This window comes from Cryptomeria japonica, chromosome 7 (genome assembly GCF_030272615.1).
Source record: "Cryptomeria japonica chromosome 7, Sugi_1.0, whole genome shotgun sequence".
Lineage (NCBI taxonomy): Eukaryota > Viridiplantae > Streptophyta > Pinopsida > Cupressales > Cupressaceae > Cryptomeria > Cryptomeria japonica.
The window spans coordinates 666917518-667061696 of NC_081411.1; the positions used below are offsets into that span (position 1 = coordinate 666917518).

General features: G+C 37.5%; 1 protein-coding gene across 3 annotated transcripts; it reads right to left on the reverse strand.

Annotated features, from left to right (window-relative positions):
* Window positions 1-22295: 22295 nt before the first annotated feature.
* Window positions 22296-98000, reverse strand: LOC131045471 (peptidyl-tRNA hydrolase, mitochondrial). Of its 3 annotated transcripts, XM_057979056.2 has the most exons (9): window positions 97920-98000; window positions 97588-97811; window positions 93704-93788; window positions 35927-35994; window positions 24307-24357; window positions 24032-24105; window positions 23261-23322; window positions 23093-23169; window positions 22296-22730 (listed from the first exon to the last, which is right to left on the reverse strand). In XM_057979056.2, exons 2-9 carry the CDS (start codon window positions 97795-97797, stop codon window positions 22614-22616), a joined length of 744 nt encoding a protein of 247 aa, XP_057835039.2. In that variant the 5' UTR covers window positions 97798-97811; window positions 97920-98000; the 3' UTR covers window positions 22296-22613. The 3 variants fall into 3 exon arrangements, with proteins under 3 accessions (XP_057835039.2, XP_057835040.2, XP_057835038.2); XM_057979057.2 differs by having other exon boundaries at window positions 23261-23319; window positions 97588-97965; XM_057979055.2 differs by having other exon boundaries at window positions 97588-97965.
* Window positions 98001-144179: the final 46179 nt, after the last annotated feature.

Genomic DNA, 144179 nt, shown 5'->3' on the forward strand with positions numbered 1-144179 from the left:
GGCATATTAGAGTCAAAAGGATATTTTTATAATTTTGATTTTTGCACTTCAAAATTTGAAGCTTTTTGAAGGTCCTTTCACGATGGAAAGTCATGGACCTGATTATTGGGCAATTTTGTGAATTGAACCAAATGAGGAATTTGATCAATTTGAGATGATTTTATAATGTGGAAAAATGGATGTTATGTATGAAATTTTATCTGAGGATTGAACAGGATCTATTCTCAGGTAGAAATGGTCAATTCAACAATATGTGAAAATATCAATAGTGATGATACATTGGGCAAATGTGCCTTAGATTTGGAATTGATGTATCATAGTTTTAATTTTCTTTTTTTCTTCATTCGTGTTGTATGGGATGAGCCTTAGGATAAGGTGCTAGAAAGGGTCATGGGGGTGGCTCTCAATGGGGGTTGGGACCCAAAGTGATTGTCAAGGTAACTCATTGGAGAGAAAGAGTAAGACAATTGAGAATTAATTAAAACTTGGGTGGGATAATACATTAATAAGATAATTGATGCCCCAAGCACGCCTTGAGTTCTAGTATGAGGCCAAGGATGTCTTGGGAAGGCATACGTGCACATGGGGTGCTAGATCTTACTCAGAGTGGTATGTTTGCACATGTAGTGTTGGGACTTGCATAACCATCATTACCTTCAGTATGAGAGGATGCTCAATTTTGTGTTGTGCCATCCCTTCAAGTGTAAATGATGAAAATACCTACATCAGCACTCTAGTATCTAAGTCCTTGTAGTTGAGTAGCACTTGAGGGATTTATTGTTACTTTCTCATTTTCGTTATTGTGCCTTATGGCAATTTTGGTGTCATTCCTTGATGGCTCCTCCTTTTCTTTTAGTGTTGCTAATTGATGATGCTTCCTCTTCTAATTGACGATCGCTTATTGTTGATTTGGTCCCTTTTATTTGATATTTCTCTGTGATCATGTATGACATGTTTTGATTCATGTATGAAAATCATGTATTGAGTGTATGCTTCGTGTTGTCATTCATCTAAGTTGTATTCCCATGTCATTTCATTGTTCGAGTGCTTGGGCCATGTGACTATCTCCACAAGCACGATGAGGTAGACCTAAGGGTTCCACATGGTCAGGTGGCTTTGCAAACTACCATTAGGGACTGGTGAACTTGGCTTCAAGGATTGGCTTCAAGAGATTCTCCTTCTTTCTCTTCATTTCTTGCAATTGTAAACCATGTATATTGATTCAAGCATTGTAATTATTGATGTAATTTTATAATTAAACACTCTTTATAGATTTGGATGTAATCTACTGATAATGGAAATGTAGTGAATAGTTTATGTGTGTCGATGTTGGTATCAGGCACAAGCGGATATGTTATCTTCTTCTTTCTCAAGTGTGGTAATCTTGGTTAAGTGCTTAAGATCACTTCATTTGGTGCTTAAAATGAACATAAATGTGTAATGTGGTGTTCTAGTCTCTTCTCATTGTTTTCTTGAGAATTCAATTGTCTGAAAAGCCTTGCAAAGTAACCCCCTATGATATAAAGGTAATTGGTACTATTTTTAGAGTTTTTGAAGTGAATTAGGGAAGTTTGGGGTGGATTGGATACATTTAGGGTCCACCCGATTTTGCCTATGATTGTAGGTGTCACCTAGTGATTGGAGGTGTAGTTTGGTACTCATCCCCCCACCTTTTTATCTTTTTATTGGTCCTCAGGTGTCGTCTATGTATTTGGACTTCACCAATTCATTTGTGGTGTCCAGGAGTCCAACTTCTCCAACCAAGAAGCTCTTTGCCCTATAGATTTGTACGAATAGAGGATGATAGCATGGATTTACCAATCCCAAAAGACAACAACGCAAATGTAGGACACTAGTGTAGAATGAGGACACTTGTGTGAGTTAGAGACACTAGTGTGTCATGCATTAGTCCTTCTAGTGTGCATTATTCTTTCCTGGGTGCCATAGTCCAATGGGACAATCTTACAAGGTTTCTAGGGGTCTGAAAGGTCGGTTTAACCTTGTCAAAGGTATTGTTCATATCTTGTAGTTTTGAGGAAACCTCTAAGGTATCTCTAAGGTGTTTAGAGTGATTTCAAGTGGTGTTGATTGTACTAGGGTGCAAGTCAATGGTTGTCGGATCCCATCAATGACATTTAAGATCTAGCAGAAGGTCGTGTTTTATCAAACCGAGTCTTGTAACTTTAAGGAGGGTATAGTATGTGTCCAAACACCTAGTTAACCTTACCTTTGGTGTTTGGAGGCCTTTGTATATGTTCAATTGATTTTTCATGTTTTAAGTCTCTCGCTTGTGCAGTGTCGTTTATCAACTAGTTGTTGTATCCTTGAGGTTTGAGCTTTGGAACTTGGTTGTGATGCATGTATTATATGTTTAAAAAACAATCCATGTATTCTTATGTGTATTTAGCTTATATCCTTGGGAGTTCCTTGGCAGAGCATTACATCAAACCTAATTTTAGTAAAAAAATTATTTTATTATTTTTATTTTAGTGAACTTGAAATTCCTACATGACCTAGGGTTTTTGACTTAGGGTTTACCTTTCTAAATTAGTATTTTTAGATATATTTTTCTCATTGCATAATTGTATTTTTATATCTTATTATGGTTTGATCCATTTTTATTTGTACATTGTAGCTAACTGTAAGTTTTAATGATTCATCGTGTGCTCTTATTTTCACCTATCCTACCTTCCTCTCTTTTTTATTTTTGGGGTTTGACATCTAATTTTTATTTTATTTTTAATATTTAATTTTAAAATGTGCATAATTTTACATCATATTTAACTAGGGTTTGGATCCATCCTTATTGCGTTTTATTATTGTGCATTCATAAGGTTATGAATTTTCAACATGCCAAATTAATTTGATTGATCCACTCACACTTGGATTTTATGTCCCTACTATATCATTCATCTCTTTTATGGAATTCCTGCATTCATCCTACATAACCCCACACCTTTTTATTCTAGAAAAATGTATGTATGTATGTATGCATAAGAATTTGTCAAATATAGCCAAGATCTAGAGCACAATGAATAGCATAAGAGATAGATAATAGATTTGATGAGAATAAACTGTATTCTAATAAAGATGCAAAATGAAATCAAGTGAATCATTACATACAATGAAAGATGAGACTTCTTATAAAGGCAAGGCCATATGGATATGTGTGCACACAATCATGACATGTGGCTCAATGAGAAACAAGGGTAGGTAGGAGAAATAATAAAATATTCCACAAGAGGTGGATCACCCACCGAAGGTGGAATATAACAACAAGATAAGACCACAAAAGGTGGAATTTCTCCTACATACATCATCTCTATGTGCACACTTCTCTAAGTGTGTCATATCCAAACTACTATGAAATGCAATACCCTAAGTCAACTTAAGTAAAGAGTAATTATGAGACATAATTTACACCAACACCCTCCTTTAAGTGCAACTTAGGGGAATGTAGACTCAAGCCAACAATGCAAGATGGGTCTCAGCTACTAGGCCATGTTAGGTACCCATGTGCAAATGCACAAAAACCAATGCAATCTCTCACAAACGAAGAAAGAGAGAAAATCTCAATGGGAAAAAACTCCCCCCCCCCCGAAAAGAGAGATGAAGACTATACAAAAGAACTCTCAAATAAGTATGAGAGGGACAAAACCTCATGTGGAAAAAGTCCCCACATAAGAGAGAAGAAGAGAGACTAAGTATCCCCCCCTCAATGTAGAATCTGCACCAATGGTAGAAGCTCGAAAATTGAATGAATAAATTTCTCCACAACCGTCTAACAACTTTCCTCCCCTTAGGAAGAAACAAAACCAAAGATGTATCCATGAAGTCTCCCCAATAATGAAGGGAAGATGTAGGAAAAAAACACATGATGTATGGACTCTCTGAAAACTGCTCAAGTGTCCCCATGTCGGTGTTGAAAATTGCCCCCTTCAAATCAAATGTATTCGTCTACATTGTTGAAAAAGGAACTCCAAGATCTAGTGGAGATGAATGAAGAACACGATCCAAAGACTCATTTGTCTCCTCTAAGGATAAACATACCTCCTCCAAGTGTTGTACATAAGAATCCACAATCATGTCAACCTCGAAAGATGATCATGTAGAGAATGAACAAGAGGGTCAAAGTGCTCCCTCACAACAATTGAAGAAGGATCATCTTCATCAAAGAGAAGGTGAATATCATCAATGATGTCTCCTAAATTTGCAATGTAGGACTCCACAAACAAACTTGCAATGTCTATCAAGTAGTCACCCCAAGGAACTGAAGCTGGAAGACAAGAAATATCTTGTTGCACTCAATCACAAGAAGGCAAAACTGTTACAATATATATGCATCATCAAGTGCAATAGGTGATGTGATATCAATAGGAGGAGATGAAATGCAAGGCTCAAGAACGGGGTCACATGTGAGAATCCCCAAGTTCAAGTACCCAAACTTTTCAATATCTGAATCAACACAAGATGTGTGATCATCATATTAAGAATCATCGTCATCAATAGGAACAAAATCTATAAAGGAATACAATTGATATGCATGATCCACTACCCCTCTAGCAATAATAGCTCTAGTCTTCAAGTCTCAAATGATAACTAAATCAAGTGTCCAAAGTTTTCCTTGTTGCCCCATGAGTGATTTGATAGATGGAAAGAAGATTGTTTGTCAAATGAGGTACACACAACACATCATTGAAGGAGTTACCCCCAATGGCAATAGATCCTTTCCCAATCACATTCATATATATAAGATTGCCCATGAAAATTGGTGGCATGCTACAAGGCTCAAATGAAGAGAACATAGACTATGAAGATGTCGTATGATGAGAAGCAGATGAATCTAGAAGCCATCTCCCTGAATCATGACTTGTAGTAGCACAAAGAGTTTGTCCCTTTCTTTTTACTGCGAGGAAGGGGAAGGAGATGAATCCTTCTTATAAGTGGATCTTGAGGATGTTGGCCAACTCATCAATCTGCTTAGTATGGCAACATTGCTCATCATGACCACTTTTCTTGCAATATGAACAAGAAAGATTGTCCTTATATGGTTTCCTCGTAGGTGAGGATGTAGAATCATTTTGTTGTGGAGAGGAAGATCGTTCTCTATCTTGTTGTGTCTTTGGATTGAACTGCTTTTGCTTCTTGTTGGAATCCTTTCCTTGATTCTCTTGATTAGCCACCAAAGCCTTGGACTTTCAAGACTTGAGAATCCCTACGCTCATCAACTTGGATTGCTCTCAAATCAACATTTATGTGAATGCATTAAATGTGGGCATAGTGAATGAACTACCCACCGTCAAGTGATGGGTTTGGAAGCTAGAAACAAATGCTACATATTCTGATGGAAGTTTTCCCAGTAGGTTGTAGACCAACTGTGCATCCTTCTTATCAATGCCACAACTCTTCAACTATGCTCTTAGCTCATTTGCCTTGGTAACATAATCTTGGATTATATCAAATTTCTTGGGATCCAACATAGTGATATCATTATCAAGTTGATAGCCTCTAATCTAATCAATTTGACCGTATAATTTTCCCAAGACATCCCATGCATCCTCAACTATTTTACACTTGTCAATGTGAAAGATGGTATCCTTTGATATATACTTCCTCAATGCCCCAATAGCCATAATATTTTTAGTGAGCCATTTAGGATTAGCTGGTGCAGTTATAGTTCCATGAATATAGTGAGTTAATCCATTTTCCATTAGCTTACTTCATACATCAATTTTCCATGGAGCATAGTTATTTGGAGTTAAAATTGAAAATTTAGGAGAACCCATAGCAACAAAATGAAAGAGCACTAAGGAAAGAGAGGCACAAGACACCCCCTCAAATTCACTCAATCAAGAACACCTCACCCCCCAAAATGATGATTGGCACTTTATACTTAGTGTGTGTACAATGGACCACTTGCAAAAAATGGCAAAGTGGAATTTTGATTTCAACTTTACAACTACCTCAAATAGGCTAAAAGAGACTCCAAAAAATACTTCAAGGGATCTAAGCTGAGATCCATGAAAAATACAAGTACCAAATAAGCTAAAAATGACCAAATATTGAAAGTATAATTTCTACTCAAAATGGTGAAAATTTGATAGCACCACATGAAAGTAGACAAAAAAATATGCACTTTAAAAAAAAAACACTTGAAAAGGAGTTCGTATGAGCCTGAACGAAGCCTCTAAAGTTGCAAAATTGAGGATTGGAGAGGTACAGTTGCGAAAAATTGAAAATTGTGAAAAATGTGTCCACCAAAATTAGAAAAATACACCACCACTGTGAAGAGAACGAAAAATTAGCCCTAATCAAAAAAAAATTGCACCAAAAAATGAGCTAAAATGAGCAAATTATGGGCCTCCAAAGTTGGCTTGCAAAACCATAAAACTCATTGCAGAGGGGGTCCAAAAATTTCAAAAATATGATGACGTCAGCATTTGATGAGCTTCAATTTGATGCTCATCAACCCGTCAAATGAACTTCGCCTCTATGCATGTGTGGAATGTTTGTATTGTACGAACGATAACGTGGTTAAATAGGGTAAAGACACATGGCATATAGAATCTAACGTTGTTGGTCTGCGTGGCACCGTGCAAAAATGACGTGGTCAAATAGGATGCAAACATGTGGCATATGGTTTGTTGATTGGGATCGATGACGTGGATGTACGAACGAGCTATGTGTACTGCTGAATGTGCAATTTGTACAATGAATGGACGTATGAAGTGTTGATTGTACCTTCTTGTGTGGCGCTGACTGCGCATAATACATGTTAGTACAATTCCATGACATGGATGATACATGGCATCGACTAAGCGGATAAGTCAGCAGTACGGACCAATGAAGAAGTTGATGCACAATGTTGGGATGGCAGGTATAGACCCTTGATAACGTGCCACGTGGTGCAAACTGCACGGTGGAGCGATCACAAAGATTGTCGGAGCTGTCTAGCGAGGAGGCCGAACGGTGAAAGAGGTTGACGGTGAATAGCAGTCAGCGAGGGTTGGTGGTGCAAACTGCATGGGGGAGCGATTGTAGAGATTGTTGAAGTTGTCCAGCGGGGAGGTCGAACGATGAAGGAGGTCGATGGTGAATAGCAGTCAGCGAGGGTTGGTGGTGGTTGTTGGGGAGGTCATGTCAATGACAGAGGAGAAAATGACGGTCAAGAACTGGTGGATGGTGGTCGGAGCAGGAGATACAACTGCCAGAAAAGAGAGGTAGTCGCTAAAAACAGATATGGGCATCACTTACTACAAATGTACGATCCTGCAAAAATTTGCAGGGTACGCTAGATACGATGGGCGGGGTTAAAAAACTCCCTACCAAAAAGCAAATATATTTTTTGATTGATTTTGTTTTGACGATAAAAAAACTTTTTACAAATAATATTAAAAACTGCGAAAAATTAAAAAATGAAAAATTAAAGTATTTTTCACAAAAAAAATACTTAATCAATCCATAACACAAGAGAGAGACAATAGATTTGATAAGAATAAATAATTATTATTATTATTTTTGCAAAATCGTACCATACTTACTTATTATTTTGCATACATATCTAGAGCACAATGAATAACACAAGAGAGAGACAATAGATTTGATAAAAATAAATTGTATTCTAATCAAAATTCAAAATGAGATCAACTAGATCATTACATACAACGAAAGATGAACCTGCTTATAAAGGCAAGGCCATATGGATATGTATGCACACAATCATGACATATGGCTCAATGAGAAACAAAGTTAGGTAGGGTAGATAAGATAAATAATAAAATATTCCACAAGAGGTGGATCACCCACTGAAGGTGGAATGTAACAACAAGATAAGACCACAAAAGGTGGAATTTCTCTTACATACATCATCCCTATGTGCACACTTCCCTAAGTGACATATCCAAACTACTATGAAATGCATTACCCTAAATCAATTTAAGTGTAATTATGAGACATAATTTAAACCAACAGTATGTATGTATGTATACATACATACAACTATGTGTGTGTGTATTGGTTGTGATACATATGTTATATGTTTCAAAAAAAAAATCTATCTATTCTTATGTGTATTTAGTTCATATCCTTGGGAGTTCCTTGGCAAGGCATTACATTAAACTTAATTTTAGTAAAAAAATTATTCATTTTATTACTCTATATCTTAGTGAACTTGATATTCCTACATGACCTAGGGTTTTTGACTTAGGGTTTGCCTTTCTATATTAGTATTTTTAGATATATTTTTCTCATTACATAATTGTATTTTTATCTCATTATGGTTTGATCCATTTTTATTTGTAGACCATAGCTATACTTGTAAGGTTTCATGATTCATCACATGCTTTTATTTTCACGTATCTTATCTTCCTCTCTTTTTTACTTTTGGGGTTTGACATTTAATTTATTTATTTTTTAATATTTTATATTAAACCTTCCGGACTTCTACATCATATTTAAATAGGGTTTGAATCTATCCTTATCGTGTTTTACTATTATACATGCATTACATTATGGATTTTCAATATGCCAAATTAATTTGAATGATCCACCCACGCTTGGATTTTATGTTCCTACTATATCATTCCTCGCTTTTGTGGCATTCCTTCATTCATCCTACATAACTCATCAATACATTTGTATACATATACATATACATATACTTCATGATTATATAAATATGTGATTATCATAGATATATGCTCCAACTTATACATCCATGAGATCTAATATGGATATCAAATATATTCATATACATATATGAATATAACATATACATATACATGATATAGCCATTTATAGATATTTGATTATATCAAGATTATCAAATATGCATATACATATACATATTTGATTATCACATATCTATATAATGGAATGTGGATAATCATGATTATATTAATTGACTACATGTGATAACTATAGTGTTACAAGGTGTGTGTGTGTGTGTGTGTGTGTGTGTGTGTGTGTGTGTGTGTGTGTGTGTGTGTGTGCATATTCCACACATACATGATGTATATGTATATGTATATGTATATGTATGTGTACTTTAAGTATACATAGCATCAACCCAAAAATACATCATCTGAAAGATAAAAAGAATGTGACGGTTCACACCAAGTTGGCACACTTTCCAATCAACATTAAAAACCTTTACGCACAACCGCTTGGACCAATATGCACAAACTGATACAAATCATGATCTGCTAGAATCATACGGTCTTATCCCATAACTAAAAACAAATAAAGTGGTTCACCCCAAAAGAACAACATCATCTTAGAAATTGATTTGCAACATGGTCACAACGAGAATAGCAAAGAAATCCTCCACATACTTCTAAGAGCAACATCAGAATAACAACTTCATCTACAAACAACTATCTAGGGAAACTAGAAATTTGAAGACAAACCACCAGAATAGTTCTACAATAGTCAACATGGTCATCTGAGACATATCTGATACAAATACTCATTCCAGACCACAATAAGTTTCACCAGAGAAAACACCAAAGGTAACATAACCACTTCCAAACCAGGTAAGGAACACCGGACTTCGAGAAACAAATTAAATCATCACCTCATATCATCTAATTAGCACAACGTGAATCTGCAATCAATTTTGTATCATAGAAACAGACATCATCTGGACCATCAATCAAATACACCATACATCAACTAAACATATACATATCCGGATCACCAACAACAATCAGGTCATATAGGATGACAACAAAGACATCCATATGTGCAACATAGTGTAGGCTAGGAGGAAAATAATGTAGGTAGGAGTAATAGCTTTATATCCTCCACAATAGAATAGTAGGGGCCCACCAATATTAAGTTGTATTATAATTAATTCCCCCCCACAACTACCCTTAGAATAGTAGCCCCCCAACTTAATTATGAAGTAGGTTGCCTTACTATTCAACTACCATAGAATTAGCTAGCAAAAGGAGTTAAAACATGGAGTCTCCCCTACTTTCTTGAGCAAAAATATAAGTAGCTAGAGTACAGCTTGTTTATGATATGCAAAAGCAATTGATAATGACAATTATTCAACTCAGCCTTGAAGAATCATATTCGATTGATCCATATCCAATAGCAGAGCTATCAGTAGACCAATAATATTGCTTGAGCAAAAGTATTGATTTGACTGTCTGCCTAGTGTCCTTATTAGTTTGAGATATATGGCTCATCCATTTCTAATATGGGGGGTGAGGGGGTTAAGGTAGCAATTTGAACAATACCAGAGAAGCACCTATTCATCATGTGGCCTAGTTTGGAAGCATCATAAGTTTTCCTTTTGGAAATTAAGAATATCATTGAAAGGGCAGGAACATAGTAATTGGATTCTGCTATTATATTGTGAAATTCCCCAAGTATTACATATTAAAGCTCACATTTATCACCCTACAAAACAATGGCAACACAAGCTCTCACTAATTATGGGGCACTTTCTCATTATAACACAAGTTTCTCAATCAGAGATCCATGGATCAAAGGCGATCATTTCATCGTGCCTATATGAACGACCACAAAAGCCCTATTGGGGCCAATCAAGTTTTAAGTTGCCTATCTCGCTAGCAAATAAAATGTTGACAGTATAATCCACAACAATGAGAAGAAATGACTAGAGTAGAAAGATTCAATTGTCAACATGACCTTCAATACATTGTCCAAAAGTTGTCTGCTCAAATTCGTTGTAACAACTAATCTACTTTACCTACCTTTGTGAATAGTAGGGTTAATTAATCAACCTACTAGAATAAGGTGGGATTAATCTAACAGGTTGATTAACTAAGCAAGAGGGCCCCTAAAATTCTATAGTAGGTAGTAGATTAGTTGTTTCACCAACCACATATTAATCATATTAATTGTAAGGGTTGGAAAGTCACGAGGGCCTTGGGGGGTGGGAGAAGACAACAAGGAAGTTGCTACTAGCCAAATTGTAGGGAAAGGTGGGAGACAATAGTAAAGTTTTGAGAGGGCCCCTACTATTTTAAGGGACGAGGATAGATAGCTATCTGGCCATCAATGCCTCTATGAAAGACCCCACCAATTAACCAACGTGATCTCAATGTTTTGCGTTTTATCCATCATTTATCAGGCAGGAGAAGGGCTCAAATGAGGTAGAGAAGAAGGGTGTTTTTGGTGAATGAGTTGCCCCTAAAGATAGTAGGGCTTATGGTTGATCCCAAACCAAGTGATTTGCAAGACTCCCTATCCGAGTCATTGATTCTTTATTCAACTAACATAGCATGGGTGACTCATTTGATTGAGTGTCCTATAAGTGCTTGTAGTAGAAAAAGCTCCCTTATAGGTAGTAGTTGGAACATGCTACCTTGCTTGTATGGGGTTTCATATCCATCTATCTATCAATGGATTGAGTGCATGAATGATCTCGATAACCTGTTGTGCTCCTCAAGCTCAATTTATGAAAAGATTGAGGGCCTGAAGGAGATGGTGGGTCCAACTATATGGAGAAAGAGGGGGCGGGGGAGGGGGGGGCAACTAGGCTCTTGAGCCCCTACCATGCCCTCCTTCCTATACTATCTCCTCCCTAGGGTTTGGCGCCATAACTCTTCCTTCTAAGCTCAAGCTAGGCCAATCCATAAGATGCATAAGCATAAGCATAGATAAGGTCCATACACAAGCATAGATTAATCTAGATTAAATAATGACAACTAGGAACTAATAGTGTGATAATTTGCAACAAAAATGTGGGAATGTAAATCAAGAAGTACTTGTATAACCAAAAAAGAATGATCCACATAAATGCTCTAAGATTTGTATTGCTTTGGTCTCTTGAATATTACTCAACTTAGAATCAAACTTTTCAATTGAATCTATCTTTCAAGTCTAGCAAGTAAAGTTTAATACTAGCCTAAAAATCAAAAAATTATGTTAGCCTGTATGCAAGAATGAATCCGAGGATCAAGAACCAGTTACTATCATGGATTTGTCTTGCACATGCAGATTTGAACTTTAAAATATATACCATATGTTCTTCTCTAATTTAAATCACCCAACTTCTTCCATTTTGAATATCTAATGGTTGGCAACATTTAAGAATACCTTAGCTACGCTACTAATATATCAAGAAAGGGGCAAATTCTTCTAGGTCAACTTAAAAAAATATGTACAAGATAAAAAAATGTGCATTTCAAATATGTATATTATCCTAAGAATGTTTATGCAGATCTAGATTCTTTTTAACACTTCAATTCAAGTGTATAATACACAGATGACATGTTTTACAATGCTTAGTGATCATCAATGTTCCTTGACGTAAAGTAAGAATATTTAAAATACAAGGACATAGCAACACACCATGCAAATTATCTTACTCAATTTTATGCAAGAAGGATATAGGGAAAGAGTTGGCCAAATTTAAAATTAAGAAAGATGAGCCTGCAAAAGTATCCTTGTAACTACAAACTTGCACTAGAACATGAAGGGGCCATGTTTATAGAATTATGTAAAAGTGATAAATAGATTGATAATGTTCGTGTATGGTATGTGTACCAGATGGATGAGGTAAGTGTTAAGATTTTTGAAATATGTCTAATATAGAGGTATGTTGCATAGGACAAGGCACTCAAGTTTGCACAATTCACATCAACAACCAATATATCAAAACACTTTCCTCCAAATAGGAACAAATTTAAATGAAAAATGGCATGGGTATACAAATTTCACCATTACACAATCCAATGCAGAACACGAGCTAGAGCCTTAGTTGCGTAGACCAATTTATCTTCTACTTTCCTCAAACGATTGCCATTTCTTGTATTTTTATTTTTAACATATGTTTTTGTAGCCTAATAAATATGGCAAAGTGAGGATTGCCATGGTTCATAACTCTGGTTGGCTACTGTGTCTTCACTTTTATATGTTCTTAACATATTTTATGCAGCCTAAAATTGCAAAATTGTGAGAGTCGTGATGATTTATGGCTCTAACCTTTGATATGATTCATTGTCGCATATATTTTGCACAATCGTCAATATGCTTCGTCTATCACACATACAAATAGCATTTTTAGGGGTAACCTCCATTGGTGGATGGTTCATTTGTCACATATAGGAATAACATTTTGAGGGGTAACATCCATTGGTGTTTCTTTTGCACCGTTTCCTTAAACTAACACTCAAAAGACACATTGGCTATGTACATATTTTGTGATGTGATATAAAATTTAAATCTTCCCATCAATCAAAAGCTTAATTTGAATGACTTCAAAACAGCTTGAAATTTGACAGCATATTTATTCCTCAGCACCATCATCAAATTAAAATCTGTCAAATAGATTCTAATATGTTTAGAGTTTTTTTTTTGGTCGATAAAGGTAGAGCCAAAATATTAAGTATTAAAGAGAAAATTTCAAAGTACAAAAAATATTAGCGTGAGTTGATCCTTCCAATACTTCCTTGTGACTGAAATTCAAGCACAGGACTAAATCTTGATGGGAAATATTTATCATCCCTCTAAATTTCAATATAGTTCATCTTAAACATAACAGAACTAAAGTATCTACTACCATCCTCTTATATTTTTGCAAATTTCATGAAAACTATACAGAAGTTCGAATCAAAAAATGACCAAAAGACACATATCTTTCTTTATCCACACATGGGATCAATCCCTTGAACCACGTCCCTGTCCTCTACGTCAACCATGGCTGCCAACTCAACCCCTACCTCGACCACACTCACGCTCGCGACCACCCTCATTGCTATTATGCGAGCCTATTGGTTCTTCTTCGCTTGAGTGGGGAGAATCATTCTCTTCCATGGCAGTAAGAAAGTCGTTCAGGATGTCAAAGTCTCTTAACACAATCTCCTTATCTAGGTCCTAAGCTCTATATGTTAATGCTCTCCATTTTAAATAATCAACCCCCACAGTGACAATTTGCATGTGCCTCATCAGGGCTAGCCCCCTAAGGTCGAGTAGAAAAGGATAGTAAGTAATGGCGTCGCCAGGTTTGTTAAGCACATCAAGATCCCCAAGCCTCGAAATTCCAAAGCCATGCAGGGCATATTTCATGACCCTACCTAATCCCCCTAGCAATTTGGGCTCAAATAATTCAGACACAAGCGCTCTAGTCTTGGCTTTGGAAACACCATCATCAAGAAGGGAGGCCACAAATCTTGAGGAAATTTGCGTATTGTCCCTGTAATACTCCCTTTTATCCAAATGACCATGTCCAAGAATCAATTTTGCAACCACTATGATTAGAGGGTTTACGGTGCAAAGGATACGTTTTAATCTCAAGTCCATGATTTCTTTGAAGTTGCACTAGTGGTTGGGGCTTGTCAAGGATATCGAAGTGTCCACTCCAAAACATGCAACCAGGTCTGGAAATTCTCTAATCATGTACCTTGAGGAACCTACCATGGCCAAATCTGATGTGAAGACTTCTTCTGGTCGAGAGAGAAGACCAAAAACTAGAATTGTAGAGAAACAACTGAGGGAGAAAAGTGAAGAAGAAATAAAGATGGCGAACTTAATGAAATGCAATACTATGTGAGTTGCCTTCATTAATGAAGGGTGTCTGTCACCCTCAACTTGAACTTGCCATTTTAATAAAAAAACATTCTCTTGATTGTGATCTTACCATCAGAAGCGAGGAAGGCATTAACTCACACTCCCACTTTAATCGCCTTCCAAGACAAGTGGGTCATGAAATTGCCCCGAGCTTAGGAGTCGTTAGTGTGTTCGGATTCCAAAAAACATTTGCCTAGATCTCCTGAGATCTTAATATCGGATTTTCAGCCATGCAAATAAATGCACTCTGACTGTTTTCATTACAACAAGTAAGCTGAACAACCTGTCAAATTTAGAAATTTCCCCCACCTTGTTTAGAAAATGATTTAGCTTCATTTGTTCAATTTTGTCTAAGCAATTTTAGAGATGAGAGGGCCCCGCCAGTTGCGCTGGGAAGAAGAAATAATAGTCCTTGGGATTCGATGTAACTTTCTAGCAAAATGTACCTCCCTGAATGTTGCTCAAACAATTTGGAAAACAATTAGGGTGACCTTAGCATCCAAGTCATCATATGAAAGCCCTTGTTAGGAAGAAACGGACCTGATAAGATCAATTAATGCATCTTAACATTGGGAGCTACTCAACGGGTCTGTAGTTTGACTCAAATCAAATTTGAGACAAATTTCTGCATATATTTAACCGAAATCCAACAGTGTCTGTTGAAAATTTAAATTTTGCAAAGATAAAATGGCGGGAAGCTATTGTTTAGCATCATATTTTACTTTTGAATAAAACTTGATTTTTAAACCTCCATCTTTAAGGTTGTTGGCCCAAATAGAAAGGTCTAACAATTCAACATAAAGAATCATTGTTGATTCCTTGTTACTTTGAGGTCATCCACCCACCATAACAATGTGTGCCCTTTTATAGCTCATTTTGATAAAAGAACTGCTTCTGAATTGGCTTCCCTGTAGATACATTTGCATGAGAAGTTATCTAGCTTTCCCAGAATTAATAATTTTTTCTCCAATAAGGCTTGCAATCTCCAGTTACGGGTCCTAGCCGTTCTTATAGCATTTATGACAATAGCAGAATCCCTTCAATTTCAAGATGCTTGATTCCTCTCTTTAATCATTCAAAGAGGCCAAGCAGGAGAGCATTAAATTCAATTATATTGTTAATATCAAGAGAGATGGAGAGATAGTTTACCTTTAATGATTCCTTCATGGTCCCTAACAATACATCCCACACCGGACGGACCTGGGTTACCTATGAATGCACCATCAAATTTTAACTTTAGCCAACCTCTCTTAGGGGGGGGGTCCAAACCGCTTGGTTTCTTTTCTGATCCTTGCTCCCTATATAGGGGGAAACTTTAAAACCATTCCATCTGAGCCGAATCTTCGCATCCCAATCTATAAAGTATTTTTTGGGGATAGAATTCAATGCTAGCTTGCAATTGATGTTTTCCACAATTGAATTATCAATGGAGATGAGGATTGATTCTAACCTTCTTGCTTTATTGTCAAAAATTCTTCTATTACGTTCCATCCATATTTCCCAAATGAGACTAGAAGGGCTGACTTCCCAAAGAGCGTTGAGGAGGCCATCTTTTGGTCTTATTGGCCATCCTTGAAAGAGTGACAATGTCATTGGGGAGGACCGAGATCCACCCTAATTTGGCGCATAACCATCTCCAACATTTGGCTGAAAAATGACAATTAAGAAGTAGATGATCTATGGTTTCTTCATGTACCTTACATAGAACACACCTTGAGGGACCCTCATAGCCCATCTTCTTAAATCTTTCTGTTAGAATTTTCTTTTTGACTGCTAGCCAAGCAAAAACCCCCACTTTTCGAATTACTTTGTCGCCTCAAAAGAGCTTTTGAGGGATTCCTATACTGTTATTTTCAACTTGATTGGCTAAAAGATAATAACCATCTTTGGCATTATATTGGCCTGTTTCAGAGGGAGTCCAAATGAAGGAGTCTTGTCTATTTCTGAAAAACAATTCTCGATCATTTAATGTCTCTTGCAACTGGTGTATTTCATTAAAGAGGAAAGGCAAGCCTTCAAAGCTCTTCCAGTTCCAGCCCAAAGAAGAATTGTCCTTTGAGAACACTACATAATCTCTGATGTGGATGCCCCAATTTTGTCTGAGCCAAGATCTTGTGTTTTGAATTGAAATCATGTTGTCTAAACTTGAGTAACCACCCCAAGAGTCTTCCCAAAATAGGCATGTAGAGCCATCATGGACATTCCAAGAGATAAAATATGCAACTAGAAATCTATTCTTAATTATGAAATTCCAAATCCTAGATCCCTTCGGCGGGTTGCCAACTTTCATAAAGTATTTTGGCTCTTCATCCGCTATATACTTAGCTTGCATTAGTCTAACCCATCTTGTTGTTGGATCCTTAAATCATTTTCCAAACGAGTTTCGCTCCTGAAGCCTGGTTTTGGAGTTGTTGATTGTGGATACCCAAACCACCTGATGTCTTTGGTTTGTAGATTTTATCCCAGGCAATAAGGCTATTATGTGCTTCTCTTTTGTGTTTTGCCAGAATAAATTTCTAATTTTCTTGATGATAAAAGCATTCATCCTTGTTGTTAATGCCAAATATGACAATAGGTAGATGGGAAGAGTTGAGATGACTGCATGTTGCATAACCAATCGACCTGCCCAAGAGAGCCATTTACCTTTCTAAGAGTTGGTGCTTAGCTCCAATTTTGATTTCAGTGGATCCCATAATTTCGAGTTCCTTAGACCTCTATCTATTGGAATTCCCAAGTAGATGAACGGAAGATTACCCTTCTTACAGCTAAGAATTTTCAAGATTCTTCTTTGTATTGGTTGTGGGTTTGAGAAGAAGTAGATTTTTTATTTCTCCTTATTGACAATCTGGCCCAAGGCTTTACCATATGAGGTTAGAAGATTTAGAAAATGCATTGATTCTTTAACTTTAGCCGCTCCTAAGAGAAGTATCATCGGCAAACTGTTGATGAGTAACAATAAAATTCCTTATAATCTTTAGTCCTTCTATCAACCTGCTATTTTGCAAATCCTTAATAGCTCTACCAAATGCTTACGCTATAATAATGAAGAGAAAGGGAGACATTGGACCTCCTTCTCTAACAATAGCCTTCAGGTTTTCCATTTATTAGGATGGAGAACTTAGGGGTTCATATGCATTCAAAAACTCAATTTATCCATTCATTATTGAAACCAAAGGCTTGCATTACCTAGCATACAAAACACCAATCTACATTGTCATATGCCTTTGAAATATCCAACTTAATGATCATCCCTATTTTATTTGTATTTTGGAGAGTATGGATAGCCTCTTGAGCTACAATCACCCCATCTAAAATTGATCTCCCTAGGACAAACCCAATTTGTTCTTCCGATATGATATTGTCCATGATTGGCTTTAATCTATTAGTCATTACTTTTGAAAGAATTTTATAAATGGTATTGCAAAGGGAGATAGATTTGAAGTCCCCCAATCTCGTTGCTTTCTCTTTCTTTGGGATGAGGGCTATAAAGTTGTTGATTTCCTTTAAGAGAATTCCAAATTTTCTAAAGGACTCTAAAGCTTCCCTCAAGTTTGGCCCTAAGATGTGCCAGCATTTTTTAAAATACCCGATGGGGAAAGCATCTGAGCCAAGGGCTTTGTCTGAGGGAAGTTGATTGAGAACCGTAGAAACTTCCTCCATAGATATGCTCTCAATTAGCCTTTTTTTTTGCTCATTAGTAATAACTTTAGGAATGACAACAAGAAACTTATTTTGCTCCCTTTGATCCAAACCAATCTCATTATTTAGTAAATTATTGAAGAAACAGATAGTGTCATTCTTGATGGCTTGAGGGTCTTCAATGAATTGATGCCCTTGAACCTCCAATTTGGAAATTTTGTTTATGCTTCTTCTTTGCTTGGTGACATTATGGAAGAATTTAGTGTTTCTAGACTTTTGTTTCCAAAATATTTCTTCATTCGTAAGGATGTCTTCATATTTTGCTAGTAATTTCCTTTCCTTGGTGTATTCTACTTGGTACATTCCATCTTTAATTACTTTTTCATTTAGCTCCTCTAGCCAGGATTCTAAAATTATTTTGGACTCAAAAATGTTCTTTAAGTGTGAAGCATTCCATTCAAGTAACTTTCTCTTGATATATTTCAATTTTGAGACAAAACAATACAATTTTGAGCCTTCAAAGCGACCTTCTTTCCACCACTGTTCTATAAGAGGGAGAAAATTTGGATTTTTCATCCACATTCTCATTTTTGAAAGGAGGCTTTGACATGTTGGAATCACCCTAGAAATTTAGAATAAGTGGATAATTATCTAATCCCAAGCATGGTAAAACTTTGCACTCCAAAGAGAAAGGGAAATAGAAGAAATCCCCCATCCAAAAGAACTTGTCTATTTTTTTTGCAATTATTGAATCCTAGTCTCCTATTGTTCTAGGTATAAGTATTGTTCCCAGATTCCACCTCGAGGAGACCATTCCTTTCGACACAATCATTGAAATCATGTTGAGATTTGCTAAGCCTTGTCAAGCCACCTCTTTTGTCTTTCAAACTTCTAATAGCATTAAAGTCTCCTCCAATGAAAACATTATCATTTTGATGTTGTGATAATACTCCATCCAAGTCTGACCAAAAAATACTCTTCAAGGTTGGAGACCAAGTCCATAGACATTAATCAATAGAAGGAGAAATTTTATGAGAGAAACTTGACTGCCACCATCGGCAAATTGTTATCGGAGGCCACCCTTTCAATATGCACCATAGAGGGTTTCCATCAAATGAGTAGACCCCCAAAAGCATCATTTGCTTGGACTGCTTCATATTTGCAGCCATAGTATTGGTTCCAGAGTCCTCCAAACGATTCTGCTTGTTGTAAGATGAACTTAGTTTCTTGGAGCATAATTATCTTTGTGTTGATCAAAAGGATTCTTCTCTTGATCAAGCATCTTTTGTTAGGGGCATTGAGGCCCCTAACATTCCAAGTTAAGATTTTCATTTATGTTCAGGAAGGGATGGACCCTTCCTTACTTTCAATAAATCTGTTATCTTAATTTGACCACCTTCTTCTCCCTCTAATGATCTATACTCACAGAAGGATTTTCTTCCTCTCTTGGGAGAGAATGCCAAAATCAGGCTTGGACTTGCATTCAAACAGTTGCTTAATACCCAGCTTTCTCTTCTCTTTTACTTGCGAGTAGAGGGCAGCAAGAGGGGTCTCCATTACATTTTCATATTCCTCATCCTCCTCCATACACACTTTCAAAAGCCTTGAGTATTGGAATCCAAACCCATGTTTGGAGAGAGAAACATATAGTGCGGGGAGTCCTCCAAAGGATTTGGATTTTCCGAAGAGGTTAATTTTACTTGACTTCAAAATACCATTACTGGGAGAGGGTGAAACAGGTAATGACGGGTTCAAACAGGGGGATTCGCCAAAATTTTCTGCCTCCGCCAATCTAGATCGAAGGAGAGAAGGCTTCAATGACTTATGAATACTTAGCTCCTAATTTAAGGCTTGTTGATTGTCTTTGTGTGGAATCTCCATATTCAATGGAGAAGCTCCAATTCTAGTGGAAGCATTCAATTATTGAATTATGTCCTCTTTCAGGCTCTCCATCTCAAAGAGGAGTTCCGAAAGAACCTATTCCTTGGGTTTTGAAAGATCTTTTAGAATAATGTTAGTGCCACTCTTAACATTTCTGGGTCGCTTCCTTTTCTTTGAGGCTCTCTTAGTTTTAGATGGGAAAGCTTCGCATGTTCCCCTAATAGGAATGGACTTCTTGATGGGTTTTTTTCTTTTTCGTTTGCAACCAGATGAACCGATGCTTAAAAGGCTTCCCTGAGTAGTCACGGGAGGATTTGCCAAGACCTCATTGTGATTAGGATGGCAAGAATCCCTTTGTGGGGGGGGGGGGATTATCTTCTCCCAATTGAGACAATACCACATTATTATTTGTCTTGTTAAGAGGGTCTTCTACTGGCATTTGTAATCAGATCTCCTTAGATTGGAAAAGTGGACCAACTTGGCCTTTTAGAGAACAACCAGAGATGATTTAATCTCAAAGAAGGCATTTTCTAGGGTACCTATCAGTTAGCCTCTTAACTCTTTGTTTCCATTTGCCAACTTCAAAGACAATTTCAAATTCTCCATAAAAATCAAAGTCTAAATCTATTTCCACATGAAAATTAGCCACATCCCCTTGCTTCTTGTTGAATAAGTCCTCTTCTATTCCCAACAAAGTGCCTAGGGCACCCCAATCTTCAAAATAGCCTCAGCACACCAAAATTCCAAAGGAAGACCAACTAAGCTAAGCCACATCGGGGATTTCTTGAGTCTATAGGTATGGGGGTCAAAACCAAGCTTCCAATCCAAAAAATGGAAGGACGAACCTTGGTAAAAAATTGGGTTACCATAAAGAATGTAGTGCTTCAAGGTAGAATCAATGCATTGTATGAAGAAAAAGGCGTTCTACAAGATGCAAATAGAGACCATACCTGGGAAGGATTGAAGCCACCACTCTAAGATCCCTTGATTATTATCTCCCACGTTGCACCATTTAGCAAACAGAGCTTTATCTTTAAGATGACCAATGGTTGGATTGATGGTGTCTGAAGGCAGAACAAAGCATTTGCTTCCTAGCCCCTTCTTTTTTCAAAAATTCATTGCTGATTCAATTCTAACTCCCTCCAAGAAGGTGGAAGGTTCTTCCTTTCTGAAACCCTGAATATGTTTAGAAGCATTCCTCCGCAAGAATGTGCCTTTTTTCTTATTCATATTGTGAGATAGAACCCCAGATTTGGTACCAACTGCGAGCATATGACCTTGTGAACCCTGTTGTGGGTTAACCTCCTCCCACCGCAAACCACCTTCGGGCTTTCTGAATCCTTCTGTGTCATTTGTATGAATTCTTCCCATGAGTGAAGGGTCTTTTTTCTTTTTGAGAGCCCATGAGAGTCCTCGCCTTACCCAAAGGAATACTATTTGAGCCTGTGGCTACCATATTGGGCCAAGCTTTAGAATTTGAGAGAGGACCCAGATGCCCTGCATCCTTGATCCATTAAAACCTATTGTTAAAATGGGAATTTTTCAACCATCGCCCACTAATACTCCTGCAAAGCGAGAACCTAGAATTTCTATCATGTCCATTTCCTGTCCGTGGGCAAAAATCCTCAAAGGAACGGTAGTTATTTAGAAATTTTGAGCCAATAATCCACCTCTTACCTCCCTGACGGACTTGCCCCAAGGAATTATCAAAACGAGAAGGGGGATCTAAGGAGGAGTCTGAGTTAAATCTGCAAGGTTGATTAACATTAGGAAGCTTAGGATCGTAAGGATGTTGGAAATACAGAGAGCCTGTTTGCATAGACCTATTTCAATCAGCCAAGCTAGTCCGCAGAGAGCTATTCCATCCGGCCAAGCTTGTCCACAAAGAGCCATTTTGAGCAGCCAAGCTTGTTCACAAAGAACCATTCCGACCAGCCAAATTTGTTCGCAAAGAGCCATTCCGACCAGCCATCGCCACAATCATCTGTAATTTATTCCGTCATCTAATATGTTTAGAGTTTTCAATAGATGGTTTTCATAAAATAAATCTTATTCCTCGCCTATCTTGAAAATGTGTAGCAATTTACAAACCAACTCAAATTAATTATTGATTACAACTTGGAAAATATCGGGCTACTAATTATTTTATGCTTGTTTTTCCTTTAGTACATACTTAAGTCATTTAACACTTGCAAGAAAAAGTACAACCATCCTCATGGTAGAAACCAATATTCTCCTGAACAGCTAGAACTGCTCTTAAAAACATTCATTGTGGCTAGATTATACAAATATTTACTACCCCAAGATATGGATATTCTGGTTTACTGCATCACCATATTGGGTGCAAAATTATTTAAGTAGATGACTCTGCATCGATGAAAGTAATCAATCTTATAAATAAGGAATCATAAAACAATACCTAAAAGTAAATGAATAGAAAAAAGAATAAGAATTCAAACAGGATGCACAACTGTTAAATAAAATCAGAACAAAAAAATCAATATCATGTACATATATGAAATCAATCCTGGTTGCTAAATCTCTAATAATCAGCTACTTTGAATCCTAGCTTTCTGTGCACTGTTAACCTTAGTAGCACTCTTGTTCACACCTTCAGTCACCAAAATCCTGATAGCCTCTAATCCCTCTTGCAAAGTAAAGTCCATCTGCATCAATGCACAAAATGAAAGAATATTGAAACTCTCATTTAGAGTTTTATTTGTTTCAGCTCAAACAGACGGTTAAGATTTTAAGCATTGAAGCAAGGTTCTTACAAAATTATTTGAGCAGATTATCTGAAAATATTCTCCATTCAGCATGTTAATTACCAATCACTATTAATCTTTTCAACTTTCCCTTAATAGGTTCCCTTAAGTCAAGTTTTCCTATGATAAATCAAACATATGATTTATCTTTCTCTCAATTATGGAATAGATATGGTGTGGATCTTGATATTTTTTATATGAACGCAACTAAAAGTTTCTTCTAGTTGTGTCATCCACTGCCCAATAGAGACCGAAATGCATACCTCTTCACGTTCTTGTTTAGTGAATGGTCGGAGCACATAGTGTGCAGGATCCATCTTCCCAGGTGGCCTCCCTATGCCTGTATATGAGGGGAAAAATATTTGAAACTTCACAAGGGATAAAATTGAGGAGTACTTCCAGCAAAGAGATTTAAGGACTGCAGTGCTAACCAATTCTTAATCGAGGGAATTCACGGTTTCCTTTGAAATGATCAATTACACTCTTCATCCTGCTTTAACAATACAGCTAGCAGAAATTAAAAAATGCCATATTCTCAATAATGATGACTAGAAACTCGTTTGCTTTAAAAAATAAAATCCATACGCATCAAATTATAACATTGATCCACCATAAATTTTTAACCTTTATCTTGTTAGCATTCATTTGTCCCATACATCAAATAATTTTGCATATGCTTGCAATAATTTGTATAAAATTTGCATGAGACTGTTCCAGGATTTCTAGAAGTGCTTGGAGATTTTAACATCATGAAACAAAACAATTCTTTCTATTGAAACCTAATATAACCACCCAGCAATAATTGCAGTGAGTGTCAACAAGATGGAGGACAGGAAAATGATCCCAACTAACAAATTCAGGAGTATGTACAAAGTGAAACACAAAGGCACTGGCATAACATTTTTTTAAAAATACAATGACTCTGGTTAACACCAATACCTACTTTTCATAAAGGAAATAGAAACGTGAATATTTGCAAAATCAAATTCAGTAAATTTTTAAGAGTGATTGAGAATTCATGAAAATGGCAGAAATCAGGACAAATAATTAGCCAAATAAATTACAAAATTGGAAAGGACAAAAATACAAAATAATTTCCACCATAAGCAAATGTCACTTCTAGCAAAGGGAAACACAATTTTTAAATAACAGAGATATGCTGCAGTAGCATGAAATGTGTGTTAAATTTATCTGACAGTTACCCATTGTGGCCTCCATGTCCACCCTTTGGCAAAAGTCGCAGTTTGGCGAATGGCAAATCCATGCAATCAAATATCTGGTCAAAAACCAGTCAGCAACGTTATTAGTACTTAGAGAACAATCACAGAAAATTTTAGGCATGGATATTTAGGAATTTGCAATTTATGCTATTACAAATAAGTAGCCTACTTTTGGTAAGGTGTTCCATAAAAGATCTAGAGAAGACAGCAAAAACTAAATCAGTAAATTGCATTGCTTTGGAATAAAAAGGCATTACCAAGAGTACTTGATTGATAGGAATCTTATAGTATCCAGCAAGTTGTCCAACCTTGAATCGTAAAACAAATGACAACAAATCTTAGCATAATATCATGAAAGATGAGAGTATTCATCCTGCACGTATGTGGATTCATTATTTTGTTTTGCATGCACAAAAAGGCATTGAATCTAGCAATCTTTTGAGAGTAATAGAAATCTTAACTAGTTAAAAAGTAGATGAACTATACCAATAAAAGAATGATTGCCAACCAAACATCTTACAGTAATCGACCTCATAAGTGAGGAAAGGATTTCTCTGATGAGTGGATGCAAGCATTGATTCTAATTTTCGGTATGCCCACATCTCAGTTTGTTCAACTTTTGAATAAGTGATGGGGAGTTACGAGCCCTGCGATTCAATAGCAAAGGAGATAATCTATTTGGAAAGCTCAGGATTACTTCAAGCATAAAAGTTTGGAGTAGTTAATGTTTCATCAAGGTTTGGCAGTTAAGACCAGACTTCAGAAAGATTATTTATGCAGATTGTAGTAGATATGTCATATGACACTCTTGATCATGGTTTGCAGCAATGTCCTCCCTAAACCTTTTGGGCTTGATTTAAAGCTAATTATTATTAACAAGGTTGAAAAACTCTGCGCTTTTTTCATTGACTGACAAGTACCCACGCGTCTTTCTGCACCGTGAGTCACTTGCCCAATAACTCGCGGTGATTTTTGTGTTTTAAAATTTAAATCACCAAAACTCACAGGAAATTGGCATAAAAATTGTCAGTGAATAACAAAAATAATAAACCATGAGAAAACCTAATTTTTGAACCCACTTTTTAAGCCGCAATGGAGACATTTTTGGGTGTTTCAAGCCGCGACAGAGACGGAAACAAGAGTGCGACAGGCAGGAAAAAAAGAAGCAAAATAGAACTTGCTTGGGCTGCTCGTGAGGGTTTTTCTGAACCTCATCACCAAATTCTTAGCATTTCTAGGTAAGTTTAGACTCTCCCAAAATTGAAACGCAAGTCGTGGTTAATTAATTTATCAGACTGTCTGACAGTATTATTTATATGTTAACAGTTATATAATTTTGTAAAAAAATTGTATTATTGTCTAGACTCTAGACTCTACACAGCTATTTCTCTGCCAAATCGACAGTCATTTTTTATAATTAAAGTTTTAAACAAAATACAACTTCATTTTTTATAATTTCAAAAGTTTTAAACAAAATAAAAAATGCTGGGCTTTCAAATTCAAAGTAAGTCCTTACATTACGGGTGTGGATAGCAGTCTGGGCACATTAACAATCAGAAATGAATCATGGAATGAATTTGGAAACATAAGACAAAGCCATCCATCTACATAGACACAGGAATTAGAATTAATATGCACAGCCAATTATCTGCCTAATCGACAGTCATTTTTTATTAATTGAAGTATTAAACAAAATATGTCATTTTTAAATTTTTACGCATAATCCAGTCATTTCTATATATAATTTTGTATGTTACACCTCTTTGAAAGTGTGAATGCTACTCTAAAATTATTACCGAGTCACTGACTGTTTGTGAGCAGTATTATAGCTGCGAGAGAGTTCATTTTGCAAATAATTTAAAGAACTATATTGCCTTCATGCCAATCTACCTGATCTGAGATCATACAATGCAGGAACTTTGAAGCTCGAACTAATCAAAACTTTAAATAGAAGTTGTGAACAAAACACCCTAAGAGCTTTAGCCTTTAGGCAGATCCAAATCACTCATATTCAATCTTTTATTGGTTTGTTAATCCTTCAACTTTCCTTCAACAAGTGACCTTTTTGCTCTAGCCTCTAATAATGTTTTCATTATTTTTTAGGCTCTCTAATTTTTTATGTTGGCTCTCTGTTTTGCTAGGTTCCCTTCCTACTTTGCTAAAAGAAAATGGCTTCTACAGGTAGAGGTGGTAGCAGAAAGAGAGATCCTTGTTGGAAACATGCAACACCAGGGCCAATACAAGGAGATGTCATTTGTATCCATTGCACTAAGTATGATAGGTGGCATTAATCATCTCAAATATCACCTTGCAAAGATCAAATGCTGAGATATCAGACCATGTACTAAATTTCTTGAAGACGCTACGAGAGATGCAATAGCAACGTTTGAAGCATATGATCAAAAGAAGGCAAAAAGAGAGAACAGAGGCAATGGCAGCCCCAAGTGCAGATTTGAGTTCTATAGAGTCGCATACAAATGTGGGGTCATCTAGTTCTTCCCTTGGGCCACGGATATGAGGATCAGGAAGTGTGGGCAGCCATATGGAAAACTATTTTGTTCCACGTAACACCCCTAGTGCACAACCTGGATTGCAAGGCACTGCATGGAATAAAGAGGCTCACCATTAGGCAAAGGTGGCGTTTGCTAGATTTTGGATCTACAACAATATTCCATTCAATGTTGTTTCTAGTCCATATTGGGAGCAATAGATCACTGCATTGACTGTGGTAGGTAAGGGGTTCAAGTCCCCAAGTCGTTATGAGATGAGAGTCGTTATTGCAAGATGAGGTCCAAAACACTCACCAATTAGTGGAAGAGAAAAGGAGAATTTGGGAAAAGAATGGCTGCACCATTCTATCTATTGGGTGTACAGATGGTAGGAATAGGGCACTCATCAACTTTCTAGCTACTTTAGGGGACAGTTAGTATTTTTAAAATCAATTGATGCCTCCAATGAAGTGAAGACTGCAAAGACCTTGTGCAACATGTTGGACGAGGTGGTGATGGAAGTAGGAGTGCAAAATGTCATCCAGGTTGTGACTGATAATGTAGCTACATATGTGGCAGTCAGCAAACTTCTAATGGCTAGGCATCCGACATTATTTTGGAGCCTTTGTGCTGCCCATTGTCTTGAATTGCTCCTTCAGGGCATAGGGAAACTAAGCTGGGTGAAGAAAGTGGTTGAAGATGGAAGGAATATCACAAAATACATCTACAATCACACATGGGTCCTGAATCTTATGAGAGAGCATACTGATGGTAAGGTGTTAATTTTAGCTATCAGATTAATCAATAAATAGCAAAAACCAGAATGCAATGAAGAACAAACACATAACACACAAATACCCTGGGAAAACCTCCCTCTTGGAGGAAAAACCCAGCATCAAAAAGTCTCAGATCTGTTTGTATTAGGGCAGAAATAAACAATTACAAAGTTTGCCCAGCTAGGGCACAATAGGAGCGAACTTATCTGAATCTTAGTTCTGATCTAAACTTAATTAGTTCTTGGAATGATGATGTGCAGACCCTAGAACCAGATCTCTGATTGTTGGAGCAGATATCTTCAGTCTAACTGAGTTCGCCCAGCAATAGAAGTAATTCGCATAACATAGCAGAGCTTCACTTGGCTACAACCCTTGTAAATTGCATGAAATCAGATTCGCCATATATAAGACTGAGTTAGCTGGGCTAGATAGTGAATTCACTGTCTTCTAGACCAAGTTCGCTGACTTTGTGTGTTGCAGATCTGAATTTGCATAAGGCAAAAGATGATCGCTTGACTTGATTGTGTGTTTGTGACCTCAAGTCACTCTTCTTATATATGCTCTTAACACTTAATTTCTAGGTCGGCCTTGGCACCAAAATACAAACTTGAATTATAAGTTACATATTAAATAGGTCCTTGCCTTAGGTTGGCCCCATTTACAAGTTACATTATATTTGGGCCCAGCCCAATTACATAAGTGATCGCACAAGTTATCACAATTAATTTAAATTTTAATTGCCAAAGGCAACATTAAAATTTAACCAAGTAGAATCCGATTCTAGCTACATAATTTCAACATAAGGATCTTGTGCGATCGAGGATCACACGTTTTGCTACACATTCCTCACCTTGCAAAGCATACTAGCTACATTTCCCAACCTGAAGCGAATGTTTGTGAGTGAAAGAAGGTTGGAGAGTCTTTATGCTAGAAGGCCTGAAGTAGATAAGGTTGTGATTGCCATTTTTTATTCTAGTTTTACCAAGATGGTGGAGATCATCAATCTAAGTTTTGAAACTTTAACTGATGATTTATTATTTAATTTTGTAATATTACAGCCTGCTGATTTTGTTAAATTTTGTATATCTAGGTGTCGGAACCGTTGGTGAGGGTGCTACGAACGGTGGATGGGGAACATAACCCCATGCGGTATCTATATGAAGCCATGGATAAGGCCAAAGAGGCGATTCAACACTTGTATGGGTCAAACAAGACCAAATATGAACCCATATGGCACATAATTGATCGAAGGTGGAACCATCAACTCCACCAACATATTCATGTTGTTGCCTACTCTACTTGAATCCCAAGTTTTTCTACTCCCTGACTTTCAAAGCAGATGCAGAGGTTAAAGTTGGCCTCAACACATGCATTTGGAGTTTAGTTGATGTGAGCACCTTCGAGACCTGATACTTGATGGGTAGCAGAGCTACAAGAAGGCCACAAGGCCATTGTTTTCTTCACCTAATTGCAAATGTAGGAGAGACACCCTACAACCAGGTAAAAAAAAACATATGTTTAATTTTATTTTACCATTTATTTCACTATTTAAGATAATTAAATCTTTACAAGTTATAAATGACATTTTTTATCCTTACAGATTTGTGGTGGGAAGATTATAGTGCCATAGTGCCTACTCTTCAAAAGTTTGCCATCCGCATATTATCGCAGCCTTGTAGTGCTTCTAGTTGTGAGCGCAACTGGAGTGTTTTCGAGGCCATTCACACAAAAAAGCACAATAGATTGACTCAACAATGCTTGAATGATCTTGTCTATGTGCAAAACAACCTTTGATTGCATGAAAAGAAGGTGCAAGGGCAAGATTCACATGAAGCACTTGACTTGGATGACATTGATCCATATTCAGTAGATTGGTTTGTTGCTCCTAATGATGTTGATGATGATGTAAATCCATTACTTGCTGATGATCAGCTAAGCGAGTTGGAGAGAGTAGGAGAGGAATGGGATGCGGAAGTGGCAGCATGTGAGGAGGAGGAACACAAGGTTGGTCATGCAACAAAGGCACCTATCACTGTGGTTGAGGCACCTATCGAGGATGTTGCAACTACTTCAGCACCACCCACCCAGCAGCAACAATCTGTTTTGAGCTTTAGTCGTAGACGCAATTTATGATTTTTCATTTTCATTGATAGCAAAACTTGAATTTGATATGTATTCAGAATTTCAAAGGTTGTAGTTGTTTTGTGGTCTATGTCACTATGATATATTGATATGTATTGAACTCAATTTTATTCACACGTTGCACTTGTTTTTAGGTCTATGCTATGTATTTAATTCAAACTTTGATTTATATATCATAGAAATCAGTATATGTTCTACAAATTCGATGTAAATGTGTGTTTTTGAAGAATATTCTTTAAAAAATGTTTTTTCAAATGTTTGATAAAGTTGCCGAGTTATTACCGGGTTTTTCCCTGAGTTTTTTTTTTAAAAATGGGCTTGTCAAGTCATAGCCGAGTCTGAGTTTTTCAACTATGATTATTATATTTCAGTGTTCCCAGTCAGAAGCCTATTTTTGGCCAAAAGTTTTATTATTCGGTTTCTGAATGCATTTCAGCTCAACTTGAATTGGATTGAGGAACAAGTCTTCCCAGATCCCATGTGAAAAGTTGAAGCAGGTGAGTTCTATCCATTTAGCTTCAATAAATCTGTATGGCTTAACCTCGATTCCTCTCTCTCCTCTGTACTCCACCTCAAAAGACCTCATCTATCATAATAAGCTCACAGAAAGCCTTCATATTTTCTGTTTTTCTGTTAAAAAGGTGCAGGCATGGAGGAGTGCCCTAGCACCCCCAATATGCCAGAGCATTCCCATTTTTAGGACAGAAATAAAGGGAGGTTGAAATTTTGTTGGAAAAAAGGGCAAACAGGGAGAACATCCAGTCCCCATTGCTAGAATGTCCCAGACACCTAACCACTGTTCAGGCCTTAGGAACACATCCCTGGGGAACACTATTGCTCTTCAGGTTAACCCGATTAGGTAAAAGCACAGATTTATTTTGTTTTACCCTATACATTTGCTTTTGTGACTGGAATTTTTCATGTGTTATGTATATAGTTGAGATCAAATAACAAGTCATTTTTTCTCCTCTCCTATTATAATTTTTACAAATGCTACATTTTTCAATTTTTCCCATTTTAAGCTCAAGTAGTCAAATTCAATTCTCTTTTGCCACACATGTTAATGCTGCATATATAATGTGCTATCATACCATGATCCCGATTGACCTCTTAAAAAATTGCAAATATATCATCTTTGACCACATTTGGAGCTTTGTGCACCCATAAGTTGGAATCTTGGGGATTTTCGTATTGACTAAACTTTTGCTCTATAAAAATACAAGCTCTATAAAAAATAAAACCATTTTTCAATCAAAGGTTTGCTAATTATGATGCTTCTTGTATTGGAGCATTTGCCAAAAAATTATATTGTTATAGCTTTTTTGCTCATTCTGTTACATTTTGAAGTATAGTGTTAGTATCAGACTCACCTTGCTTTTTACTTAATTTGGCCCAATTCACCCATATTCTACATATAACTTTGAGAATATGGCAATTAGTTAGCAAACATGGATATGACAATTTGTGAGATATTCTCAATGATGTTCACAAACGCTGCCTCAATATCTTTTAAGCATTAGGCAGGCTATGGAAAGGAAGAGACGAGGCAAACTCGGTGCAGATGAGTTCGTCAACCCACAATAGTGGGTTAAGGCATTTTAGGCGGTGTTGGATTTCAACAAACAGCCAGCTACTGGCTCCAGTGGTAGTGTCTTTGACAGCGAGATGCACGTGGAAGTGAAGCCATGAAACAGGCCTCTATTTAGGGATAGATTAAAGAGAAACACCTTGGACACATTCAACTTCTTTATCGAAAACCATGAATAACTCTTGTCTCCATCACAGTTTGAAAGGTTATCTAAAATGGCTTCAGGTCTTACGTTCTTAAAAATTTTACAGACCTGCAAAAGCCAATGTTCCTGGAATGTAACACCCAATCACCTCTTTTGAGACTATGTATTTGGTTTCTTTTATTTGAATATAATGTGTGCTGCCCAGGTGTTAGGTTCTTAATGTTCTACAGACCTGTGAAAGCCAATGTTCCTGGAATATAACACACAATCACCTCTTTTGAGGCTGTGCATTTGGTTTCCTTTTATAAATTTTTTAAAATATAATGGTAGCTGCCCCTATGGCAGCAACTTGCATCAAAAAAATTGAGAATTTTTGCTAGATTAGCTAATTTTAGGTGCAACTAAACATATACAAACATAAAAATTATCATCTCACCGAATTGAATAATTCTCATACTTAAAATATTTTTTGTTTAATTGTTATTGTATTCCATGATGTTCAGTTTAACAATTGCCAATGATTCTATGCATGTCAACTAGAACTTTTCCAGAACTTTATGAAAATAAACAAATATCTTCTCATAGTTCCATTGCTCCACATGTCTGAACTCTGAAACCATACCATTTGAGGCATTTGTCTCCAATGACATCATTCATAGAATCATAAATCATCTTGATATTCTTGTTGAAGTACCAGAAAAACTGCAAACTGTTACAATCATATTTCATATGCTCTTCAACAAGAAAGCACATTCCTTTACAGGACTAAGAACAAACATTAATCCTAAGATCCAATAGTATTTAACATACAAAGAAATATAACATACAGAGATATTGCACACAAAGGAGCTCAATTAAAATGACTATTCATTAACTTCTTCAATTAATGATTAACTGACATTATCTTGTCATACATAACTTTCTATTCTATGAATAAGAACAATTATGAAAGAAGCAAGAGTTTTGTGGCGACACCAAAATAAATTGTGTGAAGGAAAAGACCAGCTTACAGATTGCAATGGTCAAATATCTAAAATTATTAACCTGCTGTGTGAAAGAAAAACAGAAACAGAACACCTTCAAACAAATATATAATAAATGGAAGGCGAGAGGATATTAAGCAGAGAAACTGTCAGGGTAGAACAATTCACACAGAAAACTCAGGAACTGCTTCTACTCCTCTTCAAACACATCATGACTGGGATGCAAAGATGTTTTCACTTTGAAAGACCTACATGTTGATTCCACATTTATGGACAATGCTACAGTGCAACTGCTTTTCTGCCCTCGAAAAAGCTCCCAAGGGTGCTTTTAACATTGCCACTTCTTCACACTGCTAAAGGGATTAACAGTAGGAAACGAGATTGAAAACATGCAAAATGGAAAACTTGCCAATAGTCAGTTGATCTCCAAAGAAAACCCAGGGTAAGCCTAGGCAGAAGGTCTTTCTAGAGCGCAGGAATTTTCTTGGAACTTTCTCAATAGAATTTTTCCTGGCTCCAATAATGTGTTAGAAGCAATCATAAGCTTGAAGGTCTTACATGTGCATCTACGATTCGACCCTACAAGGTAAGAACTTAATTGTCAAAGGAAATTCAAAAATTCTTAAATCATGAGCAGGGTACTGAAGAGGAGTCATACACCTGATTGGAGATTGGAGAGTATTCCAAGGGAAATGAAATATTACCAAAATAGGGATAATTAAAAAAAAAAAAAATCTCCTCACAAAGTTCCTTCAAATTTCACACTAAACGACATTCAATTCTGATTACACTTAGATTTCATATCACTGCTTTGCATATAAAGATAAACAGAGATATTATGTACTGGAAATTAACTGTTTCAGGAACAATACGAAACTGCCCTCTTATTTCAGCAACGGCTAACGGAAATATACTTGCAGCAACTAAACTATAATAATGTTCATAAAACAAAAATCTTACTTCCTCAACTCAGACTCAAATATTAGAATACCGCCAAATATCTTTATTTATCAAACAAGCCCTTACAAATTTGTCTCCAAAGGAGACTTTACAAATTTGCACAAATGTGAACTCTGTCGCGAATTCACTCTCTGGAAGAGCTAGGTTTTCGTACAACCCTTCAACTAAACTTCTGAAGGTTTTCATCTCCAGAAAGCACAAAACGTTTATCCAATTCCAAGCATATTCTATTTCACTAGGCCAGCTTCCTTATAAAGATCTCCAAGAAACATCTAGAAGAATAGGAACTGTCATCACAAAAGCTTGCACCCTTGCTGAGCTATCAACTCAGCAACCTCGTGAAACATGGAAACAACCCCGAAGTGTGGGACCTTGCGCAAGGGGGTTGAATCTCCAGAGAAGGTCGGCTTCCTCCTCAATCCAAATGCAGGTGTTGAACCAGCTCAACACTTCAAATCTTACTTCTAAGCCTATTCTAATAGCTTGCAGAAGGAAAGGGAAGAGAGAAATGCTTAAAATGAAAGGAGCTGATGCACCAAGATAAGAGATGTTTCTCTCCCCACCTGAAATGGCACAAAGAATCAACTGAAATACCCAAGAGATGCACAAACTTCAGTTGCATGAATGACCTCAACGCACGTATGGAGGTTAGAACTTGTTGAATGTCAAGAGGGGAAAAGGTTTCCCACAAGTCACACTCAGAAATAGGTTAACACAGCATATATGTGAAAGAAAGCCACAAACATACACCCATGATGAAGGTAAGGAAACATACACAAGATGCATAAGTTCAAGGCAAGAATGATAATTTCAACTCATTCAAAGGCCAAAGGCCAAACTTATAGTTGCAGAAATGCAAAATATACAAGTCTTTAAGAGAAGTGAAAGAGCATAGAATAGCTCAAGCCAGCGGGGAGAGAACCCTTTACAATGAGGCCTAACAGCCTTATATAGAAAACTGGTTGCAAGAGTTGTTGGGGCATTAAAAACCTTGAGTGTTGATCACACCATCTAGAAGTGTTGCAAGCTGGAAGGAAGTTGGGAAGACTTTGGAAGCACAGGTTGTCGGAGTTGGGGAAACTAAGGAAGGAACTTCGAAACCTCGGGGTTCCGGAGTTCCAAGGAAAAGAGAAAAGGAAGCAAAGGAAAGGAACTTCGGAACCTCGGGGTTCCGGGGAACTAGAGAAAGGGCTAAGGAAGGAACTTCGGAACCTCAGAGTTTCGGAGTTCTGGGAAACTAAAAAGAGAGACTTAGCAACTAGGGAACTTCGGGGGTTCAGAGTTCCGGGGTTGAGGACTAAGCAACTTCCTCCAGACAAGACAACACTTCACACTTCACACTTCATGAATCCACTGCTTTCTCTTTGATCAACTGAGGCAGCGTTGGTCCATAGAACATATCTCTGGTCAGTTCTCACTGGTGGACCATGGGTGTCATAAAATGACAACAGGAACCATTCCATTTTTTGTTGCATTCCATATTTTTGTCACAGTTAGATAAATTTAAATACTTTCCATTGTCATAGCTCGAGAAGTTTAGATACTTTCCATTTTGTCACAGCTGAAGAAATTTAGTTACTTTCCATATTTGTCGCAGCTGGAGAAACTCAAATACTTTCCCTTTCGTTGCACCTGGAGAAATACAAATACTTTCCATTTTGTCGCAAGTGGAGAAATTCGAATACTTTCTATTTTGTTGCAGCTGGAAAAATAAAGTGACTTATTTTATTATTTTCAATTAATGAATAAGCCATCCTTATGTAATATTAATTTTTTGGATAACTTATTAATTTAATTAATTTTTTGGATAACTTAATTAATTTAATTAAATTACTTAATCAAAATTTGGGAACATTACAGGAGGTCCATTCTTTATTTTCTCTCTTTGAGAGCATCCTATTCAGTTCTTATAGAGAGGCAAACATGCAAGTGGACCACCTTTTGCAAATGAAGGCATTGAATGGAATGCCCAATGACCTGTCTTTCAAAAATCTTTGGAAATGTGGGATAATTTGAATATGCTAGTGACTAGCAAAAGGGATCATCCAAGGGATCTCCCCTCTAAACCCTTTAGAGTGAGGATCTTGTAACCATATGATAGATTCAAGTCTTATCCCCACTATGAGTACTTAAGAAGTTAAAGTCCTAAGGCTCTGCATTTTATAAATAGTCAAATGATGAAGAAATCTTTTCATGCATTTCTGTGTACGTTTTCTCTGGTTGGCTTACGAATTATAGGTTTTCATGGTGCATATTTGCATTCAAATCTTCAAATCTCTTTCTGGGTTAAAATATTTTTTAAGTATTGTCAACATAATCTGTGCCTTCCTAAAGTCCTTTTACCTTGGCTAACTTGAACTATGATAAAGTTGGGCTCTTACCAGATACTCACGAGACCTCTCAATATTGAATTCTTTCTGAAAAGTATGACTTCTCACTAGATAAACATAAGTATGGCCTTCTAACTGTTAAAATCGAGTCCTACAAAAACATCACTTTTGTTGGGCAATATAAAAGTTAACAATAGATCCTATTAGCACTCCTGAAATCTTTTGAAGACTAAAATTGATTATTTGGGCCATTTTTATTGATTGCATTTTAAAGTGATCAATATTCAAACTTCAACACCTATGTTTATCTGAGAAAATATAAATGCCTCTATCCATGTAAGAGAGCAAGAATTCACAACTCTAAATCACCACTCTTATTGCCTATCAAAATAAATTATAACAAAAAAGCTAAGGCATGCAGTAAGGAAATGTTGCAAGGTTGAAGGTTGAGTGGCAATACTTACTGATTCTCCACTTGCATTCATGAAAGTCTGTGGTTTAGCTAACATTACAGGTACGTTATCAATATGCCCTGCAATCACAAACTTACAAAGAGAGGCAAAACAAGAAACTATTACATCAGGAACAAATTCCAAACTCGGAAAGATGCACGGACTCATTCCTAAAGAAAGCAAGTAGGCCAGTAATGAACAATATAAAGACATGTTGAGCCTTGGAGATCAATAATATTAGAGGAAATGACACGAAAGATTGAAGATCAGTTAAGTCTGAAGCATAAACCATGCAAATTGATAATTGCATAAATTCATCATGGATTGCAATGCAGATGTTGAATCAACCAAAATTTTGTTCAAAAGATACATTTCCAGCTATCAAAAATTCATGCATTGATAAATCAAACACCAGCACAAGGTTTCGAGACAAACAAAACATCAGGTACAGTACTTAAATACTTGTATGCACAGTTATCGTGCACACATACTTTTTGCTTAGCAGTATCATTATGTATTTCTGTATGGCACCAGTTGCCAATAATAAATGACAAGCAATGCCAAAGATGAAATTTATTTTCTGGTTCTAAATGACAAGCAATGCCAAAGATGAAATTTCTTTTTCTGGTTCCCAATGCACTTGAGTAAACTAAGTTACTGCATATATGTTGATTATTTTCCCACAGCTCCATATCAAGCCACATAAGATGATATGGCACCTACTTACTCAATCTCTTAATTCAACTTGTTAGATTCCACACAATAAGATTTTGTAATTTATTTTCCACCGGACCACTAGTTATCTTATATTGCACCCAAGGTCGCCCATTTTTACAAGTGCACTGCACCTATTTCTGTCATTTTTCTTAGAGTGCTCTTGCAAATTAGTTTCTCTAGGCAATGCCCAAATTTGTTTGGCACAAACCACTACCAAATCCGCACACCAGCACTTATTTGTATGTGCCTATCGTTTTATTCACCAGATTATTCTGTTAGATATTATGATCCAAAAGTAAGATTATTAATATTAGTAATGTGTTGAATAGTTAATAATTAGGTTCTTAGCAAAAAAGTAGTTGTTGAAGTTAAAGGGTGAAGACCTTTATAAAGGTCAGTGAATAATATAATCAATTGAATTCCCAAATGATATATGTTCTGTGTTCCTTTATATTATTTGGAGATGAAAATTTTTGATGTTATTTTTGTGTATTTGATCCTGGATACAACAGTGGTATCAAAGCAGGTGTTTATATAATAAGGGACATCACTTTAAGTCCTAATGTGCTGATAGTTTGATTGCTAATTAAAAAGAGGTGGTCTATTTTTCTGTTTTAAGACAGAATTGTTACTTAGACCATCGAGTGGATGAATGTGTATTAACAGCAGAGAAACGAAAATCGCCATGAATCGCCTAAACTCGGCAAGTCCGAGTCCGAGTCATGCTCGTCGAGTCTCTGGGACTCGGACTCGGACTCGGACTCGTCCGAGTCTGGCAAGCAAAATCGCCAGACTTGCCGAGTTGGTGAGTTTGGCTCAAACTCGCCAAACTCGGCGAGTCCTAGGCCCCAAACTCGGCTACTGGCTGGGTTAGTAAAATGACAAAAAAAAACATTTTAAAAAGTTATTTTAAAATGAATGGTATCGTCTTTGTTCACTACAACCTCCGCCTGAGAATGAGAAAAAATAGAGTTACAACATGCCAGCCAATAGAAAAATAACACCCGATTGGCTTTATTAAATAATAAGTTTTTTTGGCCTCGCGGGGCGCTGCCCCTTGATCCTGCAAGGGGAGATGCCCCTTGACCCCACCTTGGGAGTGCTGCCCCCAAACCCCCATCGAAAAATATGGGGGGAAGCTGCGTCGATAGAAGTAGGGAAAATTTAACCTCTGAGTCTGACACTGATTGGATCGACCAGGTAGATATAGAGGCTGAGACTTTAGCCATGGCAGAGGAGGAGCGGAGAGCACGAGCACAGACAGGAGATTCAGAGGTAGATAGTGACACGGATGTTCCTGATGTTGGTGAGCATGGCATGGTGTCACGGGGAGCGGCTATGGCTGTCGAATCATCCAAGACCTACCTTAGATGCCTTCGCAGGGGGCTGGGGCCGGAGGGTGCAGGCTCCTCTGGGCCATAAGCTTGTAGTTGTATTTACCTTTGGTATTTGTATGAAACATTTGATGATCATCATATGATGACATGGATTTTTTATTCCATGAGTTTTGTAATATTGTATACATTTGACAATATTTATAATATATATATCTATGTTTGTTATTTCCTTCAGCTACAATTTGTGTTTATGCTTATGTGATTGATGTATACTTGTGTATGTAATCAAATGAGCCGAGTTTGATGATGTTATTGTGTCTTTAAGGTGTATTCAATAAAGGGTGCCTGAAACAAGTTCTAAATCTTTAAAAATCTCTAAATTTCTTGAGTTTTTCACTTTCCCGAGTCCAGCTGAGTCTGGTGCCAAGTCCCAAGTCCGAGTCCGAGTCCCAAGTCCCGAGTCCGAGTCCGAGTCCGAGTCCCGTTTCTTTGATTAACAGTGGTTCTTATTCGTTCTTATAGGCTGTAATGTTGATCTTTTTAGAAATTAGGTATTCTTTCAAGAGCTGCAGTTCACATTCATTCATGCACATCTTTTAATTCATTGAACCAAGAGTTGACTCTTGGAATAGCATTTAATATATTTAATATTTATTAGGTATCCAAGAGTTGACTCTTGGAATAGCATTTAATATATTTAATATTTATTAGGTATGATATAAATTTTTGGCTGAGTGTGACAGAATAGAGCTATGTAATAATGTATAATGTTGGAGGGGATCGAAACAGAAATTTGAATTGTAAATTTTTAATGCTTGTTGATTTCCACAAAGGGCATGGTTGCACAATTTTTTAATAAGGTGCTGGACATAAAAACACCCACTCCTTACTGACATTGGCATTTGGATGAACGGATGTTTTGTTTTGTTCACTGGGGCTGCACATCAATAAAAAGTTGTGCTCCCCCAAGTTTCCAGAATGGGCATGGTAGGGGACAGCCGGACGTGTTTCCAATACGGGTACTTTTTGGCCATTTTTTAGGGAATGACAAGGGATGACTATTAAAAAATATGATAATTTATATTTCAAAAATTCATATGATAACATCGATAAAGCATTCATCACAGATATATTAAACCTTTATAAGCATGGGTTATTTATGATGTAATTTACATAAACATATGAGCATGAGTTAATAAAGACATGCCTCACTTATGTGTATATTCAAGTGAAGGATTTATCGTTAAGGTTTTAGCATGCCTTCAAGACTGCATTTTTTGTTGTCAAAGTCCTTAAAAAAAGGAACGGGTAAGTAAAATGATAACTAGTTACATTCCAGCTTGACCTTAGATGTGATTTTTCTTTCAGCTGTCTGTGCAAATATATTTTTGCATTATGAAAATTGCATTTCCTACCAACCATGATTTAACTCATATTCAACAGTATAATAACTATAGCATGCCAACTTTGTCTACAGCAGTCCTTGTATGCTAATCAAGTTGTCCAATGTAAGAACAAGATAATACTTGATTGTGGGTTTGATTGTGAAGATGTAGAAATTTGCAACAAGGGATATGTATTTTGTACATTTTGTGATCATGATTAATCAATGATCTATTACTTGGTTAGAGTTATAAATTGGTGGGGTTTTTGAAAGGAAGTTGAGTGCGGAATAACATTTTGAATGCTAACCAAAAAGGAGAGTGAATGCAAAGAAAAAAACTTACAAACCCTTAAACAATTACAGATTAGATGCACATATAAAATTCAGATTTAAACAAGAAAAACCATAACACTAGATTTACGTGGGAAAACCCTTTTGAGAAAAAACCCACACTCCAAAACACAGAGTTCAATTGTATCACAATAACAAAGAGTTACAATACAAAGTACAGAGCCAATGCTCTTCGCGAGTAGATACAACAATAGAGAATTCTGGAGCCATTCCAGCAACATAACATCATCTCAAAAAATAATCAACCTGTCTCATAATATCAACTAAAGGCACCAAAATATTTTTAGAGCTCAACATGAAGAGGTAGGCACCCATGGTTTCCAAAACCATCTTCCACGCCTAAGAGGTAAGTGATGACAAAAACAACTTGCCATTCTGTTGATGTGTTTTTATGCACATGAATAAAATACCTAAAGGTACCTTATCCTCTCTTGAATAAAGTTCCCGACTGCTGAAGATCTCGCTGAAGGATCAGTCGGAGTAACTCCAAGGTTCTGTATGTAGGATCTCTACGTGTGGATAAGCTCTCTGTGGTATGATGTGATTTTGCTGAATCACAAGGGGACTTACACTTGTCGACCTAAACGTCTGATTTGCTTTGAATATTGCTGGAACACAAGATTTTACTAGCTTAGATTTGAAAAAAGGGAAAAAAGACGAGGGTGAGGAAATGATCTAATCCTAACACTAAGAATGTAGGAGCAATGAATGATCTTTGATGAAATTCTAACTAAGTCTTGTTTTGACATCCCAGGACCATCTCCACAAGGTTAGTGCGATCTTTGAAGGAAAGCTTTATGATGTTCAAATCATCACTACAAGCATAGACACCATCACGCTGATGCATATCAATGAAGAAGCGACAATTGAAGTTAAGCTTAAGCTGAATGATTCCAGTTGAATACACAAGGCAAGTCTGCAATCAACAAACTGCTAGTAGTATGGATATACGAATTTCACCATCAATCAAACACATTTCTTCCACTCATCTAATAACATGAAATCAAATATGAGAAGTATAGAGACCATGCAAATTGTTGAATCCACCCATAAATTTCACCATTTCTTCAATGAAGTTTTACAAGTCTTTGACAACAACATCTTGGCAACAATCTTTGCCTTCTCTCTCTACTCTACTCTAATTGCTATACTATTAACTGACTATCCATTATTAGCTAACTATTCACCTTCTAACTACTCTCTATTTTCTATTCTCTATATTAGCCTTTACAAAATGAAGAGTCGGGGCTTATATAGTGCCCTTAATACAATTCAATGGCTAAGATCAATTTGAGATCAATGGCCAAGATTCTACAATGAAAACCCTAATTAGGGTTTGTTACAACAAACTCAATTCTGACCAATGAAATAATTGTATTAATTGGACACATGTCTTCTCTGGAAAATTCGACCAATGGATAGCTGGGGTAGGTACATAGAAGTTTGTGCCACCTCCCATGAGTTAGGTACATTGAATCTAGACACGTTGAGGTGAACCAATCTGACTGGAAGAGTGATGACTGGGATGCCACCTCATCTGACACTTGTACTTGGTAGATATTCAACTTGATGTTGCTGAGAAGCTAGCTTTAATTAACTCTTCTGAAACTATCTGCTTCTTCAACGAACCCTTGCTCTGACTTTTTTTGTCTTTGATGTGCAGGATGATGATGTACCTCGCCTTGGAATGCTGGATTGGAAGAGGTCGCCCTTATCCTTGCTCGATCTTCTTGGAGGAGACCGTCCTTGATCTGGCTTGATTTCCTTTGATGAGAGTCTGCCAAGTAATAGATCTTCCAACTCCGGGCCGCCATTTGATGCCTACACAAAAATTCCAAAATTAGTCTTTAAGCATTATATCTTAAAATGTAGAAATTAAGACTCTCCAAAGGGAAAATTCAAGATATTGATTAGGAAATTTCATGATAAATCTAGAATTCTTCATTTCCTAATTAATTAATCAACAAAATCAAACTCTCAAGTCTTAGACTTCTTTTCAAAATTGCTATGAAATTAAAACAAGCCTTGATGAAGAATATCAAAATGATTTCCATACCTTCTCTTGAGTACTTAACTCTAAGACCTTCGAAAATGATGAAAGAAGACTGGATTTTGCTAGACAAGGTTTAGATTATAGTCTTCCCTTGGATGAATTACGCCTCCATTAGTCTTCAAAAGAGCTCCACCTTCCACTAGCTTCTTCAAAATCAGGAAATTCACCTTCAGATACCTTCCAAAATCTGGAAATTATCCTTCAATCTAGCAAGAAATTCGTCTCTCCAATTTGCTCCTCAATTTCGCACTTAGAAGGATGAATGAATGATTTGAAACTTAAAGCAATACTCCCCCATTATATAGAGCGCTCACCCTAATCAACCATGAGGCCGACCTAGCAAATAAGCCTTAAAATAAAATAAAAACCACTAAGAAGAAGGCCGACTTGACAAATAAAGGCAAATAACAAATATTGAGCGCCCAACTTAATTTTTTCATTTTCAAAATTAATTTCAATGCCTCCAAGGGGAATTTTTTATTTATTTCAAGGCCTAAAAATTAATTCATTAAATTGCCAATGCCTTAATAAATGTGAATTTGATTTAATCTTTCCAAATGCTTCGAAGTTAGCAATTTTGGGGGATTTGAGAAATATCAATGTTTGATTAAGGCCACAATGAAGATTGACAATAATTTCGCCCTGGACCCTCAACAAGGGTCAGGAGCGATTTTCCAAATTAGACCTTGAATATCCAATTTTTGCAAATCCAAAATATCACCAAGGCACTCCAAATGGCATCTTTTACTGGAGTTTGGGCTTGATTTCACTTGAATTTTGGAAGAAAAGTGTATTTAGGATTTTTTCGCCCTGGACCCTCAGCAAGGGTCAAGAGCGATTTTTCAAATTTGTGCTTACTCCTTCATCAACTTTTCTTGAATCCACCCTTTAAGGCTAGGCAAAGGTCTTCTTCTTCCACTCCATCCAAGCTTGGTTCGTTCCTACAAGGCAAAATAGGGGATTTTCAAATTTTCGCCCTGGACCCTCAGCAAGGGTCAAGAGCGATTTTTTTTCCCTGGCTTAGAATCATCAAGTTTTGGAAGCAAATCTTTATTCATCATGTTTTTGAAGGCCATTTTTACCCTAGCGCATCCTTGCCTTGGCCAAAACTCAAAGGAAATAGGTTGATTTTGCAATTTTCGCCTTGGGCCCTCAGCAAGGGTCAAGAGCGATTTTTGCAATTTTGACTAAAAATCTTCATTTTTCAAACTTGAAACTCCTTCACTACGCAAGACCATGTTCATTTTTCTTTTCAATATGCCTTTGATACTTCATTTCAATCAAACCAAGCCAGAAAAGCCTCCTTCCAAGTTTTTCGCCCTGGACCCGAAGCAAGGGTTAGGAGCGAATTTTGCAATCTAGACTCAAAATGTCTCATTTTTCACCTTGAAACCTCTTTGAAATTCCAAAACTAAGCAAAAACATTCCCCATAAAATTTTCGCCTTGGACCCTCAGCAAGGGTCAGGAGTGAATTTTAAGTTTTCAACAAAATCCTTCATGTTTTCAAGTTGACACTTTCTTAGGGGGGTAAAGGGAGATGTCCTTGTTTCATCTATGTCCAAAACTTGATCTTTTTCACTACAAAATAAGGGAAATTCAAAATTTCGCCCTGGGCCTTCAACAAGGGTTAGGAGCGAATTTGCTTTTATTGCCCAAAATTCATCAATTTGCACGCTTTCAAACCTTCAAATGCATCAAGTGACGTCCAATCTTCCTTCCGGGAGACCCTGCACAAAACAAGTTAGCCAAAATTAGTGCCAAATAAGCTTAAACAACATTTTCGCCCTGGACCCTCAGCAAGGGTCAGGTGCGAAATCCTCATTTTAGGCTAAATTGCTCTATTTTTAAGTTTGAAATCATTTCACAGGGCAAGGTAAGATCGTTTCCAAGGCCAGGAACAAGGTTTCAAGCTCAAACAAGGTGGCAAGTGAAGTTTATAATGAATTTCACTCTGGACCCTCAACAAGGGTCAGGAGCGAAATTCCTAATCTTGGCCAAAATCCATCATTTTTTCAAGGTTTTCAAACATTTCCAACTTTCCCTTCAAAATGCCTTGCAAGTCAAAATTTGGTCAAATAAGGCAAAAAATGAGTCCTAGATTGATTTTCGTCCTGGACCCTCTGGAAGGGTCAGGGTCGAGATTCGCTTTGGACCTCCTGAGAGGGTCAGGAGCGAAATTCGCTTTGGACCCTCAGGAAGGGTCAGGAGCGAAATTTGACTTTTTGAACTCTCTGTCAGGATAATTTTATGGAATATAACATTTAAGTATAAGAAAGAAGAAAGATGTTTCTTATACTTTAAGTTATATTCCATATATACTTTCAGGATGTTTGAGAGTGGTTTCAAACCTCCAAGAGCTATATTGCAAAATCTAGTTTTTGGAGGATTTTCAGTTTCCAGACTTAGTCAAATTTCAGGATCAGGACATTCCAGACTTAGCCAAATTTCAGGATCAGGACATTCCAGACTTAGCCAAATTTCAGGAACAGGACATCACTCAAGCAAGACCTGCTATCCAGGTGACCCCCTTGGCGACACTCGAAAGCTAAAGGCTAACAGACAAAACCCTAAAAGACCTAGAAAGCAAAAAGTAGGGGTCCCCATTTGCAATGGGGCGATGTGTGAAATGGTCACAACACATTCCCATGACATGTTGCACATAGCAACTTCCAAAGCACTAACTCCTATCTCATCCAAAACAGCCATCTTGCCTAATGCAAAGCATGTTCAACATAGAAACTAGTAAACTACCATAACCAAGAATAGGTACCTTCCTTACCTCACACCACTTGTCAAAAGTGAACTCCACCATAAAATGTCAACTGCTAAATATTAACTCCTCATTACTCTTCCACCAAACTAGTAACTGTCAAAGTCATAATGAAAACTTGTCATCGTCTCAACTTAGCAACTTATGACACTAGTCCCCTAAAATTTAGGACTTCTAAAGTGGACCCAACTTCCTAAAAAACAAGAATCCATGCCATAGTATGACCTTCCATGAAAGATGCCACCTCACCAAGAGGTCCCACAAAGATGACATGACATTAGGAAATTAGAAACATAGGATATAACAATATATGCCACAATTAATTAAATATTCAACATGTTAGGACTCTAAAGTTAAGACAACTTAATCCCAACATTCTCCCACTTGTCGAAGACCTATCAAGAGTCAATCTCCATCATCTATTAGAGCCCCAAAGCCCATAGAACTTGCATACCATCTAAAGTTCTCTATGCCCACTGGCTTTATCGATGTATCTACAACATTCATATAAGTATCAACCTTTACCATCTTCACCTTTCCATTTTCAACCATATCACAAACAAAATGAAATTGAACATCAATATGGTCTATTCTAGCAAGGAAGGTTGGGTCATTTGCTAAACAGATGGCACACTAGCTGTCACAACAAATAATGATCTGTCCTACATCAAAACCAATGTCTAAACACAGTCATTTAAGCCAAATGGATTCCTTACGAGCATGTGTAGCTGCCATGTGCTTTGCTTCTATAGGGGACAAAGCGACTATAGCTTGCCACTTACTCATCCAACTGATTGCACCACCAAACAACATGAAAACATATCCATTGGTGGATCTCTTGCTGTCTATGTCACTTGCCCAATCTGAATCCACATATCCACGAATGCAAACTGAATGCCAAGGTCCAATAGGATAACCATGAAAACACAATGAATACTCAAATGCACCCCATAAATACCTGAACACTCTCTTAATCGCATCCAAGTGCACCTGTCCAGAATTAGCCATAAACCAATTAAGGACTCCCGCTGCTTGGGCAATGCTTGGCCTCATACAGACCATAGCATACATTAAACTGCCTACAACACTCACATAAGGAACTATGGTCATGTCCTCCATCTCAATAGGATATTTTGGAAAATCCTCTACAAAAATTTTGACCCCTATAACATTGGAACAACTAACTATCTGCAAACTGTCATGTTGAATCTCTCAACACAAAGTTCACATACTTACTCTAGCTCAGCCAAAGCTGCCTGCTAGCTCTATCGTTGATGATCTCAATCTCAAGAGTATACCTTGCTACACTCATATCCTTCATCTCAAACTGCGCTGCTTACTTAGACTTCAAATCTGAAATCATACTTTTACCATTCCCAATAAACAACATATCATCCACATAAAAGACTATGATGAGAATGTGACCATTATCAAATTTGTAATGAGCACAATGGTCAAATTTAGATCTCTGAAACCCCAAACTCAACAAATAGGTATCAAAATTTTGGTATCACATTCTAGGACACTGTTTCAGACCATACAGAGATTTCTTCAATTTACAAACCAAATTCTCTTTAACCTTTTCAAAGAAATGCTCTAGCTATGACACGCAAATTTCTTCCTCCAAATTGCCATGAAGAAATGTGTCTTTACATACATTTGCTCAATCTCCAATAAGTTGTTATAGCTGATAATAGGAAGCAAATGGATGTCAGCTTAGTTACAAAGAGAGAATATTTCACCATAATCAATTCCCTTCACCTGAAAATAGCCTTTCACGACCAATCATGCTTTATGCATCTTAACACTGCCATCTGGATCACATTTCTTCTTGAACACCCATTTGCATCCAACAAGTTTCTACCCTTCAGGGAAAGGTACCAAATCCCATGTGTTATTTTCCTTTAATGCAACCATCTCTTATATCATGGCTTCCATCCAGGACTCTGCATCATCTCTAATAATCCTAGGCTCATCAATATTAGCAATCAAAGCAAAAACATAACTAGAATACAACAATGAATATCCAAACCTTTCCAGTTGTCGCCTAATATGCGTAGACCTCCTCAATTGCTGAGGCTAAGGTTCATTCTCTTCTTCAGAACTTTCAAAGTTGCTTGAGCTCTCATCATCGGGTCCAACAAGAGTGCATAGTTCATCTTTCATCAAAGTGGGTGGAACCTAAATTACCTACTTTTATGTTTCTCTTCTTTCTCTAGTTGCAAATCAATAGTGGAAGGTTTCATCTCTCTAAAAATCACACTTCTACAGAGAACCTTCTCTGCAACTAGATCCCAAAGATTGTAACCCTTCACATTGACACCATAGCCTAGTAAAGATGCAGTTAACCACCCTGTTCTCCAATTTGGGTCTTTCTTCACTCGACACATGTGCAAATGCCTCACAACCAAATACTCTAAGATGTCACATCGAGGGATTTTTACTAGACCACACCTCCATGGGTGTCTTTTCAACAAGTGCTGAAGTGAGATCTATTAATCCGATAACATGCAATGGCTACAGCTTCAGCCCATAACTTTTGTTCAAGGCCAACACCACTTAACATTCTCCTAGCCCTCTCCATTAGAGTCCTATGTTGGTCCTTACCGGTGATTGAGAGGGGTGGGTGAATCAGTCACCTACCGATTTTACAAAATTAAAACCCTTTTACTCAAGTCTGCACTAACTTAATATTCATCAATGTTAGAGTATTCGGGTATTTACTTGATTAATTAAACATTCTTTGTTTAATTATTTAAGTTCCCTTTATCTCTATTACACTTAAGCTAACTTTAGGTGCATATAATTAATTGTTTTAATTAATTATTATGTGCAAACCTAGGTTTTCCCTTTTTAGGGTTTCTTGACCTATTAAAGGTTGAGTTCTTTCTTTTCATTGTAAGAATCACATTACATATTTTTGTGAATATTGAGCTCTCTCTTTTTGAGCATATTCTCTGTGTTTTGTATGTTCTTCAGATTTTGCTTCATTGCTTCTCCTTGTAACAGGTTATTCAGCTTGCAGAAGATCTTCAGGCTCCTGTGGTGTTGTATTTTCTCAACTCCTACATGGTATCAGAGCTCCAGACCTGCTGCTTCCTGTTCGTCTTCTGAAGAATTTGGAGCTACGAGGATTAGATCTGACTTTCAGGTTTTGGTTGCATCAGATCTGTGTTTGTCTTCTATTTTTTATTTTGGAATAGGGGGTATTTTTTTTCGGTGCACTTTGAGCCCAAACGGACCTCACCGTTGAGCTTGTAGCGCCCAAAAACCCCTATTTCCATATAAAATTCGTCCGATTTGGACACAGTTGCTCCAGAAGGCAAAAAATTTTATGCCCCAAGGCCGTACGGCCCCAGGGCACGACAACCGAGGCGAAATTTTCAAAAAAAATAACAAAAAAACCCCACGGTTTTTTAAAACCGGGCGCAGCGCTTTTTTAAGGCCAGCACCACCGGTGCATAGCCCGGCGGCCACCGTCGCCGGTGGTAACCACCGGCCGCGGCCCGGTCCCCACTGCCGCGCCACCGGCGAAAACCGCCGCCACCCGCGCCGCCTGCACCCCGCCGGATCCAGCTGCGCCGCCCCTGCGCCGCCTCCGCGACGCCAGCCCCCCCTGCGCCAGCTCCTGGTCACCCAAAGGACCAGGGGCCTATTTTTTTTAGCCCTTGAGGGCTATAAGAGCTTATTTGGGCCCTTTTGGAGCAGTTTTACTAAATCGGGTATAACTCGGGCATTTTAGCTCGGATTTTCGAATGAAAATAGGCGTTGGAAAGCTGGTTCCGAGCCCGATCTAAAAGATGGAGATCTTTTTTTCTGATTTTTCCGTTTTGTAGTGTTTTTTGCCAGTCGAAGTCAGAACAAGTTTTTTGCACTCCAGGAGCCATATCTTTTGCATACGGACTCCGTTTTTCGAAAGCGAATAGGCGTCGGAAAGGTGGTTCTGTGCTCTTTCCAGATCTATCATGTATTTTTCCAGAATCTGCACCAGGTACATTTTATTCAGTACTTTGTGTTTTAACACATCTGTCACTTACTTGGACGTTTCAGACTTGGAAATAATTTGTTTGCATGGGATGGCTTCATTTGATCTGCTTTATCAGTATTAAAGTCATTTAGTCTCAGATTTGTTAATTTGAAGAGTTATCATGGGTTTTTCTACTCACCCTTCAGTTGTATTTCTGCAGCTGCCTGTTCTTGTTTTGAGATTTTTGGCTTTGGAAGTAGATCTGGGGTTTCAGGAATTTTTTTGTGTACCTAGGGTTTGAGTTTTTTTTCTGAGCACTTTGGACCTAAACGAACCTCACCATCGTGCTCAGAAGGCCCGAAAACCCCTATGGTCATATAAAATTTGACCTATTTTGGTTCCTGAGCCTCTGGGAGCAATTTTTTCTCAGATCTAGGCCGTACGGCCCTGGCACGCAGATCGAGAAAAAAAAATTTTAAAATTAAAATTTGCCTTTTTACGGCATGCAGGCCGAAATTTTCTTTTGAAAAAAAAAAAGGTGAAAAAAAAAAAAGGGGAGATTTGTTTCTTTTTAAGAAAAAAAAATTTTTGGGAAAGTTTTTTTTGGGGTTTGTGGGTACCGCAGGGTACCGGACTAACAGGCTTGTCAGACCTGTCAGTCCGGCCCCTGCGGCCCCCACCGGCAACCCCTCCGTCCTTTTCCGGACGCTGCCGCTGTTCCTCCGGCTCCCGCCGCCCACGATCTTCCTCCGCCGGCGAGTCTCCCGCCGCCAGCGAACTGCCCCCGCCGGCCACCACATATCGCCGCTCCGGCTCCCCGCCAGCCAGGTCCGCCGTCTCCGCCTCCCTGCGCTGCCGCCGCCGGCCAGTCACAACCCGGGCGCCGCTCACCTTCCGGCCGCCGCCTACCAGCACTGCCGGCAGCCCGGCTCCGCCCGCTTCCCGGCCGCAGTTTTTTTCTGGCCGCCACCGGTGCGCCACCGGATCTCTGCTCCCTGGCCACCGGACCACCAACAGGTCACCAGACCCCTTTTTTGGGCCTTTTAAGGGGGTGTTTGGTTTTTTGGCCCTATCTTGGGCATACGGAGTCGAATTTTGGTGAACGAATAGGCATCGGAAAGATGGTTCCGAAGCCGACCTCATGGTGTTGGTAATTTCTTCCAATTTTACTGTTTGACTGTGTTTTTTTTACAATCAAATTGAGGTCTCTTTTTTGCACTCCGGGAGACGTAGAATGAGCATCCGACCTCCGTTTTTCGAAAACTTTATATTTTCGGAAAGCGTGTTCTGTGTACTTTCCAGAAATATGAGGTTTTTTTCCAGATTTTGCTCCATGCATATTTTATTCAGTTTTTTGTTTTTTAGCACTCTGGTGGATATCGTGGTTGTTTCAGGTCCTGGGATCTCTTTTCTGAGTAGGGTGTCTCTGTTTTGATTCTCGTTTCTATTTCTAGTCTTCTTATCATTGTAGCTTGTAATTATGCAAATGCACTGAGATAAAGTGCCATCATGCATTGTTTACTTGGAATTTTGCATATCTTGTGTCTTGTTGTACACGCACTGTTGATCAAGTGCCATGAGGGGGTTGATGTTTGCCTTTGTTTGCCATCTTCCTTTGTCAAGTGAGTGTTCCTTCCACGACATTCGCCTCATGATGATGTGTCTCAGCACCTTTGATGTTCTTGGTTCTTCGTCATGCAGTTGTTTTTGGCTGTCTTTTTCAGTGTTCCTGTCCCTCTCCCACTTCCGCATTATGGGGAGGTTTATCCTGTTGGTTCTAATGCTTCCGTGGTTCGATTGATCAGCTCTTCAGGCTTTGGTTTCTCATGCCATCTGTATCTTCGATTTCAGTTGTTTTGCCTTGTTTGCCTCCTGATTCGAGTAGTGTCATTTGAGGGCACTCATACAGATTACAGTCTTCTCTACCTGGTCATGTTCTAGTTCAGTGGATGTTCTTCAGATCAGCAGTTATTCTTCGACAGAGTTTGCAGGGTCTTCATGCTTCAGTGATATTTTTTCCATCTCTTTTTGGAGTAGAGTTTTGTTCCCACGTGGTTTTCTCTATTTCTCCAGTTCATAGAGATTTCATTGTATTTGGGTACCTGATCAGGCCTTGTTGCCGGGACCCATCTTTCATGCTTTCAGTAGTTGTTCTAGGTTTTAGCTTCTCCCTAAGTCTAGCTTAAGGGGGGGTGTTAGAGTATTCGGGTATTTACTTGATTAATTAAACATTCTTTGTTTAATTATTTAAGTTCCCTTTATCTCTATTACACTTAAGCTAACTTTAGGTGCATATAATTAATTGTTTTAATTAATTATTATGTGCAAACCTAGGTTTTCCCTTTTTAGGGTTTCTTGACCTATTAAAGGTTGAGTTCTTTCTTTTCATTGTAAGAATCACATTACATATTTTTGTGAATATTGAGCTCTCTCTTTTTGAGCATATTCTCTGTGTTTTGTATGTTCTTCAGATTTTGCTTCATTGCTTCTCCTTGTAACAGGTTATTCAGCTTGCAGAAGATCTTCAGGCTCCTGTGGTGTTGTATTTTCTCAACTCCTATAATCAATACCAACAGTTATTGCAGGAGAACATGCATGCATGAAAAGATACACAATAACACCAAGAATTATCTCGTGGAAACCCCAATGGGAGAAAACCACGATGTGAGTTGATGCTCACAAAATTTGTACTCTTCTTGAGCACACCCTGTAAGGAGCCATCCCTATTAGGAGATTTATAGAGACACTATTAAGTGCCACCCGATTAAGGGATTTGAATTTAGGCCTTTTAAAGCCTTTACCCTATTATAGGTAGCCTAATTAAAGGACTTAAATCATCAATCAAGATGACACCCAATTAAGGGATATAATGAATTTGTCCTTTGCCCAAACACTTATGATTGGGTTGCCATGACTCTCTACATGTGAAGCATAGCTTTTTCCTTCGTAACTCATTTTTAGACATCTCCACTTGATTGGGTTTAGGTGGTGGCGTGCTCTTCTAAAAAGATTTCTTTGATAACATAGGAGACGCTTGCTTGGAGCTCCATTTGTCTTAAGTCGCTAAAACTTCAAAACTCAAAGCCTTATTGATAGCTTCTTGTAATGTGCTTGGATTAAATACCCTTACTAACCCCTTGAGAGGTTCAGCTAAGCCTTCTATAAAGAAGACTATAAGCCTTGTATTTGACACATTAGAAATCATTACCACTAGCCTCTAAATTTTGTTGCGTAGCCATCCACCTTTCCCTCTTGCTTTACTTGTGCTAACTCTCTAAAATGAGTTTTTGGATCCTTCCTATCAAACCCCTCAATTGGTCTTTGGCTGAAGTCTTCCAAGGTGGTGATAGAATCATGCCCTTGGGTTACCATATCATGGTACCACCATTCGTGAGCCACTCCTTCCAAATGCAAGGTACCAAATTTGCGAAACTCTTCTTCAAGCATTGGAATCAATGAGAAATATGTATCTAATTTTTGCAACTGAGCCCTTGCTGATGAGCTTCAAGCTCCATGGAAGATTGGGATGATGATCTAAAGAAAACACACACACTTGTACTAAGAGGGGCGGTGAATCAATATAAGAACAATCTTTTCACTTTAAAGCTTTAGCAATTATAAGCAATAATCAAAACTTCCACACAAGCAAGATTTAGCAAATTTGAACACAAGATGCACACATGATTTTACGTGGAAACCCTTGGGGGAGAAAACCATGGTTTCTTTTATAAAGAACTTCTTACAACTTTGTAGGCACCAACCCACAGGAGACACAAATCCCCTCCACTAAGCACCAACTCAGCAAGAGATTCCGATCTCTTTGAATAGGAGGCTCCAACCTCCTGATCTCACCAAGTAGAAGGCACCGACCTTTGAGAAACACAGATGATCATAAAGTTGTTGGATCTGCCCTAGATCCCTTCAAAATCTTCAACAAGAACTGCCCACAAATCTGTCTTGGCCTTCTGCTCTTGACCCTCTACTTAAATCTGCAATATGGTTTTCAAAAATTGCTTTAAAATATGAACTATATCCTCACAAAAGTCTGCACTAAGTCTGCTTCTATCTTCACAACATACACTCACATAACTTGCATGAATTTACCCTCAATTTGCCTCAAACTGCTACTCCACTCAGATCTGAAATGTCATCTTCCAAATGAACTCACTAATTTGCATAAGTCTGATCCAATTTTCCTCTTACTGCTGCTCTTAAAAATATCTGATATTCTGCCCTTATTTTCTTCTCTTAATTGGAAAGATGTTCAATGAATGGATGATAAGAATGATCCTCAAAAATTCTTATTTGTACCCAACCAAGCAACCCTTCACCCAACGGTTGCAATCCTTCAATCAAGTCGGCCAAGAAGAATAAAAGATTTTTTATTTATTTATTTCCCTCCATAGGGTTGGCTCAAGAATGAATTTTTGTAAGCCCTTAGGGGGTCGTCCCATTATGGGGAGGCTCAAAAAAAATGATGTAAAAATATTTTATATCCCTTAAAATGGTGGCTCCAAAGAGGGGGTCAGCCCGATTAGCATAGAAATAATTTATTGCATTTAAAAATCCTAAAGAAGGTCAGCCATAGATGTCTCTATAAGGTTGCATAGATTTATTTATATATATATATATATATGCTCCTCATTTGCCTTTGACATCAATGCCAATATTCCAACATGATCTTCCCCGATCGGTATTGAATGTCCTTCCTTTCTTTATACCCTTTCCTCTCATGCCCTGTGGCTTTCTTCATTTCATAATAGTCCCTAAAAGTCAGATCTATGCCCGTATGACAAGGCTTAAGGCATAGCATGCATCATGAAATCTTGTCATGACTTCCTCCAAATCTGATTGTTCTTCCCCAATACCTATAGTTGCTTCTTTGTCAAGAAATTTAGCCCTAAAGGTCATTGTATTAATTGAAGTCCTTCCACATTAGATGAAGCTTTTCTTGCACCAGAACTGCTACCTTCAGCATCATTCTAAACGGGCCTATCAGACTTAGTTGCTGGCTCGTTCCTCTTAAAAGTTGAACCATCTCCCTCATACTATCCTTTACACTGGTATGGATTTCTCTTTTTACCCTAATGAATTCTTGGGGGTTTGTCTCATCCTTGTCACCCATTGCCTTCTTTTCTCTTTGCTTATACCTCTGATCCCTATCACTCATCAATCTACAAGCTGGCAAAATGCCAAGCTCTAATGCCACTAAAATATACCAGCTTATCAGACAAGAGTTTTGAAAAAATATTCTCCAAGTTGAAGATAAAATATATATGCAACTCTAAACATAATCAACTCAGGAACAAAATTAGATTCTAAAATCTCATCTCAGAATGTATACCATCTATCAGTTCAAAGACTATATAATAATCAAGTAGATGACCTAGCCGACCTAGGTCTAGCTAGGGTCAATACATCCTTAAAAAATTGTCGATTTGTACCGAAAAAAACTCACCACCGTTGTTAGTCCTCAAACACTTAATTTTTCTACCAAACTAGTTTCAACCAAGGATTTGAATTCTTTAAACCGATTAAAAACTTCGGATTTACTCAGGAAATACACAAATGTCCTACTATAATCATCTATGGATGAGAGAAAATACACAGATCTAGATAACGAAGGAACATTTAAACGACCAAACATATCTACATGAATATAATCCAAAACCCTAGAAGGCTTATGAGAAGAATAAAAAGAAACATGGTGTTGTTTTCTATATACACAATGTTCGCAAAAATCAAACTTGAGATTATTATCATTGAGGCCTTCCACAAGGCTCTTATTTTTCAGGTCTCTAAGACCCTTCTCACCAATATGGTTGAGTCTCTGGTGCCATAAAATTGTTTTCTTTGCTAGGAGCTTCATCTCCAAAGCATTGGCAACCTTAGGTACCCAAAAAGCACCACCACAAGAAACAACAATTTTCTTCTCTGCTTGATCTGGTGATGAGGATGAAGAATCCAAAGGTCTCTTATTTGATACATCAGAAGAACTACTAAACTAAATAACGCATGCATCCAACTTGTACAAAGTGTTGATCAAAACACCCTTAGCCAACACCATAGCCCCTCTTGTCATCTTGCATCCTCCACTCAAGAAAACAACCTACACACCCGCATCATTCAACTTGTTTACTAAAAGAAGGTTTCATACCAAACCAAGGATATGCAATACACCATCAATCCCCTTTACTCTAACATCAAGGAATCTAATTTTAACTCTTCTAAGGCCAAGAGTCCTTAGATGAGAATCATCACCCAGATACACCTTCCAACCATCATACTCTTCATACTTTGAGAACGAACCTCTGTGAGAAATCATGTGAAAAGAGGTACCAAGTCTATTAACCACACATCTTCCAATGCACGTGTTGCCAAGGGTGAGACAAAAGCATTTGCATCATCTTGAGAGGATTTTTCAAAGATTGAATCAAAGAAATCCTTTTTACCTTTATTTTTCTTCTCCTCCTTGCACTCTTTTCAGAAATGACCAGATTTGTCTCAATTCCAACATTTTGCCTTAAACTTGCTTCTAGGAGACTTAGATCTCCCCAGAGACTTAGACTTCTTTTCCTTCTTCCCTTTCTACAATGTTCGACCACAAGCAACTAGGGCCTCCTTAGCCATCTCAGAGGATTTCCTTCGTATTTCTTCAAACAATAATAAAGCAACCACATCCTTCATCTTAAAAGTGGTTGTAGTACTTCTAATGGCCATAACAAGGTGATCACATGAGTTCAACAAAGAACATAACAAATGCATACACTTGTCTTTTTCATCAATCTTCACACAGACAGAACCCCATTTGGCAACAATCATGTTGAACACATTCAAGTGATCTACAGCAGATCCTCCTTCATCTTCAGAGAATACAACTTTTTAAAGAACGACTAATTTACCAAGGATTTCCCCTAATAAATATCTCCAAGCTTCTTCCAAAGTTCAACTAAAGTCTTCTCTTCATGAACATTCAGGAGCATTGAATCAACCAAATAGAAACTTATCAAACCCTTAGTTTTCTGATCCATTGTATCCCAATCAGGTTGCATTGTAGCTTGAGGTTTTGTTGAAGAAACCGCAGCCCATAGATCTCTATCCACGAGCATATCCTCCATTTTGAGTTTCCACAACTCAAAATTGTCATCATTAAATTTCTCCATCTCAATCCTACTAGAAGTGCTTGCCATCTCACACTGCAACAAGGTTACAAAATCTTTCTCTACAAAACTCCCATTGAAACAAGATCAACACAAAAAACCCTTCTACAGGCTAAAGATAACAAAGTTAGCCAAGCTCTGATACCAACTGAAAGGAAGTTAAGTGCAGAATAACACTTCCAAACACTAACCAAACAGGAGAGTGAATGCAAAAGAAAAAATTCTTACAAACCCTTATACAATTACAGATTAGATGCACATATTGAATTCAAATTTAAAAAAGAAAAAACATAACATTGGATTTATGTGGGAAAAGCCTTTTGGGAAAAAATCCACACTCCAAAACCCAGAGCTCAATTGTATTACAGCAACAAAGAGCTACAATAAAAAGTACAAAGTCAATGCTCTTCAGGAGTAGATGCAACAACAGAGAATTTTGAAGCAATCCCGGCAGCATAACGATGTCTAAGAAAATAATCAACCTATCTCATAAAATCATCTAGGCACCAACATATTTATAGAGCTCAACATGAAGAGGTAAGTGTCCATGGTTTCTATAACCATCTTCCATGTCTAAGAGGACAAAAATAATAACTTGACATTCCCATGACACGTTGCACATAGCAACTTCCAAAGCACTAACACCTATCTCATCCAAAACGGTAATCTTGCCTAATGCAATGCATGTTCAACATAGAAACTACCATAACCAAGAATAGGCGTCTTCCTTATCTCACACCACTTGTCAAAAGTGAACTCCACCATAAATGCCAGCTACTCTCTTCATGACTCTTCCACCGAACTAGTAACCATCATAGTCATAATGGAAGCTTATCATAGTCCCAACTTAGCATCTTATGACACTAGTCCCCTAAAATTTAGGACCTCTAAAGTGGACGCCAACTTCTTAGAAAATAGGAGTCCATGTCATAGTCTCAACTTCCATGTAGGATGCCACCTCACCAAGAGGTCCTACAAAGATGACATGACACTAGGAAGTTAGAAACATAGGATGCTTCTAGTGCTGCCTCGATATAGGCTGCTAGATCAACACCAAGATTAGAATCAACTACAGAAGCAACTGAGATTGGACAATAATTAAAATAATTCAACATGTTAGGGCTGAAGGTTGAGACACCTTAATCCAAACAATTTTGGAGGCAATACCCCCTAGCTAGGTTCACGGACAGCGTCCCTATCAAGGTTTGGGGTCCGGGGTCAAGGGGTAGAGCCTCTGCCACAAAGCCCACATTAACACCTTCAAAACCACACGGACCTTCATGGCGAACACCCTTTTCATATTTTTTTATAAATCCTAGTGGGCATGTCATAAACCAATAAGCATTGAAAGGTTGTAAGTTGTTTTTGAAGTAGCTAGAATTGTCCCTGGATATGCTAGACAATGGCTAGCCATTGTCAGGACAAATGGGGGATGTTTGGACATCTCCCACAAAAATTTTGATGAGGATAAAAGGGTAGAGGACATGTCACCAAGGAGCACTGAAAAAACTTAAATGAAAATAGCTATGTTCATTTATTCATGGGTTGTTGTTAGCGAAATTTGTATAGTTTGGTTTCATTTCTCATTCCTCTATGCTACCATTTAGAGTTACCAATGTTTTAAAATTTCATTTCATTGTGAGAGAATTCATTTTAATGTGGTTGTAGAGGAGTTGGTCAAAGATAAGAGTTGAATATTGGATGTCTATGCTTCAATTCTCATACCTATTCATTTTAGAGTATTTTTAGAAAGATTCTTTTTTATTTTGGAGATATAAGATTTTATTGTAAACAAAGAGGGGAAGCAATTATTTTGAACTTGCATTTTAATTTTAAATATTTCCATGGGTTTTATGAGTGTACATACTTATGCTTCCAACGTAAGATATTGATATGATTTTCATGTTGCTTTTGATGGATAGAAGTTGGTGTGATCAAAATGGAGGTCCGAGAACCCAATGCAAGATGGAGGAAATTTCACATCTTCAACTATCTTCTCGCTCAAAGATTGGGCATATTGCAATAGTCTCGTAGAGTTGAGTTCAGCATTGATGAGCAATGATTGAGTAGAGTTATGTTATTTTGTTTCCCACCTTTTGACTGATAAGGGGAAAGTAAGTCTTCATGATCAATTAGTAAGTGTTTTAACCTTTGATTGATGTTGCCTATGCTTGAGAAGCAAACACAAAGTAGGGTCAACCTATTTGTATGTGATCAAGGCCGAAGCAATTGGTTAGTAGTTGAGGATGCACCTAAGGGTTGTGTTGAGTTGACAAATCAAAAAGGGTGGCTAAAAACACGTGTTTTTGCCTTAAGCCTATTGCTTGCCCTACATCCCCGTGAGAACCTTGCTCCTTATGCTTTAACCCCTATGAGCAGGCAAGGAAGCCTTCATGTGTCTGCCACTTGACCATTTGCACTTCTTGCCTTAGCCCCCCGTAGACATGAGGGGCTAATCTATCTTCACTTTGGCAGTTGTAGGCCCACAAGCAACGATTATCTTTTGTGCCCCATGTCCCCAAAGCAGTTATTTCCTTTGACAGTTTGCAGTCGAGCAACAACAAGCGATAGTTATCTCTTCCAGTTCCCCATTTTCCCATGGCGATTTCTTGCTAGTTAGCTAGCAATTGCGGTCTTGCAGGAAGGTCAGCCTGTTTTTACCACTTAATGCCTTGTTGCTTCCCCCGCATCCCCACAGGCCTTTGTGGTGGGTATTGATTTGCCTTCGCGGGATGGTGGGACGTCGTTGATGGAAAGGGATCGATGGTTGCATTTTAAAGTTGGGTTATGATGAGGATCTACCATCTCCATTGTCTGATCGCACACCAACTTCGAACATCAACGGTCAACATTCAAATTTCAACAACTATGGATATCTTTGTGCAAAGGTCAAAATTCGATGCTCAACTACCTCGACAACCTTTTCTTTAGGCTTGATGTGCAGAAGGGCATCATTATTTACCATTCAACCCTGCACACGCAACATCAGTCGTCCCATGCTGCTTTATGACTTGCAAGTGGCCTTTAACTCTGTTAGAGATGCCATTGCAAACTTCAAAGTCGTCCAACCTACATGGGCTCTCTTCCTTCTCGACTGCAGGGGCATTCATTTCAAGCCATCTTTCCTTCCAGTTTACCAAAATGTACATGCCAAGATTAGATCTTTGAACTGATATGTTTTTTGATCGTCCTTGTAGCAAACCCTAGTTGGGTTAAGGTTTCAAACCCAGATTGCTTATCTCAGTTATGCCTAACCTATAAAGGCAAGTTTGTAACATAGTTTTAGGGTCATTTTCTTTGATAGAGATCTCATACTTTGTAATTGTAAATTTTGCCTTGTCTTCATGTTAATAATATAGCTATTTTTCAGCTCTTCTTTCTTTTTGGATATGTTGTGTAAATGTTCTTACCTTCATGTTTGAAATTTGAATGCATTCCTTCTACTTTCTGCGTTTGTATGCTATGTTAAATACATTTGATAGTTGTTGTTGTGAATATTCCCTTTCCTTCATCAAAACCTAACCTCCATACACACCTCTAAAGACCCGTAAGATAAAGAACTATGTGAGTTCTTTGGTTATTTTCATTAATGTTTTGTGTAGTCATAGGCAAGGAGGAACAATTCTTATTTAGGTGCATCACCTCCTTTCAATTTTGTATTTCCTTCCCCCTTTTCCTCTGCAAGCTATTAGGATAGGTTTAGAAGTAGTCTTTGAAGTGTTGGATTGGTTCAACATTTGCACCTAAATCAAAAAGGAAGTTGGCCTTCTCCAAAGATTCAACCCTACTACGCAAGGTCCCATACTTCAGGGTTCTTTCCATGTTTCACAAGTTTGTTGAGTCGATAGCTCAACAAGGGTGCAAACTTTTGTGACAACAGGCTGCGAGTACAACGAATCACCAAGATGATGGTCATTGTAGTTGTATATTTGGTAACCAAGACAATGAGAAGTTTTGGTAGCTAGGATAGTGAAGGAGGAACAGTTTTGATAACCAATACAATAAGAAGTTTTGGCAGCCAGGATAGTGAAAAAGGAACATATTTTTATGTTATTCATACTGCATGCGATACAAATGGTTAGAGGAATGTTGATAGGTGTTGATGTGTTTTTTATTACATCATGCAACACTAAATAAAATACTAAGTATTCTATCCTCTCTTGAACAAAGGCCTCTCGAATGCTAAACAATGTGATCAACCAAGACGACTCCAAGGTTCCGATAGTCAGGTCTTGACTTTATACATGGAGAGACTTAGTGATTATGATGTGATTTGCTGGAATCACGGGGGGACTTACATTAATACTTGAATGCTTTAATGCTGCTGGAAAGTGGAATTTTACTTGACTTTTAAACAAAAGACAAAACAAATAGGGTTTCGGAAGCTAGTCTAATCCTAGGATTTAAGACACTATGAATGACTTAGTGAAATTCAACTAGACTTTGCTTTGCCATGCAAAGCAACAACTCCACAAAGTTTGGTGCGATCTTCTAAGGAGAGCAAAATGATGTTGAAATTACTACCAACGGCATAGACACAATCAATGCAATGCATGCCAATGAGTAAGTAGCAATCGAAGTTGAGCTCATAAAGAGAGTTCAGTTGACCACACAAGATACTTCACAATCAACGAAATACTAGTAGTATGAACATAAGAATTCACCATTAACCATCCATAATAGCTTCCATCAATCTAAAAAACATGAAAATAAATGAGAAGTAGAGACCATGCAAAATGTTGAATCAACACATGAAGTTCACCATATCGTCAATGAAATTAACATTCTTCTTGCAACAAAGTCTTGACAACAATCTCCCTTTTCTCCTACTCTACTCTAGCTGCTATCTAACTATTGACTATTAACTATTCGCTATTGACCATTAACCTTAACAAATGAGAAACCTGAGCATTATATAGATAGCTCTTTACAATGAGCAGCCAGGATCAAATCTACATCAATGGCCAAGATTGAAAGATAGAAACCCTAATTATGGTTTGTTACACCCATTACATAGCATTTAATGATTGACCAATGATAAAATTACAAAAAATAGGACACATCTTTTGAATGATTGACCAATAGATGATGAGGGTAGGTACATCGAATTTTGTGCCCCCACATGTAGTAGTTATCCGCCTCGTTGGATGAGTTAGGTGCATTGAATCTGGACGCTTTGACTTGGAATGATGTGATTGGATTGAAAATGACTAGGCACCACCTCAGCGTCTTATCTTGTAGATCATCACAAGTTGTAGGTGATCGAGACATATCTCTTGATACTCAACATTTCCAAGCACCTTCCTTCTTGCTTTGATGATGCTGATATCTTTCTACTTTATCCATCAATGTGAATGTCCTCTCTCCATTCTTCCACCTGTTTCCTTCTTTGATATCGCTGGCAGCCAGTCCTTCATTTGATCACCTGCAACAACAATCAAGACAACATAAAACACATGGTATATATAGATTTCATACATTTTCTGAATTCTTTAACCTGATATGTTTTCCTAATTAAGTTCTGATTTTAAACCTCATGTCTAATTTAGTAATTTTACTTCTTTTAATCTAATTTCCATCAATTTGAGTCTGATTTTGATGCTTGAAGGTTAAATTCTATGTTTGAAATCTGATACTTCACTCTCTGAGGTCTGATTCTTTTTTTTCTTTCTTAGTCATGGATTCTAGGGGTCATTGGAAGTGGTCCTAGATGGGCAGACTTTTTGAGGGTCACTGGAAGTGTTACAGCAAGAAGTTCGTGGTTTATAACAGGTCAGAGTTTTGACCCCTAAGTGGAAATGACAGCAGCTGATCAGAGTTTTGGACTTGCACTGGAAGTGCTACAAGAGGGTTGGACTTTTAGTGACCAACTGGAAATCATCAGCAAGCAGATCGTGGTTTTTAGGTGTTACTGGAAGTAACCTAATGTGTCGTGATTTTTACCTCCAAATAGAAGTGCTATTTCCTTCCTTACTCATTCACATCTTTTCACCAATCTGATTACTTGTTTTGCTTGAACATTGAAATCATTCCCCTCCTAACAGCATAAACATCTCCATGTCCTTGGGCGGGGTTTTGGATGCTAACTGGAAGTCACCAAGGCTGGTCGTGAATTTGACCTCCAACTCGAAGTCATCATCAGCAGATCGTGCTTTTTGGGTGCAAGTGGAAGTCAACTTTAGGCAGATTGGAGATTTTGAGGTCACTAGAAGTGACTTCAAGGTGTTAATGCAACTTGCTCACTTAGCATTTCAATGTGTTTCCACTTACTCTCAGCAAACTTACCTACCTCAAACATCATCATTCTTGAAAACCTTAGGTATTTACCCCATCAAGCACCGCCCCATCAAGCACCGATTTCACAAGTATAAGAACCCATTCATTCTGATCAGACTTTTGACAGGCAACTGGAAGTGACTTGAAAGCCGGTCGGACTTTTGACCATCAACTGGAAGTGACTTAAAGAGGCAGGTAAGAGAATTTGGGTTTCACTGTAAGTGACAATGAAGTAAGGAGTGGATTTGAGGGGTCACTGGAAGTGACCTAATTTATTGCATTTTGTTGCTTCATTCACTTACTTCATTAATCTCAAGGTCTTTTCCTTCATTAACAAAGTCTATTCATCATTGTTTATGCCCTAACTACCCTCTCATCAAGCATTTCACTTTGTCAGTCAGTTCTCCACACTTAGACTCAACATTCCTATCTCAAAACTTGAAAGTCACATGGTGATAATCAATTGAAATGGTCATCTTAAATCGCTCATCACCAAGGCATTGAAAGCTAAACTGACCTCAATTCTAACTTAGAGAGAGAGACGGGACTTGATCACTTCCTAACAGCTTAAGGCACTACATCTCCTCAAGTAAAAGGTTAATAGCTAAAGACATCACCAAACGACTAACCTAGAAAGCGAAAAAGTGGGGGTCCCCATTTGCAATGGGGCAATGTGTGAAAACGTCACAACAATAGGTGAATTTCAGCATGACTGTGTCAAGTAGTGTTGGGAAGAAGCAATGGACCTTCAAATTGTGGGAGGCAATGATACAAGGACCTAGATGTACAGGATTAGCGAGTGTATATAGGAATGGGAAGCAAAGGTTCAAGCATCAAGAGGATGTGTACAAATGTTAACACTAGTTGATCAATACCAGACAATAGGAGACTGAGTTTACAGAGTGTAAAGACGAGTCAGATTGATGCATGCTCCAGATCATCTTGGTTTTGTTGTTATTTGATTCAGTGTAGTTAATGTACGTTTCCAATTTGGACCAAGGAGGAATTTGTTGATGTAAACGTTTGTTTGTTAATGTTAGTAATGTGTGGGGTAGTTACTAGTTAGGTTCTTCTACGAAAGGTAGTTGTAAAAATAATAAGGGTGAAGGCCTTTTATATTGGTGAATAACATAATCGATTGGATTTCCACATATATATTTTCTATGTTACTTGTATGTTATTTGGAGATGTAATTTTTATTATTATTTTTGTATATTTGATCTTGGGTTCTACACATTCTTCATAGAAGTTTCAGGTGATGATTTGTTTGAAGAACTAAACCCTTGTAATCACACGTTTCCCAAATATATTGACAGGAACAATGCTAACAAATAAGAAAAAAGGCTTTAAGAATGCACCCAAATACATTATTCATCTAAATAAGCCAAAAAAATCCTGAGTCTTAGCAAATTTATTGTATCCATATGCATGAGATACTCTATTCTCAATTGTATGATGATCTCCATCTTTCAATAAAAAGTCCTCCCACATGGGTTTTTATACTTGTACTTAGATCTTATGGTGCAAGACTTAACTAGCTTTGGTTCACCCTCTCTTTCTTTATATTCTTTGTTTTAGCTGATAATGTTTTGTTACTTTTATGATCTTCACTTTGTTGATGTGTTTTTTATGCACAATGCAACACAAAATAAAATACATGTTGATGGTGTTTTTATGCACTATGCAACACAAAATAAAATACTAAGTATTCTATCCTCTCTTGAATAAAGACTCCCAAATGCTAAGCTGCGTGATCAAGTGGGACGACTCCAAGGTTCTCGAATGTCAAGTCTTGACATGCTCTTGGATAGAGTAAGTTGTATGTGATGTGATATTGCTGGTTTCACAAGGTGGACTTACGTTGAGTGCTTGACTGCTCGAATGATGCTGGAATATAGGATTTCACTTGATTAAAAAAAGGGAAAAAGGATGAGGGTTTAGGAAACTAATCTACTCTAGGAATATAAGAGCAAAGGATAATCTTTGGTGAAACCCAACTAAGTATTGCTTTGACATGCTATGAAAATCTCCACAAGGCTAGTGCAATCTCCTAAGGATAGCTTTACGATGTTCAAATCATCACCACAAGCATAGATACCATCAAGTTGATGCATATCAATGAAGAAGAGATAATTGAAGTTAAGCTTGGCTAAAATGGATCCAATTGACTACGCAGGGCATTTAGCATCAGCAAAGTGTTAGTAGTATGGATATAAAAATTTCACCATTGATCATACACACAGTCTTCCATTCATCTAAACAACATGAAATCAAATTGAGAAGTAGAGACCACGCAAATTGTTGAATCAGTGTATCAATTTCACCATATCTTCAATTAAGTACATGCCTTTGGCAACAATCTTTGCCTTCTCTTCCTACTCTAATTGCTAACTTATTGATCAACTTGTTAATCTGAGATGATCCGGTTAATACTGAGAGGGGGGGGGTGAATCAGTATTAACAAGAATTTCAAACTTAAAACTTAAACTAATAAAACTTCACCAAATCAATCACAAACCAGTAATAAACTATTTACCATTACCGGTAATCACTGTTATCCAATTGTTAAATTGACTTATCAGAACTACTCATTAAGTGTTCATCAACATGCATAAACTGAAAGTAAATCATGAACACTAGAATTTTCACATGGAAACCCAAATAGGGAAAAACCACTATGGGAATTGGTACCCACAAAAATTGTGCACTCTTTCGAAATGCACCCTGTTAGGAGCCTAGCCCGGTTAGGAGCTTACAATGATGCCCTATTAGGAGCAGACCCTGTTAGGAGTCACCCGGTTAAGGGATTGCTAGGATGAGCCTTGTTAGGAGCTTTGCCCAGTTAGAAGCAACCTCGCAAGAGGATTTGAGACTCAGGTATTGAGCTACCCAATTAAGGGATTTACAATTTAAGGCCTGTTAGAACCTACCCGGTTAAGGGATTTTTACTACTGCAACTGTTAGGGAACAACAGATGAATGATCTGGAAATAGCACTAGTTGCTTGCTTGTTCAGATCCAATTTAGCTCCACTCTACTACACTCTTGCAGATACACCACACTAGTTCGGCTTCACACTCTTTTCTCAATTCACCGACACAACAAACATCAACTCTACCGACCTAAATAACTTGTACAACTTAGTCAGTTACAATAGCCTAAGACTTACAACATAGATCATCACAGATCTTTACATCTCATTACAGATCATCATATGGATCATTACAATCAATTACAGTCGTCAAATGATCACCGCACCTCAATCTGATACACTTTCAAACCCTTAGCTCATTCTGCTAAGCACTTCGCACGTTCCCAAGAAATTCGCTCTTTGATTGCGCCAAAACATCATTCAAACACTTCACGCGGTTTCAGCCACGTCATCACCAACTTATACACAATGTAATACACCGCCGAACTCAAAATCATTACCGGTTATAAGAATTGAATACCGGTTCTTAAACCCTTCTTAGACCCTACAGAAAATACAACAGAAATCATAAACATGATTTCCGATAATCAAAGCATGATGCGGTTCCGATCAAAGATACATTACAATGATACAAATACATGTTCCAAACCTCAACACTTGACTCATCACCAATCTCCAGAACCAATCAAAACATTTCCACTTTTACCAATTAAGGTCCTAATTCTCAGTTCACTGTCTTCAACACTGGTAAGGCATTTCCGGTAGACCAAAAAGACTTAGATGACAAAATAAACATGAAAAACATAGTTGCCACATAGTTTGCGATCAATGACAACACAAATAACTGATCAAAGTCATTAAGCCAATAATCTCAATCTCTTCATCATTATATCATTACCAACAGTCCTTTATCGGTTCATCAACATTCTCCATCAGCATCAGTTATGCCAATCATGCCAACACAACTATCTATTAACCTTTACAAATGAAGAAGTGGAGCCTTATATAGTTCTCTCATTACAATTCAATGGCTCGGATTGATTCACAACCAATGGCCAAGATCAAAAGATAGAAACCCTAATTAGGGTTTGTTACACCCATTGCAAAGCATTTAATGCTTGACCAATGATACAATTATAAATTAATGGGACACATGTCCTTTGAAAATTCAACCAATAGATGATAACGATAGGTACATCAAACTTCGTGCCCATATGGTAGTTATCTTCTTCGATGAATGAGTCAAGTTCATTGAATCTGGATGCCTTACCATGAAATGATATGCTTGGATAACTGATGATTGGGCGCCACCTCAGCTTGCTCAATCTTTGTAACTCATCACAAGTTGTAATTGAATGAATGAGGCATATCTCTTGATACTCAAGATTATCAAGTTGTGATGTGATGATGACTTTGCTAAAATCGATCTTCTAACTTTGATTAACTCTTTTGAAACTATCTCCTGTCTTGGTCACTTGCATTCTTGAGCTTTCATATGGCTATACTAACAATGATTCTTGGATTTCCGAAAGAAATTCAAGATTGTGAAAAGTTCCACCTTGAGTGCTTGACGTTGATTGCAATCAGCTGCTTTGTATTCGATGTAGACCTTGTCTTGCCTATGCTTGATCCTTATTGTGCCTTGGAATGCATTGATCCTACTTCTCCTTGTGTGAGCTTGCAACTTGACGATCCCAACAGCTGCCTTATAGAGACTTGAAGTGCGATATCCTCCTTGATGTGGATTTGTCGTGTTCTAGCCATCTTGCACCTGTGAGAATTGGCTAAGTTAGTTTTGTAGAATGATATCTGATTTACAAAAAAAATTAATAATCTAGGCTAAGGCTCTTAACCCTCGGGTGCATCTCCAACCCTTATCATGAAATATGACCACCTTATTGATAATATTTTTTTGTAAAGGCTCAAAAGATAATCAAAATGTGTTGAAATAAAGCATTTCAAACAAAATCCTCATGTAGACAATGAATAAGGCACTGGATTAGTCACATAATGCAGTCTGATATCGTATAAAGATGATAAAGAGATAAAGATTAACCTTATTTCAGACCTGCAAATGTTCCACAATAGACTGGTTATGTTAATCCAAATGTTCTCTTGAACCAAATCGCCTTCCTTCAAATGGGTATGCTGTCTAACCAATTACTGAGTGTTGTCAGAATGTAAATCACTGGAACCTATTTCAACAATGTCACTGCCCCCATAACAAATTCGATGATTAATAAAGGCAATTCGCTGACTTAATGATGACTGAATTCAGCGTCATCAATAGCTCCTCCCTGCCTGGACCAAAATCGCAGTGAAATAAATGAATTCAATGTCTTCTTGGTGACAAATTCGCTGCAGTATGATTGAAAGAGGAATTGCTGCATTAAGGAGATTAAAAATCACCTCCCTAGTGAAGTAATTCACTGTTACCAACAATGGCAAACATGACTATATTCTAATCAAGGTCAAAGTGCTGCCATTAAAACTGAATTTGTTATGACTGGTGAATGAATGAATGATCCAAATCAAGCTGCCAGCTCCAGAATTCATGGGCCGATCATATTTGTATATGAAAGACCTTAGTCGCTGTGCATATTGATCAACACAACATCCCTTTATCTTTTAATTTGGAGATCGCTGTGGATTAGCTTGACAAAAATGGAAATTGCTGGGACTAAATTCGCTGATGTGAAGTAGACACAATGCCATTGTCTCCAAATCGATTTGCCATAAGATGATTGCCTTCATCGTCTTCAGCCTGCCTAAATCAAACCGATGCTTGCTCTTGATCAAAATCGTGGGCAGTAATGAATGAATTCGCTGTCACACTTGCTGATTTGCATTTGAGAATTGAATCGCTGCTCCTTTTAGCAAAATAAATATCGATCAAATGAAATGACTAATATAAATCGTTTGTAGTAGTACCTCATCACGGGCCACCTAGACAACTTTCATTTAATATGATTTGCAATTAGAATGCAATCAGATCATAACATTCAATGTCGCATAGTTTAATGAAGGCGGCACCTTACAATATCGATATTTTTTAATGGATCGCATACCCAAATTAAATGCATTGGAACGACTATAAGGCATCACATATTGAATGTTTGTAATGAAAACCTCAAGTTTGGTAACTCGATGCATCGCCTTTGCTTCATAAAATGCAATATTTTGAGCTGATCAAATCGATTGCATCGTGGATTCAAAATGTGTTGTTATTATTCATGGAGCGCACCCCATTCATTAAATGTGGCTCGATTAATCTTAACAAACAACTTCCATTTTTGTATCCCTAAATTGGCATTATCATTAATAATCCAGCTTCGAACTTTAAAATCCACATGGAATATAGCATAGGGATTACATTGAGAAAGTTCAAATGTTGAGGCAACATCATTGAATGCTCATAGTTAGCACGCATCATTATCTTTGCTCATTGCACCTTCTCACTTCATCATAGTCAAACATAGGGTGTCGAAAGCAAAGACAGGGGGTGCCGAGAGCAATGACAGGGGGTGCTGAAAGTTAGGAGCTGCAGTGGGTTAGGAATAAGGAAAGGCCACGGGGTAAGAAGAAAGGGATATGGGGGGGTTATGAAAGGGGTGCTGTGAAGTAAAGTATAAATAGGTAGGAAGTGAGGGTGAGAGGAAGGTAGAGAGTGAGAAAATGAAAGATGGAGATGTAATGAAAGGGTATGTTAAGGGAGATAAAGGGAAATTGAGGGTATGAGATGAAGGTTAGAAAATGTAGGAAATGGAAAGGTGCGAGATATAAGATGGGAGATAAACATGAAGTTGGGGGGGAAATGGAAGGTAGGGCAGGTAGATTAGGAAAGGAGGTGAAGGGAATGAAGGTATAGGTGAAGGGAAGAAATGGAGGGAAGAAAATGGAAATGAGGGAGATGGAAGGGAATGGAAGTAGAAGGTGAGAGATCAGGCTTGGGCACCCACTAGTAGTGCTAAGAGAGGCCTCATCCTACAGAGAGATTTGTCCTGATTACGTCTTAGCCACCTGGGATACTACACTTCTTCAAATACAAGGCTAAAAAGATAAAAGACTCAAAAACTAACCTAGAAGCAAAAAAAGTGGGGGTCCCAATTTGCAATGGGGCGATGTGTGAAAACATCACAACAATACCAAAGGCACTCTACCCTCTCTTGATCAAAATCTACTTGGATGCTAAGTTTTATGATCAACCAGGATGACTCCAAGGTTTCTATAGTCGGGTCTTGACATGTAGATAGCTCAATTTGTTGATGTGATTTTGCTGGAATCACAAGGTGGAATTACGTTGAACATGAATGTTGCTGAAACTTAGATTCTAACTTGATTGAAAAAATAACAAAAGGATAAAGAGTTGAGAAGGCTAATCTAATCATATGAATGCAAAAGCAATGGATAAACTTTGGTGAAACTCAACTAGACTTTGCTTTGCCATGCGAAGCAACAACTCCACAAAGTTTAGTGCGATCTCCTAAGGTAAGCATAAGATGTTCAAATCACCACAATGAACATTGACACCATCAAGATGATGCATATCAATGAAGAAGTAGCAATTGAAGTTAAGCTTGGATAAACAATTTCACTTAACTAAGCAAGATACTTCACAATCAATGAAATACTAATAGTATAACATAAGAGCTTCACCATCAATCATGCACAAAGATCTTCCATCGATCTAATTATCATCATCTAACATGAGGATCCAACAAGAAACCATGCAATCATGTTGAAGAAACAATACATTCTACCATATCTTCAATGAAAAGGATGTTTATTTACAAGTTTGGCAACAATTTCTGCCTTCTCCACCTAATCTACTCTAACTATCTGCTTGCAATCTAATGCTTGTTAACCTACTATTAAACTATTAACTATTATTGAACTATTAACCCTTACAAATGAGAGGTTTGAATCTTATATAGAGAGCTCATTACAATTCAAAGGCTCATATTGATTTGAGATCAATGGCCGAGATTTAAAAACAAAACCCTAATTAGGGTTTGTTAAAACAAACTCTTCTTAACCGATGAAATAATTACAATATTTTGGACACATGTCCATCCTGATTTCAAACCAATGAGAATACAGGTTAGGTACATAAAATAGTATTTGATGAGGCGCCATGTGTCACATGCTCCACCATGAAATGAATCGGGTTCATTGAACTTGGACTTGCTGATGTGGAAGTAACTTGATTGGTTGATGATGAGAGGATGCCATCTCAGCTTGTTCATCTAAAACTTTCTCCATTCCTTGATCACATTCACTTTACTCACTTTGGAAATTTTACTTCTTGTGATGCATTCCCAACCTCAACCTTTTGAATCTTGAAGTGCTTTCTTCCTTAACCTTCTTTGATCTTAGAATTCTTTGATGTAATTTCTGACCTCGTGTGGAATCCTTTGTTTGGTGATATTCCCATGATGTTTCCTCCTTTCGATTGAGGTTATGATGATCTTTACATGGAGCAATGCTGCCTTAATATTGTTGTTGCATCTTTCACCTTTCTTCTTCTCCTTTATGCTAGCAATGCTTCTTGCAATATTGATCCTCTTCTGGTTCTGTCATGTTGAAGCATGAATCTTGATGTTATGAGTCCTCCAAAGAGCTTGTCTTTCCTCTTGATGTCAATTCTGTGCAACCATACGTGAAAAGAGGAAAATAGGAATAAATTTCTAAAATATTAAATCATGAAATTGACTCCTTAAAGCTTTTCAAAAATCTGGAAATGATCCCTTTAGGACTGAAAATGCAAACAGGTCAGAAAATGTAAGAATTCTGGTCTGATTTGTCCCTGATCTGCAGTTGATTTACTTTGAACTGATTTGCTTGTGATCTGGTTTTCTCTAAAGTCACTTTCAATCTGCTTATTAAGGCTGACCTTGATATGATGAAGGTCTGATTCTGAAAATTAGATTCGGGTCTGCTACAGGAGTTTGCCTCCATTGAAGTGGAATCTACCCATAAAATTTAATTCAAAACCTGATCCACATTTGCAGATCCATTTGTATTGCATCCTATCAAGTGGGACCTGAACAATGTTTGGAACAAATGACTTATTGTCCTTTTTATATGCTTTTTACTCTTCTTGAACTCATAATTCTCAGCTCAGCCGACCTTTTTTTTTAAATGTTTTATTATTTTTTAAGTTTGAATTTTCGAAGTTCAAACTTTTATGCCCAAGAAAGCCAACTCAACTCTTTTTATATTATTTTATTTTGAATTTTCAACGACTTATTCTTTGAATGAAATGTCTTCTTGAAAGTCGGCTACCTTTATCTTAGTTCGTGCTAGCTCATTCTCATGTCTTTGTGGGCCCTCTTTATCCTTGCTGGCGATAAACATGTCTTCCTCATGCTCGTTGGGTGTTTGAAATAAAAGATAACAAGCCGCAGTAGTGGAGGGGGCGAAGGATGTGGGGAAGTAAAGGTGCCACGGTGGAAGGAGTGTGGGGGATTGTTGACGTGTATTTTGTACACAATCATACACAGAATAAAATACCCAAAGGCATCTTATCCTCTCTTGAATAAAGTCGCTAACTGCTGAAGATATCGCAAGAAGGATCAGTTAGGATGACTCCAATGTTCTTGTAAGTAGGGTCTCTACGTGTGGATAAGCACCAGTGGTCGTTGTGATTTGCTGTGTCCTCAAGGGGCCTTACGTTGCCGAAGATTTTGCTAAACTAAACAAGCTTTTCAAAAAAATATCAAAAGGATAGGGTTTGCAAGAGGTCTAATCTAGTCTAACCCTAAGAATGACTTGATGTGGACAAGACTTGGTGAGATTCTATCAACTTCAATTTTGCCAGAAATTAACAACTCAATTGAAATTGATGCGATCTTCTAAGGTAACAAATGATTTTTCAATACATCAGAGATCAAAGACACTACCATGAAGGTACATATCCAAGATGCAATAATGATTGAAGATTTAAGTGATTCAAATATCTCCAGTCGACCATGCAAGGCGTTCCTACAATCAGCAAGAAGCTAGTGGTTTGGAAAACGAATCCTACCAAAGATCAAGTCCAACACTTTGTCCTTCGAATTAACACACTACTTTGATTGAGAATGTTTCAAGAAAAATGAACAACCATGAAGATAACCAAGAGAATTGCAACAAAACACCATAACTTCAATATTTCATTGATTCCAAAGTCATCATGTACAACAATTGTTTGAATTCTTTCCTCAAAACTCAATCTTGCTACAAAAGTAAATTGCTTCTAAACTCTAATCTCTCTAATACATCAATAATCTAATCTTCTTCTCACATCTAACTTCTAAAATGAAATGAAATGAGGGTATAAATAGCATCCTCAATTACAATGAATGGTCCAGATCGAAAAGCAGATCAATGGTCAAGATCATGACACCTAAACCTTAATTAGGGTTTTATTACAAAAGTTCCCCTTTTATTGCACAACATTAAATGCATAGCCAATTATTAAATTTGGCACGAAAATCTAGGAGACATAGACCAATGACAATTAAGGTGCCATGTCATCTATAACAACCTCTCATCTAGAATCTTATTCCCTTTCCAATGCTCCTTTTTAGCATATGCAATGAATCTTGATACGATTCTCTCGATCTCAGCAATTGGAATCTCGGGAAGATTCTTCATTCTTTCTTCCAAGTGGATGACCTGATCAAATGCATCTAGAAGAGCTGCGTCCCATGTAAGTTCAAGTTCCTTAGTCTTTTCAATCAGGAGCATGGTAGCAAACATCTAGTCCTGTTGCTCATCTGTGATATTGGCGTCCTTGCAAAAGATGACCTTAATCCTATCCTCCAATTCCTGCAAATCCACATCTGTCTCAACTTCGATCCTCCTGCCAAGAATGGTACGTAGTACCTCAAATACTCTGTCCTGATCGGGTTGATCACCTCCTCAACATGACTGCATCTAGTACTGATGTCCTCAAAGAGAACTTCCTTCATCTGGAGTAAGGTTGACCACTGAAGTAAACTGTGAGGTCCTCCATCCATAATCTTTTCCTGCGCTAAGACCTTCCTCGATGTTTGTCTAATTACTTTCAAGACAAGAATGATAACATCCTTGGTATGAGCAAAAGCGGCCACTGTTATCATCAAGTTATGGATAATCTCAAGAACCTGAATAGCTCGGTGAATGGTCTGCATCATCCTTGTTGCAAATTCTACGGCAACTGTATGAGATTTGTCCATCCAAGTACTCATACGCTGGACCATACTCCTGAATCTCTCCGCCTCACCAATTGATTGAAGGGGAAGTGCCTGTATGGGTGATCTTGTTGGATCCTGACGTCCTAAAGGCTGATTGAGATGGCTGAAATATGTTCTCCATGCACCGACCTCTCTCTCAAGCTTCCTATTCTTCTCCATTTCTTCCCTAAGCTTGTCCTTCAATGCCTCAAAGGAATCTGTGGCATCATCTAATGTCTGCTCGGCTGTGGATGGACCTAGCTCAAATGTCTCTATATCATATTCCTCTGCTAGGATCTCACCTTCGTACTTGTCTACTGTCGGTGTAGCTATCTGTAATTTTCTGGATCTAGTCTCATCTCTAATCATCTTGGACATCTTGGTAGCCTTTCTCTTCTCTGTCACTTCCTGGGAATGTCCAACAAGGCTCTCTAAATCAATCACATTGTCTTCGTCCTCGATCACAATCACCTTCGTTAATCTTTCCTTCAACCAATCTGGGATGGCTGATCTTGTCTCTTTGACCTGTATTTCCTTATGCAATATTTCTTCTTCTCTGTGAGGAGATGTTACTTCGTCATTATTCTTGTCTTCATGTAACTCATAATCTTGGAGAGATCCACTTGGCGACCCTTGAGGTACCTGTCCTTCTTTATCATTCTGAACCATCGACTCCATAGACTCTTCCACTTCAAGTGTCCTTTTCTCTTGTCGAGAAGATGTACCGGATGAACGATCTCGACTGGCCTCTTGTTTCTTCTTGGAAGATTCTCTCTTTCCAGGTCTCTCTTTCCTCTTCGAGCCTCTTGGATGGAGATCGCCTTCACTTGCACTTCGAAGGTTGCCTTCATTTGCATTTCTGGGATTAGGATTACCTTCGCTTACACTAGCTCCACCCTCGGCTGGTTTCTCTTCCAAAGTGAAAGTCATAGCTATGCCTTGCTCTCTCAACTTCTGATGCTGCACATCAACCCATCTGCGAGTACAAGACAAGACTGGAGCCATCAAAGCATCTAGATCCGCGACCTCGGGTTCATTCCAATCTAACCCTATTGATTTGCTTTCTCGATCATAGGATGACTGGAGATGTCTGCCACTGTCCTGAGCTTGGTCGGCCACTCTGTAAATCTTGCATTTCCTGATGAAATCCAAAGGCAATCTAGAATGCATCTTTCTTTTCACTTCAAGATCGTCTAAGAGATTCATCATAAAATCTTCAATCTGAAACTCATGCTTAAACTTCCTACCGACTGTCTCCTCTATATATCCATGTGGATCAAAGCTTTCCCTCAAAGCAAAGAATGAAAAAGAATACAAAGCTAACTCCTTCTCTGCGTCATCCATGGCTAAAGCATTAGGACATACCTCAACTGAATTGCCCAATACGATAGGTACCGGAACTCCATTTCCATGTCTGTGTCTGAATGCCTTCGCATAAGCTGCCAACTGTCTTGTTACCTCAAGTAACACTATTCTGTCTGTCGGATATCTCGGCAACATGTATGGAGGTGAAGGACATCCATGAACTCTGATATAAGTAAACTTCGGAAATTGGATAAACCAAGCACCGTACCTCTTTACTAGTTCCTGTGCATCCTGAGATAATCTGTTGTGAATCCCGCCTTGCAACGTCCTTGTGATGTTCATAGTGAAAGTATCATTAACTAACTTGTAGTTGCTTCCTGGCGGATGATGCAAGTGAACATAGGAATCACAAACTCTGACCTCGCCGGGTCCTCTTCCAATCACTCCTCTGTGAGGTAGTCCTGCATACTCGAAGCTCCTGATCAAGGCATAGATGACGTATGAACTCATGTGGAAGGACTTGGTAGCTTTGAGTCTCCTCAACTGTACGTCCAAGCAATGGCTAATCATTCTAGCCCAATGAATTGTTCCTTTACCCTGAACTATCACCTGGATGAAGTAGAACATCCATTTTTCAAAGTAAAAAGCTTGAGGTGCACCTGTGACTCGGTTGAGCATTGTAATCAAATCTCTGTACTCCTCCTGGAAATCAATCCTGTGTGGTGTGTTCGGTACCTTGCTCAGGCGAGGACGACTCTTGACTAACCAGTTCTTGTTAATGATGCTTAGGCAAGCATCTGGATCATCTTCGTACATGGACCTGGCTCCTTCTATGCTCTTGTAGATCATATCTTTGTGCTCTGGAAGATGGAAAGCCTCACTTAAAGCTTCCTCTGAAAGATACGCCAAAGTGTTTCCTTCCTTGGACACGATCGTTCTGGATTGAGGATCATAATGACGAGCACACTCGATCATCAACTCATGACACTGTACTGCTGGAGGGAAGCCGGCCGCCTTAATGATGCCACTTTCAATTATCCTCCGGGCGACAGGTGATGGCTTGCCAATGTAAGGGACCTCTCGAAATTTCTTTGTACTGAAGTTGCCCAAGTTGGTATCTCCAATGTTGCTCCATTTAGACACGATCTTGGTCTCCACCTCTTCAGTCTTTTGATCTTCCTTCATGAGAGCAGGACGACTGGTGGATGCTCCCGCCTTCGAGGTCGCCATACCTACACAACATTTCATAATAAGAACTAGATTTTGCAATGCATAACATAGATTAGATTAAAGATTAATTTTAGGAAACTTCATGATAAGTCTTTGAGTTATCATTTCCTAAAAACGATTGAGCTACTGGAATAAAATTCAAAATTCAAAATTTGAAGCTATGACGATCAAAATTCAAAATTTAAAACAAGGGACCACATCGCCATACCTTGCTTGAGAGTTAACTCTAAAATGCAAAAAAAAGAAAATTCGCCTAGGCAACAATCGAAATTTGGTGACTTCAACGTGATCTCTCTCAAGCTATCAATTTCGCCACCTTTGGGATGCCTTTGACGTGATCTTTTAATGTCCTTGGCAAGTTCGCTCCATTTGAATACCAATCGCACTTCTCCAAAATCGCATATGGAAGATGATAAAATGATAATGTGAAAATGAAAATTTCACCCTCCTTTTATAAGCGCTCACCTCTCATTTACCTCTAGGCCGACTTTTATAATATAGCAATTAAAAACAAATTTTAAATAAAAAAACAAGGCCGACTTTTGTAAAATATATCCAAGCGCTCCAATTTTTATAATAATAAATTAATTAATTGCCTTTATAATTAATTTTTTCGATTTTTAAATAGGCAAAATTAATTAATTAAATATCCAAGCGCCATTTTTTATTATATAAAATAATAATTAATTAATTAAATGCCATCGTTTTTTAATTAATAAACTCGATTTTTTAAAATGCAAAAAATTAATTAATTAATGTTTTAGCGCAATTTTTAAATGCTACTTAATTGAATTTTCAAACTTATCGATTTTTAGCATTTAATAAAAATTCAAAAAAATGTTTAGCGCCAAAATTGGAGGAGGGAAAGATGCAAACCATTATCGCCCTGGTCCCTGACTGAGGGACAGGAGCGAATTACCATTTTGATCTTGATTCTTGTGCCTTCGACGTTTGAAACCATCATCTCCATGTTGAAAGTGGCATGTTTACAAGGAACTTCGAACTTGAGTGACTTGATTTTGTAAATGAATGCCTCCTGGGGTGATATCGCCCTGGTCCCTTGGTGAGGGACAGGAGCGATCTTGGTGTTTTCTCCTTGATCTTGCTTCTTTAACCACCAATCTTCATTATATGGCAAGTAATGATGTTATCCTTTCGTTCCATGCTTGTTCTACTCGTTTTTAACAAGGCTTTTAGATGTTTAGATGGATTTCGCCCTGGTCCCTTGGTGAGGGACAGGAGCGATCCTTGTATCTTAGCCTAAATTTGTCGTTTTGTAACCTTTGTTCCTTGTTCATTGCCTTCCAAACGATATCCTTGATCTTATGTATCCTTGCCTTGTCATGATTTTGAAGGAAAATGAATGATCTTGTGAAAATCGCCCTGGTCCTTGACTGAAGGACAGGAGCGATATAATCTCCTTAGCTCAATTGATCACCTTTTGACGTTAGATTTCTTTGCATATCATCTTCTTAAGATACCTTTGATACTTTGCAACCGCGCATAACCTTGACTTGGCATGATTTTTGAAGGAATTGGCCAATATGGTAAATATCGCCCTGGTCCCTGACTGAGGGACAGGAGCGAATTTGGGCATCCTGGGCTCATCCTTGTTCTTGCCAACTTGCAATCACTTTCACTATGAAGAATGAGGTCCTTTGATCTCTTTTGGCCACTTGAAACTTGATAAACCTTCAAAACTTAGGCCTTCATGAAGATTTCGCTCTGGTCCCTGGGAGGGGGACGGGAGCTACACTGAATTTCGCCCTGGTCCTTGACTGAAGGACAGGAGCGAACTTGGGCTTTTAGTGCAAAAATCTTCATCATATTAACTTGCAATTGTCTTTAAAGTGCAAAACAATGTCTTTTACTCCCTTTCAAACATTTAAAATGTGAATGGCAACTTAAATTTGGCCTCATTTGAAAATTTCGCTCTGGTCCCTGCCTGAGGGACAGGAGCGAATTTAGGCATTTTAGTGCAAATCCTTTATCTTTGGCGATCTTCATAACTTCGTTCTTCGTTAAGACGCTTCAAAACGTCCCTGCCACCTTACTTCTTGACTTGGAGTGATCTTAAACTTTGAAGAAAGGCAAATTAATCATCATTTCGCCCTGGTCCCTGGCTGAGGAACAGGAGCGAATTTTCATGTGCAAGCTCAATTACACTTTGCCAACCCCAAAATTTATCTTCAACGATCTTGTTGTGCATCCCTTCATTCATCTATGGCTTGGAATTCATTCAAACTTGGTGAGAAATTAACCTAAGGCAAAAATCGCTCTGGTCCCTGACTGAGGGACAGGAGCGCCTAGGCCAATTTGGAGTTCATTAGGTGTCTTGCAATCTTCAATATGTATTCAACGGGTTCATTTCACCTTCCTTTCTTGCCTCAAACCCAAAACTTGCTTGCTTTTTGCCCGAAACATGCCTCATGAGGAATTTTGCTCTGGTCCCTGGGAGAGGGACGGGAGCTACATTGAATTTCGCCCTGGTCCCTGACTGAGGGACAGGAGCGATTTTGGCATTTTGGTCCATTTCCCTTCACGAAGGCACTTCAAATTATATTCAACGGAAAGATCATGCCTCCCTTTACTACTTCCACTCGAAAAATCATCTTGATCCTGCAGGGACAATAAGATTTTTGAAAACAAGCTCCGGTCCTTCACTGAGGGACAGGAGCGATTTTGCTCCTACAGGCCAAAATATCATGATTTCGGGATTTTGATCACTTCACAAGGTAAAAACAAGTCATTTCCAATGCCCGGGATCAAATATCAAAATTTTCAAAATTTGGTCAAAATCGCTCAATTGGACAAAATTCACAATTTCATCATTCACACTTAGACAAAATTTAGACTCTTCATTCAAAATTCCAATTGAAAATAGACCAACTCACTTAGCCTCTGGCGATTTCACTTTATTCAAAATTGCATCCTACGAAAGGAAGCTCAAAAAAAAGCTCTCAAGACTGACTGGATTTTGGCCTGAAAAATGACAAAACAGAAACCCTAAGGCTTGACCCTAAATCCAGACAACTGACAAACTACCAAAACCCTAAAAAGCAGAGCGAAAGGCGAGCAACAACGAGCAAAAAGAGGGGGTCCCCATTTAAATGGGGCGATGTGTGAAATGGTCACAACAGGGATGTAAGGAGAGGATGTGCCGCGTGGAGAGAGGTGGTCAAGGATGTGAAAGAAAGGAGTGCCCGGTGGAAAGGTGGTCTGGAAGGTTAAGAGAGGAAGGTGCCGCGGTGAGAAGTGATGCAGAGCATCATGAAAAACCAACCAAGAACCCCAAATCAACCATGGAGTCTCAATCCTAGGGTGCTCAATGACTCAAAACAATCATCAATCTGCAACCTTTATAGGTTTGAGGCATCTAACAAGATTACTATCAACCAACCAATCCAATATCAAATCCATCATACATTAGCTTCAAATAAACTCCTTCAATATCAACATAAACATCATCATTTCCAAGCAACAAATAACTCAACACCTTTGAAGCTATCCTCATAACAAAGTGTTATCAATGCCATAACTCACAAAGAAACAACTTACCAATTACCTTCAAGCATTACCACATCTTACCACAACAATCACACATTCCCCAAGAGTCCTTTCACAACATCTCCACATGCTCATTGACTGTCACAAATAACAACCTTAGACCATTGGTCAAAACAACAATATCCAACCATAAGACAACAAAATACACATCATTCTCTCTGTTCTTGGATCATAACCAACATTATAGGCCTCATAAAGCGCCCTCTGATCACCATCTCCAAGTTTATGCCATCATCAACCTGTCCCTTCATTGTAGACTATCATTTCATGACAGTTTGGACTGTGAATCACATAATATCAATGCCAAACCTTCAAAGATTATCTACCATTCATGTTACATATAATATTTACTGTCCTTTTCACCAAATCAAATCTTTCATATCATCTTACAACCCTTTAAACATTAATCAAGACCCAAACAATGCATTATGCTGTCCCAGTTATGACAGTCTGATAGACCAATACTCTGTTATTGATACCTTGCAAACCCGACAATATTTTGAAGATCGCTTCGGTGAGACTGTAGCAAACTAGGTTTCTCAAATCATTTCAAAAAATCATCAAGATCCAAAGGTTCATTTTTGAGTTATGCCCCCCGTACTGAGACCTATTTTTACTGTCATAAACAACTCAGAAAATTCAACATTTATCCTGCGAGGGCATAAGTTTTCTTGTAATTTATAGTGATTCACAGTCCAAAGTTTCTAATACATACAACCAATCAAGATGAAACCAACTTCATATGCAAGAGAACTGAGTTGACTCTTAGAATCTAAAATATGAGAAAAATCGATCGGTTACATTAAGGGTTATGATCAAATCTTTTGCTGCAACCCTGTCAACAAGGGTTTTGTGACAGTTTTGACAAAAACCACTGGAACTTTCATTATAATCCACGGCTGATCTCCAAAATTGCTTCAAAACAGAGATAACTCATTCCACAAAACTTTCCAATTTATTTGGGTGTCAAATGAATCCATACAATAAAGCAATTATGCATAAATCAGAACTGTAACATGCCAAAACAAGGTTTGTTCAAGGAAATTATGAATAAAACTTATCTCTTTTCATTGATCTCTATTATATTTACAATATAGGTGGTATATTGGGATTGTAATACATCCTCCACTTCTGCAACAATCCTCCTATGCACTCAACTTGATCAATATTAACCCTACTGCCCATCAACCTGTTGATGTGTTTTTTATGCACATGCGAACACAGAATAAAATACCTAAAGGTAACTTATCTTCTCTTGAGCAAAGTTTCCCGACTGCTGAAGATCTCGCCGAAGGATTTGTCGAGGCAACTCCAAGGTTCTTGTATGTAGGTTCTCTATTCGTGGATAAGCTCTCTGCGGTATGATGTGATTTTGCTGGAATCACAAGGGGACTTACACTTGATGACATGAACGTTTGATTTGCTGGAATCATAAGTCCTATTTAATAACTAGAAGACAAACAAATGGCAAAAGATGCAGGGTTCAGGAAGTCTACTCTACTACCTAGAATGCGAGAAGATGGATGAACGACTAGGTGGAATCCTACTGGGCTGAGTCTCACCATCATGCTTGAACAATCCGACATCAACTCAGTGCGATCTTCTAAGGGATGCTTCCAATACGTTCAAATCGTACACCATCACACACTGATCACTATTCAAGATAATGCATGAACAATAGACGTGTAACGACTTAAGATTAAGCTCATTTTATGCCAGTTGACCACGCAGGGCGCACTTACAATCAGTAAGAGGCTAGTGGTATGGACTAGACGGATTCCACACAGGTACATTCAACAACTCCTTTCATTCAATTTAATTATCTATCATCTAAAAGGAAGATTCAACAAGAGACCATGCATATTGCAACGAAACAACACACTTCACCATAACTTCAATGAAAATGGAGTTTGTTTACAATCACTGGCAACAATTTCTTGCCTTGTCCTCCTAATTTACTCTAATTGCTATTCTATTAGCTGACTATTCACTATTAGCTAACTATTCATCTACTATCAACTACTAACTAGCTATTAGCCCTTACAAATGAGGAGCCAGGGCTTATATAGCGCCCTCAATACAATTCAATGGCTCAGATCAACTTGAGATCAATGGCCGAGATTTTACAATGAAAACCCTAATTAGGGTTTGTTACAACAAACTCAATTCTGGCCAATAAAATAATTGCATTATTTGGACACGTCTCCTCTGGAATATTTGACCAATGGATAACCGGGGTAGTGTTGACGTGTATTTTGTACACTATCAAACACAGAATAAAATACCTAAAGGTACCTTATCCTCTCTTAAGTAAAGCCTCCGAATGCTGAAGATGTCGCGAAAAGGATCAATCGGGATGACTTCAAGGTTCTTGTATGTAGGGTCTCTACGTGTGGATAAGCTCTTTGTGGTATGATGTGATTTGCTGGAATCACAAGGGGACTTACATTTGATGCCTGAACTTCTGATTTGCTTTGAATATTGCTGGAACACAGGATTTTCACTAGCTTAGATTTGAAAAAAGGAAAAAAGACGAGGGCGAGGAGAGGATCTAATCCTAACACTAAGAATGTAAGAGCAATGAATGATCTTTGATGAAATTCTAACTAAGTCTTGTTTTGACATCATAGGAACATCTCCACGAGGTTAGTGCGATCTTCGAAGGAAAGCTTTATGATGTTCAAATCATCACTGCAGGCATAGACACCATCAGGTTGATGCATATCGATGAAGAAGCGACAATTGAAGTTAAGCTTAAGCTGAATGATTCCAGTTGACTACGCAAGGCAAGTCTGCAATCAACAAACTGCTAGTAGTATGGATGTACGAATTTCACCATCAATCAAGCATATTTCTTCCACTCATCTAATAACATGAAATCAAACATGAGAAGTATAAAGACCATGCAAATTGTCAAATCGACCCATAAATTTCACCATTTCTTCAATGAAGTTACAAGTCTTTTACAACAACATCTTGGCAACAATCTTTGCCTTCTCTCTCTACTCTACTCTAATTGCTATTCTAATACTTCCAACTGCTTACTAACTATTCTAACTCTCTCTAATTATTGCTAATTACCTTTACAAAATGAAATGCTAGGGCTTATATAGTGCCCTCAATACAATTCGATGGCTTAGATCAATTTGAGATCAATGGCCAAGATTTTACAATGAAAACCCTAATTAGGGTTTGTTACAACCATTACATAACATTTAATGCTTGACCAATGATAAAATTGTATTGCTTGGACACATGTCCTCTCTAGAGAATTCGACCAATGAATAGTCGGGGTAGGTACATAGAAGTTTGTGCCACCTTCCATGAGTTAGGTACATTGAATCTGGAAATGCTGAGGTGGACCACACTGACTGGATGAGCGATGACTGGGATGCCACCTTGTCTGACACTTGTAACTTGGTAGATATTCAACTTAATGTTGTTGAGAAGCTAGCTTTAATTAATTCATCTGGAACTATTTGCTTCCTCAACGAACCCTTGTTCTAACTTCTTGTGTCCTTGATTTGCAGGATGATGATGTACCTCGCCTTGGAATGCTGGATTGGAAGAGGTCGCCCTTGATGACGTTAGTCCAAAGAAGGCCGTCCTTGTCGATGCTAGGCTGGATCGAAGAAGGTCGTCCTTGTCCTTGCTTGATCGTCCTTGAGGAGAGTCTTCCGACTTGTAGATCTTTCGAGCTTGGAGTCGCCATCTTGATACCTACACAACATTTCAAAATTAGTAATATATCTTGAAATCTAAAAATTAAACTTTAAAAGGAAGATTCAAGATTTTAATTTAGGAAACCTCATGATAAATCTTGAGTTATCATTTCCTAATTTAGGATTTTCAAAGCAAAATTTAAATCTTCAAAAATGGTGCCAAGGTGATTACGCCATACCTCCACTTGGGAATTAATTATAAAAAATGATGCAAAAATAGGAGAATTCGCTAGGCAAAATGTAGATCAAGACTCCCTTTAGCAAAATGCGCCCCCTTTAGCTTGGAAAAGAACTCCATCTTCCACTAGCTTCTTCAAGATCTGGAAATTCGCCTTCAAATACCTTCAAAACATCTGGAATTTATCCTCCAATCTAGCAAGAAATACGCCTCTCCAATAGCCTTCAAGATGAATTTCGCCCTTCTTAGTCTCCACTCCTAGTAGAAATTCGCTCCTCAAATTGCTCTTCCAAATCGCACTTGAAATGATGAGTGAATGATTTGAATAATGAAAAACATGCCTCAAATATATAGAGCGCTCACCATTTTATTTCCATGGGCCGACTTGGAAAAATAGGCCAAAAGATAAATAAAAATTAATAAAAGAAGAGGCCGACTTGATAAAAACATTAAATAATACCCCAAGCGCTCCAATTTTATTTTATTTTTTTAAAATAATAATAATTAATTTTAAATGCCTTTATAATTAAAAAATTCGATTTTTTAGGCTCAAAATTAATTATTAAATACCATGCACTTTTATTAAATGCCAAAAATATTTCAAGGTTTTATCGAATCTGGCATTTAATGTAATTTGAAGGATATTTGGCGCCCAATCATGAAAAATAATGGCTATTAACAAGATCGCTCTGGTCCCTTGGTGAGGGACAGGAGCGATCTCATTCTAGACCTCACACTTCTTGTTTTTTACGTCCAAGACCTCATTTTTGACGTCCAAGATGGCATTTTTACTTAGAATTTCGAGCTCAATTTATTCGATCTTTGAAATGAGTGCACTTTAAAGCATTTTCGCCCTGGTCCCTTGGTGAGGGACAGGAGCTATTTTGCAAATCCAAGCTTATCCGTCCTTTGTTAGCCTTCCAAATTATATTCAATGGATAAATCATGTTTTCCTTGGTCTCTTCAAATCATAAAATTGTCTTGATACTGCAAGAATAGTGCAAATTTGAAATTCAAGCTCCGGTCCTTCAGTGAGGGACGGGAGCACTTTTGCAATTACAAGCCAATTCGTCCTTTGCTAGCTTCGAAAATTATCTTCAACGGATCGATTGCGTCTTCCTTCACCCACCTCAAACGTAAAACTTGTTTTTCTCTTGCCCGAATCTTGTCTTGAGGGAAAATCGCTCTGGTCCTTTGGAGAGGGACAGGAGCGCCCTAGCCAGTCACCTTGGTCCCTTGGAGAGGGACAGGGGTGAACTTGTTACTTAGGCCGATTTTCTTCATTGTGGTGTACTTAAGTTATATTCAACGGGCAAAACATACTTCCCTTGACCTCCTCAAATCGCGAAACCACTTAAATCTTGCAAGGATAATGCGAAATTGGAATTCAAGCTCCGGTCCTTCAGTGAGGGACAGGAGCGATTTTTGCTCTCAGGGCCAAATCTTTTTACTTTTCACTTCAAATTTCCTTCGCTGAGGAAAATATCATCTCTTTACACGCCATGAATAAAAGTTCGAATCCAAACAAGGTCTAAAAATGTGTATATGAATAAAATCGCTCTGGTCCCTTGGTGAGGAACAGGAGCGAATTTACCTATCTAGACAAATACTCCATCATTTCATCGTCCTCAATCAAGTCTGGATGCTCTATCACGTTCATTTTGTCCTCCATCATGCCTTTGATGTCTCAATTTGTCCAAACAAGGTCAGGAATGACTCCACTAAGCTTTTTCGCTCTGGACCCTTGGTGAGGGACATGAGTGATTCGCCTTGGACCCTTGGAGAGGGACAGGAGCGCTTTTCGCTCTGGATCCTCAGTGAAGGTCAGGAGCGAAATTTGACTTTTCGAACTCTCTATCAGGACAATTTTAATGGAATATAACATTTAAGTATAAGGAAATGTCACTTATACTTTAAGTTATATTCCATATATACTTTCAGGATGTTTGAGAGTGGTTTTAGACCTCCAGGAGTTATATTGCAAAATCTAGTTTTTTGAGGTTTTTCAGTTTCCAGACTTAGTCAAATTTCAGGATCAGGACATTCCAGACTTAGCCAAATTTCAGGATCAGGACATTCCAGACTTAGCCAAATTTCAGGATCAGGACTTTCAGACTTAGCCAAATTTTCAGGACATTCCAGACTTAGCCAAATTTCAAGATCAGGACTTTCAGACTTAGCCAAATTTTCAGGACCTGCTATCCTATTGATCTCCCCGACAGCACTCAAAATGCAAAGGCTAACTAACAAAACCCTAAAAGACCAAAAAACAAACCCTAAAAAGCAAAAAAAAGCAAGGGTCCCCATTTGCAATGGGGCGATGTGTGAAATGGTCACAACAAGTAGGTACATCGAAGTTTGTGTCATTTTTTATGAGTCAGGTACATTGAACCTGGACACGCTGAGGTGGACCAATCCAACTAGAGGGATGATGTATTAGAATAATATCTTTCTCTTTGTGTTATTAATGATCATTTAAGTTGTTTCTAATTTCGCCTCTAGTTAACGATTGTTTCTTTTAGAAACATCGTCTTTGTAACTCTATTTAAAGGAGCTTTGTCTCCTCGATTAATTGAACAACATCGATTCTTTGAAATCCATATGCTTTTGCATCTGTATTATGGTATCAGAGCCTTGGTTATTTTCGAAATAATTTTTCAATTAAAAATTCGTCATGAATTTTTAACAGTTTTTTTTGAAAAATTTATTTGTTTATTCGAAATTGCTACTTTGGCAGTTCATTTTGGCTGCAACTACTAGGGTTTTCTGGCTATTTTCTGCCCTCTCCCGCAACCCGTCTCTCCTGCATTTCGCGCAACCACGTGACGCATTTTTTCCCCGCCTGCAGATTTTTTTTCTGCCATTTTTGGACAGAAATCTGCATTTTCGGCTAGGGTTTTGACCCTCCAGATTCAGTCGAAAAAATTTTCTGAGCACAAATTCGTGGTGGGTTTTTCGAGATCTCAACTGAGTCGTCGTCAAAATTTTTTGGGTGCCTCGATTTTCGAGCCAGCGGATCCAAATTCCGACAGCAGATTCTTTTTGGGTTTTTCGCAAGGATTTCTGGGTTGTCTTCAGATTTTTCTGGGTCAACCAAAATTTTTTTTCTTGAAATTCGTGCCCGCTGTACTTCATTTTTTGGAAGTCTGTACCTGCATCTGCCTTTGTTTCTGCATTGGGATTTGATTTTTTTGAATTCCGTGCCAATGCCTCTTCTCAGTTTTTTCGATTTTCGTGCATTGGGAAACGTGCAAGATGGCATCATTGACCAACTTGATGTTGGAAGGCAGTCAGGTTTTGTGTACTTAGCATCTTCTTAGTACCTCGTTTTTTGTGCCTCGAAAAACGTGAAGATGGTTTATGGGCATCGATGTTTGTTTTGGTTTTTAATATTTTTTTACCTAAAAAAAATTCTGATGGGTTTTAATATTTTTTTCCCTTGAAAAAATCTGTGGGTTTTAATAATTTTGTCCTAAAAAATTATCTGTGGATTTTTAAATATTTTGTCCCTGTAAAAAAAATAAAAATCATGAGGGTTTATGATTTTTTCCTCAAAAATTGTACTTTGTTGCAATCAGTTTTTCGTCGCACCTGGAGTTGTGCGAACATCTGCACTAGTCTCTTATTTGCAGTCTATTTTTGGGCATCTTGCTCATCTGCAAATTTGCAATAGTTTGGAGGGTTTGCCGATTTTTTCCTCAAAATCGTGACAGCTGTTCTTGGTGTGTCTTTGGTTACAGGGAGGGACAATTCTCCAACATCAGGTTGGACGGTTGGTGTTGTTTTGGGTATCTCCAGAAGTTCTGCAGTTTCTGGGAGGGTCGGTGGCAGACTCATCTCAAGTGGCAGAGTTAGTGGCAGGCTCTTGTCTTCTGTTGCAGCGTGTTCTGAGAAGAATGGGGCAACCTTCTCTATTATTTCTCTTGGTAGTTAGAACAATGACCATTAAGGGAGGGTATTAGAATAATATCTTTCTCTTTGTGTTATTAATGATCATTTAAGTTGTTTCTAATTTCGCCTCTAGTTAACGATTGTTTCTTTTAGAAACATCGTCTTTGTAACTCTATTTAAAAGAGCTTTGTCTCCTCGATTAATTGAACAACATCGATTCTTTGAAATTCATATGCTTTTGCATCTGTATTATGATGAAGGGGACGCCACCTTGTCTGACACTTAGTTGATGCTCAATTTGGTGATGTTGAGAAGCTAACTTTAATTAACTCTTCTGAAACTATCTGCTTCTCCAACGGACCCCTGCTTTAACCTCCTTTGTCTTTGATGTGCAGGATGGATGGTTTACCTTTCCTTCAAATGCTGGTCTGGAAGAGGTCGTCCCTGATGATGCTGGACTGGAGAAGGTCGTCCTTGATCTGGCCTGGTCTTCTTTCATCTGCAAGACAAACCAGAAGATGATTAAGGACACATAATATATTTATTCTAACATAGCATTTTATACCTTAAATCATCAACAAGAAGACATCAAAATGAAGTTTGCTCAAGATTCTTTCCAGGGACAGGCTCTATAAGAATTTCGCTCCGGACCCTTTGGAAGGGTCAGGAGCGAAATTTGCATTCCTGGCTCAAATTGTTCTCACCTTGCAACCATACTTGCTTAGATACATGCCCAAGGACGCCCTCATTCTTAACCAACACCAATCTTGATGCAAATTTGGAGCAAAAGAGAGGTTTTTAAGAATTTTGCTATGGACCCTTTGGAAGGGTCAGGAGCGAAATTCACCTTTTAGGACAAAATCTATCATGTTTCCTCTCCAAAATACCTTCCAAGGCAAGCACACACTAGTTTTCCTTCCTCTAGAGCCCAAGGATTCACGCCTGGACCTCTATCATGAGCAATTTGAGTGAAATTGGGAATTTCGCTCTGGACGCTCTGGAAGGGTCAGGAGCGAAATTCACCTTTTAGGTCACAACTCTTCATTTTCTTCACTTCAATCCATCTTGCAGGACAAAGTAACATCATTTCAACCTCAACTACGCCTTAGGACTCCAAGTCTTGACTTGACACAAGGAGGAAATAGGTAGATGAAGAATTTCGCTCTGGACCCTTTGGAAGGGTCAGGAGCAAAATTCATTTTTTGCTTGCTTATTCACACTCAATTTCACTTCCTTCACATCACTTCATCTAGACTCCCTCATATTGAATCCACTCCTCAACCTGGCAACATTGGTTTGATCTTAACAAGGCCCAAAAAGGAGAATTCGCTCAAAAACCTAGCCAAGGACAGGACCTATCCAGAATTTCGCTCTGGACCCTTTGGAAGGGTCAGGAGCGAAATTCTCATTTTAGCTCAAAATTCACACTTCTGAAGGTCAAACATCTTTCCAAGGCATTCCAAATAGCTTCTCTCACCCTAATCTAGGCTTGACTTAGCACAAAATTTGGAGGATAAGATAGTTTTTAGGATTTTCGCTCGGGACCCTTTGGAAGGGTGAGGAGCGTAAATCTTATTTTAGGCTTATTTCCTCGTTCTTTTCAAGTTGAATTCACCTCAAAAAGGCTAGAAAACACTTCTCCTCTCACATCCAACCCAAGTTTGACTTGATTTTGCAAGGAAAAATAGGTGGTTGAAGAATTTTTGCCCTGGACCCTCTGGAAGGGTCAGGAGCGATTTTCATCATTTGGGCTCAATTCCTTCAATCTTGATAATCATTGGCAATTTGGAGTCATTCCTAAGGACACCTCTAATCTTGACCCACACTAGACTTGGCATAAATTTGAGGGAAAAGATAGGTTTTGCACAATTTCGCTCTGGACCCTTTGGAAGGGTCAAGACCGATTTTCCTTTTCTAGCCCAAAACCATCATTCTTTCAATCCCAATCTTCTTTGCAAGGTGAAATTTCATCTCTTTTTCGCACTAAGGAACAAGGTTTTAAGCCCTAGCAAGGTTGAAAATATAGGTTTGCAAGGAATTTCGCCCTGGACCCTTTGGAAGGGTCAGGAGCGAAATTTCCTTTCTTGGCCAAAACCCTCATTCTCCAACGCTTTCAAACATCCCCAAGGATTTCAATATGCCCATTATCTCTTTCAACATGCCTTGGACATCAAAATTGGGTCAAACAAGGAAGGAAATGCATCTTAGGTAGATTTTCGCTCTGGACCCTTTGGAAGGGTCAGGAGCGAAAATCTCATTCTAGGCTTGATATTTCATCTTTTATTGCTTTCCATCATTTCTCAAGGCAAGAATATGTCTATCCCTCCTCCATCATGCCTTGGACACTAAGAACTTGGCCTAACAAGGAAGACAATGAGGTCCATGAAGATTTTCGCTCTGGACCCTTTGGAAGGGTCAGGAGCGAAAATCATGTTTTGAGCTTGATTTTTCATTTCTCCAACGCTTTCAAGCATTTCAAATGGCAAAAGATGTCCATCCTTCCTTTCAAGATGCCTTGCAAATCAAAATTTGGTTAAACTAGGGAGGAAATGAGGTCTAAGAAGGATTTTTGCTCTGGACCCTTTGGAAGGGTCAGGAGCGAAAATCTTAGTTTAGGCTTGATCACTCACTTTTCAAACTTCAAACCACCTCAAGAAGCAAACTTAGATCATTTTCCACCTAAGGAACAAGGATTGATGCCCAAATCAAGTAGCAAATGAGGTTTATAGTGAATTTCGCTCTGGACCCTTTGGAAGGGTCAGGAGCGAAATCACTCTTAGGCTAAAATCTTGATCTTCAAAATCATCCAACTCCCTCTCAAGGCAAGAACATACCAATTCATCCCCCATCATGTCAACGCCTAGCCAAAACAAGGAAGGAAACAAGAGTTATAAGGATTTTCGCTCTGGACCCTTCGGAAAGGTCAGGAGCGAAAATCATGTTTTGACCTTGATTCTTGATTTTTCAAACTCTCATCCTCTTTGGGAGGCAAACATAGATACTTCCTCATGCATCTCCATCTTGGTCCTGACTTTGGCTAAGGGGGAAATTAGTGTTTTCAAGAATTTCGCTCTGGACCCTCTGGAATGGTCAGGAGCGAAATTCATCTTTTGGGCAAGAATCCTTCATCTTTACTCACTCCCTAAGGCTAGAACATTCAAAAATACCTCCAAACATGCCTTAGAAACTAGGAAATTAGTCTTGACAAGTGAGAATTTAAGGTTTATAAGGATTTTCGCTCTGGACCCTTTGAAAGGGTCAGGAGCGAAATTCCTAATCTTGGCCAAAATCCTTCACATTATCACATCTCATCACCTCAAAACTAGAACGGTGGTCTAAACAAGGGAGAAAATGAGGTTTTCAAGAATTTCGCTCTGGACCCTTTGGAAGGGTCAGGAGCGAAATTTGACATTTTGGTCTCTCCGTCAGGATCATTTTATGGAATATAACATTTATAAGTGACATTTCCTTATATCTTTCTTCTTTCTTATACTTTAAGTTATATTCCATATATATTGTCAAGATGTTTGAGAGTGGTTTCAGACCTCCAGGAGTTATATTGCAAAATCTAATTTTTGGAGGATTCTTCAGTTTTCCAGACTTAGTCAAATTTCAGGATCAAGACATTCCAAACAGCCAAATTTCAGGATCAGGACATTCCAGACTTTGCCAAATTTCAAGGGCATTTGAAGATCAAGATGACATTCCAGACTTCATCACTCAACAACTTGACCTAGCTTGGACCTTCAAGAATGATACTCACTCACCAAGCAAGACACAATTAGCAACAAGAGCAAAACCAGGCCCTAAGGAAAACTTTCAAAGAAACCCTAATTCTGGGGCCCCAAAGACTCAACCTTGGCTCAAGCAGAGCCTGCCATCCTAGTGATCCCCCTGGCGACACTCAAAAAGCAAAGGCTAACAGACAAAACTCTAAAACCTAGAAAGCAAACCCTAGAAAGCCAAAAAAGCAAGGGTCCCCATTTGCAATGGGGCGATGTGTGAATACGTCACAACACAACCCTGCAGGAACTAAAGGGACAGTCAGGGGTTTTGTAGATTTCTCAATACAATTCTCCCACTAACTGATCCACCACCTCAAATTCGACCATTTCAGCCTTTTATAAGATATTTGGCAGTTACAAATGACTCAACCACCTTTAGACCAATCAACAACCCTTTTACAACTTTGCAAAACATGTGTTTTTTTGCTTGACAACATTTAATGCCACAAATGACAACTTTGATGAATATGAACTCCAAACTTGTAAGACTTCACATGAACCTTCCAAATACATCAAAATGGACTTCAAATGACCTTTTACAGCCTTTTTACCCTTTCATGACTCATTTATACAAATTTGCCCTCATAAACCCAATCAAGACCTTATTAGGACAACTTGGACAACTCATTACAATTGGCTCTTTTAGCCTTACATATGACCTCATAATGACTCAAAATACATTAAAATGACCATATAAACTCAAATATGAGTGAAATGACTCATGGCATGATCTTTAACCTCCTGGTGTACTTTTGGGTTAGGTGCTCCTGCACCAAGAAGGGTGTAAGGAAGGTGTAAAGAAGGATGTGCCGCAAGAGAGGGGGTAGTGAAGGATGGAAGATAAGGAGATGCCAGGAAAAAGGGGGGTGTAAGGGATGTTGAGGGAAAGGGGAGATAATGTGCCAAGGCAAAGGGAGGCATAAGGGATGGTAAGGTGGAGGATGGAGGATGCAAGAAAGGGAAGTTGGAAGGTATAAGGGATGAAGGATGTGGGAGGTGAAAGGGTAGTGAAGGATAGGCTAGGATGGGATGGGGGTTAGGTAGGTGAAGGGGTAAGGGAAGTGAGATGTGGGTTAGAGAATGTGGTAGACGGAAGGAAGGGTAGCATATGAAAGGAAGGGAGGGTGTAGGGATGGAATGTTAGGAAGGTAAGAAGGAAGATAGGTGAAGGAAGATAGAGGATGGATGGAAGGTGGAAGGAAATCAAGGAAGATAGAGTTTTAAGGGATGAAGGGAAAGAAGGATTAAAAGAAGTGTGGATGAAAGGATGATGGAAAGGATGGAAAGGAGGATAGAAGGGAGGATGGATGGAAGGAAGTGGAAGGTTAAGGTGGGATGTAGTGGGGAAAGATGGGTGAAGAAGGTGTCAGATTTTGGAGGGTGATAAGGAAGGCTGCGAAGGATGGAAGGAAGTGGAAGCTGAAGGAAGGCAAAGTGGAAGTGTAGATGGAGGATGAGGGATAGGATAGTGAAGTTGTGAAGGAAAGATGGAAGGGTAGAAAAGGTGGAGGGTAAAGGATATGAGGTGAAATGGAAGGAAGTGAGGGGAAGTGGAAATGGATGGATGAAACGAGAAGGATGGAAGGAGGAGGGTGAAAAGACGGACTCCCTCTAGAGAAGATTTCATACTTGAATTTCCTTCCGGAAACCCAAGGAAAGCAACTGATATTCCAAGTTTCACTCTTTTCATACATTTCTTACCCCAAACCCTTATCATGGAATTCATGCTTGGACATGACCTGGAAACTGCATTGCATCTTCTCTCAAGTAAAAGGTTAAAGGTTCCAAAACTACTACTAAGCTAGGCAACTAAACTAAGACAACTACTCTAAAAAGCAAAAAATTAGGGGTCCCCATTTGCAATGGCGCAATGTGTGAAAACGTCACAACACGATTCTTCCTAGTACCATATTGTAACTGAATGTATCTTTGACTCCCACTGACCTACTTTGGTCACTTGTGAACATTGATACTATTTGATTTTCATCCTCTCTTTCTTAGTGAATTGCTTCAAAAAGAAAGCTATGAGTTAAGAACTAGTGGATTACCCATCCAAGGTGAATCATGGCCCCTTGTTAGGTGATTTTATTTGCATGGTCAATTTATATATGTGGGTAGTTTGCTTTCTATGTCCAAGTTAATGTGATAAATAAAAGGTTTTATCTCTTAGAAGTATATGAAAAGGTATTTTGCAACCTAAATGTTAAAAGTACAGAGTCTACAACAGTACAATTCCTTGGAGAATCATTAACTGCTATGCACACAATACCTCATATGCCATTGCCAAAATAGAAGTTGCCCTCTAAATTAGTTGGAATGTATCCAGCACTTCACATGCTTCCACATCATCTTACATCTTGAGATGATTCAATGATGTATAGTTCAATATGATTTAATTAGTTAAAGTTATTTTCCAAGGTGATGTTGTTATCCTCGGCTATATACTAAGGAATGTTCTTTTATTTTTAAGTCACTTCTTAAGTGCCCAACCACAAGGTGGCAGACCACTCTTTTGTTTAATCTATTTGTACTATAGTTAATTATGACATTTATAATGTCTCCAAAATGAGATAAATTAAAAGGTTCAATAATTACAATGCAAGTGAAAGTAGAGAAGATATCATGACATTTGTTATGTGGATATGCTATGTTATATGAACCATATCCTAACATTATTAATAAGAATTATTCATTGAAGTAACAAATAAATTATGTCTGGATGTTTGGCCAAACACATGATTACCCCTAAGTAAACCAAGCATTCCAAGATATATTTGACCCAACACAAAAATAGAAAAGAACAATCCACCACAAAAATAATCCTTGAATTGTATACCATTTCAAATGCAGGTGTTTCAGTCTTGCCTGGGTATCAATGTCAACAAATTGAAGTTTGAACTGCAGAGATGCCTAACATCAATGATCTTGGCTCTTTTCAATAGCGCAGAAAGAGTAACAATCTTTACCTTTTCCAAACAGTGCTTTGTACTGAATCCTGCTCACTGAAATTCCTTCTGCTTGTGCTATTGTGTCAATCATCTCAAAACCAACCTATTTAAAAGTACAAAAATCATAACCATGAGAAAATGATCCAATTAAAACAAATTATATCCATTCAATAAAAGAACAACAAAGATCGAACAAACACCAGTCTCCTTTCTGCTAAATCAACTTAGAAGCACGGAAGTTTAGTGAAAAGGTGATTTATTTGCATACATAATGATTAAATATAGATGAATGTTTCATGAGCATTACTGTAACCAAAAATAATGCATTTAATATGCACTAAGAAAGATAATGCCAAACTATAGATGAATAAGGACTTTATGAAAGAATCTGAGAGCTGCAATGTACAAAACCAGATCAGAATTATTCAAACACAAAATTATTTGATGAGCAAATTTTATATAAAAAATTTCTTGTTCACATGATAACTGTAATAAAAACATACTCCACAATTTGCAGGTTCTGCACCTCTATATGTGTTGCAAGTCTGCAAATATAGTAGTTAAAAACCCAAAACTAGGTAATATAAATCAGACTCCATAAAAAACTAAAGTTTAAAAATTATGACAGCAATATTTTTGGTTTTCCCAAGTTGGAGAAACTAGCGGAACACGAGATCATCTAATCTTAACATGTAAGAAGAAGAATGACTATTACAGGAATCCTCCAATTTCTACAAGATACGGGTCTAATTTTATCTCTTAAAAGTTAAATGTATAATATAGATATAAATCAACCAATAGACCCAGCAAACACTTACTCGGCTCTATTTATGAACTGCAGGACTTAAGAGGCAGAAACTAGATAGCAGGGGGCAATAACCTAAATGGTAGACGTGTATCAATTTTCTTTTAGTAAGAAAAATATGTAAAACCACATGGCTAGTATTCCAACAAAAACATCTATGCTTTCAATGAACACAGCCAACGTGTAAGAAGTTTTTAACAGGATAGAATGGTTATCACTAATTGAAGTTCATTAAAGCATGCATAAAAGATCTCCAAATAGATAGCATCTCGGACCAAAATAGTCATCCTCATGCACGTAAGACTTAAGTAAAACCTAATTCTTATGCAGTTAAGTTAATAGTAATGGAGAAACAGCCTAAATTTAACTAAACCATAGCAGGAAACACATCTCTCATGCAAGAACCACTAAATTCTACTCATCCATTTATTATATGCCTTTCTATATAGTTCACTTGCTCCCAATCATTGTTTATGCAATACTTCAGAACTATCTTTAAGCTCTGCAGCAGAATAATCATCCAACAAGTGTCTCCACTTTACCAAGTATTCTGTGATGGTCTCTTTTCTAGCTGCTTTTCCCAATGCTAAGAATAGCCCCGGGTTGGACCTTCAACTACTCCTATTCATACATTGCAGCCAACACTGAGAAAGCAAACACGAATTATGGAAATGTTTTTTCTTTTCCAAATCAAAACCAGGGATGTTGAACGCTTTGTGGACTGTTTCCTCATAATCAATTCTAAAATACAGACAATGCTCCCTAACTTTTAATGAACCTTACATGAACAATGCAATGGGTAGAAATTTTCTTTTTGTTGTAAAACGTGGATTAATTGTTAGTCTGCAACCTCAATCCCACCCCAACACCCATTTCAAACTTCCTTTCACTCCATCTTCATGCTTGGACTTTCATCTGGATGTCTAGATTTCAAAATATTCCAGTAATAGTTTGACAGCCTGTTTACTCATCGACAGAATTTGTAACAAACTAACATCAACGATATCCAGCATGTTTTTCTAAAGAGGTGATTCATAACCATACAAAACCTTGATGGAAGTCATGCTATTGGATAAGGAGTACATGGTATTAATTATTAAACTAATTAATAGCTAATGGTGACCACCTTGTAGCTTGCACAACATATACAATTTGAAAAATAAATTTCCAAGAATCCTTGCCAACATTTCTCAACGGTTATGAATTTAGAAAAAAGTAAAACAAAGCAACCATCTTATTAAGGGGTTGGGATCCCTATGATAGTGTTGCCTATGATTTGCACTTGCAACCTATGCAAGTCATAAATGTCCACAGAGGCTAGGAAAGATACCTACCACCAAGCTATCTTTATTATTTGACCCAACCAATGAAATGATTTGTGGATTTTCCAACCATCAATGTAATATCTCTAAAGATCCATGCAACCTAAAAGAAAATCCATAGAAATATGTCTCCCTATTTTGTCTGGCACTGAAGGGAACCAAAGAAGTCCTAATTCTCTCAACATTCAACTTTGGCATCTCCATAATTTTACACTGGACCACTTGTAGCTGAATTCCCCATTTCATACTCTACAAAAACAAACCTTCCCTCAGATCACAATAGATTTTCAAGATGCCCAAATAGCAGGCCAAGACTCAATGTATCATACATGGATTTCCAAAAAAGGTGTTACTCATCTTCACGTTTATACATAAAGGTCCTTCCCTAATACCAAAAGAGATCATTTCTCCGAGTTTTATGCCATGCTTCTCTAGGTCTTATGTTAATCGATGTTCATTGAGATGATATTCTAAGCACATTCTGCTTGAACTAGAGCAACCCAATCAGTTACGCTTGCATAATGTTGAGTTTTTCACCTTCTTATGTCCTAGTCTCTAGGTAAAGCATTTACACTAGCACTTCACTTCTGTTTTCGAAAGGAAAATAGCAAAGCTGAAACCCTAATTTCTACAGCAATGAACTAAGTATTTTCAAACTGCTTCTATCCCTTGTATGATTGGGGCCCCCAGTCTACCACCAAGCAGCAATAGAATTGGCCTATCCACCCACTTTATGATGGTCTTTTCTTATCTTATTATCTCTATAAATGTGGCCTGCCACTGTCAACAAGACGTGACATGGGACACACCAAAATAGGTTGACCAAGATTTTCAGACAAAGGATTAAGTATCTCAAACATAAGCAATATTCATTTCCAAAAACATTAACTAGTTATGGTAGTTCAAGTTTGTTGGATTTCTTTAGGATCAAAAACTGATTAGAAAAACATTAATGTGTTTCTAATGGATTCCCTTCAAGTAGATTTCTTTCCATATATTTTATCGTGTTTATTTTATGTTATTCAAGGCTGTTGACAGCTAAAGAAGTTGCCCCGCAGGTTGAGCTAGTTTTCATTAGTTTTGTTGCGTTTGCTAGTTTTCCCAGTGTAAAATTTGCAGCAGCCAGCTAAATGGGTATGTAATAGCATCCAAATTCTGCCTTACAGAAAGCCATATAGCTCTCACCAACTTCATACTAAGTGACTGATTGGTAGAAACAATTTTGCAGTGATCGTTTATAGATTTTATAGATGTTTGTCGTTTGTCTCGAACAAGCCCCAGTATACCCAACATGTTTAAGCACCTTCATATGAATAGATGACAGGTTCAATGGATTTAGCTAACTTCATAGATTCTATTCCACAAATACAAAGGTTAATAAAGTATGAATTTAGCACAAATAATGAGAGAATTTGGGAAAGTTGAAGACTATAACTATGTGCACAATCTTGCCCTATTTTACGTGTAAAAAGCATAATGAAAATGGAAAACGCCCTATTGAGAAGAGGGGGCAACAGAAAAAATAACAAGTAAAACAAGCTACAGATGAACATCTCTAGAAAATTATAAGGGTTCTCTATATCCTACCAAAAAAAAACAAATTGTAAAAAGTGCCTCTGAAAAAGTGATAAATAACAAAAACTATGAATAAATATGCAATTTTAAAGTAGGTTATATATCAACCTATAGAAACCATATGACACGAATAGAAGAATCGAGATTATCATTTCCAATCGAAAACGAATATAGTCGTGAGACGGAAAGAGAAAACATACATTGTGCCTGGTACCATTAAACATTCTTCCAGGATTTCCTAACCCCACAAGTAACCATGGCTTTGATTTTGAATTGAGAGAATCATCTGCTGCCATTTTCAAGGTATGGGCTGACTGCTTCTGTATCGTAGGAATTGAACCAGAATAAAGGCAGGCTGATGGACAGCGGAGCATTTTCAGGATGCGACCACCGGAAGCATTTAAAAGCATTATCTGAGAAATACCTGCAACAGGTAACACTTTTTCATCTAAAAATATCACCCAGAGTTAAACCAAAATCAAGTTCCACGAAAATTTCTTTATGGCAGATCTTGAATCCTCAGGCAATATACCAATGAAGTTAATAAACTAGAAATACGCGGAAGAGGTTTGGAAGGTGTTTTAGAAAGGAAAAAAGTATTTTTTTATATACGATTGTGTAGTTAATGGGATCAATTGGTATCTTATTTAACAAATGATATTGTTTGTACTAAAAATATCTTAATTCAAAAATCACAGCTTCAAATAAAGTATTATTATGCATTCATTTATAGGAATCCAAACATAACTTAACTAAACTAAACCCTCTAAATCTTATAATGATGGTACAATAATCATAGTTTTCTTTTCAAAAATATGTGAAGGTATGGACCTAATTATGTTTCTTGTGTTTGGAATATGTTATTTCAATTTTGAACTATGCTTAAATGTATTAGATTAGAAAGGGAAAAATGTCATGTTTAATCCATGATTGTAGATTACTATATGGTGGATGATATGATTACAAGAATATTATCATATATATTTCTAAGGATACATTCAAAATTATCGTATATTGTCATTTGTGAAGCATTTCGATGATCAAAAAGTTGAGATGATTTTTTATGATAAAGAAATTGAGATTCCAATAAAACTGTATTATTATATAATGGTTGAGTCAATCAGAGATATCATTTTAGGTTAATATATTCTTACATTTTACATGCATACTATTTCTCATTTATATTATTACAAGTTTATCATTAGGAAAGGATAAGAAATAAAAACCCACTCTCCCGATGTAAAAGATATGAAATTCTAAACAATAATTGAAGATTGTTATATTATATTCTTCAACAAATAAAAAAATTAATGTGTATGAATGTACTTTAAAATATATTATCGAGGTGTTTGTCTTGATTTGTCCAGTTTTATTGCAATTATATTTTTATGATAAATTATAACATTTATAATTATACCAATGATGCCCAATCCCCTTGGCCAAAATATTAGTTCTTCATTGTTTCATAGATATACAAGTATATCCAATGTACCTTCCTAATTATCCCATAGATCATAACAATCTGGGTGGAAAAGGATAACTATATAAAGTCATGCCACTTGAAACCTACAACAATATAGGTTACAAACCATGCCACAAGGTTTGTATAGTGATTAAATCTAAAGTCCCCATCTACACAAGGTTCAAGAATGCTATGATAGGTCATTTTTTGTCTCTATCTTTGGCACTCTTTTGTTGCACTCATTAGTGGTGTGTCTCTTAATTCTATGAACTTTAGCACTCTGTCTCTTGAATACTTCTAGAGGGTTCCAAAGAAAAATCAAAATGTCAAATAAATAAATAAGGAGCCTACTCCACAAGTCAATATCAAAATTACAAAAGGTCTATTTACTATAGAGGATTGAGAAATTGTATAAGTATTAATACAGGTTAGTCAACAAAGACTACTAATTTATGGACATCTGTGTGTGAAGGGTGTTGATCATTCAAAAGATTTTAGTCAAAAAGAAAATGAAGGATCTAGTGAAGGCTCTACTTAGGTTTGTTCCTAGGAAGTATCCCATGATCAAGAAGTTATATGGTCAAAGCTAATAGTTGAAATAATTACGTATAGTTTTGAGTCTAATAGATCGATTCCATGAAATTTTGTATTTGTGTTTTGAGTCGAAGCACAATATCTAATAAAAAGGATGTGTGTGTGATTAGTACCCTAGTTCTTGCATGGTAGGAAGAATAACTAAGAATTAATTAATCACAAGGCCCCATTATGTAGTATAACCACTCATTAATGAAGACTAGACATACATGGTCACTCGTGTGCTCAATATTGGTCATATTACTAGATTTGTAGATGCTTGATGATTATATTTCTATGATTGTATAATGATGGTTATTCTAGTTATAATTAGGTGGTGTTGGCTTGTTTTTGTTTTGATGTTTCAGTTATTGAATTGTGCTTGGACGCATTGGAGTTGTTTTAGTTCTAAGTTATATATGTAAATATAAGTCTAGTTAATCAATATATAAGGTCTTATAGAAGAAATGTGATCTTATGGTACTCAAAATTAAGTGAAATCTAAACCCTTACATAAAGCATTGAATTATATGGGTTAGTGATGACTTATATACTATATATTCACTATTCATTGTAAACTCCTAGATTGACCCTATTAATTTTTCATAGGCACATAGGGTACTAATCATTAAAACTAATACTAATAGGTCCTAGAGGTTGCCCAATGATCATTTGACAACCTTGAGAGCTTTTGGTAGTCAAAATTAAGTGAAATCTAATCCCTTATGTAACTCATTGAATTATGGGTTAGTTATGACTTATATACTATATTCATTATTCATAGAAAACTCCTAGATCGACCCAATTAAGTTTTCATAGGCACATAAGGTATTAACCATTAAAACTAATACTAATAGATCCTAGAGGTTGTCACATGATCATTTGATGGAGAATTGAAAAATGGATGATCTTTATATTCTTGTATAAAATTTGATACTATTGACTTGCAAGCTAACAATATTAAGTTTAGTAGCCGAATAATATGGACCTTAAGCTGATTTTATATACTTAGTCCCTACATGTAATTAAGTTGTATTTTACCTTCAAAGGAATTCCTAGTATATTTTAACATTGATTCATGAATGGATTTAATAAGTGCCTGCCTACCTGAGCTTTCATTCTCTCTGGTCCGATAGGGCGTTAAGTTGCCGTTTCGATCAACGCCCTTCTTTTGGTAATGTCAGATGCCTAGAAGAGATAGGTGTCTGTAAGAACTTAGTTTAGGTAAGCTATAAGCTTAAGTATCCATCCTCACCCGTGGGCCATCCCCCACCCTCGGTAGGAAGTTTCATCCCTCCATCCTCACGGAGCTAAAATAAGGAAGTGCTCCATCACACCCTTACTTAATCAGCGTGTTAGAATAAGGTAGCTTAGCTGTCTGGTTTGAATGATAGGTAGATAAGGCTTCCCACCTAGAGATACCCCACCCCATGTACAAAAATTGAAATTTAATTGAAGTTGTATCATCCCTTGAAGAGATTAAAAGAAAAATTATTTAATTAAGATTTAATAATGCTCTAGTTATATACTGAAGATAATCCTTATCATTAGTGTTCTTAGACTATAATGTAATGTCATTGTGTTTGTGTGGGTGTACTATGTAATGTCACATAGTCAAAGAATTGACTTAGATCCTTCATATTGTTTCCTCATGTAGGAGTAAGATAAGATACAATCATTAATGTGTGAAGTTTAAATTTTAGGGAACCCATGAAAGCATCATTGTTAAGGGGCAAGAAATAAGTCATGTTTAGGTTTGAAGATCCTCTTCATGAGCTAATTTCTTGAGTTTTTTTGTTATATTTTAGGTGCTCAATTCCTTTCGCATCTATTGACAATAATTCTTGTATTTTTCATTCTCTCTTTCCTCAACACTCTTTCTATAATAAAAGCACCTTCTACACAATTATCAACAAATTGGAGGACCTCTATAGTACCTTCTAGCCATCCTCAAATTTTATAGAGGATAGAAATCTCTTAGTTGCAAACTTTAGTCAATGACATGAAACTCTTTCATCCCTCCACAAACCAAATCTTAAGCTATGAGACCAAATTTGATACAAGTGTAAATGTCTCAAATAATAATATACCCAACATATAGCAAAGAGACTCACATTATAAACTATACTTACAACAAGAAAGAAGGTAATCATATACTAAAATAATACATTGAAAACTTTAGCTCAAAATGATATAAAACTAAAATATAATCAATATATGAAAACAAGAAAATAAGATAGAGTGGCATGATAAAAAATAATGTTGAATAAACTTAGTGCAAGACGATGCAAGCCATCTTGACCTTGGATTTTTTGTGTGTGTCATTTACTAGTTTTTGGTTTTCGGCACGTAGATCAAGAACGAATACAAGTACGACCTGCCTGCAATGTACAACCCAGAAGTGGTTTCAACCGCTGCGCCATTTCCATAGTCTCAATGAACAGGAATCAATCTTATTCCACTGAGGAGACCCAATTCTTTGCTAGAACAGAGGGATTGATCTCTGTCGGTGGAATAAAGCCCAGTCGCCATGACCCTCCCAATCGCCTTCGCTTGTGGAGGGGCCTTCGCTTGTGGAGGGGCGACTGAAACCCCTATTTTGGCATAGGCAGGAGAGATGCTACTAAATGCTGTGGAATCGGGCTTTACATCTGCCCATTGCAATTTCTTGAAAGTCTCAAAAGCATTTCCAACAAATCCGTTGGTGCATATCCTGCAATCATGGCATTCCATGAGACCACATTTCTTCTAGGCATCCCGATACACTGTTCACATTGCTGGTCTATGCTTGCACATTCTGCACACGTCTACCAGGACTATGGCAACGACAACATCTGATAAAATTTTATGCTTCGATGAAATTCCATACCTTGTTCCAAATCTCCCATTGTGGCAGAGGCAGTCTGGATGCTGGCAAAAATGGTGGAGTTCGGCTTTACACATGCCAGTCGCATTAGCTTGAATGTTTCTAAAGCGCGAGGCTCGGGTTTGCAATATCTCCTCCCCTTCGTTTATAGTATAGTATAGTTGTCATAGCTATAACAGTTTATGTCAGTTTTTCCCCAGCTACAATAATGCCAACATCGTGTAACTGAAGCACTCGATTTTCTGTGAATTAACTGAAAATAGCCTCACATTTTTATTTGGTTGGTCGTGTGACTGATTTCCATTTACGAATATTCACAGGGAAATCTGTACCTGCCAGAGATACAAGCTAAGCTCAAAATATATAAAAAGCTTTACAAACTTCTTTGAAGGACACTACAAAACATCTCAAAGTAGTAGTTATGACCCTAGCTATGAAAAGACATACAAAGGAGTTTAGATGAATAAAAGAAAAACCTTACAAGAAGAATCAAGCCTTCGAACCCTTGCTATAACTAACTCAGCTTCTACAATCAAGAAAAAATAACTGCCTAAGATATCCTACAAATATGGCAGCCTCTCCTACTTTCAAATAATTTTGACAAAGGGCTAGAAATAGATGTCGAAGTTGAAAATATACGTTGCAAAATGAAATCCAAAAACATAGGCTCAACATCAAGAACACTCTGAATTAATAAGACTTCCAGATGGACATTTCTTTCTCCAATAGCCTGAGCAGAATCATAACACCGAACAACCAAACCCAATACTTGAGCCGCTTGACCATTATCGAGTAGATGCATCAAGTTTTTAAGATGCATATCAATATTGCATGGTTGAGTTTGCATTTCAACTCACTAAACTAATGCAGAACCTATCAATGAAATACAATAGATAAAGCATGAATAGGTCATAATGCACAACATGAAACTAACTATAGTCCTTGATAGATCTTACCCTATCAATAGATCTATAATATAAATTTAATTAGAATAGAAGCAACCTTGACAGATCCTATCCTCTAAATATATTGTAGAAGATATATGAATACAAATTACAGTCTCATGTCACTCGATCCAAAACCACCTTGCAGTCTCACGTCCCTCAAATTCAACCAAAAATGTAAGGAAATAAGGTAGGAGTCATAAAGCAATAGGGAACACTTCAAAAAACATGAAGAGAAACTGCATGTGTAAGGAAATAGGACCATGCAATCATTTGTTATGCTATGTGCCAAGGAAATCAGTTGCCAGCGCACTGCATGCAGTGAGCCCATGCACGCCCACCTAAAATTTTAACAATTTTCCTAAAAGATAGATTCTAGTTGGTATATAAAGAAAAGTGAATTTAATTGGTACACCATCTGCGATTTCACATTGAGGTAAGCTCTAATTTATGAAGTTTCCAATCGATCTATATATATATCACGAGCTCTATCTTAAGGTAATCTCTAATTTCTTTCTTCATGAAGTTTCCAATCAATCTATATACATATCATGAGCTCTATCTTACAATGTTTCAATTAGAGAAAAAATAAAATTGTAATATTTCACTTGAGGTTTAGATTTAAAAATATAATATGTTTAAATATTTAATTATGCATATTATATAAAATAAATAATACAAACAAATATTATAAAAAGTTCATTCTATCAAATAAATTTATAACTGAATATATATAATAAGTTTATGTAATATTTAATTATAATTAATATATTATCTATATCACTCCTTCACCTTTCTATATATTGAATATGGAAATATGATCAATGACTAATAGTTTTTATAAAAATAAATATGTCCAAAATGCACGATATAATCGTAAACATTATGGAATTGAACATAAGTTTTACATTTGAAATTTCTTTGGAATGTCTCAAGCGATTGCATAAGTAACATATAAAGAGTAGGTCCTAATTTTTTTTAAATATGTTGCACATCTTCCCCATTCATATCATTCTTTTGAACACCACACACAGTATTACAAACACCACAAATTTGTCAAATAGAGTTCAATAAAATATTTTCCATATAGTTACAAACTCTAGGGAATTGAAAATATGTTACATTAATTTTAATTGAATTATAAGAATTTGTTTTATCAATTATTTAAGATTTTCAAAATTTCATAAAATTTTGGCATTCATTATGTATAAAAGCATGAGAACATGGTAAAATTATTAATGTTTGATAATGCATGCTTAGTAAGATTTAGAAGATAGGTATAAGTATTTTAGAAATAGAAGATGGAACAAACTTGGAGTTTTGTAGCTATGGTTGGTTGGTTGAAGAGTTTACATTTGATAATGTTATCAGTCGTGTCTCTTCTTCTTTTTGTTGAGCAGCATATGGGTTTTTATGTATGCGTGCATATCTTTGGAATGTGAATGGAGGGTGAATACGAAGACTTGCAAGTTCATGGACCCTTGAAATAGTTGTAAATGTCAAGCCTTGTCGATCAATGTCACCAACGTCGATTGCTTCTCTTTGAAGGGTGAGCCCTTGCGATTTGTGTATTATTAAGCCTCATGCCATTTTTAGTGGTATTTGACATCAAAGACCATGACTTATTAGAGTTACAAGTACATTTTGTGGGTTGTTTTGATCCCCAGCTAGGCCTATGTATTGTTTGAATTGAACAACAAAGATAAAGGGAAGTTGAGGTGGTTTTTCACCATCATTGTATATAATTATTTTGACTTGTCTAAGTGTACCATTGACAAGTCTTGTTTCTACCCATAGATTTGTACATAACATAACCTCTTGGCTGGTACATAAGAAGATCTTTGATTGAAGTTGTTCATCTGGATTGGAGCATGTGAATCCTCTAAGTTGTTCTGCAATAGAGAGGGCAATAGACATCGCTAAAGACAACAACATGCATTTATTATGCAATGACACCATTTCATTTTTTGTAAATAGATGTGTTGACGATAAGAAAATGGTTTTCTCTATAGAGGTGAGTGAGGAACTTGAGTGAGACATTAGAAGTTGTCAGATAGATAAGTAGAACACTTTAGGCATTGCAAAGAAGGGGCAACAAGAGACATGCCTGGAAGAATGTTTGCAATGGCATATGTAGTTAACATTACCATAATACAATTTAAACTTGGTCGGAGGAATCTGGCATGTGAATAAATTGAAATATGAGAATTAGATACTGATAAAACAAATGTGGTTGCCACGATGTTGAATTCAAGTGGGAATAATATTTTTATAATATGTCCCCTTTAAATAATATTGCATTGTAAAATACATAAGTTGCAATATTCTAGAGTGGTTGATTTTTAAAAAATTCTAAAATAAACCAATATGAATTGGTGAAAGGAAACAAACTTTCAAAAAATAACATTGTTAAATTATCTACTTTGTAAAATTTAAGAATGGTTGAACCTCAAAGAATCACATTGTAAATATATGTCTAAGGAAGTAATAATCTACAAATTTAGAATACATAATAACATAATCAAAGGATGAATGTTGAATGTAGACTACTTTTATATGCATGACAAATCATTGAATACAAGAAAAAAATCATTTAATTAACATCTCTTCTCAAAAGAGGAGTCATTATATAATGTGTCGAGAATTTACATTGATAGATATAGGTAGGTTCCATTGTAGAAAAATAGAAGTTTGTCTATAAGTGTAGGCTATTTACATTATAGGTAGTTAGAAGACAATTTCAGGCTTTTTACATTGTAAGTAGTTGAAATAACTAATCACATGTTTTTCAAGTACATCTCATAAGTATGGATGATTTTGGAGGTATCCTTAATTGAGCAGAATTCATCACGATATGACTCCTTAAGAAAATCGCATAGTCCCTCTAATTTGATGCAAGTGGCTTGGAATGTTGAAACCGTCTCTTGAAGTTTTTTCGATATCCAATTCTTCCACAAGAGGTGTTGTTTGGCAAGAAATTTTGAATTTTTGTACAATATCATGGCAACTATCTGACCCAATAGAAGCAAGATTTTGGACATCAATTCCAACACATTCTGATTGATTCACAAAAAAAATACAATTCAACTTTTGTAGTTGTGATATCTACTGGCATTAAGGGGTTTTGGACACTTTTGGTTGTATCTCCATTGGAGAGTTGAACGATTTCATGAGAACATGGTAAAATTATTAATGTTTGATAATGCATGCTTAGTAAAATTTAGAAGATAGGTATAACTATGGTACAAATAGAAGCTGGAACAAACCTTGTATTTTGTAACTATGGATGGTTGGCTGAAGAGTTTACATTTGATAATGTTGTCATTCATTCCTCTTCTTCTTTTTGTTGAACAACATATGGGTTTATTTGTATGTATGCATATCTTTGGAATGTGAACGGAGGGTGAATACGAAGACTTGCAAGTTCATGGACCCTTGAAATAGTTGTAAATGTCAAGCCTTGTCAATCAATGTCACCAATATTGATAGCTTCTCTTTGAAGGGTGAGCCCTTGTGATTTGTGTATTGTTAAGCCCCATGCCATTTTTAGTGGTTGTAATGGGGAGAAAATGTTGAGTGATAGATCAAGAGGAAAACTAACCCTTTCCCTCAAAGAGAGATGAGAGTTTCACCTATTGACTATCCTTCAAACACTTTTTACCATTACATTAGGAAGATAAGGGATAATTCACTAGATTCAATCTCCACACAAAGATGGTAGATTGAATTCTAAATGAATTAAGGATGTTAGGATGATCCCTTCTTCCTTGTAAGCAAATGGAAAGGAATTGATTGAATTATGTAGTGCAAAAGTGACAAAGAATCGATTATAACTTGAGATATGAATATGGGAAGAGGTTGTGCACCTAGATTTGGCAGCAAGATGTCAAGACAAAGTTGCCCTGCAAATTTGACAAAAAATTGTCCGGACCGTGGTGGGAATGTACACGATCATCCAAAAAATCTGCGAAACAAAAAGAGTTTTTCTGCCTCTACAAATGAAGCCCGAATCCGAAACTATAACTGTGCACCTATAACCTACACATAGAAAAGAGAGGGAAATGTGTTGGGATTGGGGGTTTGCCTTTAGGTCAAACACCAGTTTTGGAATTAACCAAGTAATGAAAGAAAGTACTTGCAAGTAGATGTGAATGAAAGACTGAATTGTAGATCACCTCAAGGGAGGTTGTAGTAGCAATGTTGATAGAAATGCTTGTATGGAATCGTATGTTGAAATCAATCTCCTCTTAAATGGTTGAATCATTGCTTTGAATGCAACACCTAGCCTTGAAGGGAGACTTGAGAATGCTCAATGCTGGAAAGAATGCTTGAATGATCTTGAATGCTTGATCGCTTATGCAACATGACCTTATCCAAATTCCACCTTCTGAACTTATGCAAATGAGAGGACAAATGCCCCTTAAATACATGTTTGGAGGATTTGAATTTCATCACGGGTCGACATCGGGGTGATTTCTCGCTCACTGCACAACCCACAATGTATGTTCTGGAAAGGTCCTGCCCAAAAATAGGGTAGGGACATGGGTGCCACGCCCCTGTCCAACACACATTTAAACATGATCATGTCAATAATGGGAAATAATTATCTTATTGATTCAAAGGTTTTGTTTCAATTATGTTTGGATCTCTATTGATAGCTTTGCAAAAACTAAAATTTCTAAATAGCCAACCAATTGACCTCATGTATTGCACAAATGTTTTAAAAAATTAGATCAAAATTTTCTTTGATTGACCTTTCGCACCTATTCGGCGTACCCATTGGATCATCTTTCCCTCTCCCCCATACTCTTTATCTTCATCCTCTATGTATCTCTCTCCCTTTCTCTTTATCCCTCTCTTTATTTCCCCATTCTCTATCTTTCCTCATCTCTCACTCCCTCGCTCTCTCCCTATCCCTTATCTATATTCCAATTTCTACCCCTCTCCCTTTCTCTCCCCATATATATCTTTATCTTCTCATATATCTATATATCTTCCTCTTTCTCTCACCCTCTCTCTATCTCCCTCTATTTGTCTATCTCTAAATCTCTATGTTTCTATGTCCTTTTATCTAGACCTCATTGTATCTCTCTTTCTCTCCATCTCTATTTTTTATCTCTACTTCTCTATATTTGTATGTTTTTCTATATATCTCTTTTTGTTCTCTCTCTCTCTCTCTCTCTCTCTCTCTCTCTCTCTCTCTCTCCATGTCTATTTATCTATCTCTACTTCTCTTTCTCTATCTCCCTTGATTTATTTTCCCCTCTTTCCATGTCTATTTATCTATCTCTACTTCTCTCTATCTATCTCTATGTTTCTCTCTTTTCCCACCCCCCACTCTCTATATATACTTATATCTCTTTATATTGCTATCTCTTTATCTTTCCTCCTTCCTCTTCCTTGACATATCTCTCTCCCCCTCCCTCCTCCTCTATATCTCTCTATCTCTTCATCTATCTTTATCTCTCCCAATGCCTCTCTACATCTTATTTCATTTCCTTTCCTCTCTCCCTCTCTCTTCATTTCTATCTCATTCTTCATCTATATCTCTATCTCTAAACATTCCATCCTCTCTCTATTCATCCATCTCTCCCCCATGGGGGATTCACTTACTGAACCTAAGTTATAGCATGTGCGTTCATGGCATACTAAAGAATCCCCCTATTTTCAAAAAATATTGCCCTAAACTCCTTTTTTGTCACCCCCTCCCAATACATAGCCTAAATTAAAAGCCCCCCTATTTTCACCAAATATTGTATTTTTTCATAGATGGAATTAAAACCCCCCCTATTTTCACCGATAAGAAATATATTACACCCTCATTTTTCAGATATTAAACCCCCCAATATGAATGCACGTGATATAATATTGCCTAGATAGTGAAGCCCTTGTCCTCTCCCCTCTCCCTCCTATACCTTTATCTCTTTATCTCTCCATCTCTCACTACCCATATATATCTTCATCTCTCCACCTCTTTCTCTCCCTATATCACTTCTTATCTCTATATCTATATCTATATCTCTCATTATATCCCCGTCTCTCCCTCTCTATATATTTATCTCTTTCATCTCTATATATCCCTTTATCCTCTCTCTTTATTTCTCTATCTCCTTTTACATCTTCATCTTCATAGATTCTATCTCTCTCTCTCTCTCTCTCTCTCTCTCTCTCTCTCTCTCTCTCTCTCTCACACACACACACACACACACACACACACACACAAAATAGCACGAGCTTGTGGGTAATGGAGTCTAATTATCTTCTTAATTTAGAGGTTTTATTTCATATGTGTTTAAATCCTTGTAAGTTGCATGGTTTATTGAAAGCTATCACTTCTCAACTAATGCTTGCTCATAGATGGTTTAATTGCTAAGGGAAGTTCCATTGGAAAAATCAAAACAATAATAGACTTTTGAACTTCTTGGACTCAAGCCAAAAGATCATGAAATGAATGGGGCAAAGTGAGACCTTAATATACTTCAACAATTCCATCCATCACTATTTTTAATACACCCAAGAGAAAAAAAGAGAGGGAGCACGTTATCACAAGGATTTAGCCCCCAATTGAGGTATAAACCCAAGGATAATGAACACAAAAACATGAGGTAGTGTCACTTTCCTCAGGGTCAGTATGTTGTATGATAACTCATGTATGTCATGTATGTATATGCATATAATAATCTTCATTCCCCAAAGAAGGACACTACCTCAAAAACATGAGGTAGTGTCGCTTTCCTCGGGGTTAGTATGTTGTATGATAACTCATGTATGTCATGTATGTATATGCATATAATAATCTTCATTCCCCAAAGAAGGACACTACCTTATAAGAAAAGGAAGAGAGGATGTATTTTGAGTCAACATGAAAGAGACCAAGAAATGATCTCAAAGCTTTACATCATCCCCAAGTAGACCTTTTAGGGAACAATAGAAGAATAGGGATACATATAGAAGAATAGTCACAAAAGAGAAAGAAAGGGGAGATAGAAATTTGTAGTGCTAATATTGGTAGTCCTAACCGGTGCTAAGAGGGGAGGGGTGAATCAACACTTTACCAGTTTTACAAAATAAAAAACTTTTAACTCAAGTCTACACTAACTTAATGTTCATCAATACAAACAATTATTATAGAAGAATGTGCATGCATGAAAAGATACACAATAACACCAAGATTTATCTCGTGGAAACCCAAATGGGAGAAAACCATGGTGTGAGTAGAAACTCACAAAATTTGTACTCTTATGGAGTACGCCCGGTGAGGAGCCATCCCTGTTAGGAGATTACAAATACATTGTTAGGTGCTACCCGATTAAGGGATTTTATTTAAGGCATGTTAGTGCCTTCACCCTATTAAAGGTAGCCTGGTTAAAGGACTTAGGATCATCAATTAAGATGTCACCCAGTTAAGGGATTTTACAAAGGGACCTGTTAAAGTCCACCTAGTTAAGGGATTTGAGTTGCAATGGTTAGAAAGCAACATGAAGTTGATCCGTTAGAGTAGCTACTAAAAGCTTGATCATATCACAATGAAAATCATTCTCTATCTGCACTGGTTGTGTCTGCTCTGTACAACACCAATTTTTTGCTTATACCCTCAGCTCTGCACTCTGTCGGTCCTCTGCTCATACCCTCGGCTCTGTACTCTGTCAGTCTACTTCACACACACTCTGCTCCACTAAATCATTTAGCACTTCCTCTCTCTTTACTTTTGCACTTTGGATCGCCTCTCACAAGATCTTCTCTTTGCAAATTTTTTGATCAAGAAGTTTTGAACGAACTAAAAAATACTTTATACACTCTCTATTGCCACCTTTAGGTGTTTCCTCAATCAATGCAATCACAGATTTTGATGGATTTCAAATTCAAATTCTGCCGCTCTTTCTCTGTGCGCCCTGCAACAATTCCACCAACTACTCAACCAAATTTGCCACCGCATCCCCCAAAAATAGTGACTTATGATTGAGTCCAGTCTTTTAAATGTGAACCAGAAAATCTACAAGTAATCATGGCCTAACTGCATGATGACTGAAGTTGACTTCACCAACTTTTAGTTTGGCATAGACACAAACTCACCAACTCACCTTTTGCCATCACAACTGTATAACTGATCATCGCTCTGAGATTTGCGGCGACCACCTATCTTCCTTCTACTTCATTGATCTATCGGTATACCACTGCGTTCTTCATTACCAGTTCATCCTTTGATACCGGTTTGTAGTATTTCAAATAGACCTCTTTTCCTGTTTGCTAATGAGGTTTTGGTTTGCATATAACCTCAAGCCTTCTTGCCTAAGTCACCTTCTGTGACTTCATCATCATCATCAAAATAGCCAACTTGAAGATCTGACCTTAACACCGATCTTCTTGAATGACAGATCGGAGATCTGACCTTAACACCGATCTTCTTGAATGAAATACTGGTTAGCGTAGTCTATCTTCCCTTGAGCCTATTGAACCTTGATCATCTGTTTCTAATGATGTATGTTGTTTACAAGCCATCACCTCTTCTACTGAGATATACCACTCCACCGGTCAGTGTTGGTCATCAATGATAAATCTCAACTAATAAACCAGTTCACTGGATTAACCAGTTTTGTCAATGCCAACAAATATTTCTAATCTAGCATGATATTCGCCTCTTGATCTTTCTGATCATTATTTCAGGAAGGCAAGAAACATGCCAGAGGAGCGATATCGAGCGCAACAAATGGAGCTATCACAAGATCCAAACAAGGACTATATTCATGTTGTAAGTCACTTTGTTCGATTCTAGGAGCTAGGGTTAGGGTTTGTGAAAACTCATCCAATAAATGTTTGTCCATATCAACATACTCTTACTCACTATCAGAAGCATTAAGAGTTGTTTTACCATTATGAGTAACATTTTCACCCATTTCTTCATAAAAATTTAGAGAAAGAGGAGCAAGAACACGAATAGGAGTAAAACCATCACATGTTTTATGCAACTTATGATTTGGAGATGTTGGTTGAATATATTGCTAGGAGAAAAGGGAATCATGTCAACTATTGGAGTATGAGGAGATTGAGTATTTTGAGGGATAGCTTCACGAGCTCGAATACAGCATCTTCGTCAGCGTTCTCTCGCACAACGATTCCGTCGAGTCTTAGTGGAAAGCTGAGAAAGAGGAGGAACACTTGAAGAAGGAGGAATGGTTTTCTCCTTAATAGTGGAAGGTTTAGGTTGAGGTCTTTTTGGTTGAACAATAGGAGAAGCAGGCCTCTTCTCTCGATAAGAGGAAGGAGGTGGAACTGCACCATAGAAAGGAGGAATATTAGGTGTTGGAAGGAGACCAAGTCGATCATGAGGAGGAGGAATATGTCTAACCTTAGGAAGAATATTGGGGTTATCCTTAAGAGAAGGTAAAGTCGCATCCATAAGAGTAGGTGGACAATTTTCCTTAGGAAAAAGATTAGTTTTATCCAAGAGGGGAAGAACCTCATCTTGAAGAATAATAGGAATGTCAAGTGTTGGCAATCTAGGTTGACTTAAGGATAAGATCATATCGTTCTTCCATTTTTTATAAGATTGAAAAAGAGCATCGCTCCTTAATGGAAGAGATTGAAATTATTTAGGCCAAAAGAGATCAATAGGAACACCAAGGCTTCTTTCGGATGGACGAAATAAGCTATGTTCATGGTTATGATTTCTCCATTGTGAGGAAATTTAAGACACTTGTGGATTGGAGAAGCAATATCCTTCATGGAATATAGCCAAGGATAGCCCAACTTCACACGAAATTTCTCAGAAGAAGGTATGATAACAAAGTCAACATCCATGGATTTAGCGTGGACTTCAACTGGAAGAGTGATAGAACCAATGGTAGGACAAGAGAAGCCATCCAATAACTTCATAACTACATTAGAAGCATCATATAATGGTTTATACAATCATAAAGTAAAAAGATACTCTTCGGTTATGACATTAACTATGTAAGAGGGATCAATTAGGGCACCACAACAAGGGATATCCTTAACCTTCACCACTTTGTATAAAAGGCCATCGGGTGCTCTAATGGTCTCACTAGGGTCAAATTTAATACAAGGATCCTTAGGCGAATCTTGTGTTTCTACCATATTAACCAAATTTGAAGCCGTACTGATGAATGTTTCAGAAGATAGAGAATTAGGCACAATCTCAATAACATTAGAGGTGTGAGATGGCAAGGGATCGGTGAAAATATTAAGATTTTGATTAGGAGGAGCAACTGATTTATTCCCTTTATCGTTCACACCTTCCACAGATATAGTATTATTATCAATCAACTCTTGAACCTTATTTTTCAATGCAAAATATTTATCAGTATTATGACCAGGTTGACGATGAAATTGGCAAAAGGAATTATTATCAAAATGAGGAGATGCAAGTTTGGAAGGATCAACTTGTTTTATAGGAGGAAGTTTGATAATATTTCTATGCAATAACTGAGACATAATACTATGAAAAGATTCATTCAAAGGAGTAAATTGTCTTTCTCTTTGGAAAAATTTAGAAATAGAAGATAGACCTTTTGTAGCATTCACATGGTTGTTGTTGATTGGATCATTGAACTTGATGAATCTTTTTGTTGGTTTGAACTTTGCCAATGGTTGTTGAACACTCTCTCCCTTATCACTCAGAGCCATAGGAGTGGATTGCTCCATTTGAATCACAGCCAATTGATAATTGTGGAGTGTTGCACACAACTGTGGAAAGGAAGTAAACTTAGACAAAAGAAGATTTTCCCTGATATCTTTTTGTAAATTAGAAATGGAAATTCTTTGAATATCATTATCAGGCACATGAAAAGAAATTTGAGCACAAAAATGCTTCTATCTACCAATGAAATCAGTCACTTTCTCTTTAACACCTTGTTTACAATGCATTAAATCAATCAAAGTGATTTTAGGACCAATGTTGTTTTGAAATTGTTGGATGAAAGTATTTTCTAGTTGTTGAAAGGAAGTGATAGAATAAGAAGGCATAGAGCAATACCATTGTAATGCCTTATCTCTTAGTGTTTTTGTAAACAATTTTGCAAGCAATCGTTGATCATAAGAAAAATCAGTACACAAGGTTTGAAATGTTTTGACATGTGTAAGAGGATCACCTTTTCCATTATAGAGTTCCAATTGAGGGATCTCAACATGTTTAGGTGGCACAACTTTAACAATATCAAGAGAAAGTGGCAAATTAAATTATTGTTGCTCATAAAATGTATGGGAAAAAAAGCTGAAGTTTATAACTATTGAATTATTTCCGCTCTTTTATCAAAACCATTGAATTCTATTTTTCAACCAAGGGTATTTTTTTGTTCTCCTTGTTGTTCTTTGTATTTTGGTGTGGGTAGTTGGATCGATCAATTCCCTTAGTTTATCATTTGAACATTTTAATTTAACAAAAAATTGAAATTAAAAACATATGTTTGAAAAAACATTATCTAACTTTAATTTCATACAATTGGAATCAAATGAAGTAGAATACACCACTCTTGTGTGAGAAAAGCTTTATATATTGTTGATATGATAGGAAACTATCTTACTGTAGTCGTAGTAACTGATTCTCTTCAAAGATTTTAATGTTGTAAATTGTTTAAGATTACAAATCAAGTTTTCAAATGGTTATACTAAAATATTTATAAAAAACAGTATCAAATGATGATATCACAATACATTATATGCAATGTTCTTTCATCTATAAAGACTAAAATTCATCTATTATTTTTAAATTTGTTGTCATCTTTGGAAAATGTGTTTTTCAAATACTTAATGAATTTATCTTAAATAAATAATAATCTAATTGTTATCATTTAATTAAATAAATAAAATTATTACAATCAATTATAAACATATAACAAATATTCTTTTTAAAAAATTGAATATTAAAAAATTAATCAACTTAAATAAAATTTTATTATCTCCATATTTATAGATCCCCCTCTCTCTATCTCACCCTTTATCTCTCTCTCTCTCTCTCTCTCTCTCTCTCTCTCTCTCTCTCTCTCTCTCTCTCTCTCTCCACATCTCCATCAATCTATCTCACTATACGTATGTCTCTAGATATCTCTCCCTCTTCATCTTCCTCTATATCTTCCCAATTCAGAGGTCTTTCTAATTGATCGCATGTACTACACAAATGTATGCAAAAAAAAACCAAAATCTTACTTAATGACCTTCAATACCTTTTCGGCGTACCCATTGCACACTATTTTTTGTACACATATGTGTAATATGTGAGACCAATTGGTAGGACCCTTAGAAAATGATGTTGTTTGTGCAACAATGGTCTCAATGGAGATGTGATAGCTTCAAATTAGCTATGTATCGACTCAAGCAGATCCAAACATGATTTAAATAAAATCTTTGAATTAGGAAATAGTAAGATAGAGATAAGGGAAGAGATAAAAGAAGAAATATGGAGGGATAAAAATAGAGGGGCAAAGAGATATAGATATAGAATTCTAGGAATAGGGAGAGAGAGAGAGAGAGAGATAGAGATAGAGAGAGAGAGAGAGAGAGAGAGAGAGAGAGAGAGAGAGAGAGAGAGAGAGAGAGAGAGAGAGAGAGAGAGAGAGAGAGAGAGAGAGAGAGAGAGAGAGAGAGAGAGAGAGAGAGAGTGATGGTTTGATAGATAGAGGGAGGCATGTCTAGAGAGAAAGATGGAGGTAGGGATGAAGTGCGATTGAAATAGATAAAGAGACAGAGAGATTCAGAGGCAGAGAGAAAGATAAATATGGGGCGATATAGAGGAGGAGGGGGAAGGGAGAGATAAAGATAAAGAGATGGGGCGATAGAGATATAAGAAGATATAGAGGTTTAGAGGGAGCAAAGGAGATAACTCAATAGATAGATAGATTGACATATTGACATACATGAAGCATATTGTTAGGCCATTGATAGAGAAATGCAGGCATCCATAACTCTAGACACCTACAAGAAACAAATAAATACAATGAAATTATATAATAAAGGATGAGTCGTAGCTATAACTATACACTTTAGGCAAGAATACTTTTTGTTAATAGTCTACAATAAAATGAACTAAACATTGTCACAAACAAATTCTTGAGGTAATTAAAGCTTATGTATCCATGAAGCTTTGTTCTTATTAGACATTCACATGACCCAATTACTATTTAGTATTAGCAACATGACAGTTAATAATGTATGTCACACAGTGCACAAAAATTTGAAAGATTTGATGTTTAATTTGATGGGTGTGTGTGTGGCGTACTGCACTACAACTCACATGTCTTTGAAAATGCTTCAACACTGCATGTAGCTCATGTGGCTTGTTTTTTCTTGGATATTTATCTAATTAATTGCATTTAAGTTTTCCAATGCAGTTTGAAGGAGATGTCTACCAAAAGAGATTATTGTGCATGGCAAAGTTAGGCTATACAACTATCCATCATAAATGAAAATTTCCCTCATATGATGTCAAGTATCCCATATAAAGAGCAACTTCTTAGACATTGCATGTATAGCATCACAAAATGAAATGTATCAAGCCAGGAATGGAAGTGTGTAAGGTGAGGATTATTCTCAATATATGTGATAATTTCAGTTGTAAATCCAGCAGTAAAGAATATGATATTTTGATCATTTGTTTTGTTTTTTAGTATAATTCTATCTTGATGTATCTTGACTCAGATGCTTGTAGTTTAACATTTATTTTCTTTCAGTTTTCCATTTTCTTATTTATGGTAAGTAATTATTCTGCTTGTTTTTCATTTTGAACACATCCTTTTCATGACAAGCTTGTAGAAAACCTCTACAAAATGTACGTAATCCACTATTGTCTCAATGCAAGGTCAACATGCTTCAAAACCAAGGATTTTATGGAAAATAAAATTATCATTTAGGAACCAACAAAATGTCAAAATTCAAGAGAGTAGAAGCAAGGAAGCCTCTTACAACTATTAAGGGCATCATGCAACATCAAACGTTGCAACCATTAATGGTAATTATTGACAACTTAGATGACTTTCCACAATTATTGTGATGTGCAGAGTAATCAAGCATGGGGATTCTTGTAGATGAGTGTCAAATCTACAAATCAATCTCCAGGATTGAAAAGTGGGCTCCTTATCTATTCAAGCTCTAAGCCCAATTGACAAAGGAGAAAAGGGAAAGATGCAAAATATGAATAACTAAAATTAAAAGGTTCACGTTCTTTGCAATCCTAACAACTAAGCATTAGAACTTGCTAGAATCTCAACCACTTATATTAATTACAAGGGTATAGAGAAATGAAAGAAGTATGGCGAGATAGAGATAGAGATGAAGTTAAGCAAGAGGGAGAGAGAAACAAATAGGTAGAATGATAGAGACAAGTAGAGGGAGAGATGGAGAGGAATAAAGAGATAGATAGGAGGTAGAGAGATATATAGGAAGAGTGAGCGATGCAAAGAGATCTAGGTGGTGAGATAAAGTGATAGAGAGATAGAGATATGAGGGTATAGAGAGAGGGGGAGAGGGAGAGAGGTAGAGAGAAGTAGAGATAGAGATACAGAGGATAAGATAAAGAGGGAGAGATAGAGCTATATGTGAAGAGAAAGATAGAGCTATATTGGAGAGAGTGGTAAAGATTGAGATTTAGATAGGGGGATAGGGAGGGAGGAAAAGATGGGAAGAGATTGAGAGAGGGAGGGAGAGAAAGGGAGAGAGATAGGTTGAGATTGTAAATGACCCATTAATGTCATGTATATATCTTGGTTACAATCTAGATGTCCATTAATGTTGTCTACATGAGGTCAATTTGTAGGCCATTTAGATAGAGAAAGAGGAACATATGGCAAAAAAAATATGGAGAGATAGGGATAAGAAGGCAAAGAGATATAAAAATATAGAGGTATAGGAAGAGGGAGATGGAGAGAGAAAGGAAGAGATGGATGAATAGAGAGAGGGAGACATGTCTAAAGATATAGGTGGAGAGAGGAAGATAAAGGTGCAGATGAATATAAATAGATAGAAAGATAGAGAGAGGTAGATGGAGAGATAAAGATACAGATACAAAATTTATTATTTATATATAAATATATATTATATATTAATAATGATTAAAATATTATAAATTAAAATAATATTTAGAAGGTTCTAATATATAATTAATTATTTGTACATTTTATTTATTATTTATACATGTTATAATTATAATATTATATTATATAAATAAAATTGAACAACCCTCAAATGTTTGAATTATTATTTTAATATAAAATTTGATAAATTTAAAAGCACCTTTTTCTTATAAAAGTTCATGTATAAATATTAGGACTTATTTGCATGGCATGGTAGTGCATATCTCTCATTCTAATAATATAATAATGTAATAATAATTTAGTGTTTTTTAATTTTTTAAAGAATTTAATATGAATATAAAAAAACTATAAACATATAAATATAATTATATAATAAGCATAATTTAGAATTAGCTACAATATAATAATATAGTAATCTAATAATAATTTAATAATAATAATATAACTGTTGAGTTCGAAACAATGCATAAATACAATAATTGTCTCCATAATGATATATTTTGGCATAAAAGTTTAAATATAAATATGTTAGTTATATATTATCTTTTAAACTAACTTTAAGCATGCAAATATGAAAGACACTGAACCTTCGAATTGATCGATCTCGATTGCTACCTGTCCGTATTTCTCTTGCTACCCGTCTATCTCTCTTGATCTTATCTCTCTATCTCTCCCTCCTTTCCCTTGAGACCTAGATAAACTACCCACCAAGACCTAGGGATGTTCGCCTCAAGTCCACAATGGAACCTACCTTTTAGCAAGTTGTGAACGTTCTTCCCTCAAGCGGATTCCATCGATATCTGTCAGTTTTTTCAATGCGGTTTCTAGGTCATATTAATTTTTTCTAATTTTTTCTATTCATAATTGAAGTTTACATAAAAAATATTAAATTTTGTACCTCATCTAAATCATGTTTGTGATTGATATTATTGGTTTTTGAAATATGTTATAAAATAAATATTATGTAAAGAATAGAAATAAATCATGGAGTGACACAAAAAAATTTAACTATTTTTAAAATTTAATTTCAAATACTGAAGAATAGGTATTTATATATCAAAGAAAGTATGAATACACCACAATTTTCCACAAATAGATCTCACTTCAGAGATAACAACACCAATTCCAACTTCACAATGAGTGAAATGCAACGGATGGAAAACAAGAGTGAAAAATAGATGACCGAGAATGGCAAGTGAAAAACAGACCACAAAGGTCAGCGAATGAAAATTCAACGATCATGATATCATCTTACATATGCTAAAGAACATTATATTCCATCGATGGTGAAAGTCAGCTAATGCGTTTCTCTTATTGAAACCATTGTACAATTAGATTTGATTTTAAACCATGTTTGTAAGTTTGAAAAATATGAACATATATTGTATGGTGCCAATTTTCATGTGATCTAGGTTTTCAAATCTTAAGAATGTAGGACAAGTTGTAGTGTATCAATTATGAAGTAAATTTTATCATATGATCCACGCTTACAAACTTTAATACATGGAGCATACTGTATGGTTCCAAATTATTTTTACTCTGTTTTTAAAAAACTGAGAATGTGACTAAAGTTGTATGGTATTGATGAAAAATTATGCTTGACCATGTATGTTAACAAATCTTTAATATTGATTGTGATTCACAATCACAAATTTTAAAATGTATCAATTATGAAGTATATTTTATCATATGATCCACGCTTACATACTTTAATACATGGAGCATATTGTATGGTTCCAAATTATTTTTACTCTGTTTTTAAAAAACTGAGAGTGTGACTAAAGTTGTATGGTATTGATGAAAAATTATGCTTGACCATGTATGTTAACAAACCTTTAATATTGATTGTGATTCACAATCAGAAATTTTAAAATGTATCAATTATGAAGTATATTTTATCATATGATCCACGCTTACATACTTTAATACATGGAGCATATTGTATGGTTCCAAATTATTTTTACTCTGTTTTAAAAAAAACTGAGAGTGTGACTAAAGTTGTATGGTATTGATGAAAAATTATGCTTGACCATGTATGTTAACAAACCTTTAATATTGATTGTGATTCACAATCACAAATTTTAAGTATGTTAAGTGAATTGTCATGTGCCAATTATGGGCTACATTTGATTATGATCAATATTTACAAATCTAAATAAGAGAATAGTAAGTTTATTAGATATTTAGTATTTAATTACAAATCTATTTTATTATAAAAGATATATATATATATATATATTTTATTGGTAAAATATATATTATTATTTAATTAAAATATAAGCATTACAACTTCGGAAGATAATGAACTATCAAAAAGCTCCCAAAACAAGACATCCATGACATTATCATCACCGCCCTCCCAAAAGCTGGAGTTAAAAACTAGTAACCAACACCTACACATCCACCCCCCATACTTAAAAGTACGAAAAAAACTTATTACATCTTGCCTGTCAAAAAATAGGCGTTTCAAACTGAAGTTTAAAGTTCAACTGTAAAATTAACTAAAAAAAGAGCAGATAAAATTGGCACCTATGGGTATCATGCCTGTAATAACCTATTCATGATTCCTCCTTCACGCCTCTTGCAGCCGAGGCACTCGATTCACCAACCACCCAATTACGGTGAGAGCCTCCACTTTTGGCATGTTGTCGCCTCCTTCCTTTTGCCTTCTTGCTCGCCGCACCTCGTTGGCTCAGAGAAACCACCCTGCCATCCTGTCCACCTTCTACATCATCTCCCACCTGTTTAGCTAGTTCTGTGGATAGTCTCCTTGTTATCCGCCTCCTAGGGCTCACGTTCTCCATCGCTCTCTCACCACCCTCCTGCCTGATCACATCTTCTATGTCCATAATCTGAATGAAGATTAAAAGCCCTTCCCAGCCTCTCTGTGCGTCATCCTTGAACCGCAATTTAACTTCCTCACGTTGTTGAAGAAACTGAATGTGCGAGTGATGTGCCTTCATCTCCTCATTTGTCTTTGGGATACCTTCTACAAGATTAAATCCCCATCTCGATACCACCCACTCCAGCAGGGATTCCAGGTTTAACAGATATTCCCCTAGAATTAGTCTCTACAATACTTTTCGCACCTCTTCAACCGTGTGTCCCAGCTCTAGACCCCAGGCCATGAGCGGGGAGTAGATATCTACTCTGCACATGTAGTGGTGACCAATGACAGTCACCTCTTCTCCTAAAACCAACTGAATTTCTTTTAGAAGCAGCGGATCTTTAACGAGAAACATTATCTCGAGTTTCTTTGACGGAACAAGACCACGAAATGTCGACATCAGTTTGGAAGATTCCAAGGTGAAATTAGCTTCCATTTCTGAGCTTTCTGAGAAATTACAGAGATTTCTGATAAAATGAGTTTTGAAACTGGTTTCACCAACTTGCCAGGTCTATTCATAATTAGTGCAGGCATTATGAAATTGGCCTTTAATGCATGGCTCTCCACCATCACCGCCAATTTAGAGCATGTCGCAATAACTGCTCATTAACTCACACTTGCGCAGGAAAAAAACCAGCTTCTGACAAGGGATTTGAATTTAATGTCATACCAACTTGGCAATGCGTCTTAACTCCATTTAATAATTTCGATTCTGTCATTCTGCCACCTCACCTCCCTTGACTTGAGCCCACATGCTTCATTTGACAGCTCATCTGCAAGAGTGTTTCCCTCTCTTTTCACGTGTGAGATGCAATAATTATTGAACATTTTTAGTTTCACTTATTATATTTATATATTTGTTTAATTTCCAACATGGAGTGTGTCCTTTAATCAAAGCCTGGACAACGATTTGGGAATCACCCTCTAAATATAATTTCGACACCTTCAGATTAGATACTAAATCAACTGCAAGTAGAGCCGCTTGGACTTTCGCCTCATTATTAGTGTCGTCTTGAAGTCTTCTAGCCCCTTTGCACAAGACCTTTTCTTCATCATCACAAGCCACACATCCTGCCCCTGAGATCCCTGGATTGCCTTTTGATGCTCCATCAAAATTTATTTTCACCCACCCCTTCTCTAGTTTTGACCATTTAACCGTCTCTCTATCCAGACGATCGCTAGCAGGATTAACCCCGAGGAACCCATGAATGGGTCATAAAAGATATATTATTATTAATTATAATTTTTTTTTTATAAAATTCAAATTCAAATGCATTGTTAATATAAAGTAATATTATAGAATTGTATATTTATAATATATATTTTATATAATATTTTTTTTATAACAATTGTCTTTATTATTTATTTTGTATTTTATATTTTATATAATTAATTTTATAAATATATAGTATAAAACATATTTAATTGTATAGGTTTGCATTTCACATTTTGATATAAATTATTAATTTATGATTGAAAAATTATTAAAAATCATACTTACCATACAACAATACAAACTATAAGTTTTTGAGTCCAATTATTAAATACAATATATTACTACATCTTTAATATTCAAGTTGTAATAAAATATACTTAACATTTATTATTAGATGGAAATATACTAATTTGAAGAAGGTGGGTTTATTTCTTATAAAAAATTTAGCATATTCTGTATTCAAAAAATGATATTATATTTTAATTATTAATTAATATTAAATTAAATCTAAATTAATTAATGATAATAAAATTCTCATAAATAATAATATTATTATTTAAAAAAATTAATTTATTGTTTTATAATTAAAATATAAAATATAATAAATAATTATTCCATAAAAAATTTAAAAAATAACTTATGTGATATACTCTCAATCTCTAATTAACTATACCAAAACAAGAAAAAGTAATAATAATAAAATGCTTAAAATATCTTTAAAAAATAGAATATTAACCTAATCGTAACCAAAAAAAATAAAATGCACCGTATACACATGCCTCATATGTCCACTCCTGTATAAACACTTAATTTTTTTCGACTTCTAATTTTCATTTCATTAAATTACACTCAAACATAGAATAATTACCCAACTGAATAAGCACGTAATAGTCGAGGGTTGTAGCTATTCTGGCTCCAAAACGACATGCCCCTACATGATGTTGAAGGCATACCATTCAAGTACGAAATGTCATGAGACCGACATTCCTGGGACCCACAGATGACATGGAGGTATTTGCAAGTGCGATGACGTGGATGATGTTGCCTTTTTGCGTTTGACAAAAAAGCTTGCTCACGGTTAACATTTTGTCGGCTGATGTCATGGCAATGGGATGGTTACATCGGGCGACGCAACTAACATCAAAGCTTACACAGGGTTAACATATTGGCATCCACACAATTAACATTTTTGGTGTCCACGAGGTGAGTAACATCACTGGTCATGTGTTATGTGCACAATTTTCAATTATTTTTTAAAATTTTGAATGAAAACTCGATTTTGAAATTTTTGGATATATTTTGTACGGGAGCTACATGTCGAACTCTTCTCGCAGAGGAGGGGAAATAATTCAAAAAAATCCATTGAGATCATTGTGGTTGAATGTGCCTGGTTGAATCACTGAGCGAGGGAGTTGCGCTTCCATTGGAGTTATAGGTATGCATTGTCAAAATATATGTGGCTCCGAAGGGGAGGACAAAGTCGACCGCATGAAATTACGCGAGTTGTATGGGTATATTGTTATCACCTATTAACATGCATGTTTTTTCATGTGCAGGGAGGAGGTATCGTAGCACACGGGTGGGTGGGATGTTTGAAGATTGTTGTGTAGGGGTATGGCGGCATCGGTAAATTCAAATCCTAGTAGATAACACGATAGTTTTATGATTCCTTCCTCAACCCTGTGTTTTCCATTGCAAATTTTTTATCATGTTTGTATCGCAGAGATGGTTGTGAGGGGAGTCGTTGGGAGGTGTCAAGAGGACAACAATTTGGGTGGAGGCTTAGGCGGCTGCGGTAATTTGAAACCCTAAGACAAGATGACAATTTTTTTATTTCCTGTGTCATTTTGTGTTCTGTCTGTGAAAATTATTAATCATTTTGCAGCATGGTCGTGTTAGGATACCAAGGTTTGTTGTTTGTGGGTTGGCTGGGTGAAGAAGATCTAGAAGATTTTAAAGGTATGTATATTTCCATAATTATATGTGTCAGTTTTCCATAGTGAGCAGAGTCGTTAAAGATGAAATGCTTGTTCTTTTTCTTGTCTGTAGAAAAAATTAGAATGGTTTGGAAGTGTCAATGGTTTTGTTGCTCCAACCAAGCACATTTTTGTTGTTTGATTTGTCGAAAGGTTGTGAATATGAAGCAATATACACACAAACACACACATGCACACGCACACGCACACACACACGCACACGCACACGCACAGGCACACGCACAGGCACAGGCACAGGCACACGCACACGCACACGCACACGCACACGCACACACACACACATAGAAAAGGTGATGCAGATGATCATCTGACCCTGCAATTCAACAAACATGTCCTCTGCAATACAGAGGAAAAAGACACAATAAAACAAAGACAAAAGAAACTATGGAAATATTATGCTTTGTTGATTTTAGTAATCAAATTTAAAGTAATTAACAAAAATTGAAAATTCAACACATTATGGCACAAAACAACACAAGAACAACACAATAGTACCCTGGGAAAACCTCCCTCTTGGAGGAAAAACCCAGCATCAAAGATCCAGATCAAATCTTTTATTCATAAGCGGATTACATGAACATTTTAGATCAAATTAATTATTTGATTGTGGTATCAACCTAGGGAAGATTCACAGAGACTTGGCCCAACTCAAATCAATGTATATGCTGATGCAGAATATCAATCTTGCTGTCTCAGAAGGGGCAGAATATCGGCACTACTTGGAGAGGGAGATCGCAGTAGTATGGAGACACCAATTTACCCAGCAAGATGCCTAACAAGTTCGCTCAAACTGATTATCCTTTTCTTGGATCAAATTCGCTCAAGATGACAACTTGAATGATAGGAGATTTAGTTCACATAAGGCACATGAGAAATTTGCTTAAATAAAAATGATGTGTTTGATGTATGAAATGAATCTTGTTTATATACAAGATTCATACTCATGATTTATCCAAGTCGGCTAGGTAAGATTGCCGCCCTTTTACATAATTTTGCAATTTTCCTTTTAGCGCTCAATTTGGGGCCTACATAAATTTTACAAGTTATAATGCGTTCAATTTTGGGCCCAACCCAATAGTACATGTAATCGCTCATGTTATTACAATATGATTAAATTTTAATTGCCACAAGGCAACATTAAAATATAATCCGAACTAGTTATCCATTTCAACACTCCCTCTTAGCTAGAGAGTATTCTATGAATAATCAAGTCACATAGTGGCTACCACTATGGCTACTCCCATGGATGAAACAAATGATACATTCACCATAGCTACTCCGAGAGGGTGAATGAACTCATCATGGAATTTCTTCCATGATACCCACCATACCTACTTGCAGAGGGTGGGACCACCATGCCTACTCGCAGAGGGTGGAATTTTCTTCAATGATGCCCACCATACGTACTCGTAGAGGGTGGGTCCACCATGCCTACTCGCAAAGGGTGGAACAAGGGCTTTCACCTCAAACTTCTCCCAGAGAAGAATGCATCACCACCATGCCTACTCGCAGAGGGTGGATCCACCATACCTACTCGCAAAGGGTGGAATGAGGGCTTTCACCTCAAACTTCTCCCAGAGAAGAATGCATTACCCAAAAGATGTGGCTTCCTCTGAAGCTGAAAGAAACTGGCTTCCTCTGAGCTTGACAAGCTCCCTCTAAAGCTAAAGATACCAAGCTCCCTCTAACATTTCCTCCTTTTAGAAAAGGAAGTCATCATTTTACCTTTGCTCCTCCTAAGATGTCCCTATGCCAACTTCTGCATAAGAAGCAAGAGGAGTGGACTTGAATTTACAATCCCGAGCAAAATGACCATACTTGTCACACTTAAAGCATTGGATGTGAGATAAGTCCTTCTTCCTTTTTGATTTAGGGGCAAGATCTGAATCTCTGTCTCTATCCCACTTCCTTCCTTTGCCTTTAACCATATGTGAAGCAAGGACTTGATTTTCTACATCATAATGATCACACTCAATTCCTCTTGCTATCAACCGTGACTCTTCTTGTATGCAATCTGCTCTCAAATGATCGAACTTGGGAAGTTCTGATCTTGCACTAATTCCTTGAATGTAAGACTCCCAAGATGTCAGAAGACCATTGAGAGCAAGCATGGTCAAGTCATTGTCATCAACAACCTTCCCAATGGATGAGAGTTAATCTCTTAAATCAAAAATCCTCATTAAGTATTCTATGACGGTTTCACCTTTCATCATCTTGATGTGATGAAGTTGCTTCTTCAAAGCTAGGGCATGACTAGTGTTGTTGATTTCGTACATCTCTTCCAATGTCTTGAACATTTCGCTGGTAGTATTCAACTTAGAGATGATAGGTACAATATGATCCTTCACAGAGTCAACCAGCATTCTCTGAGCTTGAAAATCTTTCTTCCTCCATGAAGTCTTGTCCTCTTCTACCTCAGGTTCAATGGATGATCTCTCCACAAAGTCTGCAAGATCACTACCATTCAATGCAAGCATGATTCATAATCTCCATGACGTGAAGTTGGATGCACCATCCAATCTATCTTCAACCCTAAGACAACTCAACATTTCAAATGAATTGATAAGAGAAAATATAAAGAGGAGGAACAACTACAATTAGTCTGACTACCCCTAATTTGAACCAAGCTCTGATACCATGTTGATTTTAGTAATCAGATTTAAAGTAATTAACATAAACTGAAAATGCAACACATTATGGCACAAAACAACACAAGAACAACAAAACAGTACCCTGGGAAAACCTCCCTCTTGGAGGAAAAACCCAGCATCAAAGATCCTAATCAAATCTTTTATTCATAAGCAAATTACATGAACAAGATAGATCAAATTACTTATCTAAATGTGGTATCAACCTAGGACAAATTCATAGAGACTTGGCCCAACTCAAATAAATGTATATGCTGATGTAGAATATCAATCTTGCTGTCTCAGAAGGGGCAGAATATCGACGCTACTTGGAGAGAGAGATCGCAGTAATATGAAGACACCAATTCGCCCAGTAAGATGCCTAACAAGTTCGCTCAAACTGATTATCCTTGTCCTGGATCAGATTCGCTCAAGATGACAACTTGAATGATAGGAGATTTAGTTCACATAAGGCACATGAAAAATTCACTTAAATGAAAATGATGTGTTTGATATATGAAATGAATCTTGTTTGTATACAAGATTCATACTAATGATTTATCCAAGTCGGTTGGGCAAGATTGCCGCCCTTTTACATAATTTTGCAATTTGCCTTTTAGCACTCAATTTGGGGCCTACATAAATTTTACAAGTTATAATGCATTCAATTTTGGGCCCATCCCAATAGTACATGTAATCGCTCATGTTATTACAATATGATAAAATTTTAATTGCCATAAGGCAACATTAAAATATAATCCAAACTAGCTATCCATTTCAACATGCTCTGTTTCTATTATTCTCAGCCGATCATTACATCAAGAAAAGAAAACCTCTACTCTCCTCATTAACATCATTCCTCTTTATTCCATAAAAGCCCCTAATCAACTCCTACAATTTACTGCCACATAACAACAATCTAAAACCCTTATCAGTTCCTATGAAGACTGCAAAGTAACAACAGTCCATAACAGATCAATCACATCTAAATTAACTCCTACAGATATTACAAACAAACAACAAATCAACTCCTAATTGGTCAACAAATAGCAGATCAACTCCTAAATAAGAGTAGGTCACACATAGTCAAGGAATGGTTGCATCAACCAGTCAACAACCTGATTTTCAGGAGTCCACTTGCATCAAAAGGCAAACCATAATGATTTTAAACACAAAATGCAAACCATAACATGTAAACAAGGTCAAGACCACGTAAAAGAATCTCAATTTGAAATGGAACATTTTACATGACTTTCTCTTTCATGTAGCTATTAGGTGCCTGACACATGTATTTGCATATATATTTATTCTCAGACATGTATGTTGATGCATGTTGTTGGTATGATAGGTCCGTTTTGGAGCTATGTCTATTTTGGCTCCAAAACGGACCTTTCATACAACATGTTAGCGATAGGTTAGTCAATCGCAACCGTTAATTGCAAAATTGACGGTGTAAAATGCATGACTAACACGTGTGTTAGTCAATCCGTACTATCATTTTTGAGCCAAAATAGACACGTCCGTTAGTTGGGTTGTACATAACACAACGACATGCTGACTTTATATTACAATGTGCGAATAACCAGTCGTGTGTTGACTATGTCATTTGTGGTGAATGTGTGATGTTATTGATAGTGTGAAGAATATCAATTGCATCTTTTTTGTTTTTTCAGTTCAATCATGTCAAGTGTGTTGAGAAAAAGGTTGAAGGAAACTACTAATCTTGATTATGGTTTACTAGAGCTAAAGACAGATGATTTCCTGGGAGTTGGCCACGTTCGCTTCTGAGTGACATGTGACATTGGCCTGCCTCTAAGCTAAGTAAATTTAATGGATTATGCAACACGAAGTATTCCTTAGTTTTGTCATTGTTTAATGCTTGTGACTGGAGATCCAATTTGTATACCCAAAAGAGAGTTGGGCTTTCAGATGCGGGACCAGTTGGGGATTCAAATCTGAAAGATTCAAGAGTTGGGCTTTCACATCCAGGACTAGTTGAAGATTCAAATTTGAAAGAGTCAGGAGTTGGGCTTTCAGATGCAGGACTAGTTGGGGATCCAATTTGAAAGAGTCAGGAGATGGGCTTTCAGGTCAGGGACTAGTTGGGGATTCAAATCTGAATGAGTCATGAGTCGGGTCTCCAATTTTGAAACTATTGTCAAGTCGGCTTCTGAGTGACTGCACAACCACACTGGTAATTATTTGTCATCATTGTATTATAACTTTTTTCCATCATTGCATGGCATGGCTACTAGAAGTTGGGACTTATAAGTGGAAATATATATATATATATATATATATATATATATATATATATATATATATATATGGGCATAAAAAGCATTGATGATGTGTGCTATTTTATTTAACAATATTATGATAGTGGCTTTGCTGGTGAGGAAGATGAGGCCATTAACAATGTAGACGAGGGCAATTATACTGATGCTCCAGGTGGTGAGAGTGAAAAAGGGGATGTTTGTAGCGAGCACAAGGTGAGCATAGAGCAGAAGACTGTAGGGCAAGGTGATTCTGTCAGCGCTCAAGAACAAGAACAAGGAGGAGGGGCGGCTAACAAGGAGGTCCACTATTAGTCATTATATTTTGTATTATCTTTATAATGTTTGATTAGTGCAAAATTGAACGTGATGCTTTGTCTATGTTGTTTGTGCACAACAACAACCCGATCATAAAAAAGAACATATTAATGGCAGGTTGCACTACTTTTGTCTCTTCCGTAATTGTTCCTACAATGGAGGCCATAAGTTTTGGGATCTGGGGAAGCTTGATATGCATAGAGCCACAGTGCATCAACTTCCATTATTGGGGGGGTGTACAACGCAGACGTGAATTGCATGGTAGTGGAGAATGCAGCGTAGATCATACGAAGAAAGTGAAGACGATCTTGAAAAAGAGGCAGTCTAATATCAAATACCAAATGAGTGTACGATATAATATGCAAAAAAAATGTGTCAATGAATGAGTGCACATAAAATATGGCAAGAAAACATATGACGAGCTTCTTATCGAAGGGAAGGAAGAGATAAAGGAAGCAATGCGAGTGTACAATAGCAATCCGGTTAGGGAGAGAGAAGGAATAAGGTTTTAGAGTTACTAAAAAGAAAGAATATTGGAATAGAGGTAATTTTTAGTGATCGTATTGTTTTATAGTTTACTAAATTCCTTTAAATATCTAAAGAATGTCTTATTAAGCTATCATATCCTGCTGCCTAGAGTTTATGTGACAGCATAGGCCACGACGAGGAGGTTTTGGCATTGAAGGCTAATCATGAAGCAAATGTGCTAGTCAATGAGGCTGCATCTATTTCGTTGGGGAAGCAAAAAAAGAAGAATGTTGTGGAAAAAAACAAGCCCAACTTTAGATCTTGAAACAAATGAGGTTGCATTTGTTTTGTTGGGGAAGCAAAAAAAGAATAATGGAAAATTGGGTGCATGCAATAGCGAGAAGATTGCAGAGCAGTCTCCTGAATTGGGGCAAATGCTAGAAAATAGGAGCAAAGAACAGTCAATGTAGTTTCCTGATGACGTCATGTGTAGTGTTCCCCAAAAACCATGTCCAAAATCTTGGACATCTGTTAGGAAGAAGAAGGTGAAGGAGACAATGATTGAAAAATCGAGTGCATGTAGTAGCGAGACGATTGCAGAGCAGTCTCTTGAACTGGGCCAGAGGTTGGAGGATAGGTGCAAAGATGAACAGGTAATGCGGTGTCATTGTGCATGATATGTAGTGCTATATCATCACATGTTGTGTTATACTATAGAGTAACTCTTTTTTGTATGCAGTGGTATTGGATGAGATCAATTGTAGTCAACAAAAAAAATCAAGGCAGAAACCTCAGAAGTCTATTTGGAGGGAGAAGCTGAAGGAGACGTTGAATGGAAATTTGAGCGCATGCAGTGGTGAGAAGATTGCAGAGGAGTCTACTGAATTGGGGCAGACATTGGAGGATAGGAGTAGAGATGAAAAGGTATTGCATTGTTATTATGCATAACAGGAGGTGAGAGGCAATGTTATACTGCAGACCATTTTTTATGTTGTTGTGGTTTATGTTTATTATCTATGTTCCTGTTATTGCCTTAGTCATGTAAAATTCATTGGCCTTCATCCAATAGTGTTCGTAGGCATATGGGTTTAATGTGTACTTACACTCTTGTACAATGTGTCACATTTTGTAGCATAATGTGATAGAAGAAAGCATTGAGAAAGAGTCCAGGGGAAGTGATGATGGATGTACAAGTGCAAACCGTGACCGTGATGGGGGTTGTCACGAGGATAGATTTACCTGTGTGACATCGATGATATTTAAGGTACTTGTTTGTGAGATCAAAGCACTTCCAAGAACTCCCACTACGCGTGTAAGCACTCCCAAGCTCCAGAACCTGCACACACACTTGCACAACACGTACAAACTTGCACAATGGAAATCTTCACACAATTAACACAACACTGGGGCAATAAGATAACTTTATTGATATGAAGAAATGATCCTTGGCCCGATCTACAAAAAATTCCAACTGTGTCATTGGTCACTACCCCGATTACTTCCCATGCACCCGATTACAAGTTCTTGCCCCTAGATCTGCACCTACTCTTGAAACACTGGTACATATCCCTCAGCACCTCGCCTCTGGCTGTAGCTTCTCACGTAGACTCCAAATCCACAAAGACCCTGTCTCCTTCAGAACTCAACCTGGCACACCACTGACTCTCTCGTGAGCCCGCGATGACTTACCCAGTACACGACCTAGGCCCCCTCCCTGAATGGGGACTCCAAGTCTCACTGCTTCTACTTCACACCTCTACTCTATAATCGCTTTGAACACCTTTGCTCGCTGGAATGTTGTTTTGGTTCTCCTTGGATTTCTCCACCATGAACCTTCACCTGGGAAAGTAAAGCACACTGTAGAAACATTATCTCGTGAACGACGGGGTACTCTGCTTCCCCCTATATAAATTTTTCGTCCAGTTCTCACACAACTGTAGCTTGGCATTAACTGTTTGTCAATCACCACAACTTCCACCTATTGAGAATCGGAAGAGACTTACAACCCCAAAAGCCTACTAATCTCCCCGAGACAACAACCCCTTACATCCTCCTCCACCTAAAATAGGTGACGTCCTCGACGTCGGCAACACAGTCTCAAACTCATGCTATTGAGGCCCCCAACCTTGTTTACACTTAGAAGGGGAGGTTGGAGTTCTGATTCAAGAACTCCAAAACCTTGGTTTCATACTTCCAAAGGTTCTCAGCCTTCTCCCAAGTTGCCTCCTCTCAGGACTGGCCCTGCAAATGAACTAAGAACTCTCTCTACCTCTTGTTTCCAAATCCTCTCTCCCTTACAACAATCACTTCCTCCACATCTAGTCTCGACCTGTCCTTGACAAATGTTGGTCCTTGAGTTGGTATGTTCTTGTTGTTTTCCTATTTATCCCGATGATACAAATGGAGTTGGCTGACATGGAAAACATTGTGAGCTCTAAGATGCGTCGACAACTTCAACTTATATGCAACTTTCCCAATTTGCCCTGCGATTGTGAATGGTCCATCAAATCTACGACCAAGTGCTACACTCAACCCCTTGGGTGGTTTAAACTGAACTACGTCCATCCTTAGAAATACCTTGTCACCGACTTTGAACTCCACATTGCTCCTCCCTGAGTTTTCATAATGCTTCATTCTTTCTGCAGTCTTGACCAAGTTATGCCTCGCATGATTCACTCAATCTTGCCACTCCTTCAACCTATCCTTTGCATCTGGGCAGTCCCCAACATATCCACTCAAAACTGTAGGAGGAATCAGTGGTTGTTGCCCTGTAGCCAATTCAAAAGGTGAATACTGAATTTATGCACTCTTCTACATGTTGTAGCTAAACTGTGTTGGGTCCAACAACTTTGACCAGTTGGATTGGTCTGACCAAACAAAGTGCCTAAGATAGTCATCCAGAATCCCACTGATCCTCTCGGTATGTCCATCTATCTATGGGTGATGACTCATCAACATGAGCAGCTTTGTCCCAATTAGCTTGAACATCTCCTTCTAGAAATTGCTGGTAAAGAAAGCATCCCTATCATTAATGATACTCAGCGGAATGCCCCAATACTTCACAACATTCCTAAAGAAGTAGTTGGTAGCGTCCTCAGCTTTGAACGGTGCCCTGCATGGTACAAAAACAACATACTTCGAGAACCTATCAACCATGATCATGATACTACTGTACCCTTCCACTTCCGGCAACCCTATGATGAAGTCCATACTCACGCTTGCCCACGGTCTCACTGGTACGGGTAAGGGCTGCAACAATCCTCTCAGAGGCTTTGTTACCGCCTTATCTTGTTGATGTGTGAGATAACTCCTCACATACTCATCCACACCCTTCCTCATGTTCTGCCAGTAGAAGGCTCTCTCAACCAATGCAAGGGTTCTCTTTTGTCCTGGATGGCCCACCCATAGATTATCATGACATTCGTTGAGAACTTCCCTCCTCACATTCTTCCACTTCGGAAGGTAAACTCGATCTTGGGTGAACAACAACAATCCATCCCTGATACTAAACTTCTGAGTTCTACCCTCCTTAGCCTGCTTGTATAGCTATGCTACCTGAAGATCCATTAGATATCCCTCCTTGATAGAATCCAACACCTCGCTAGATAGTTCCACTTGGCTATCCCCAACTATGCCTCATAGTCCCCTTCAATAGTAGCTAATTGTCCCTTCCTTCTTAGAGCATCAACTACAACATTCTTCTTTCTTGGGTTGTAGAGGATCTCAAAATCAAACTTTGCCAAGAACTCTTGCCACCTGGCTTGCTTTGGAGTAAACTTCACCCGAGTCTTGAAATAAGTTAAGGAAACATTGTTTGTCTTTACCACAAACTACGTTCCCAAGAGATAGTGCTTCCAAGTTCGTAGGCAATGAACGATCCCAGTCATTTCCTTCTCATGGGCAGGGTAATTCCTCTCCCTATCCTACAACTTTCTTGACTCGTAAGCCACTGGATGTCCATCTTGCATCAACACCCCTCCAACTACAAAGTCTGAAGCATCGCTTTGAACCTTGAATTGCCTCGTGAAATCAGGCAATGCCAACACTAGTGCCGATGTGAGTCTCTCCTTGAGTATCTCAAAGGTTGTCTGACACTTGTCTGACCACTTCCACTTCCTATTCTTCTTTAGAAGTTCTGTTAAGGGCGCAACACACCTCGAAAACCCTTCAACAAACCTCCTATAGTAATTTGCTGAACCAAGAAACAACCTCACTTCATGTACATTCTGCAAGGGTTCCCAATCCCAGATTGCTCTTAGTTTCTCTGGATCTGGACGAATGAAACCTTTTCCAATGATATGCCCCAAGAAGTGCACGTCTTCCTAAGCAAACACAAATTTCTCCTTCTTGACAAAAAGCTTGTGCTCCCAGTGCTCCCAGTGTTGCTTGTGCTCCTTTATGTTCTTGTTGTAAACCAGTATATCATCCAAATACACCACCATAGACTTATCCAACAGAGATCGGAACACATTGTTCATGAGTGTACAAAATGGTGTTGGTGCATTGCATAGCCCAAATGACATCACCATGAACTCTTATGACCCATACCTGGTCACCCATGCAACCTTCTCCTCATCTCTCGTTGCAATCCTCACTTGATAGTAGCCCTGCTTAAGATCAAGCTTGTTGAAGACCTTTGCCCTAGACAATCGGTCAAAACAATCAACAATAAGAGGAAAGGGATACTTGTTCTTGATGGTCAACTTGTTTAGGGCCCTGAAGTCGATACATAACCTCAATATTCCATCTTTCTTCTTCTGAAACAACACGTGTGCCTCATATGGAGAACGAGATGTCTTTATGTAACCCATCTCAAGCAGTTCCTCAACTGCCTCTTCAGTTCTACCACTCTAGACCACATAACCTGTACGAAGCCTGTGCTGGTGGCTTCGCCCTTGGTACCATCTCTATCTTGTGATCTGTAGTTCTCCTTGCTGGGAGTTGAGTGGGTAGCTTGACTGGCATTGTGTCCTCAAACTCCAAAATGACTTCTTCTACTTCAGGTGGAATGGGTGTCTCCTGCACATCCTCAAGTTCATCCCAACCTCCAAGTAGCGCTACTAAAAACATTGGTTCCTTACCATGCTTCTTAGCCGCCTTTTTCATTCCCAATGCTGAAACCATCAGAGCTTTCCTAGGTTGTCACCTATCTATCATCTTCACGAAGCATGTCTACTTTAGATCTAAAAACACCAACGAACCCAGGTGAGGAATTATCGCAACATTGCCGATCTTCAAGAACTCCTGACCCAAAATCAACTCAAAATCATCTATCTTGATCACTGTCAGATCCATGCGACCCTACCATGTCCCGAACAATACCATGTATCTTTTTGAATAGGGAATTCACTGCCTTGAAAGAGCATGCATCTTGCCTACACCTTCAACCCCAAATCTCGAGCTCTCCTGACTGAGATAAAGTTGTGAGTGGATCCTGAATCCATCATAGCAACTGTGTACTTCCCACTCATCTGGGCCTCCACATAACACAACTTGTTTTGGTTCTCAGGTTCGGCAACTGTGGCCTCAGGCTTCTCGTTGGCATTGACTGCACTCAAACGTTGGATCACACCCATCACTGCAATTTGACCATCTTGGTCTGCTGCCATCTATGTAGAGTTCAACCTCTATCGCTGCAGACATTCTCTCACCCAATGTTCTGAGTCACCACAAATGAAACATCCATGCCCTCTCTTGTCATTCTTTGACTCGACATCTTTCAAACCCTTACGGGAACCTTTGTTATTTGCGGACTTTCCTGTCCCACTTTGTTTACTGCTTGAAGAGTCCCCCTTTCCCTTAGACTTTCCATCATCCTTGGGTTGGAATTGCTTCTTGTCTTTTCTCAGGGGGTTATATCCACCTGCAACACCCGGTGCCTTCGACAAATCCTTGTAGTCAAGCAGTCAGTCCGCGACTGAAATGGCCTCCTCGACATTTGGGACCTTCAGCTTTTGGAGCTCATTCTGAGCCCATGGAACCAGACCTTTCAAGAAGTGATATAATTTAAGATCTTAGTCCATATTTAGAAATTCCAACATAAGAACCCGAAAAGCTTTGATGCAATCTTTGATCTTCCCTGTTTGCTTCAGGTCTGAAAGTTGTTTGAAGGAGGTCCAATCTACATTCTCTGGCTTGAACTGCTCCTTGAGTGCATCCCACAACTCTTCACGTGTCTACCTTGACTACCGGCCTACCAGCCTCCATGTCCTAGAGTCTGGCCCTCCACCAAAGCTTAGTTGCTCCAGTGAGGAATCCTGTGGTCGCCTCCACTTTTTCTTCATCTGTCAATCCCCTCATGGATTTCAGGTATCTTCCCATCTCAAAGAAGAAATTCTCCATTATCTTGTCATCTCGGTTATCCTCATACTTTTCAGGTGGCGTCACTCTTGGTCCCTTGGTAATCCCTGCCTGAGAGACACAACTTTTGACAAATTTGATCTCTAGGAGAGCCTTCTTCAACTCGTCTTCGAGCCTCACTCTTTCTAATTGTTCTTGACCATACAAGACCTGGACATTATTGGTATCTCCTTCTGCTAAGTCCAATCATCCTTCTGTAGCTTCCATGCACTTCGACAACACTGCACCTTCCAAAGACTCCAAACGGTTGCTCACATCATTAAGCCTTTCCTTTGTCTTGGACCTTTCAGTAACGTGAGCACGGGTGAGCCCTGCTCTCCTTTTGACTCCTTGTTAGCATCCCCGCTCCTTGCCATGACTGTTGTAGACTAAACTCACCTAGTGTGCTAGCTTGGGGGTATAAAAAACCTTATTCTTTGATACCAATTGTCACGGGGCTAAATTTATCCGTGTGGCACCGATGATCTTTTAGGTATTTGTATGTAAGATCCAAGCACTTCCAAGAACTTGAACTATGCTTGCAAGCACTCTGAAGCTCCAGAACCTACACACATACTTGCACAACACATACAAACTTGCATAGTGAAAATCTTCACATAATGAACACAACACTGGGGCAATAAGATAGCTTTATTGATATGAAGAAACGACCCCTGGCTCGGTCTACAAACAATTCCAACTATGTCATTGGTCACTACCCAGAGTACTTCCCAAGCACCCGATTACAAGTTCCTTCCCCTGGATCTATGCCTACTCTTGAAACACTGGTACAAATCCCTCTGCACCTCGCCCCTGGCTATAGCTTCTCACGTAGACTCTAAATCCACAAAGACCCTATCTCCTTCAGAACTCAACCTGGTGCACAACTAACTCTCTCGTGAGCCCATGATGACTTACCCAATACATGACCCAGGTCCCCTCCCTGAACGAGGACTCCAAGTCTCACTGCTTCTTCTAGTTCACACCTTTGCTCTGCAATCGCTCTGAACACCTTTGCTCATTGGAATCCTATTTTTTTTCTCCTTGGATTTCTCCACCATGAACCTTCACTTGGGAAAGTAAAGCACATTGTAGAAACGTTCTCTCGTGAATGATGAAGTACTCTGCTTCCCCCTATATAAGTTTTTCGTCCAATTCTAACACAACTGTAGCTTAGCATTAACTATTTGTCAATCACCACAACTTCCACCTGCTGAGAATTGGAAGGGACTTACAACCCCAAAAGCCTACTGATCTCTTCGAGATAGTAGCCCCTTACAAGGGTAATGGGTTGAGACAGATAGCTATTTTGGTGTTGTTGTATTACATTGCCATGAATTGATTTGCCTATGTTTGATGGTTAGCTATAAAAATTCTATTTAAGAGACCGTGTCCACTCGTTACCAATGCAGGCAACCATGAAAGACAAAGAAGAGTGTGCCAATGAAGATGCTCAGGTTGTTGCTGTTGGAGTTGAAGTCCAACTACAGTGGTTGGGGAAGGCATTATTGATGGGCTGGGGAAGGGTGTAATGTGTCATAGTATTCCACTCCCATGAGATTGCGCTAAAATTCGCATAGTGAAAGTCTTTGATGCAAATGCCCAGCTGCCTCGCCCAGGTCCTTTTGCCGATGTCTTGTCAGATTCGTAAACTCGTGGGTGGTGTGGCCTATTGAAGACCTGGTCTATTCCCCACCTACAGTAAGTTTCAAAGATGACAAGATCCCTTCCTTCATCTTCTCATTCCATCATTTATCTTATTCCAATGGAATGAAATAGGTAGCACTCATGTGATGTCATTTATATGTGGTAGGATAAAGTTGGTGAAACTGTCGAGCCATAAAAAGAGGATGTTAAATGCCACCCTGTGATCAGACGGGCGAGTTAGAGGCTACGATCACTTGGCATCACCCCTCCCGAGTTCATAAGAATGACAAGAAGTGTAAATCATTTTACGGTGCTGTCAACTCCATTGCGCAAATTAGACATCAGAGGCGATAATATTTTTTGATCTGCGTTGTTGTTCCTCTTTCCACCTTTAAAACAAAAGCTTTAACTGAATTTAATATTTACAACGAGATACTATGGTGGAAGATCAATCTTGATAGACAATTCAAATGGGATTTGGAGATCTTATATTGAGATGGCTTTTACCTTACCATAGTTTAAAGCCTCTCAATTATTATTTTCATTTTAAATGAACTATACTTTATTTTCAACCTTTTGTGCTATTTTAAGCAACCTAACTGTAAAGGCTTGATTTGTTGGACTATTTCATGGTGATCCTACACCAAATACTACCATTTAATAACTTCATAAATCTATCTTTGGTGCACAACATTTTTAATAATCATAGTGGATGGTAGAATAAAGACGATGATAGTCGATTATTGTTCAAATTTTGTTCAAGGTCTTTTACTTATTGCATATTCATAGGTTTTGTTATTGTGTATCAATAGGGTTCCGACAACTCTTTTACGTATACAGATCAAGCCGAATGTTTGATTGAAATTGTGAACCATGTGCTCTTTCCACTGTAACTTACAACAATTCAATATACCATTGTTATTGTTTATTTTTGAACACTAAATCTGAAATGAATTAATAACAAAAAAATAAGTTGGATGTAGGACGATGAGTGGTGAGTGATGGAGTTATCTTCCCAAAACGTGGATTCCTAATTGGTAGGTAATGTGCCACCTAAGTGCCCTCTCACTTGTCATTTTAGTGAACACATTAACTTTTGCATCCTACATAATGTTATTCATGCAAAAATGCAACAAAAACCTATTCATTTCGTGTTGGCATAAACTATTGTTTCCTGCATTTTTCATGTTGTCTTGCCTTTCTGTCTACTAATACTTCTTTTTTGGAATTGTTTGCAGGGATGGCAATGGGAAAAGTAGGGACATGAAAAAAAAAAGGGCATTGAAAGATTTGTTTCTAGGGGAACTGAACGCCTGCTAGGACTTCACAGGTGCATGGGAAGCCCAATGTTCTCACCCCCGACGACAGTTTAGGGAATTTTGCAAGACAACCACCACCACCCTTTCCAAGCTGGAATGATGGGATGGACATAATGAAGTTTGAGGGCATGCATGTAGAAATACTAACACAAAAGGTTGAAATGGCCCATGCTGAAAATGGAAGGCTGAAGGGGATTGTTTCTGACGTTGAATGAAGATGTACTGAACTGAGTAAGAAATCCATGGAACTCAATAACAGGTCATGGACCTCGACGATAAGAATATGAACCTTGACCTAGAAGTGTGTAGGCTGTAGATGGTGAATGAGAGACAGGAGGTAGTGCGTGAGGCGTGCATTAAAAGCAACAAAATCATAAGTGACCAAATGCATGGTATGCTAGATGTTTGTGCGCAACGCGCTGAGTATTGGAAACAGAGGTTTGAGGAGGTGTCTACCTTGGTAATCGATGAAGATGATGGGAAGAATGTGCCTCCCCTTACTCCAAGCACCGGGGGAAAGAAAAGTGATTTAAATACTCAACCTTTGCCTCCATAACAGGCTTGTACTATTACAAAAGTTTTCTAGACATATATCACTGACCTCTATTGAATAAATTGTTAGCAATGCTGTAGACTGTTTGCAATCAGACAAATTGGAATTTTATCCAATTGTATATTTAAGAAAACACTTTGAATGCTTCATGAATGGTTATTTTCAATAAATGTGATTGACTTCACTTAAATAGCTTGGATGGTTATAATGGTTTCTTGTACAGTTTTCCATGCTTTCTGAATGGTTATATGTGGCTTTTCTACACGTCTTTTATGATGAATGGTTGAACAAGGTGATATGTGTCTCTTCAATTGGTTATCGGGTTATATATGTTTGCATATGAAGAATAGTTACATGTGGCTTTCTTAAATGTCTTTGTTTTCATATATATGTTGGGAATGTGTTCTAAAATTACTTCAGTTGATTTCACTAGAATCAAGTATATTATGTGATGTCCCCTTCTTATTCTTGAAATGAAGAAATTGAAATTGAAACTATCACTTCAAATGAGCAAAGAAGTTTTCAGATTCTTCTATTGATTTCGCCACCAAAATGAGGTACAACATACTGTTACAACATTCTCAGAAGATCTACTATGTTTTCTATTGGTCTTGGTTTCTCCCTTTTATACAAAATCGGGAGAAGCAACAAGCTTTAGACTATTACAAGACACCTCTTCATAACTAATTGACATAATGGAGAAATAAGAGAACAAATTTATGTAAACATAAACAAATTTGAAGACGATTGCAACTCTCAGATTCTATGCCTGGCAATCTCTGTTATCGATTACAGGCACATTCAGATGAGTCACTTCCCATTGGTAAACTTTATAATCATTGGGCCACTGAAAGTTCAGAATGATGGGCATGTTCATCAAATGATATTTCCACTTCTTGTCTATTAAATTCCCGACCTCTGCAACAAACCTGGCATAACCAAAAACCATATTTATAATCTCATCTTGAAAAACTTGACAACTCTCAACATTGACATCTCCTTCCTCCTTCAAATGTGCAACGATCTTTGCTACAATTTGGGTGAACTCACTCTTCCAATCATCGAAGTCCCAGATATGATTCTCATTGTCCATGATATGAGGGATAGTCCAATGATGAAATGTGTGGAAATAATCAATTTTCGCTCTCACCTTTTGCTCCATACTTCTGACATCATTGAGTCCACTTTCGATTGTTTGCACAATTTGCCAAGTTTCTTTTATTTTCGGTTCCGCATCAGGGTTTCTCTGAGTCACCTTGCGTAGCGTGTTCAATGTCACATATGCAGGTTGCCACTTGTTTAACAGGTTTTCCAATTTGGGCCTATTCTCTTTGAACACTTCTAACATCTTCAACAAAGTTTGATAACTCCCATATATCTCTTCCAATTTCTCAACTATAAAGTTGACCCTGTGTAGGAGACTTTGTTCAAAAACACGTAGAGTTTCTTGTGCCATTTTTGGCAGGATCTCCTCATTGATCGCCCTCGTATCTTATATCTATTTCTCATCTTTTTTTCTTCAGTGAACTCTTTGTTGTCACCTATTTTATCAGTTTACTTTGAAGGGGCATGTGTATGCAGAACAATTGCCTTATTTTGATTGTTAGGCTGACCTTCCAACTTTCCTCTCAACGTAGCATTCTCAATATATAACCTGTTTATTTCATTATTCATATCCTTTTTCCTAGCCTCTAGTTCATGAAACTTTCCTTGCATTTGCTTTACTATATCCCTCGTAAACATTGTAGAGTGCATGGTCATTGTAGCCACCTCTAATGGAGATGTTTCTTTTATGGATTTGAAAAGTGTTGCCCCCTGAGTTTCCTTTACCAAATCAACCAACTTCGTCTTACAAGTACTTTTTTAGCTCATCCATAAGGCCAATATCTTAATTTTGGGATTATACCCTGTTCCACTCACCCCTTCATTTGAATCAAATTCAGCAATTAGCATGGGATCATCCTGTTGCTTGACCTGATCCAACAAGAACGTTTGTTTCATATTCATTCCCAAAATTATGAGCATGCTACTGTTTAAAACCATTTCTCTTGCTTCTGCAAGGATCAAGTCTATTTCATCCAATCTCATTTATTTCAAAGTTTGAGCAATCACCTCTTCATGTTTCATTTCCTCTACTCCTGCGAGGTTCACTTGTTTCCTCTCTTCAAATTCCTTCATTTTTGTCTTTAACCAGAAATCTTTAAATTCTCGACTATGGATGAAATTGTCATCATTAAGGAACCTCATTTACATGGCCAATCATTTATCTCTAGTATTGACAGGCTTTACCTCTTTTGTTACTTGGGCCTCATAGCCATGTACCTCCTCATGGTACCTGGGTGGAACCATATTTGATTGATCAGATGGCTCCTCTCTCCCTATGACCCTCAATGCAACAACAACTTCAAGTGTATCGTCCTGCTCTTCATGCACTTCTCCCATGGATTTATTATTTGTAAGCTCTTGAATCAAAACCCCTACAGGTTTCTTTGGTGGAGCCTCAACCTTTTGTGGTGGTGCTTCCACACCTGATGATTTGCCATATATCTTTTCAAAATTTTGGAAACACAATTCTATTTTCTCCAACCCATCAGTCACAACAACATAGAACCCAAGGAAAGATGGATCCTTTTGTTTCTTTTCCTCTTCAACTCTTCCTATGATTTCCCACTTCTTCCTTCTATCCATAATTTCTCCATTTGATGTGAGATTATTGATCAGGTCTTCTTCTATCAGTAACTCATCTGAAATTGACTTAATAATAGAGCCGATGTGGTTTTTAGGATCACACATTCTTTGCTTACCATGTTTTAGCTTGTAATTGATGTTTAAGTAATATTGTAACTTTACAACATGTTGGATCCAATTGAGAATCCACCAAATGTCACATGATGAGGCATAAATGTCCCTTTCTTCCTTGGAGCAATCAACTCTCTTTCCAACCATAACATCTACCATATAAATTCCAAAAATGTAAGCATGTTTGGTACAAACATGGACAATAAATGGGGACTTTGGGGACAACCATAGACCCTAATAATAATATATCCCCCCATGTAAAACCAATCTACAAAATTGTGAGTGTGACCCTTCTCAGGGTCATAGGCCAAAGGTCTCAATACTTTCCTTATTCTAGGAGACAATCTATCAATCACTTCGTGGAAAACAACAACAATACTGGCAACAAAGGAGTCGCGGTAGACCTTGTAATCTGAATCCTTGCATCTCTTATCCTATAGGTAACACCAAATCTGATCTAGGAGCCTGTATCCATTTTCGTCCACTATTCCTAATTTCAATCTTTTTGCAAATACCTTCCTTTTTTGAAACAAGATAAGATGTCATAATAAGGAATAGTGGTGGAAATCAGTTCTCTTCTTCTCCTTCCATGCCACCAACTACCCTCGTATTCTCCTCTCAATTTCTGAAGCAAAATCAAACTCCAGATTGACATCTGAGTTTTGAATTCTCATAGTCATGAACATAAAACTCACTGGCATCCTAGGACTGGCGTCCTCCCCCAAAATCTGACACAAGGAAAAGTAGGTTTTCTGGAAATACACAAGGAAATCATCAACGAGGAATGAGTCGCTCCCTATAACTATCAACAGTTGGTTGTTCACATCCCTTCTCCTATGATATGGGAGCTCATCTTTCCTGTATGTCCTCAATAACTTGTCATAGTCCATTTTAAATTTTTGTAGGTCTATCTTAGTGAGGGCTTCTTTGATCAATATGAAACAATCAATAATGGTAGACCTAGTAACTACCACCAAAGGTTTCCCACTCGACATCCTCACAACTTTAGTGACAGTATCATAATTTTCAGCAATACTTGAATCAACTCATGGTCTATAAACACATTTGGCATGATTAATTTGGCTACATCGTATGTCCAAGTGTTTGATATTGGAATTTTTTCATTTATGTTTTCCTAGAAAAACCAAAACAGGTCTTTTTTCGGATAGTGGGATCAAAACATCTCTGCAACCCTCTAAAGTGTCTTTAAAAACACACTTAGCTGATGTATCTGCAAAACTAGGCAATGCATCTAACAATGATTTTTTCATAGGCCTCTTGGTTGGGTTTACTATCCTAGGTTTTTTTTTCTGGACTGACCTCTCGTTTTGAGCTTTGTCTGTCCTCGGTTTCCCCTTTTCTTTTAGGCATTTTTAATGTGTATTTCTTACTTGCAAACATGCCTCTATAGGTATCAGCTTGAGGGAGAGATTGAATACTTACTTGCAAGTCGCCACCAA

Bases quoted from the DNA above. Each gene is read 5' to 3' on its own strand.
- LOC131045471 (XM_057979056.2), bottom strand. From the start codon at position 97,797: ATGCTTTTAAATGCTTCCGGTGGTCGCATCCTGAAAATGCTCCGCTGT. The intron at 24,106-24,306 runs GTAATGCCTTTT...GTTTTTGACCAG, and splicing joins CTATCAATCAAGTACTCTTG to ATATTTGATTGCATGGATTT. The intron at 23,170-23,260 runs GTTAGCACTGCA...CCTCATATACAG, and splicing joins ATTCCCTCGATTAAGAATTG to GCATAGGGAGGCCACCTGGG.